The 144,179-nt window shown below is 44.1% G+C and overlaps 4 protein-coding genes across 6 annotated transcripts in view; 2 read left to right on the top strand and 2 right to left on the bottom strand.

Moving 5' to 3' along the window:
• The window catches only part of LOC311242824 (eukaryotic peptide chain release factor subunit 1), a 29,379-nt gene extending 22,636 nt beyond the window's left edge, over nt 1-6,743 (bottom strand). The window contains exons 1-3 of one of the 3 annotated variants that reach the window (XM_084331867.1): nt 6,594-6,743; nt 4,865-4,986; nt 3,215-3,390 (exon numbers count right to left, since the gene is read on the bottom strand). In XM_084331867.1, coding sequence (XP_084187993.1) covers nt 3,215-3,390; nt 4,865-4,950 — 262 coding nt within the window. In that variant the 5' untranslated portion in view covers nt 4,951-4,986; nt 6,594-6,743. Of the gene's footprint in view, nt 1-3,214; nt 3,391-4,864; nt 5,098-5,122; nt 5,142-6,593 lie in introns of those variants that run through there. The other 2 variants (XM_084331869.1, XM_084331868.1) reach the window with 2 other exon arrangements.
• Nucleotides 6,744-45,717: 38,974 nt separating this feature from the next.
• Nucleotides 45,718-74,007, bottom strand: fam199x (family with sequence similarity 199, X-linked). The gene is made up of 8 exons (XM_084331790.1): nt 73,883-74,007; nt 71,324-71,498; nt 62,513-62,732; nt 59,772-59,930; nt 58,328-58,489; nt 52,004-52,187; nt 50,714-50,817; nt 45,718-47,613 (listed from the first exon to the last, which is right to left on the bottom strand). The coding sequence occupies exons 2-8, from the start codon at nt 71,488-71,490 to the stop codon at nt 47,437-47,439; spliced, it is 1,173 nt and encodes a 390-aa protein (XP_084187916.1). The 5' UTR covers nt 71,491-71,498; nt 73,883-74,007; the 3' UTR covers nt 45,718-47,436.
• Nucleotides 74,008-79,294: 5,287 nt separating this feature from the next.
• On the top strand, nt 79,295-99,171 carry commd5 (COMM domain containing 5). The gene is made up of 7 exons (XM_084332396.1): nt 79,295-79,521; nt 87,344-87,504; nt 89,295-89,323; nt 90,262-90,312; nt 93,332-93,427; nt 95,452-95,527; nt 98,823-99,171. The coding sequence occupies exons 1-7, from the start codon at nt 79,401-79,403 to the stop codon at nt 98,922-98,924; spliced, it is 636 nt and encodes a 211-aa protein (XP_084188522.1). The 5' UTR covers nt 79,295-79,400; the 3' UTR covers nt 98,925-99,171.
• A 6,755-nt stretch (nt 99,172-105,926) lies between these two features.
• On the top strand, nt 105,927-126,614 carry LOC311242534 (LON peptidase N-terminal domain and RING finger protein 3-like; the record flags this gene model as incomplete). The annotated part of the gene is made up of 12 exons (XM_084331492.1): nt 105,927-106,683; nt 111,171-111,289; nt 111,752-111,874; nt 113,769-113,912; nt 114,025-114,187; nt 114,939-115,023; nt 115,493-115,607; nt 116,536-116,657; nt 119,133-119,291; nt 120,715-120,877; nt 124,493-124,645; nt 126,456-126,614. The coding sequence occupies 12 exons, from the start codon at nt 105,927-105,929 to the stop codon at nt 126,612-126,614; spliced, it is 2,262 nt and encodes a 753-aa protein (XP_084187618.1).
• Between the last annotated feature and the right edge of the window lie 17,565 nt (nt 126,615-144,179).

Raw genomic sequence — 144,179 nt, 5'->3', positions numbered from 1 at the left:
ACCTCGTCGAGGTAAAAACCTCTCTCGCCGCTGTTTCTATGTGTAAGGAAAAGTCCGCGAGCAATGGTCTAAACGCACCTCGTGGCGGTAAAAACCTCTCTCTCTCTCCGCTGTTGCTGTGTGTAAGGAAAAGTCTGCGAGCAATGGTCTAAACGCACCTCGTCGCGGTAAATCTCTCTCTCTCTCTGGAAAACTCTGCAAGCTTTGCATCCCCTCTCCTGATTCCTGATCCTATTTCATTCAAAAGGAATATATTGATGGACATTAGCTATAGTATAGCTCAGACAGCAGCTGTAACAATCATTTGATTATTGACGTTTCAACAGTGTCAAAATATTAATTAAAATTATAATGAATTAAAGAATTGTATAAAGAACTTTCCATGTCTGTCATCTAATAATATATTCCATTACCTTTCCCATCTGTATCGAAGTCAAAATGTTGGTATCGTTACAACATACAAAATCAGCTGGACAACCTATATCCTTTGTCTAGTAGGCATGGACCAATGTGTGATTTTGGTGGTGCTATTGCAGATGTTTGTCCCTTAGTATGCACACACACGCACAGTATAGTATGCATGTAAGAAATAGTTTGTTAATAAACTCTGGTACTTTTTTCACTGCTCTCCTAAATTTCTTTGTATGCTCCTAAATTCTCTCATTTAGGAGCACATGTGCTCCTTGGGAAAAAGGTTAGCGTAGAGCCCTGATTGTATAGTTAAAATAAGTGTTAAATAGCCATACATTCCAACAGCCATAGTGTGTTTGGTTTTAAATTCCACTCTGCAGTAAACAGAAAATACATTTCCTGGTATCCCATTCCCACTTTATCCAATCAGGAGAGAACCCTACCCTTACTCATTTCAAGAAATCTTGCCAGGCCAAATGAGCTTACTACACAGGCAAATAGTTGTATTTGCAATAAACACAAAATACATTTGATCCCACTTTATCCAATCAAGAGAGAGAACCCTAGAGATCACTTATTTCAAGCCTTTTAAGTTTTTATTTCTTATTTTTATCAGACCATTTTCAGTGTGAAGTTGTCTCTCATGGGTCTCCAGACACTATATATCAGTGATGGCTTTCGGAATGTAGAGCTATTATTTTAACACGTACAAATACCACTTACAGCTCCTTTAATAGCCAACTTTCCCCCCAAAATAACTGCAGTGCTGATGGGGGCTGCTGTGGCGTGCAGCGTTGGTTGTCGTGGCCATCGGCAGTCGCGGTGAGGATCTTTGTTGATTGGCGTTGGCTAGCTGGCTTTGGCTAGAGTTGTGGTTCGCTAGCTAGTGTGTGGGCTAACGTTAGCCGAGTTTACTCTGGCAATGTGTGCTGGCTAGCTGGCGTTGGTCAATAAAGATCCTCACTGCAATTAGTTAGTTATAACCATCGGCAGTTGCAGTGGGGATCTTTGTTGATTGGCGTTGGCTGGCTGCGTCTATGCCTTCTACAACGCTGTTCGGTTTCCGGGTTCCTCCGATTGGCCGCTGAAGCACGCCCCTGAGTGACGCGCGAACAGCCAGCCTTCACCGAGCTGCAGTTCTAACCAACTCGATGGAGATCAACCCCGAGGTTGGAAACCACTTAGATTTCGTAAATATTTACCCGTTTCTCATACGGTTAACGATTCAGAAACAATCATTGCTCATCTCCGTGTGTTTATGTCGTTGCAGATGCTCAACAAGGTGGGTTTGATACGCAGTCATGGCGGCGAAAGTGTTTTTATTATTTAGTTAACGTTATCATTAGCAGGTAAGTTATGAAGTCATTGTTTATCATAAAACCAACAGCATGACTGGCTCGTCTATTCTGTGCTAGATCAAGACACTATTTCAATAATGGATGACGGTGCGGAATTATCTTTTTAAAGCAGAGTAGGAGTAGAAAACAATTCATGAAAGTAGAAGATATAGGTGTGCAACCTCGCTAGCTGACGTTATATCTACAGAGTACTAACTGTTCTCGGTGGCGTGTATGTTTTCCACATCATCCATTATTGAAATAGTGTCTTGATCTAGCACAGAATAGACGAGCCAGTCATGCTGTTGGTTTTATGATAAACAATGACTTCATAACATACCTGCTAATGATAACGTTAACTAATAAAAATAATAAAGACACTTTCGCCGCCATGACTGCGTATCAAACCCACCTTGTTGAGCATCTGCAACGACATAAACACACGGAGATGAGCAATGATTGTTTCTGAATCGTTAACCGTATGAGAAACGGGTAAATATTTACGAAATCCAAGTGATTTTCCAACCTCGGGGTTGATCTCCATCGAGTTGGTTAGAACTGCAGCTCGGCGAAGGCTGGCTGTTCGCGAGTCACTCGGGGGGGCGTGCTTCAGCGGCCAATCAGAGGAACCCGGAAACCGAACAGCGTTGTAGAAGGCATGCTGGCTGGCTAGCACATTTTGCATAGGGGGAACTCGGCTGCCGTTGGCTTGTGTAGCTGGCGAGCTGTAGTTCTAGTTGGGGCTGGCTGACGTTGATCAGTGGGGATCCTCGCTGCGATGGTTGTGGTGGCTGACATTGCGTGCTGCGGTGGCTCCTGTCGGTGCTGTGGTCGTGCCGTTGATGCCAACGTTCGTTGGACGAGCTATGCTAGCTCTCGTGACTACAGTTCCTTATACGAACATTAGAAAATGTCCACAATGCTATTCGCAAGAATAGAAAATAAATTGAAAAGCCTAATAATAAGCTATACATAGCCTAAACTGCCGTGCTGAAAGCTAGTAAACACAGCATCTCTATGGCTTAGTCACAAACGTGATTTATACAGAGACATTTGACAATTGCCCATTAATGGTTCATACATACTGTATAAAGACAACGGAAATCTATTTTATTTTAGTTAAACAGCCTACAATATGACATAACGTAGTTCTAGATTATGATAGGCTATAATCAGTCTCACTCATCAAAATGTTTTCTAGGTAACTTATGGTATCTCAAACTAATTAGGCCCTCTGCTATGACAAATGTATAATAATAATACAACCACACTTGTTCTACCCCTTGAATTTTTTTTAACTACAGAAGTCTGCTGCATTTGGCTCACAGAGTGACTCCCCCCACTCAGAAGCAACCTAACCTGTCATTGCCATCGCAGCCTCTGGTGTGGTTTCATCGCAAAGTCCCAGGAAAAAAAAAAGTCTACTTTTGACACGGTTTGTGAGATTCCTCAACGACAAGACTTACCCTTGTTGTAGAGTTTTAGCCTCTGCTGTACAGAGGTGATGGCCCCGAGCACAGAGAGCCTGTTGACTCGACTCTTAATGTTGGAGGCGGTGCCAAACTCATCAGCCAACATCTTGGCCACTCTGGAGATCTGGTCCTTGGGGGGGATGATCAGCGAGATCATACTGGTTCCATTACTGTAGGGGAGAGACGAGAGAAGGGACCGGAGGGTTTGACCACACTGCTACAGAGATTTTTGGAAGCGTATGGACTCGTGCGAGCAAACCCACACACACAGCTGTAAGTGTTTGACATGTTATGACAAATGCGAGGCCGCTTCACGACGAGCATAAGTGCATGCAAGCGGCGGATAACGGCTCTGGCCCAACAGGTGCTCATCATATCCGTGTCAGCGTGACACTGTAATAACAACCCTCTTCCATAGTAAAAACAGCAAGCGTGACTCTACAGCCAACCCACAGATTCAACCTGGTCCATCCCGAGAAAACATAATTACCTCGACATCGGTTGAAAGTAACGTGAGAGAGAAACGGACCAGGGCTTTAGGTTACACATTGTACAGCGAGCTCTGTCCTTGACACCAAGGACTGTTAAAGTTCCACGGCTGCTCACATTGTGCCTGCATTCACTACCTGTCAAACAGGCAAAGAAAGCATACACGCTGACGCGGCACACACACACAGCGCCGGCTGGTTTGAATATAGGGCAAATGGTCAATCGCACATAATATGGCAGAGGCAGTGCATAGGAGAGCAAATTCTGCGCCACACTAGAAGGCAAAGGCTGTCGCAGGGTGAAGGCGTGGGCTAGTTTATTCGTTACCCACGACAGTTGACGTGTGACGCCCTGGTAGTTGACAATGACTCAGGGCTACGGTACATAGTAGTAATCACAATACTACTAATGTTAGATTGTTTCCTTGTGACCACTTAGCAGCTAGTACAACGTCGACGTGTAAAAGCAGGCTCGATTGCCATGATAAAGGCAACCAACTGACCTTTGTGGTGATAGATCACGTAGACTAGAGAGAGGGATTTGATGCCACACAAAAACCACGCTTTCAAAAGAGCAACCCGGCAGCTCAACATCATGTCAGTGGGAAGCATTATGGAAAACAGGACGTTAGCTAGCTACCCACCCGGCCTTCGACGTGATCAACAACGTGCTTTCTTTCTTGTCAAAGGAAGCCACCACGGCCTGCGAGCTCCCAGAGAGAGAGAGATGACGTGTGTCGAGTTAGCTTCGGCTATAGCCAGCCAGCCAGCCGGCTTGTAAGTGTCGTGTCAAGAAGAGACGACACACTCTCGACAAGTCACTCCACCAACATCATCCACATTAATCCATCTGTACGGTGTTAACGGTTACTTTCCGCCTAGTCAACGCGACAGAACAGAAGTTAACGTTATAACGACACTACCGGGGCTAGCTAGACAGTGCTAACTTAGCACGTTAGCTAACAGGCTAGGCTAACCACTCCCAAAATCCGGCCCCTACTATACTCGTTCGATCTCCAGCTGTTGAGGCAGCAGGTCCAACACACACCATCTCCCCACCAGTCCGTCAACGTTCAGACGTGTTGGACAGGCTCTCAGGCCAACAACACGTCGGTGATAATAATAATAAAATAAAACAGATCGATAATAAACTCACCCGCGGGCGGCTTCCAAACTTTTGATCAGCTTCTTGATTTTCCATATCTCCACGTTCCTGTCCGCTGCGCTAGGGTCGTCCGCCATCTTTCTGCCGCTGCTGTAATCGCTGCTTCACAGCACCTGAGAAAAAGAAGACGTGATAAAAATGATAACATTAACGGGCCGACGGACGGGTGGTGGGGGGACGGATGGATGTCCTCATAAACCGGGTTCTTAAACCGGACCGCCGGGGAGCAGCGTCGCCATGTGAGCTAACCTCTCAGTCCAGAGGCACGCTGAGCTACAGAGCTGCTAGCCGGCTAGTGGCCCCTTCCGTGACTGTGATGCACCGAGTGAAGCCACAGTCACTTGCTCCTCGATAGGAGACCAACGTATGTTGACCATGAAGGACTGGTTCTGCCCGAACCGTTCGTTATACAAGAATCACAGAGACGTTTCAAAGGTACTCACGGTTGCACGAGGGTTTCGGACAGAGATACGGGATGGTTTGAAAGCTCGGCGTTGCTAATAAACATTTTAAATATTGTTTTATAAACTGCTCAAAACGGCATTATTTTCGGCGTTGGCTGCCTGGTGCGCCTGCGCTGTGGTCACAGCGCCGGAAATGATGGCAGTGTTAATCAGTTTATAAAAAATATTTAAAATGTTTATTAGCAACGCCGGGGTTTCAAACCATCCCGTATCTCTGTCCGAAACCCTCGTGCAACCGCGAGTACCCTTGAAACGTCTCTGTGATTCTTGTATAACGAACGGTTCGGGCAGAACCAGTCCTTCATGGTCAACATACGTTGGTCTCCTATCGAGGAGCAAGTGACTGTGGATTCACTCGGTGCATCAGTCACGAAAGGGGCTACTAGCCGGGCAGAGCGCGAGACACGCTGAGCTACAGTGCTGCTAGCCGGAAGGATTGTTTGATATATTTTACATGTTTTGGCCTTAAATAGTTTCAAAATATCAGTCATTTCTGAAAATACGTTACAAAAGTTTTAAAAAAATGCGTTTTGGAAAATAGCTCTTTATTTGATAGTGGCTGCTAGCCGGGGCAGCTAGCGCGAGACACGCTGAACACAGTACTGCTAGCCGGGCAGAGCGCGAGACACTATAGCCTGGACAGAGCGCGAGACACTATAGCCTGGGACAGAGCGCGAGACACTATAGCATGGACAGAGCGCGAGACACTGCTAGCCTGGGACAGAGCGCGAGACACTATAGCCTGGACAGAGCGCGAGACACTATAGCCTGGACAGAGCGCGAGACACTATAGCCTGGACAGAGCGCGAGACACTATAGCCTGGACAGAGCGCGAGACACTATAGCCTGGACAGAGCGCGAGACACTATAGCCTGGACAGAGCGCGAGACACTATAGCCTGGACAGAGCGCGAGGCACTATAGCCTGGACAGAGCGCGAGACACTATAGCCTGGACAGAGCGCGAGGCACTATAGCCTGGACAGAGCGCGAGGCACGCTGAACAGTGCTGCTAGCCGCGGCAGAGCGCGAGGGAGAAGGTTCTCCACCCGGCTTGTGTCTGTCAGTAAAGTGCGCGGAAAACCCCAGGCCTTTAACCGTCTTCCAGGCCCTAGCGTCCACCCCATTCATTATCTAACGGCGGCGCGAGGCCGACCTACTTTCCCCCTTTACTTTCACGTTAAAACAACTCCCAACCGCCACCCGTTTCCGTATCCATTTTTTTAAAGAAATATATAACCGGCGACACCGTACTTGCCTCGGGGGGGGGGGCAACACAACACCGCTCCGGTCGCTCTCTCTCTCGGTCTCTCCGTCTCTTGCGCTGCTAGCTAACGGCCGCCGAGCTCGTGAACCGGTGGTCGTTAGAAATGACGTTGCCTTTCCCACAGCCGGTTTCTCTCTTCCACACAAACTGCGGCGCGTGGTGCGATCATGGGGCGCGCGATGGGGGCTCTCTCACATGTGGGAGGTGGTTACGGGATTGTGGGTATTCACTTCCTGGAAACCTGCATAGAAACGGATGACGCGGCCGTGGCTGGTTACCGTGAGGTGTCATTCACGGGATTCCGAGCGGTGATTGGTCTGAATCACCTGAACTTGCCAGAGCTGGGTGGGAGTTACCTTTCTATTATATGGGAGTTGTAGTTCGTCTTTACCGTGTGTAGCTTTATTCTGAATAATATTTGACTTCCACACGTTGAAATGGTAATTCTCTCCAAATGACTCCATGAAGAAAATGATAATGGGGCACTTAAAACAAATTTAAATATGTATTTTGCACATAATCAGGTTTCCCTAAAACTGTGTAAACACCTTCCTTTAGTATGACAGTTATTCAGAGTATATGAGTTCGAAAATATCCCCCAGTGATGTCATCAAAGGACACATAATCCTTGTGTTAGGTCAGTTACACCTCAATGAAATTATGTAAATGAAAATAGCAACAGGGATTGCAAAGGGAATTGATTTTTTTTCATTTTCCATCATTTCATTGAGCTGTTACGTTAATTAACACAAGGAACACCTCGCGAGCAGCGTCAGTTTTTTTTAGACCCCGACCCCACGGGGTGTGGAAGCAGTAACCAGTGATGGGCAAGCTACTTGGAAAATGTATAAGCTACACTACAAGCAGGGGTGCAGTCGTAATATCAGAACTGCCTGGACGCCACATGTGAAGAAACACACTCCTCAATGTCAGTTTCAGTATTTAATAAAAGACAAAGATGAAGACACCCTGAAACAGACAAGACAACACACTCAGCTGACAATGTGTAACATGAATACATAATAACACTATGGTAACACATAAATATATATATATCTGTATAATGCATATAATATAATATATATAATATGTATGAACAGCAATAGTGCAATAAGCATCTCACATGAATGAGTGAACGAACGTCTCTGCCGCAGGCGAGTGAGGGAATGAGGACTAAGATAGCCGCTCAGTAATAACAGCGCAGATCAAGGCATGTCCGGTTGGGTGCTGGTAAGACGCTGCCCCTTAGTGGCCGGCGATAAACTCTTCATCCCCCCCAGACCGGAAAGCTAAGGGTAGGAATAGCTTAACGGTCTAAATCCTGTATCCAGCTGCCGGACTCGGGCTCGTAACGTGCAGGCGGCCTCCTCACGCGGCCCGGCCGAGTAGGCGGGGGCAGCGTCGGTGGCGACCGTGGCACCGGAAGCGGCGCGCCCAGGAAGGCACCGGCAGGAGCGGTGAGGTCAGAGGCCGCCTCATCAGCAGGCGCCGTAGGGAAGGCGCCCATAGCCGAGTCGCGGGGCTCATCAGCCGGCTGCTGAGTAAACCCCTGGGGCATCGCGGGCGGGGGCTGACGGGTGGGGGCCGGGGTGGGGGCAGACGTCCCATTGCAGTAGGTGGCGGCGACGGCGCAGCCGACTGCTGATGGGCGCAGGGTGTGGCCGGTGTGTAGGCGCGGAGGAAACGCTGGTTGCGCAATGTTAGGCGTCCCGAACCGTCGACCCTGACCCGATACTGGTCGTGGCCCATTGACTCCACCACCACCCCTGACCTGTCCCATTTGTGAGGGCTCGGGCCCTGCTGGTTCTGGAGGAATACTCTCTCGCCGAGTGCCAACGGGCGGAGCGGTCTCGAGTGAGTCCCCAGAGACTCGGTGGTACGGGACATACGGGTCCGAAGGGCATCCTCCTTTGCCGCCCATGCCTCGCGCCACAGCAGGCGGATATGTGGGTTCGAGAACTTCTCGAGGCGGTTCACGAAGGAGAGCGAGCCTCGAAGGGGGCGGCCGAAGATGATCTGCGCTGGCGAGAGGTTGCAGTCGGGGTCAGGTGTGTTTCTCAACTGCAGCATCGCGCGCAGGAAGCGGTCCTGATCAAGGCTGCCCGACGGGCCGGTGTTGGACATCAGGAGGCGCTTAGCAGCCTTCACCGCCACTTCTGCCCTCCCGTTCGATTGTGGAAAGCTGACGGAGGATATACGGTGCTTGACGTGCCATAGGCGGAGGAAGTCCTCAGTGTGGCTCGCCTTGAATTCCGGACCGCCGTCGCTTGAGAGCTCCTCCGGTACGCTGAAGGTGGCGAAGAACGAACGGAGGTGTTGGACCAGGCCCACTGAGCCTGCCAGGGCAGTACCAGCCGTAGAGCTCAGGACCTCTACCCAGCCCGAGAGCCGGTCCCCAACAACTAGGTAGTGGCGGCCCCCATAGTCGAAGAAGTCCGCAAACACCGCCTCGAACGGAGTGGATGGGGGTGATGATGGCAGGGGGGGTGTAGCCGCCTGTGACGGAGCATTGCGGTTGCAGTCTGCACACCCGTCCCTGGTGGCTTGAATGTCCCCTGACATCCCGGGCCAGTAGACTATCGCTCGGGCATGCTGCCCCATCGCTGAAGTCCCCTGGTGGGCGGCGTGGAGATGCCGAAGGACTCTCTCACAGAGGGATGGGGGAACCACGACGCGGTCCTGATAGAGCAGGACGCCGTCCTGTGCGTAGACGGACTCACAGACCGATGACAGGCTCGCCAGGGCGGGGTCGTTGACGTCAATTCCACCCTCCTGCTCGATGAGGCGGAGGAGGTGGCCAAGGCCCTCGTCAGCCGCTGTCTCTTGTGCGAGGAGGGGACAAGAGACGGCACCGAGCTCTCGTGCATCGTCACGGATGGAGACCATGAGTGCTGATTCCACGGCGTCAGGCTCGCTCGGCAGCCACAGTGAGATGCCGTTCGTCGAGCCCGAGGGGGAAGGGTGCCTTGAAGTGGCGTCAGCGGCATAGTTGCTCTTGCCAGGCAGATGCACAATGTCAAAGCGCCATGGGAGGGTGCGCTGCTTGAGTCTAAATAGACGCAAGTTCGTAATCTCATCCAGCGTGCGGTTGCCAAAGATCTTCACCAGCGGCTTGTGGTCGGTGACCACGACGAGGTTGTCGGACCCCTGCGTGAAGTACCGCGTCTGTTCCAGACCCCAGGCCACGGCCAGGGCCTCTCCTTCGACAGCCGCATAACGCTGCTCCGCAGGGGACAGGAAAACGCGACCCCGCGAGGGTGATCCTCCATCCTCCTGGACAGCAGTCCGGTATGCCCGAGGCACAGTGACAGTGCTGCTGGAGCAGGAAGTAGCCAATGCCGAGCTTGGACCAGTCAGGGCGGAGGCAGGTACGCTTCTGCATGTCGTAGATCTCCACGCCCTCACGGATGGCCCCAATTATGGCCTGCTTGGACGTCTGGAACGCCTCCTCCAGAGCGGGGGACCATAGGAACACACAACGTGGGCTGAGGAATGGCTTGAATGGAGCCATCGTCTCACGCAGCTGGGCATAGTTAGCCACCTGGTTAACAAGGCCGAACCAGCTCCTGATATCCGTCGTGGAGCCCGGTGTAGGGAAGTCCCGGATGGCGTCCAAGTATTTCGGGAGTGGTTCGATGGTGGACTCCGACACCCTGAAGCCAGCGAAATCGACGCACCTCTCCGCGAATTGAAGCTTATCCGGGTTCAACACGATGCCCGACCGGCCGACACGCGTGAGGAAGTCAATGGTCCTCCACCAGTGTTGCTCCAGGTCAGTGTCATAGTGGATGGTGTCATCCACACAGCGTTCCTTGCGCTCATAGTCCGAGAGGACGGCGTCGAACCGGCGGTTGTAGCCATCCCCTGACGACAGGAAGCCCTGTGGTGCCCTGGTGTAGCGCCAACGGCCGAAGGGTGTGATGAAGGTAGTGAGGTGGCGATCCGACTCACGCAGGGGGACGCTGTGGTAGCCGTTCCAGGCATCCGTGACGGTCTTCCAGGTGCCCTTCGGGACGCGGCGTGCGAGGTGGAACGGAGACTCGGTGGCGAAGGTTTCACGTTGGCAGAACTTGTTGAGGGGGGAGAGGTCCACGGTTCTGCGGGGGGAACCGTCGTGCTTCCGAGTGACTACCATACGATGGCACCACGCGACAGGCTCGCCGTATGGCACACGTTCAATGACCCCAAGGGCCTCGTCCCGCAGGAGGTCATCGTGGACCCTCCGCTGCCAGTGTAGAGGCACGTTGGCCGCGGTGTGGCATGCCTTGGGCGTAGCTGCGGGGTCCACGTGCATCTCGATAGGCGGTCCTTCCATGCATGGCAGTGCCCGATGAGGGCAGGTGTTGAACGTCGACGAGGCATATCTCTCGAGTAGCCAACCTTTCATCCGGCCGTTGTTCTCTGGCGTACAGGGGAACGGCAGTGCTGCGGGGCGCGCGCGGGGGACCGTGCGCTGGGGGCATGAGCACTGTGCGTCCTGGGGGTCACCTGGCCCTACGCAGCCGCCGTTGGTTGACCTCGTAGCATTGACAGACAATGGCTGGTCTGGCGTGTCAGCCGTGTCAGGGCCGCGCCTGTCCCTGGGCCCCCTTGTAACGTCGTCCGATGGGAAGCTCATAGGCAAGAGGCCGAGGTTGAGCAACGACTCGTAGGAGAGGAACATAGCCCGGACTGAGCTGCTCACGTATACCATGGAACGGCAGGACGTAACGCGCCCCCCGCTGCAGGTCGTCGAGAGCCTAGCGAAGAACGCTCCCTCGATGGCTATGGGGGATCGATTGGCGGCTGACAGGCTGAGGCTGACGGGTCGCAGGTCGTCCTGCGTGAAACCGCAGGACAGGAACTCCTCCAGAGACCAAAGGTCCGACTGCGCGCCAGTGTCTGCGACGGCCGATATCCGAGCCCCGTTGGCTGGGCCCCGGTTGCTGGTGCCATCCCTCAGTCCGACTGGCATGTCCACTGAGATGGTGATCAGTGCTCGGGGGTGGTCTCTCAGCTTGGCTCGTTTCCATTCGCCCTTGGAGAAGATGTGGTGCTCGAGTCTGATAGGTGCAGGCCTGTTGACACAGCCATGCGACGTAGGGGCGTGGCGTCGGCGATGGCTCCTGCAACGTCGGCCAGGGCGGGCTCCAGCTTGCACCGATGAGACCTGGGAGATCAGCTCCGACCCCACAGCGGCCTGTTGACCGTCGGATGGTGGTTGTTGACGCCTCTGTTGTCGGCGGGCCCTGTAGCAGCCGATGCACACCTGGTGAGGCTTAGGATTCCACCCACGAGGCCCCTCCGTGAAAATGTTAAAGACGCTCTTGCACTCCGGGCATGACGCTCGTTTAGCCCCGTCCGCAGGGTTCGGGGCGGGGCTCGTCTGTGGAGTCGTCTTAAGGCGCCGGAACGACGACATGGCTGACAGGGAGGACGACGGGAGAGCGTTACGGGCCATCTCTTTGTTCTCGATGAGCGCGATCACCTCGTTAACTGGCTTAACCAGGATGTCAGTCGTCCCCAGCGTCTCGCGGCGTATGTCCGAGTCATAAATGCCATTGAGCAGGACATCGCGAGAAACTGAAAAGATTTGGATATGAGAATGCATATTATAGTTCCTTTAAACGGACCCTGAGGAGAGGAGTAGCCACATTAATCAAGAACACAGTAAAATTTGAATTGGTCAAAGAAATAAGAGACAAGGAAGGGAGATTTGTTCTGATGAAGGGGAAAATGGAGGGTCAGATGGTTACGTTAGTGAATGTATATGCCCCCCCGGAGAGTGAGAGGTATTTATATGAGACCATTTATGACATGATAGCGATAGAACTGGAAGGGATATTGATATGTGCGGGGGATTTTAATGTGGTATTGAATCATGACTTGGACACTACGAGTACTAGAAAAGGGAGACCACAAATCAGTAGGTATATGAATATACAGATGACAGAAATGGGAATTACAGACGTTTGGAGGGGGATGCACGCCCTGGACAGGGAATACACACATTACTCACATCCACACGCGACATATGCGAGAATAGACTATTTTCTGATGACGACGGGGGACAGCTACAGGGTTCGAGGAGAGCAGAATAGGGGTAGCGGACATATCGGACCACAGTGCCATATATCTGACAGTAGATCTGGAGGGGAGACTGAGGAACACGATCTGGAGACTGAATGTGGGAATATTAAATAACAAGGGGGTGGTGAGTGAGATTAAGGAGGAGATAGCCAGGTATAAGGAGGAAAATGACAACGGGGAGGTCGACCCGAACATTCTATGGGACACACTGAAGGTGGTGATAAGGGGGAAATTGATGGAGAAAACAGCACTACTGAAGAGAGCCAGAACGGAGACATATCACAATCTGATAGGGAAGCTGAAGGATCTAGAGGGGAGACACCAGATCTCGAAAGAACAGGAAACACTCGGAGAAATCAAAGAAGTAAGGGCCAGGATAAATAGGGAATTATTGACGGAAATAGAAAAGAAAGCGAGGTTTATGAAACAGACGTACTATGAGGGGGGACCAAGGGCGACTAGACTGTTAGCCAGGAGAATCAGGACGCAACAGAAGTTAAACACGATACACACAATAAGAGATACAAAGACTAACGAAATATTGAGGGACCCAGCTGAAATAGAGAGGACATTTAGAGAATACTATGAGACACTATACACACAGCCAATGGCAGCGGGAGAAGAGAAAATAGACGCTTTTCTGGAGAAGCTGGAGTTACCACCGATAGGGAGAGAACAGAATGAAGAATTAAATAAAATAATTACAGAACGGGAACTGGAAGAGGCAATTAGTAGAGCTAAAAACAACAAATCTCCGGGGAGCGACGGATTCCCATCGGAATTCTACAAGACATTTAGAGCAGAATTAGCGCCCATGTTAGGAGCGGCATTCAGGCACACAATGGAAGAGGGCAAAATGCCTCCCTCGTGGAAGGAAGCCATAATCACCGCGATACCGAAGGAAGGGAAGGATAGAGAATTATGTAGTAGTTTCAGACCTGTGTCCATACTCAATGTGGATTATAAGATGTATACATCAATAATATCAAAGAGATTCGAGACGTTTATGCCAGACATTATAGATGAAGATCAGACTGGATTCATTAAAGGGAGACAGACGCAGGACAACGTGAGAAAGACATTACACATAGTGGAGGAGATACAAAAGCAAGGTGGGAGTGCGGTACTGATTAGCCTAGATGCAGAAAAGGCATTCGACAGTGTTAGTTGGGCATTTTTATATAAGGCACTAGAGAAATTCGGGCTAAACGAGAGGGCAATGAAGACGATCAAGGCACTATATCAGGAGCCGACAGCGAGAATTAAGGTGAATGGCAGCCTGACGGATAGAATCAGATTAGAGAGGGCTACCAGACAGGGATGTTGTCTCTCGCCAACGCTCTTCGACGTTTTCATAGAACCACTGGCACAACTGATCAGACAGACCGAGGACATCAAGGGAGTAGAGATAAAGGGAACGGAACACAAATTAGGCCTATTTGCGGATGACGTGATAGTATACATGAGGCAACCAGACAAGAGCTTCCCGGCACTGATGGATCTACTGAAGGAATATGGCCACTACTCAGGATACAAACTAAACGTGACAAAGACACAGACCTTAGCATGGAACTATACCCCAACGACGGAAATGCAAGCGATACCGGAGTCTCAAGGCGAGCACAGAAAGACTCAGAAGAAGCTTCTATCCCCAGGCCATCAGGCTGCTAAACGAACAATGAATGAACACTACACAACAACAACCACCAAACGCACATAGCACACACATCCACACGCACACACTCACTTTAAACAAACACACTGTAGCACCCACTCCACACACTTTATAGCACACACCCACTTTAAACAAACACACTGTAGCACCCACTCCCCACACTTTATATTTATTGATGAAGGATTGCACTACAACTCGTACACCTTACTGTAAATTGTACCTAAAATTGTACCTCATCCCATTTCTGCTTTGCACTAGATAGTACTGTACATTAGTACACTGCATAGTATTGTATATTATATGGTAACTCAGAACATTGTACATATGTCTATACCGAACACTGTGACCTCATTTTTCTTCTTCTAAATTACATGCTATATTATGTTATTTGATACTATCTTGTCTAGCACAGTCTCTGGAGCGTAACAGTAAGAAGCATTTTGTATGAAAGTATTCTGTACTTCTGTATGACAACTATTAAAGAACTTGAGAACTTGAACTTGAAATTAGGGAGGAGTACGGGATAAGGTGGGACATGGACAAGATTAAATACCTAGGGGTGAACATCATGAGAGGGGTGGGGAAGTTGTTTGAGGCGAATTATACACAGATCAATCAGAACATCAAGAGAGACTTAGAGAGATGGACAGTAATGCCCTTGGACTTCAATTCAAGGATAGAGGTTATTAAGATGAACATACTATCAAGGTTACTATACCTGTTTCAGTCACTACCGATACGGATACCACAGAACCAATTCAGGGAGTGGGACAGACTGATATCAAGGTTCATATGGGCGGGGAGAAGACCACGGGTCAGATATAAAACACTGCAAAGGAAAAGGGAGGAATGGCAGTACCCAGCCTACAAGACTATTATTATGCAGCACAGCTGAGAGCAGTGACGTGCTGGTGCAACGACAACTATGAGGCCAGATGGAAAGACATTGAAAAAGAAGGGGGGGATACAAAGTTCAGGTTCTGGTAGGGGATAGGGAACTATTCAAGGAAAAAGAGGGGCTGTTAGATCCAATCACCAAGTGCACCTTGATTATATGGAACAGAGTAGTAAAAGCACACAAATTGGGGAAGCAGTCAGGGGTTCTGAGATGGGTAGCACATGACAAGAGGTTCGAACCAGGGAGGGTGGACCATGGATTCAGAAGGTGGGAAAGGGGGGGGGGCAACAGCGATATGCAAAATGATAGAGAAGGGGGAAATGCAGACCCTACAAAAATTAAAGGAGAAACTTGGACTAGAAAACAGGGACCACTTCAGATATCTACAGATTAGAGATTACTATAATAAAGAAATAAGAGGGGACAAGGACGAAGAACAGAATGGAATAATCAGGATGATAGTAAGGGCGTACGAAGGAGGGAAAGGAAGGGTAATATCAGCACTGTACCGGGCTATAATGGCCAGCAAGGGACACACGACCGACTATATAAGGGAGAAATGGGAGAGAGAACTAGAGGTGGGAATAACAGAGAAGGAATGGGATAACATATGTGAGGTGCAGCACTCAACAACGGGATCAAGGGTATGGAAAGAATTTGGATGGAAAAACATAATCAGGTTCTTTATAACCCCGGAGTTGAAGGGAAAGTATGCACCAACACAAAGGGCATGCTGGAGGATGTGTGGGAAGGAGGGGGCAAATCACACACACGTATTCTGGGGATGTCAAAAGCTGAAGGGGTATTGGGAGGAGATAGGGGAGGCAATGACCAGAATAATAGGATACGGGTTACCACAAACGGGACTGGTGCTTTACTTAGGGGACCTGACGTGACGCACAAGGGTATACAAGGGGGGGACAAATATTTAATAAAGATAATGCTGATATCGGCCAGAAAAGCAATAACGAGACTGTGGTACAAGGAAGATACACCAACAATAGCACAATGGGTAGGATTAGTAGAGGAGATACAGGATATGGAGAGGATAACACACATGCTGAGGCTACAGGAAGAGAAATTTGAGGAAAGATGGGGAAAGTGGGAGGATTATAAGGGGAACAAGAACGACATCACAGAGGAAGAAACAAATGCAACACAAGAGGGCGAAGGGTAAAGGAGGAAAGAGGTTCAAGGAGGGTCTCTGAGCCCATGTCGCACACTTTTGATTTAGTTAGTATTTTCAAAATTTAATTTTTTTTTATTTTTATTTTTTGGGTATGACAATTGTTTTACGTTTTTTTTCTTGTTTTTTTAACTTTATTATTTATGTCTGTTTAACAGTGTTGTATATTCTGTTGTGTTATTGATGTTATTGTATATGTTGTGTTGTATGTACATATAAGTGTTCAATACAAATGTAAGTTTAAAAAGAAAAAAAAAGAAAAAATTATTACATTTAATCTGAGTTTAACATGATTTGTGGAACTCCCTCTGGTGTTGTGGTTGTGGTATTCACTGACCTTTGGGAAGTATTTCGACATGCGCACATGGGTATCTTAGTGGTGTAGTGTATCTTGTAGACCAGGCCCATTGCAAGTTGCTGTACTCTGTCGTCTACTCTAAGCCATCCTAGGTTGAGGTGCTTTGGTACCATGAGGTGCAAGCATAGTCATAGTACCCTTGAATGAGTGCTCCTGTTAGAGTCTTCAAGGTATTCTTGTTTACCAGAGAGGAGATCCGGTACAGGAATCTAGTTCGTTGGTTGACTTAGTTTTATTACATTGGATCCCATTTTGTCACAGGAAAGATTTGCCTCTAGGAACCCAGGTAGGTAATTTCATCTTTCCTTTTCCTTGTCACCTTCACCTAATATGTTTTGATCTGGTCAGGTGCGCTGTCACCTAATATGTTTTGATCTGGTCAGGTGCGCTGTCACCTAATATGTTTTGATCTGGTCAGGTGCGCTGTCACCTAATATGTTTTGATCTGGTCAGGTGCGCTGTCACCTAATATGTTTTGATCTGGTCAGGTGCGCTGTCACCTAATATGTTTTGATCTGGTCAGGTGCGCTGTCACCTAATATGTTTTGATCTGGTCAGGTGAGCTGTCACCTAATATGTTTTGATCTGTGTCTGGTTAGGTGTGCCGTCACGCGTCACCTAATATGTTTTCATCTGTCTGGTCAGGTGTGCCGTCACCGAATATGTAATTTTTTGCATCTGTGTCTGGTCAGGTGCGCCGTCACAGAATATGTAATTTTTTGCATCTGTGTCTGGTCAGGTGCGCCGTCACCTAATGTTAATATGTTTTCATCTGTGTCCACTGACCACTGACCACTGACACACACAGTGGGGGATGTTTTAAAAATATAATTGAATATATAATATAATATAATAATTTGTGCTTCACCAAAAAATTTGGTCAGCAGCCACCACTGATTAATATGTACTGTTGGACTGTAATAATTCCATGTACGAATAAATAAAAATGATGATGATGATGATGATGATGATGATGATGATGATGATGATGATGATGATGATGATGATGATGATGATGATGATGATGATGATGATGATGATGATGATGATGATGATGATGATGATGATGATGATGATGAAGAAGAAGAGAGGGGCTGTCGTGTGTGCTGGGCAAAGAGCCTCCAGGTAGTAGATCTGCATCCGGAAGCACTCTAGGTGGAGCGAGGGATATAGGTCAACCTGTCAAGGGAGAACCAAATCAGTGGCAAATTCGTTTACAGTTCAATATCCAACACCAAACATAACGTGAGCAGAAATGAACTTGGGGGACGTAGTAGTGGGGGGTTCCCAAGCCAAGCCGTCAAGCTGGTTTCTGCTCTGTGGTGGTTGGGTTGAAACTGAAGGCAGCTGGTTTGGTGTTGTAGAGGCTGAAGAACCGTCACAGAGGATCAGCAGAGAAGAGATGTCCTGGTTTTATCCCCAAGTCTAGGCCCATGATGTCATTATTCTCCTATAGGAGGGTAGAGGCGCAGGCACGGAGACACAGCAGCCAATCACACACAAAGATAGAGCCTGCAGCCTCTCCCCAATTAGTCCAATCATCTAGTTCCAGCTGCCAGAGTCACTGCAATCACAGACACGGTCATGTTCGCAGTAGGGTCTTCACACAACCTGGGACAAGATGGCAGTTTGTGTGTTGTTCATATTCAAACAATATCTGAAAAAGAAATCATGCAGATTTAACACACACACACACACACACACACACACATGCACTGAGTCGCTGATTAAATGTTCTCTGCACCTCCCATCCCGTCTTCCTTCCCTCCAAAGGGCAGCCGGGAGCAGACAAGGGCTGCAGCGTGCGCCGCGCCCGGGGACCAATCCAAGTGCTCCTGTGCGTCTTTGTCAGACAGCGTTAGTGATCTGTTGTGCATGTTTTTCCATTGGGTTGATCTTATCGGAAGGGGAAACACGGGGGAAGAACATGCAAACTCCACACAGAAAGGCCCGGGAGATACCCCACCTGGGTAACTGGCAACCTGGTCCCCAAGCGGGAATTGAACCCAGGACCTTCTTGCTGTGAGGCGACAGTGTTAACCACTACACCACCGTGCCGCTACCATAAAGCCAACCCAGTTCATGTCTCGGATTATAGTCGAGCCCTAAGTTTTGCTTTTTTACCCCGACGAAGAGGAACTTCACACTGGAGCTGAAGCAGTGAAGCGCCACTGTGACGGCAGAAGGTTCCCGGTTCGATTCCGGCTCCTCCCGGCAGCGTGTCGAAGTGTCCTTGAGCAAGACACTTAACCCCGGCCTAACTGCTCCCGATGAACAGGTCGGGCACCTTGCACGGTCGCCTTCGCCGTCCGTGTGTGAATGTGAGGCTTAACCCTTTCACTGCCGCACTACCGAATGGTTAACCATTTCACTGCGACAATACAGAAGGTTAACCCTTTCACTGCCACACGACAAAGGGTTAGCCCTTTCACTACCACCACACTACAGAAGGTTAACCCTTTACCATCACACTACAGACCGTCTGTATTGTGATAGTAAAGGGTTAACCTTCTGTAGTGTGGTAGTGAAAGGGTTAAGTTGTAAAACTTTGGATAAAAGCTGCTATGTGAAAGCAGGCCATTTACATGCGGGGGTGCATCGGCGAGATTGAAAATATATTTGAAAAGCAGAATCTGAGCGAGACGTCGTCGTCGAGATGAAGACGTTGGCTCGTCTGTAGCAGAGGGTGCTACGTGGCTGAAGAGAACACAGGCCCAGCCAGTGAGGGGATTCCAGGATGACGGTAATGGCGTCGCACTGCAAACACCGCTTTACACGTTTCAACGATTATTTTGTATTTATAGCCCCTTTAAATCCATCAGCGTACAAGAAATTTTTTTCAAAACACACCACTTAATGTTTTTTTTTTTTTTAAACCAGTCACCTGGTTCTTTTAGCGTTTATCGCTTTTTCTTCGCATTCATACTTGGTCAAGTTCGACCGACAGAAGCAGGCTGAAAGGGTTCAGATGGGGGGGTAGACACTCTGGGAAAGGCACGGCTGCCGTCCGGGATTCGAACGCGCTCAGCCCCAGATCCGCGCGAGCGCGGTTGTCCACGGCGCTGAAATAGCACTCGCGGTACGTGGTGAGCTACTGGAGCTCCCCGACCACCACTTAATGTTTTATCCAAAAAGTGTATGGCTAGAGTCATTAAAGAGCTTAGCGGGGGGAGCTCCCGTAGCTCACCGCATATCTCGGCGCTATTTCTGCATCGGGGAAAACCGTGCTCGTCACGGATCTGGGGGACACGAGTTCGATTCCCGGACCCGCCGTCATTTCTCAGAATGTCTTCCCCTGCTCTACATCCCATTTCAACCTGTTTCTGTCGGTCATGCTTGACCAGAAAAGCGATAAACGCTAAAAAATTAAGTTTAAAAAAAAAAAAAGAGCTTAGCGGGATTGCCTACTCTAGCTCTACAATCCAACAGCCATCACTTATATACTTCTCAGGATTGCCTACTCTCCTGAGAAGAAAAACATCACAATATAGTAGTATATTTTGAAGCTTTTTGTATTGTGCAATTATACATAACTGCATAGCCTAATTGAGAACGAGGGAAACACTCCCATAGGCGACATTTGAAAGCGTCCAAACGTGAGCTGAGCAGTAATTGTTGCTGAGATAATCTTCGAGAAATAGTAGGTAGCACTACATAAAATGACCAACAGTTGGCGACAAAAGCCTTTATATCCATTTTGTGTTCATGTACAACAGAGACCAATGAGAATATACATCTAAATAGTCAAGCATTTCAATTTAGATCTGAAATCAGAGAGTGACATTTGATTTAGCTTCTTCATGCGTTGACAAAAGTAGTAATGCCCAAATAGGTATTTGGCTATGACATTTTAATTTCATAACGACTGCTTGCTGGGTATTTTGTGATTTGAAGATGGGGAGCGGGTCTATGTTCCCACAGCCCTATGTTCCTACAGCCCTATGTTCCTACAGCCCTATGTTCTTACAGCCCTATGTTCTCACAGCCCTATGTTCCTACAGCTCTATGTTCCTACAGCCCTATGTTCCTACAGCTCTATGTTCCTACAGCCCTATGTTCTCACAGCCCTATGTTCCTACAGCTCTATGTTCCTACAGCCCTATGTTCCTACAGCTCTATGTTCCTACAGCCCTATGTTCTTACAGCCCTATGTTCCTACAGCTCTATGTTCCTACAGCCCTATGTTCTCACAGCCCTATGTTCCTACAGCTCTATGTTCTCACAGCCCTATGTTCCTACAGCTCTATGTTCCTACAGCCCTATGTTCCTACAGCCCTATGTTCTCACAGCCCTATGTTCCTACAGCTCTATGTTCTTACAACCCTATGTTCCTACAGCCCTATGTTCCTACAGCCCTATGTTCCTACAGCCCTATGTTCCTACAGCCCTATGTTCTTACAACCCTATGTTCCTACAGCTCTATGTTCCTACAGCCCTATGTTCCTACAGCCCTATGTTCTTACAGCTCTATGTTCTTACAGCCCTATGTTCTCACAGCCCTATGTTCCTACAGCCCTATGTTCTCACAGCCCTATGTTCCTACAGCCCTATGTTCCTACAGCTCTATGTTCCTACAGCCCTATGTTCCTACAGCCCTATGTTCCTACAGCCCTATGTTCCTACAGCTCTATGTTCCTACAGCTCTATGTTCCTACAGCTCTATGTTCCTACAGCCCTATGTTCCTACAGCCCTATGTTCCTACAGCCCTATGTTCCTACAGCCCTATGTTCCTACAGCCCTATGTTCTTACAACCCTATGTTCCTACAGCTCTATGTTCCTACAGCCCTATGTTCCTACAGCCCTATGTTCCTACAGCCCTATGTTCTCACAGCCCTATGTTCCTACAGCCCTATGTTCCTACAGCCCTATGTTCCTACAGCCCTATGTTCCTACAGCCCTATGTTCTCACAGCCCTATGTTCCTACAGCCCTATGTTCCTACAGCTCTATGTTCTTACAACCCTATGTTCCTACAGCCCTATGTTCCTACAGCCCTATGTTCCTACAGCCCTATGTTCTTACAACCCTATGTTCCCACAGCCCTATGTTCCTACAGCCCTATGTTCCTACAGCTCTATGTTCCTACAGCCCTATGTTCCTACAGCCCTATGTTCCTACAGCCCTATGTTCCCACAGCCCTACTGTATGTTCCTACAGCCCTATGTTCCTACAGCCCTATGTTCCTACAGCTCTATGTTCCTACAGCTCTATGTTCCTACAGCTCTATGTTCCTACAGCCCTATGTTCCTACAGCTCTATGTTCTTACAGCCCTATGTTCTTACAGCCCTATGTTCCTACAGCCCTATGTTCCCACAGCCCTACTGTATGTTCCTACAGCCCTATGTTCCCACAGCCCTATGTTCCTACAGCCCTATGTTCCTACAGCCCTATGTTCCTACAGCTCTATGTTCCTACAGCCCTATGTTCTCACAGCCCTATGTTCCTACAGCTCTATGTTCTTACAACCCTATGTTCCTACAGCTCTATGTTCTTACAACCCTATGTTCTTACAACCCTATGTTCCTACAGCCCTATGTTCCTACAGCCCTATGTTCCTACAGCCCTATGTTCCTACAGCCCTATGTTCCCACAGCTCTATGTTCCTACAGCCCTATGTTCCTACAGCCCTATGTTCCTACAGCCCTATGTTCCTACAGCCCTATGTTCCTACAGCCCTATGTTCCTACAGCCCTATGTTCTCACAGCCCTATGTTCCTACAGCTCTATGTTCTTACAACCCTATGTTCCTACAGCCCTATGTTCCTACAGCTCTATGTTCCTACAGCCCTATGTTCCTACAGCCCTATGTTCCTACAGCCCTATGTTCCTACAGCCCTATGTTCCTACAGCCCTATGTTCCTACAGCCCTATGTTCCTACAGCCCTATGTTCCTACAGCCCTATGTTCCTATAGGGATGACCCCTGAAGATGGAGGCATAGTGACCTTAAATCTCATTTGTCTATGGGGAAAAGTAAGTTTTTATTATTATTTACGTTGTAGACAAGACAGGCCTATTGCCTCAAAACAGTTGTTTTTACAATAAGTATTTCTTTATGACAAGCTCGGACTGTGTTGTTACAGCAATAATGTGTTTTCTTATTAGGCTCCAAACAGCAGGAGCCACTTCAAACGGTCAGTGCGGACTACTTATCCAAAAAGAGTTACACAAGGCTCTATTCTATTTGAAGTGTTCATCCCACGGTGGTTGACTGCTACTGTGTTTTCTCCTCGTAAACACCAATGACACCTGGGGAGCTTTGTGTAATGAATGACGTCCATGAATGCCACACACTTTCTACACTCATTCTACCTTCCATTGCTTTTAAAGATGCTGTAAAGTGGTGTTCTTTTGTTAAAATGCTGTGTTAAATAGCTCTACAATCCAACAGCCATCACTTATATAGAGTGTTTGGTCAGTAACATGGGTCTCCCAGTCCCTCTGCTCTGCAGTAAACGGAAAATACATTTTCTGTTCATTTACAGATCAGGAGAGAGAACCCTACATATTTTCTTTTTTAAACTTATTTCAAGAAATCTTGCCAAGCCAAATTAGCTTACTGCACTGGTAGATTATTGATTATTGTACAAGGACACACTTGCTTAAAACTAGTTTTTATTTCTTATTTTTGTCCGACCATTTTTGCAGTGTGGAGTTGGATGAGGTGAAGATACCAGGAAATCTATTTACTGTTTACTGCAGAGTGGAGGGACTGGGAGACCCATGTTACTGACCAGACACTCTATATCAGTGATGACTGTTTACTGCAGAGTGGAGGGACTGGGAGACCCATGTTACTGACCAGACACTCTATATCAGTGATGGCTGTTTACTGCAGAGCGGAGGGACTGAGAGACCCATGTTACTGACCAGACACTCTATATCAGTGATGACTGTTTACTGCAGAGCGGAGGGACTGGGAGACCCATGTTACTGACCAGACACTATATCAGTGATGGCCGTTTACTGCAGAGCGGAAGGACTGAGAGACCCATGTTACTGACCAGACACTCTATATCAGTGATGACTGTTTACTGCAGAGCGGAGGGACTGGGAGACCCATGTTACTGACCAGACACTATATCAGTGATGGCCGTTTACTGCAGAGTGGAGGGACTGGGAGACCCATGTTACTGACCAGACACTATCAGTGATGACTGTTTACTGCAGAGCGGAGGGACTGAGAGACCCATGTTACTGACCAGACACTCTATATCAGTGATGACTGTTTACTGCAGAGTGGAGGGACTGGGAGACCCATGTTACTGACCAGACACTATATCAGTGATGGCTGTTTACTGCAGAGTGGAGGGACTGAGAGACCCATGTTACTGACCAGACACTCTATATCAGTGATGGCCGTTTACTGCAGAGTGGAGGGACTGGGAGACCCATGTTACTGACCAGACACTATCAGTGATGACTGTTTACTGCAGAGCGGAGGGACTGAGAGACCCATGTTACTGACCAGACACTCTATATCAGTGATGACTGTTTACTGCAGAGTGGAGGGACTGAGAGACCCATGTTACTGACCAGACACTCTATATCAGTGATGGCTGTTTACTGCAGAGTGGAGGCACTGGGAGACCCATGTTACTGACCAGACACTCAGATCAGTTACTGATCAGTGATCAGTCGGAGTGTAGAGCTATTATTCTAACATGTAGACCACTTATTTTATTTATTTAGCCTTTATTTAACCAGGTTTGTCCCAATTGAGATCCAGGATCTCTTTTACAAGGGAGACCTGGCCAAGAAATAGCAGCAACACAAAGTTTCAACATACACACATAGACATTCAGATAAAAGTAACGTTACAAAATGGTCAAATAAAACATTTGCACATAGAAAACGTGGTTACAATAGGCTTCACCATAGCCTTAAATACATTTAGTGTTACCAAGCTTTGGATATTCAGATCGGACTGGAGATTGTGCCATGCAGTAGGTGCGGAAAACCTAAAAGCTTTCTTTCCCATTTCTGTTCGGACATTGGGAACAGCAAAGTGCATAAAATCCTTATTTAAAAAAACCTTTAACTGTTTCTAGTTGTGGGTATCTCCAACACGTCCTTATGTTCGACTCTCTTACCACACTGGGGAGCTTGGACTGAGTGACAGACCCTGTGGGTTTACTGTCTGTCTGGAGAGTGTTAACCTTTGAACTCTGGGCGACAGTGGCTCAGGAGGAGGTAGCGCAGTCGTCTGGTCGTCGGAAGCTTCCCGGGTTCGATTCCCGCTCCTCCCGGGCAGGCAGCGTGTCGAAGTGTCCTTGAGCGAGACACTTAACCCCTAACTGCTCCCGATGAACAGGTCGGCACCTCGCGTGGTCGCCTCCGCCGTCGGTGTGTGAATGTGTGAGTGAACAGGTAAAATGTGAGGAACAAATTGTAAAGCGCTTTGGATAAAAGCGGCTATATAAATGCAGCCGTTTACCATTTACATTACCCTATTTACAAGGAGGCATGGCCAGACTGCTATCCAACTAATATAACAACAATACAAAATCAATAACATGAAACACAAGGCTTGATGGGTATACTACACCTGGACTGTGCACCACCTACGAGCAAGGACCTCTGCATTTCCATCAAGAATATGTTCTCGGCACATCGTTATCAACACGGCGAAAGTAATTCACGCCTTAACAACTCCTTTTAGGGGTTTGACACTCGGGTGTAAATCAACTGAACCAAAAATAATGAAGATCCTCTCTTTTAGGGAGGATCTTTTCTTCTCATTTCTGATAACGCTTGTGACATTAAATCAGTGCTTTGGACACTTCCCCTTAACTTGAACTTAAAGGTTGTCTAGACTTTTGAAATATAGGCTAGAGATAACAAACACATCCTAGTTTACAGTTTACTAGCTGAAATAACAAAGATATAGGTTTGGTATGCAAACCTTGGGGCCAAGAATAAGCACAAACTGGCAGGGGTCGTTAACATGGGCAGTAAAGTTATAGGGAAACCACAAAGACAATTGTCTGAGTTATGTACTTCGGAATAGGGACATGATAGGGACATGGCTCAGCAAATATTGTCTGATCCTTTGCAGCCCCTTTGGCAAGTGGGTTTGTCAAGCTTCCATCTGGAAGGCGCTCTAGAGTTCCTCTAGTCCCAAAAACATAAAGACGTTTTCATCCCACATTCCATTGCTCTGATGAATTCTTAGATTTTCATTTTAACCATGGTACTGGTTAGGTACCTGGAGATATCTATCTATCTATCTATCTATCTATCTATCTATCTATCTATCTATTCCAGTTATCCCGAACACATCTAAATTAGGACACGCCCAAAAAATACATTGCATGTTCATTATTGAATAAATAAATAAATAAATAAACAAACAAACAAACAAACAAACAAACAAACAAACAAACAAACAAACAAACAAATAAATAAATAAATAAATAAATAAATAAAATAAATAAAATAAATAAAATAAATAAAATAAATAAAATAAATAAAATAAATAAAATAAATAAAATAAATAAAATAAATAAAATAAATAAAATAAATAAAATAAATAAAATAAATAAAATAAATAAAATAAATAAAATAAATAAAATAAATAAAATAAATAAAATAAATAAAATAAATAAAATAAATAAAATAAATAAAATAAATAAAATAAATAAAATAAATAAAATAAATAAAATAAATAAAATAAATAAAATAAATAAAATAAATAAAATAAATAAAATAAATAAAATAAATAAAATAAATAAAATAAATAAAATAAATAAAATAAATAAAATAAATAAAATAAATAAAATAAATAAAATAAATAAAATAAATAAAATAAATAAAATAAATAAAATAAATAAAATAAATAAAATAAATAAAATAAATAAATCATAAAAAAAAGAAAAAAAAAAAATCATTAAGCCGGGCTGGCTTAAAATCTGATACCAGTTTAAAAACATTTTCAATTAGTCTAATTAAAGAAGCAATAGGCAGCCGTTGATTTTGGGCAGAACTCGGAAATATAAAGAATTCCCAAATTTGACGCCCTTCCCAATCACAACGCACCAGGATGCCTCCAAAGCCACGCTAGGTAGCTAGCAGGTAGCTAGCTATGTGTTAGCAGCAGGCCTTTGTGTACCCACACAACTGTTATGCACAAATAACAAGTGCGCGTGTCACTAGAGGGTTTGATAGACAGCTGGCTCATTCCAATCATTTCGACTCAGTCGTTCATTTGATTGGATGTCTTTGTTTTAGCTCTTGCCTCTTACCGGAAACAACCAATTGTCTTCCATTTCGGTGTCAAGCGTCTTATTATTTCGGGTACTATCGATTACTGTCGAGATACAATAAGAAATCCAAAATTCTTCCGGCCGCCTATTGATCCTTTAAAGTGCAGCGGTGGTGAGCATCACTGCTCCAGCACTATCATGGCATTTCACAACCCTCTCGGGTCACTCCGGCCGTTCTTCACAGACCACCATGTGGCGCCGGCTCCTATAAAGCGTGGGTCAGGACGCAGCAAGAGGCCATATTTATGCAAATTCCCGGCTGGAAACAATGTACTTTCCTCCGGCCACATTGTGCTTGTTGTCACCATGCTGAGTCTGAGCAGATGTGAGAGGCTTGGAGTGTAACGACCCAACAAAGGAGGGAAGAGAGGTCTCTTTCACAACCATCACAAATGTTGAAGCAGTTATCTGACCGAGTTCGTCACACCCAGCGTGGTCAGTGGTTTCTGTTTGTTTGTTGTTGTTGTTCTTAGCTCTATTCTATTTAAATCTTTCATTTGCCTGTTTTATTCTCCACCCATTGATTATCCATAGCAACACTATTATCACTGACATCCAAGAAGGGGGATCCCCCCCCTTAAACGGCCCTTCTAAGGTTTCTCTCCTCCACATCGCCTGTGGTGCTTTTTTCCTATTGCTAGGTTTTTAGTGAGTTTTTCCTTACCTTCGCTGGGGTATGTCTGGGAGTGTTGCATTTATTTATTTTACATTTATTTTGGATTTCATGGTGGGTTTTTTGTTCTTGATTTATTGTGATGTTTCTTCCTGATTAGTTTAATTTTTGGTTCCTTGTGTTATGTACATGGAATTCAAAGTTATTTCCGCATTTGGTCATGGAGGTCAGTTTATGAATCACGTGGGGTAGAGGTGTTTCACATCTGCATAGGACTGTGCCTTGGAGGTTGAGACCCTCCCTCTGTGACGTAGGTTGACGTCACCTGTAGAGTTTAAAAGGAGTTATATATCATCTGGCTTTGCGTCTCGCTCTGCCTACTGAGATATACCATTATCTCCAGCACCTAGTGTGCTCTGGGAAACAAAACAAATGCACCCACTTGCACGTGACCACGCCACTCCCATGTGTGCCTCTATGTTACGCCGGAAGTGGTCACGCCTCACCCTTCCTCATTCGTTTCCAAAGCGGAAGCAGCTCAGATGCACTTCTTGAACTGGAGATTGTTGTGAAGCGTAGGGAGAAATTACACAATGTTGGGAATTCGCCAGAAGTTCGCCAGCCCCCGGAACCTTCTCGGCACGTCCTAACAGCGCGGCGGTCCTGTCCTGTCTTTTCCTCGTCGCATGACAGCGGACCGAGGGACTTCGCGCGACGGTTGGCAGTCGAGCCACGTCGCGCCCAGGTAGGACCTGCGCTAGCAGGCATTGGTACTGGCATGTGTAATACTGCTCGTTGTCTCGTGAGACGACCGAGTGATGAATTGGCGCAGGGGGCGGGATATTTGGATAAACGTGGTCATCATGACTCACTTTTGGATGTTTCTCCAAGTATCTTAGCGCGCGCAGCTGGTGCTAATGCTACAATGTTGGGGCGCCGTTTCCCATGTACCCCGCCGGGGCTGTCTTTACTCTTCCCTCCTCTTAACCATTCATGCTGACGGTCAATCGGTGTCTAATGTTGGGGGTTTAGCGGAGGCTTATTTACCCTTTACATGGGTGGATGGGCTGACGACAGGGCTCAGGGCAGGTGTGCATTTTGTGAATCTATGAATTGAAAATGGGGAACCCTAATGTAGACAGGACTAACATTTTCTCTGGTCTGCATCCCCTTAACAATTGTGTGTATTGGGCTTGCCCATTCTGCAATATGTTAATAGAGTTCTCGTTCATTCATTCATTTATCCCGTCATGGGTGCACACCGCAGTGGAGGTTGTTGCATGGGTACTAGTGGAGCAGTGCTTCACTAGTAATAGACTTTGGTCAGCAGCCGCAACTGGTATTCCGTGCTTAGTGAAGCAGGTGGCATCAGTCCTTTGCCCTGACATGGTGGAACGGGCCGGTATCCCGCCCATTCCACCATGAGGCCAAGAGGCGAGTTCCGTTTGTTGTTTTAAGGCTATGCTAAATAATGTTGTAAGACAGTCAAAACCCACCCTGCACATTATTAGTATTATTATTACTACTACAAATAATAATAATAATAATAATAATATAATGATACTTATTATTATTATTAGTAGTTGTTGTTGTATTCGTAGTAGTAGTATTAGTTGTTGTAGTAGTATAGTAGTAGTAATAGTATAGTATAGTAGTAGTATTAGTTGTTGTAGTAGTAGTATTGTAGTAGCAGCAGTAGTAGTAGTAATAGTAGTATACTACTAGTAGTAGCAGTAGTATAGTAGTAGTAGTAGCAGTAGTATACTAGTAGTAGTAGCGGTAGTAATAGTAGCATAGTAGTAGTATACTAGTAGTAGTTGCAGTTGTAGTGGCCGCTTGTCATTCCCTAAATATTTTGACAAGCGTCACGATGCACCTACTTAAGGTGTTTTCTACTCTGGTAACAAAGTTGTGGATGTTGACAGAGTTTGAATGTCCAGGCTGCAGCTGTTGTAGTTTGCAGGGTTTATTGTCCAAAAGAAAATTATGATTGAACAGAACAGTTTTAGTCTCTATGGCTCCACGACTCCGTAACTTCGTTGCTCGGTGACTCAGGTAGGAAAATGTGTCTCTCAGCAAGTGCATGACTACTACAGCAGTAGTAGTAGTAGTAGTAGTAGTAGTAGTAATAGTAGCAGTAGCAGTAGCAGTAGTAGTAGTTTCAAGTTTCAAGTTTCAAGTTTCTTTAATAGTTGTCATACAGAAGTACAGAATACTTTTATACAAAATGCTTCTTACTGTTACGCTCCAGAGACTGTGCTAGACAAGATAAGTATCAATAACATAGTATAGCATGTAAATTAGAAGTAGAAAATGAGGTCAGTGTTCAGTATAGACATATGTACAATGTTCGATGCAGAATAGACGTAACTGAGTTACCATATAATATACAATACTATGCAGTGTACTAATATACAATACTATATAGTGCAAAGCAGAAATGGGATGAGGTACAATTTAGGTACAATTTACAGTAAGGTGTACGAGTTGTAGTGCAATCCTTTATCAATAAATATAAAGTGTGGGGAGTGGGTGCTACAGTGTGTTTGTTTAAAGTGAGTGTGTGCTATAAAGTGTGGGGAGTGGGTGCTACAGTGTGTTTGTTTAAAGTGAGTGCGTGCGTGTGGATGTGTGTGCTATGTGTGTTTGATGGTTGTTGTGTAGTGTTCATTGTTCGTTGAGCAGCCTGATGGCCTGGGGATAGAAGCTTCTTCTGAGTCTTTCTGTGCTTGCCTTGAGACTCCGGTATCGCTTGCCTGACCGCAGCAGTTCAAAGAGGCAGTTGTTCGGGTGACTGGAGTCCTTAATGATTCTCTTAGCCTTGCCCCTGCACCGCTTGTTGTAAATGTTCTGGAGGGTGGGGAGCCCCCCTCCAATTGTGCGTTCGGCTGAACGCGTCACTCTTTGTAGTCTGCTTCGGTCTTGTGCAGTGCTATTCCCAAACCAGGAGGTGATGTTGCCAGTCAGGATGCGCTCTATTGTACATGAGTAGAAGTTCTTAAGGATCTTCTGACTGACTTGGAACTTCCTTAGGCGCCTGAGGAAGTAGAGGCGTTGTCGTGCCTTCTTCACAACACTGTCAATGTGTGTGGTCCATGTCAAGTCCTCGGATATGTAGGCTCCGAGGTACTTAAAGCTGTTCACTCTCTCAACCGGTGCCCCGTCGATGCTGAGGGGGCTGTAGTCCTTGACCCCCGACCTCCTGAAGTCCACAATCATCTCCTTTGTTTTGCTAACGTTCAGGGAGAGGCTGTTTTCCTGGCACTATCCCGCCAGGACCTTGACCTCATCCAGGTAGGCCCTCTCGTCGTTTGCAGAGATCAGGCCCACCACCACTGTGTCGTCAGCAAATTTGATGATTGTGTTGCTACTCCGCTGAGCCACACAGCTGTGTGTGTACAGGGAGTAGAGGAGGGGACTCAGAACACAGCCCTGGGGGGCCCCTATGTTGAGGGTGATGGATGAGGAGGTGCAGTTGCCTGCTCTCACCACCTGGGGTCTGCCCGTCAGGAAGTCCAAGACCCACTGGCAGAGGTCATAGTTCAAGCCCAGGTCCCTGAGCTTGGCTATGAGTTTGGAGGGGACTATGGTATTGAATGCCGAGCTGTAGTCGATGAATAGCATTCTCACATAGTTCCCCTTCCTCTTGTCCAGGTGTGATGCTGCTGTGTGCAGCACATGGGCTATGGCGTCCTCCGTGGACCTGTTGGGGCGGTATGCAAATTGCAGGGGGTCCATGTTGATGGGGAGGGAGGAGCAGATGTAGCCCTTTACTAGCTTCTCAAAGCACTTCATGGCTATGGAGGTGAGAGCTACAGGGCGGTAGTCGTTGAGGCAAGCAGGCTTGGATTTTTTAGGTACAGGGATAATAGTGGACTTCTTCAGGCAGGTGGGGATGACAGCCTGTTCTAAGGACAGGTTAAATATGTCAGTGAATACCGGGGCCAGTTGGTCGGCACAGACTTTTAGGACGCGGCCGGGGATGCCGTCCGGTCCTGCTGCCTTCCTGATATTCACTTTTTTAAAGGTCCGCCTCACCTCATGCTCTGTTACCCTGAACACTGAGTCTCCATCAGCAGCAGACCCCCCCCCCCCCCATTGCCGTGGCTTGTGGGCTGGTGTTATTACCAGCATCAAACCTCGCATAGAAGGTATTGAGGTCATTTGCTAAGGAGATGTCACTGTTCAGTTTGAGGGAGGTGCCTTTGTAGTCTGTCATCGTTTTGAGCCCCTGCCACATAGCTCTGGAGTCGGCCTGTTCAAACTGGAGTTCAATTTTATCCCTGTAGCGCCGTTTTGCCTCTATTACTGTCCTCCTTACGTTGTATCGCGCCACCTTGTGGTCATTCATGTTGCCTGCCACCAGGCCGTCGTTGTATGCTTTGGTGCGCGCTTTCAGAGCTTCACGGACGGATTTGTCTACCCAGGGTTTTTGATTTGGGTAAACTTTAATTGTGGTAGTGGGGATTGTTTCTTCCACCAAAGTACGAACAAAGTCCAGCACTGTCTCCGTGTAGACATTAATGTTATGTGTGTCGCGGAACACCCCCCAGTCTGTGCACTCAAACGCAGCTTGGAGCGTCTCCTCTGACGTCACATCCCATTTCTGCACCTCTCGCGAGACTACAGGTGTGCTCTTGATTTTTTGTTTGTACTTTGGAGAAAGAAAGATGGCCGCATGATCAGACTTCCCAAAGCCACTAGCAGAATGAGCCTTGTATCCACCCTTGAATTGCGAGTAACAGTGATCTAAAATGTTACCGCCTCTGGTGTTACAAGTCACATGCTGATAGAAGTCAGGCAAAACCTCTCTCAGATTGGCGCTATTGAAATCACCCACTACTACAATGGCGGCGTTAACGTTCGCGGCTTGGAGTTTGTTTACCTCATCGTGAAGTCTGGAGAGCGCGGCACTATCGCTGGCTTGCGGTGGAATGTACACTCCTACAAGGATGATCGCCGTTAACTCCCTCGGAAGGAAGAAAGGACGACACTTGATTGTTATATATATTAGTAGTAGTATATATTAGTAGTAGTATTGTTATATATAGTAGTAATAGTAATAGTAGCAGTAGCAGTAGCAGTAGTAGTAGTAGTATACAAGTCGGCTATACATTTCCTCCACTGGCTTTGCACTTTGGAAATTATGTCACTTTGATTGATTGATTGATTGATTGATTGAACATTTTATGAACAGATTGCAGAATGGGCTCAATACACACAATTGTTAAGGGGATGCAGACCAGAGAAAGACTTTCATCTTGTTTACATCAGGGTCCCCCATTTTCCTTCCTTCCTTTTGACTTCATTCAGTAACCAGGCTTACTGTTGAAAAGCACATTTACATTTACATTTACATTTAGTCATTTAGCTGACGCTTTCATCCAAAGTGACTTACAAGTTCTGTACGACAAGTCATCAGGAAGGGCACAACTCTATCAGCTGAGTAACAATGTTCATCAAAGTGTTGAGTGCTACAGACAGTGTAGGTTAGTATATTAGGACAAGTGCATGACAGTAAGGTTAGTTAGGGTTAATATTCTCTTTTTTTCTTTTCTTTTTTTAAATTTCAGATAATGGTTGAAGAAGTGCGTCTTTAGTCGACGGCGAAAGATTGGCCGGGTTTCGGCTGCTGTCCTAACTGGGGTGGGTAGTTCATTCCACCATTGTCGGGCAAGGACTGAGAATATGCGACTTCTCCTTGATGACCCTCCCGGACCTCGGATAGGAGTAGGTCTGAGGCGGCCAGAAGATGCAGAGCGTAGGGGTCTTGAGGGTGTGTAGTTAGAGACCATTGACCATTGATTAGACTCTTTTTTGTACTCTGGTATGTCATAAATGTCTAGATGTAACAGTACTGTCTACCTGTATGTCATGTATGTCATGTATGTCATATGATGAATTAAAAATGGGGGACCCTGATGTAAACAAGACGAAAGTCTTTCTCTGGTCTGCATCCCCTTAACAATTGTGTGTATTGAGCCGTACTGTATTGTACCAATTCTGCAATGTGTTAAATAAAGTTTTCATTCATTCATCATTCATGTCTGATTCCAGTGAGATTTTATTTTGGAGTTTCTCATAACAATCAAGTAGGTGAAACCCTGACTCATTGGTCTTGATATTAGTCTGTGTCTGGAAGAAGCCGTATCATATCTCCTCTACTGACAGCTGACATGGTCAGACCTGAAGCTGTAGCCTTTTGAAGATACAAGGTTTCTGTAGAATATTGGTGATTTGAAGCATCAGTAGTCTACCTGAGATGATGCTGCCAGATACCCTTATCTGCCGTCATATCATTAATTTAATGATTAAACATTTGAAATGTTGCCAAGTGTTGTGACCATGGTTGAAACAGTAGCCCATCAGCCGTGTCCCTGTGTTATTATTATCACCCAGTAGATGGCGCACTAGGATCACGAATGAGAGGAGTACATAATAGTATCTTGAAATTGTATAACTATATAATAGCTTTCCATGTGAGATTAGATATAGTTTACTTTTCTGATAACTAGGTCTATATCACTGCATATTAATTGAGTAATGTTCAGTCAAGCTTAATATTTGGTGGTTTGTGATATTACGTACATGCAATTCAAAGTTATTTTGTCATGGAGGTCAGTTTTAGTTACAGTTATGAGTCACGTGGGGTAGAGGTGTTTCACCTCTGCATAGGACTGTGCCTTGGAGGTTGAGACCCTCCCCCCGTGACGTCACCTGTCAGAGTTTAAAAGGAGTTCTGCTGTCTGTCCTGTCGCGCTGGTTTAGCTCAGTGGTTACTTCTATACGATTCAATACTATGTGACACAATGCTGCTCGCCGGCATTCTAGTCGCCAGTTCGATTCCCCCCCCGTCTCCTCCGGGCCGGGTGTTCGACCACGGGCGCTGTCCAGCGTTTTGTGTTTCTCGTTCAGTTGTGACGATTTTTTTTTAAAGTTCAATCAGAATTATATCTTGGAATTGTACTAATTATAGCTTTCAATGTTAGATAATCATTATGTTCAGTTCTCAAACTTCCAGACACCATTCTTGATTGTGAGTGTTATTTGTTCTATGCTGCTGGTGGTAACTGACTGCAACACTTTAACTTATTTGTTAGTTTCAGGACTGAATCAGGACACATCACACAGTTCTGTTTGTTGTTTTAAGGCTATGCACAATAGTGTTGTTGTAAGACAGTCAAAACCCACCCTGGTTGCACATCTCTTATCATGGGCCTACAGGTTTGGCTGTCCTATAGTTTTGATAATATAATTCTTCTTCTTAATAATAATCATACTAATACCAATAATAATACTAATAATAAGTATAATGATACTTTTATTATTAGTAGTAGTAGTAGTAGTAGTAGTAGTAGTAGTAGTAGTAGTAGTTGTAACAGTGTGTTCCTGTTGAAGTTAGATGTTATGTATGATTGCATGTAACTGTAACTGTTTCCACAAGAGGGCACTATAGGCGCAAGGAGACTAAGGGCCAGCGTCCACCTGGCGCATATTTCTAGCTGAAACATGCTGGCAGTGCGCCCGGTAGAATGGGGCGGGGCGCTAAGTTAACTAATTGATATAATTAAATAATAATAGAGTAATGGTACAAACCGTTTTAAAATATATATTCATATAAAAAAAATTCAAACATTTAAACTGTGAGAATGACAGTCAATAACATGGGGTTCCTGGGGTTACTTACATGGGGTTAACTGAATTTATATAAGTAAAGACATACATAAAGTAATGGTACAAAATGTTTTAAAATATATATATTTTTGGGCGGCTACGTGGCAAGGCACTCGCCACGAATGCGGAGACGCTGGGCTCGCCCAGCGCTCCACATTGCTTTCAGTTTAGCTGGTCGTTCATACTAATACACATTGGCCGTATTAGGGGGTGGGAAACTGATGGGTGGGGATCGGGCGTTGTGGACAGCGACTCCTACAGGTCGGTTGGTGCGCCTGCGCAGTAGAATCAGGAAGTGTCAGGGGCAGCGTGAGCCTCCCACGCGTTACTCCTCGCCACTGAGAGATAGAGCTGCGCAGGTGAAAAGATGCGACTGCTGTTACCTCAAGTACCGGAGGGGACTTGTGCTATGTATGACTTAGTCCACATTGCAGCCGGCTTGTGGGAGGCAAGAAACAGCGTTCGTGACAGGGGAGGGTTGAATTGGATGATACGAAATTGGGATGGGAGAAAATATAGAAAAAATGGGAGAAAAAGTGGATAAAAAAAAAATCAAATATATATATTTTTAATATATACAATGTTGTTAATGATGTTAAAAAATAAACAAAATACTTATTTTGGCTTGTTACTCTGTCTCTGTTCCAGTATCACATATTTTCTGAATGTCACTTACTCCCTAAGAACAAAGAAAAAGTAATAAAATGTTGGTGCAAAAAAGGCGTAAGTGACGTTTTGGCTCAAATGTAATATATATATATATATATATATATATATATATATATATATATAAAAATGTATATATATATTTTTTATATGAATTCCTTTGAGCCTAATCTCTATAAACGTGTAGATGGCTACCCAATGCATTATCAGATCACTGTTATTTACTCCTAAAAGGATCATTTGGTATACTATCATCCCGAGCCCCAAGATGGCGATTTAACTCGATGCTGGTTAATAACAAGGAATTCATTACACAATTCAAAGAAGCTCTTTCAGTATTCCTACTGGAGAATGCGAACTCGGTGCAGGACCCCAGAATGTTATGGATGTCGGTAAAGGGTATGATCAGGGCCGGACTGGGGAAATAATTCATACCGGGAGATATAGCGCGAAATATAGCCCCAATCAGGTCACTTTTTAAGCGGGGGTCTGGGGGCCCCCCACCCGGAAATTTTTAGTTACAAAGACTTAATTTCCTGCATTCTGGTGAATTTTAGTGCATGTGAATCACAAACTAATGAGCCAACAATTGCTTAGTACAATGTACTGTTATGAACCTCAAATAAAACTGTTGTGGCACTAGCAATGCTACTCTCTCCACCTTCAAAAAGAAAGAGCACAACATATTTTTCTATTTACTATTAATTATATACAGTTAACCACTCTCCACCTATTCAAACAGAGCAAGAGCACAAAACCATATTCACTTTACTGATGCACTACCCATCAACAGTTAAAATAGCCCTTTACACAAACATTAAATAACAGACCTTTCATTACAATACTATAATAACAGTAGCCACTGCCAGAATAGTGACACATGTATCGCGTGTGGTGAGCACACGCATGCATGCACAACGAAGACAGAAGATTGCGTTGTCTCAATAATTTTAACTATAAAATGAGCTCAAAGTATGAGCTCACTGACTGAAATTTCCAACAAAAAGCATCAATTGTCAAATAATATTGAATTGATCACATTAACTAGACTAGATGTTTTTGAGGAAATTAGAAAGGGAACAACAACTTAACCCTTGTGTCTGATCAGATTCTTATTTTTTTTGATAACTTTGCACTTGCAGTGATTATGTTTGTAGCCAATGTGGCAAAGGTGTGTAATCTTTGAATTATCTTGGAATTATTTTGACTTTCTCTTTCATAAATTGTTTATTCAACTTCAGCCCCAATCATAACCACCACATATAGTTTTTTGTAATGTCAGATTTAACAACTCCCTTCAGAAAAGTGTGCCATTCCATTCGCCGCCTCCGCTGTCAATCAGTTGTATCGCCTGGTCCTGCCTCCACCAATCACAAGCGGCAGCACGGCTCCATTGTGTGTGTGTGATCCGCGTGAGGGAGTCAAACAGATAGTTCTCCAACTCTGTTGCAGACAGTGAAATCCTGGTTGTTCCCCACCCACCTAGGTTATCTAACTATCGCGCCGCGCCGCCGCCACAACTAGAAACAATGGCCTGGCAAATTTTTTTTTTTTTTTTTTTTATCTGTGCAGGCCAGGCCACCGGGAAAACTCCCGGTGCTCCCGATGGCCAGTCCGGGCCTGGGTATGATCAAGGATTTCACGATAGCTTTTCATCCAAAATACGCAAGAATCGATGCTCAAAACTGGCTGAACTGGAAACGCTTTACTCTACGTTATTTACTTCTTTACAATACAACGACTCGGTTCGACTGGAAAATCAAGTTAATGTACTAAAAAGAGAGATTAACGCCATATATAAACAACAATCTGAAATACAAATACGTAGCACAAGACAACAGCAGTACTCTCAAGGTTCTAAACCAAGTCACCTATTGGCTATGCGATTAAGAGTTAACGCAAAATTTGCAGATATAACTACCATTAAAGCACAACAAGGACTTGTTACAGAACCTAAAAAAATAAACGCGACATTCAAGGAGTTCTACTCCAACTTGTATAAATCAGAAACGACCTTCGATCAAAACAAAATGGACACATCTTAATCAAATTAACCTCCCTAAACTTTCAGAGGATGACGCTAAACAGTTAGAAACACCGATCACACTAGACTAGAGGAACTCAGGAAGGCCATATCCGAAATGCAAAGTGGTAAGGCCCCTGGAAGAGACGGTATCCCACCAGAAATGTACCTCTCATGTTGGGACATAATTGGACCCCTATTACTTAATATGATTTTATACTCAGTCAAGGAGGGGAACTTTCATAAGAACGACAATATTGCACTCATAACAGTCCTTAAAAAAGAAGTTATAGACCCTTAAGCCTCCTCGGAACCGACATCAAACTGTACTCTAAGGTATTAGCCATCAGACTTCAAAAGCATATGACGTCTTTAGTTCATCCGGATCAAACTGGCTTCATAAGAGGCCGCTTGATCACTGATAACATAAGACGATTACTACACGTACTAGACGCCAACAAGGACGACACCACACCTAAGGCGATGCTATCCCTGGATGCAATGAAAGCTTTTGACAGGTTGGAATGGTCGTATCTATGGGCAGTATTAGAAAGGATGGGGTTAGGAAAAGGATTCATTGATATGATTAAAGTATTATACAAAGACCCATCGGCCATGATTACAACAGGTATAATCACCTCCGAAATCTTTCCGGTATCACGCTCTTCTAGACAGGGTTGCCCTCTTAGTCCCGGACTTTTCTATTTATCATTAGAACCTTTAGCACAATATATAAGACAATCCCAATCCATAGAACCAATCGTAATCAAGGGCACACAACATAAAATTAGTTTATATGCGGACGACGTAATACTGTTTATGCAAAACCCCAACACCGCAATGCCTCATCTTCTCAAGTTGATAGAGGACTTTGGCGATTTATCGGGATTTAAGATAAACTGGCCGAAGTCGGCTTTCCTTCCACTTAACGCCCCTGCAAAAAAAAATATAACCCTCCCAGAAGAGAGGGTTATACACTAGACATTAGATGGTTAAACACTTTAGATGTTTAGGAGTGGAAGTATTCCCTACCATAAGCCAAACGGTGAAGCACAATTACATAAAAATCCAAAATAAAATCAAATACGACTTTGACAGGTGGTCGAAACATAAAAACTCATTACAGGCACGGGTAATCAATAGTTAAGATGGACGTCCTACCTAGAATCAACTTCATCAGCTCAATGCTACCTTTACCCCCTCCAAAAAATTACACTCTTCCGCATACAAATGTATTTGGAATAACAAACCACCACGTATAAAAAGATCCACCGCACAGAGAAACAAAGCCGACGGAGGTATGTCATTTCCAGATTTTTTCCACTATTTTAAGGCGTACACTTTAAGACCACTGACAACCTGGTTTGATCCCCAAGCATCAGTATCCTGGAGGAATTTAGAAGTAAATATAGTAGCACCACATAGACTGCAGGACATAGTATACACCAAATTATCAATTAAGCAATGCGAACAAAAATGTGGCCCCATTATTACTCATGCGATCCGGATATGGCATGCCCAAGAGGCAACCACTACACATCAAACCCGTAAACAAAAAATATTGTGACCCATTAGTTGTCAGGGCCACTACCACAACAGCGATAACGGGCCGGCCCCTGTCGAACACGACCATCAACCGTGTCGCATGCTCCCCACTGTGGAACATTCGCCAATGCTGTGTAAAACAAAAAACAACCCTGTCTCGACTCTCGGGCAAGCAAGACCTCACAAAAGGTTCCTCCACTGCGTTATATGGCTGGAGTGGGGCAGGCTCCTCCTCCACTGAGGCGTAAGACTTAGGACCCCATCGACAAACCAAGACCTTATCACATATGAGCTCCATTTCAACAGGCCCCTCCACCGATACCGACCTGTCAAAAATAGACTGCAAACCAAAATCAATATGAGAGCTAAGCTCACTGCGCTCAACAGGACAGAACACAGAAGAACAAAAACCATAGATCTCTGATACCACCACAACGCCCATATCCATCCCACCTGGCACTGGTAGTTCAGGATACTGCAAACCGTGAACATCCAGAGTAGGATGCACCGCCTCAGGTACAGCCCCACCGTCCCTGGAACATGGCAATACATCAGTCACAAAAGCGTCTGGAATACCATCCAAAATGGCATCACACAAAATAACATTGTCCTGATCAAAATGGTTGCCACTCATCAGACCAGGTCGCGAAGGCGGCTCCTGCTCCACAGGACACAGGTAACTAGGTTGATTAGCACACCTAGTGCATGGCAGAGAGTCAGGGTGAACACGTGAATCAATGTCAGAATAATCAACTGACATACTGGGACCATCCCTGCCCACAAGTACAATACAGGAACAATAGAGCTACTGTGGGAAGGCTGGCAGCCTAAGCCAGGCCTTGTAGCCTCTTCAACTAGAACGGTGTCACATGAATCAACAGCATCTCTCATAGCATCCTTCCCACACTCATCCTCCAATTAGTTCGTGGCCTCAGCCACCGTACAGGCTGGGAAGACCTTGAGACACTGCTCTGCCAGATCATCTCCTGCCACATGCATATCCGGCACGCATGTCAACTTTGGTTCCACCACCGGGCCTGACACAAAGGCACAATCAAGAGAATCATTATGCAGAGGTACATCCACAGTGTGCTTTCCAAAATTCTCAACAGGTTCACTTTTCAATTCAACAAATAATGTGTCACTAAGTGTAATATCACAAGTCGAAGTATCAACAACATCACTTTTGTCCTTTGATATTGCCCGTGTCACAGCACACACAGGGAACACTCCTGGATGTTTCTGTGTCAGCTCATTAGGGACCTCAGAAACCACAGGAATGGGAGTTACAACTGGAGTAGCCAGCACTTTGTCACCAGCCAAATCATTCCCTAGAATGAAGGACACCCCTCTTATGGGAATGTGAGAACATACCCCCACAACAACATTGCCTGATACTAAGGGAGAGTTGAGTGTGACCGCATGCAAAGATGCATCCACAAATCCACCTCCAAAGCCACGAACAACGACACCGGAATGCAAAGAAGATTTTTCTGAAAACGGCAAAATCCCCTCCAGAATGAGGGACTGAAAAGCTCCGGTATCTCTCCAAATTGTTATAGCATGTTTGGACTCTAGTGCATCAGTCAGGGAAACAAATCCATCCATCATAAATCTTGAGGAACCCTCGAGCTCTTTGTCCACACGTTTGATACTTTCCCCATCACCCTCTAACGTTGGCATCTGTGTTCTGCATACGGTTTCTACCAGAGCCACCGTTCTGACATTTTTCTGTTCAAGCACCGGGCACCCAGCAACGATATGACCAGGCTCTTTACAGTAGAAACATATAATCCCTTCTGGGAATGCACTAGCAGAACCACCCCGCCTAGGAGGTGAAGTTAACTGACCAGCAGACACAGGTTTTGGGAAACGGCCCCCCTGAAAAGGACGCCTATCCCTGGACTCAACACGGTATTCCTCCACAAAAACGGACTTGTGTGTCAACACAAACTCATCAGCGAAGACAGCGGCGTCGCCTATCTTCAATACCCTACGCTCGTTTAGATGAGTGGAAACGGTATCAGGAACACATCTTTTAAATTCCTCTAAGATAATCAACTGTCTAAGCTGCAGGTTCTCCTTCTCTTTTCCAAATTCAACATACGACTGTCCCTCCGACCTGCGACAGCCTCTAAAACGCTGATGATAGGCCTCGGGGACCAACTCATAAGCCCTCAATATGGAAGCCTTAACAAGCTCATAGTCAGCACTTTGTTCAAGGGACAGAGCAGTATACGCTTCTTGCGCCTTACAAACAAGAACACACTGCAGCAGCAGCGTCCAGGCTGTATCAGGCCACTTCAATGTGGTTGCCACTCGTTCAAAAAGGGGAAAATACCTATCCACATCTTTCTCAAAAAAAGGAGGCACCATCCTAATATTCTTGCAGACATCAAAACCGGAACGAGACTCTGAATGCAGAGCACCCGCCTGCAAGGCAGCATGCTTATAATCAAGCTCCTTCTGCACACGTTCGTGCTCTAAGTCCTTCAAGTAACGCTCTTGTTGTAGCTGTCTCTCCTTAAGCTCACGCTCCTTAAGCTCACGCTCCTCTCTCCTCACTCTCTCCTCATGCTCACGCTCCTCTCTCCTCTCCTCACGCTCTTGCTGTAGCTGTCTCTCCTTAAACTCTAACTCTCTAAGCTTCCACTCACCCTCCGCCACCCCAGATAGTAGCGGAGACACGTCAGACAAAGGAGGCTCCTCCACCCTCGCCGCAAGCACGTGCTCCCTAACGAGCAAAGCCCTCAAAGCACCCAAGGCAGTTGGTTTCAAACGCTTCTCACTGGCAGTAAGCTCCACCTTGTAGTGCACAGCAAGCTCCAGAAGCTGTTCCTTGGAAAACCTTTCCAACACCTCATCAGAAGGGTGATCAACAAAATCCTTTATGGAAGCCATCCCTACTGCACCAGCGCCACAACCTGCTCACTTGTCACCAAAAACACCCTAGCATACATTACACACAATTTACCTGAGAACCACTGAAGAACCACGAAGAACCACTGAAGAACCACTAAAGAGCCACTAAAGAACCACTGAAGAACCACTAAAGAACCACTAAAGAACCACTAAAGAACCACTGAAGAAACACTGAAGAACCACTGAAGACCCCTTGTTAGCGTTAGCATGCTAATGCCAATACTAATAACTACAAGGAGACGTGGTGGAAATGTGTGCTCTACTGAGCGCACCTTTCTAGGTTGCAAAAAAATAAAAAAAAACACCCTGAAATAAATAGATGTGTCATATGCGCAGGAGGTCAGGTGCTAACAGGTAGGCCATCCAAACTCTGAGCTACACTAAAAAAAAAAAACACAACAAACAAATTCAAACAGGTGCCCCTTGTAACCTGACTACTACTTACAGCTTCTACATCTAAACTGCAGTCAAACGGCCCACCACATGTCTACCCTAAAAAAAAAACTACATCAGGCCCTACCACACTACCTGTATTTTCTGGCACCCTATCCTACCTACCCTTAAGCTAACGCCCTGTAGACCTAACCCTCTTCAACCACACCTGCTACCAGCCAAAGATCATATTGACCATCCACCTGTCAAGTATATGGTATGGTACAAGACAAGTAGATGGTACTAATCACTTCTATGACTGCCCCAGGAGTAAGTGGTGCACAGGAAGCTAACAAACAACCAGAAAATAATGTCCCTACCTACATGTGGTGTCCACTAAACTATATATTTTAACAGCATATAAGTAGTCAAATCAAATTACAAAGAAATAAGGGCATACTCACCTGTTTGATGATCGGCTCAAGCCCCCACGTTACACAACATGTAACGAGCACCACGACACACCATGCAAAACAAAAAAAACACCAAACAAATTCTAGGGGTATTTGTTTCCAAATTCACTCCCGGATGAGCGCCCAACTGTTACGACCCTGGCTCAAAGGGACGCAACCTATGTGCAAACAGACACCAAAACCAGTGTTTAACCCAAAAGACTACTCTAACAATGAAATACTGGTACAAACTAAAGAACAAAGAATGGGAGAACGTGACAAGTCTCTGTTTCTACACTCTCCTCTAGCCACAGTCAGACTGCATGTGTGACTGAGGGACTGGCTTTAAACTTAGAGGTGTCCTTAACCCAATAGCCTCCAGCTGCAGCACCGGAGCAATTCCCTCACTAGACACTGGCAGCCAGAGAGCACTTTGAGTGCCACCGGTCCGGTGCCCCGGAACCCCGTTGCGTGCCAACACCCACTTCAATGATAGAGCTCTCATATTTGCGAACGCATAAACTATATCTTAAATTATGGCTGTGTCTAATATTGCCGTCGCTTATCAATGACTTGTTTGCAGTCAACATTGTTGAAACGGATTGTTTTTTTAATCTGTTCATTTCTGTTTATACCATTTTGAAAAACGCTAGTTTCATGAAAGTTTCAGAAGAAAATAAAGATTCTGTGATAAACGCCCTTTACTGGAATACACAAAACACGTTGTCATTTTTCGGCCTATTTATGAATCGTTTTCAAATAAACGCTAGATTATCGATAGTATATGTGTACTTATTTTATTTCCTGATCGCACACAGACACACACATATGGCACACGCTGATATATAGGTGAAAATAGCTCCGATTATCCCAAGACTGGTCAAATAGATTCCTTACCTCAGATCAGATGTTCTCCAAAAAGATTATTCCAATTCCTGATCGCCATTCCAAATATCGATCGCTTTTATTGATCCAACGCTGGGTACTGGAAACACACATTTTCCGCTGTTCTGGTGGTGGGCGATGACTTCGATCGTCTCCAGTTACATGTCTGACAAGTAAAATGTGGAAGCAGGACTTTTTTCTCCATGCGTTTCATTCAATCCAATCCAAAGGGGTGCAGTACCATCCGGAGAGACGATAGGGGGCGGTATTTTCCCTGGTTGAGTTCAGACAGATCCCCACTGGTAATGTGAGGCTAGATTGATGAAAAATGAATGGAAATCGATAATAAAAAAATAAACGATATCTCTCGTCGTTGGCACTGAACGGTTGACATGAACTAATGAGAAATCTCGTCGCTGGCACTCATAAAGTGTTAAGGGTTAGGTTTAGGCGCTCATCTAAGAGAGGTTAAGGTTAGAGTGAGAGTCGGGGCTGGTAATCCTTCCTGTAACAAAGCAACAGGCCCTCAACCATAGAGGTTAGGGTTGGGGAACTATTTTACTGTATTGTACCCATTCTGCAATCTGTTAATAAAGTTTTCAATCAATCAATTCCTGGCTGCGACCTTCTCTCCAACCGCACGTCTCAACCGAGCTTGGTCAACGGGGAGGGGCTAGGCCCAATGTGGAGTGACGTCCCCTCTCCGCCAATCAGCGCGTGCTCTCTGTGGTAGAGAAAACATTCAAAAATGTATTGAATATGTGTTTTCTTCTTTTTTACAATAATTTGTGATGCCCATCACAAACACTGGCATTTAAAGGGTAGAAATTCAAAAATGCCTGCACCAGAATGCAGGAAATTAAGTTTTTGTAACAAAATTGTGTGTGTGAGAGAGAGAATGACGGACAATTGCTTGCTGTGTGAGAGAGAGAGTGAGAGTGAGAGAGAATTAAGTACATTTGCTGAAATACAGTTGTTAATTTTCTCACTTGCTATGTGAGAATGTTAGTTATTATGTTCTCAATGCCCCTTGCATTGGATGAGTTGTGTGGAAGCGTAGTTCTAGTGCTATCTCTTTGTAAATTGTGGCTGTGTCTGACAAAAGTTAACAATAAATAATGGTATCGGGAATACATTTGCCTCCTGTGTGAACTGTGCATAGCTGAATAGACTATTTTAACGCCGGTCATATGGTGGTACTTGGAGAGCCAGCTACGTTCTCAGGTGGTACTTGGTGTAAAAAGTTTGAGAACCACTGCCCTAGACTCTGTTACCTAATCGTGTTAACCCTTTCACTACAACACGACAAAGGGTTAACCCTTTCGCTACTACACGACAGAGGGTTATAACCCGTTCACTAGCACACTACAGAAGGTTAACCCTTTCACTACCACACTACAGATGGTTAACCGTGTGTAGTGAAAGGTTAACCTTCTGTAGTGTGGTAGTGAAAGGGTTAAGTCAAGATCATAAAGACGGAGGCAGAGTGAACAGACTTGTGACAACGCGGCTCGGGTCCAGCTGTGGAAGGTCGGTGTGGTTTATTGGTACATTGTACAAGATCTCAAAGCTCACACGTCACTGGCAATGCACAGATCAAACAAGTAAGAGAGAAAATGAAAATGAAGTAAAGTAAAATTAGAATCTGAAACCGACGAGGGAAATACTGGGCCCTTCGGTTATTATTTACAGAGCAGGTCATTTATTTTTTATTAACAACTTCTTTGTTAAATAAGTAGTGTTTGTAAATTAATTAAGTCAGTCGTGAAGAGGTTTGCCGACTGCCGAGTGATGATGATGATGATTAGACATGCAGTGCTTCAGTGCTCCCACTACGCCTTACGGGGGTTAATGGAACCATGACAGTAAGCAGACAGACCGACTTCTCATCCATCTTCTGTTCCTGCACTTTTCTTTTTTGCACATTTCCTCTTTTAAGTGTTTCATGTAATGAATGTCGACTTCCTTTGAAATCCTCCTAGTCTCTCCCGTATCGTATAATAAGTCGAGTCTCTGCTGGACACTTGGCTGCCTGACAAGGAGAGCAGGAGGCTACAGCTTCCGAGTCCAACACCCGCGGTCCAACCCGGAGGAACCGACGGCGACCCGGATGGGCCCGGCTACATTGACCCATCACAGAACGGAGATAATACAGAGGGGAGGCGTTGCTGTACATTGGGTTTGGGTTTTTAATATTGGAACCGAACATATTTTTGCAAACGGACATGCGACGTATCCGCCGGTTCCAAAAGTTCATCCTCTCTGAACTTCTCTCGTCCGTCAAAACAGAGACAACCGTGGCGGAGACGGACACGTCCTCAGCCCTGTACAACAAACGGACACTCCTCGGAAAATAATTAAAGTCAGACGTAGACGCACAGAGACGACGGTTCAATGTAGCTGGGAACCCGTCCGTAAGAGATAGGGTTATAGAGCTCCCCCCTATAGACCGACCTGGAGGAACTCAGGAGAGGAGGCGGAGATTAATCTGTAGCAGGAGTCAAGCTGGATTAGCAGCAGTGGTTCTACCCGGCTATATACGGTAAGTGACTTTTAGAACACGTCTCGATAAGACTCTGAGCGAACGCTCCGTTAGCATCACAGTGCACCAGCGGACTGCCGTTAGCATCACAGTGCACCAGCGGACTGCCGTTAGCATCACAGTGCACCAGCGGACTGCCGTTAGCATCACAGTGCACCAGCGGACTGCCGCTAGCAGTGACTTAGCATTAGCTTGAGGACCGGGCGTGAGCTATTACCACAGGTGATTACACGTTTTCACATTATGTGTGTTAGCGTTAGCCGCGTGTTAAGAGTTAGCTTTCGTGTTATCATTGAGGCATGAGATTGGAATGTGTCTTAGCAGCCAGAGAGACTGTCTAGGCTTCTCTACCGGAGGCTCAAGAGGCTTTCCCGTCTGTCGTAGCGTTAGCGGTGGTTACAGGCCGCAGCCACAGAATCTATTAACGTGTCTATCTTAGCATTGCGTTAGCATCATGGGCGAGCTATGGACTAGTTCCTACTAGTAACATTATGTAATATGGAAATTGAGCACTTTTAATATTGCTCGTGCTTCCACTGTGACCGAACTCCGTGGCCAAAGCCTCAACAGGAAATGTTCTCTTGTCTTTGCGTTGGCGGTAGTTTAGCTTTCTGGGTGAGTGGCGTCGCATTGCTGTGAGAGGCGAGAGAGGGCAGGCGTAGAGGGAGCACTGATTGGTTCACTGGTGTCACATGAGCACGTCCAGCAGGTCGTCTGTGTGGCCCTCCCCCTCCGTGACGCGTAGCGACAGCACCTCCTCGTTCAGGAAGAGGCCGCTCAGATGCTCCTTACGGGCCTGACGCTGCTCCTTCATCTGACGCTTCCTCACGGCCTTCTGCTGGAGCTTCCTCTGCTTAGAGCGCTTCTGCAGAGGGGGGGAGGGGGGGGGGGGGGGAGATGGGGGGGGGAGAGAGGAGGGGAAGAGAGAAAGAGGGGGGGAGGAGAGGGGGAGAGAGAGAGAGAGAGAGAGGGAGGGGAGAAAGAGAGAGAGGGGGGGGGAGAAGAGGGGGTGGGAGAGAGAGGGGGGGAGAAGAGGGTGGGAGAGAGAGGGGGGAGAGGGAGGGAGATAGAGTGAGAGAGAGGGTTAATTATATTGTTTACACCGTTTATTTTCATATTTTTATATTCAGATTTAATTGCATTGCCTTTCTTCCATTACCCTGACCATACCTGTACCTCCCCCCTTGATGGTATTGTGGCAATCAGTCCTGTGTTTGAAAATTCATGATGTAAATTAATGTCTAATAAAGCGGACAGATTCCTTACCCAGGGTTCCCACACTTGCCTTGACATTTTTTTCCATGCTACCTCCTGATTTTCCAGGTACCATATTGAGTGATGATCTATAGGCCCCTGAAGCTTTCCGCCCCCATCCGTGCCCCCCTCCCCCCACACACACAACCCCCTAGGACACCTGACTACTTACTTGATTTAAAAGATGTGCCAGTCAAGGCTACATTGTAAATGCTTAGAGATTATGTCTTATTGATAATATCAATGGATGAAATAATGCAACAAGCTGTAGATGAAAAACTATTTATTGAACTGGAACTTTGAAACACATGAGCACTGGGATTGATATATGTTCTCTCTTCCACTCCTCTCCTATCTCATCCTGTCCTCTTCTCTCCACACCTCCCCTCTTGTGTCTGCTCCCGTCTTCTCTTCCTACTCTTCTCAACTCATCTCCACTCCCTTTTCCTGTCATCCTCTACTCTCTTCTCCTCCTCTTTCATCTTCGCCCCTCTTCTCTTCCTCCTCCCTCTTTCCTTTATTTATTAGTCTTATTAGATTATGAGTCTTACGTAGAAGGGGTAGTATGCCTACTCTTCTTTTGTAAATCAAACTAATGAACCTAAAAGGGAAAACATAAGGCTGGTTCCCCTGTGGTTCCTCAGTACAGAAACCCCACTAGTAAGCTTAGCTTAACAGTATAGATGTATAGAATCAGTCTAGGCATGATCAATGATTTTTCAAAAATGTCTCACCCCAAATGTTCCTATTTAGTAGTATAATCTTTTTTAAGAAGAAAAACGAAAAATCCCAAAATAGCTAAAAGTAGATATAAGAATGAATGTTACAAAATGTATCAAGACTAGACTATTCATGTCAACTAGTATAGAAGTAATGTCACAGCCTAATGTGAAAATGTATTGGTAGTTAGCTAGCAATGCAAGCTAGCCAACACTAGCTAGTTAGTTAGCAAACTGAATGTTGGCTAGCAAGATTGTGCTCCACGTCATACCTTTCTCAACGGTCCCGTATTTCAAACTTCTCTCCCGCCGTCCTCCCGTTAAAATATTTTCCCGTATTTCCCCATTTCTTTTTATTTATACAAAGTGGCTGCAATTCCCCTCTGTGACGATAGGTGGCAGCAGTGTAGATTAGACTGTTAGCAGAGGATGTCAGACCGGAAGACGGTTCCCAAGAAAATGTCGGGCAAAGTGGGGTTGTTCCCGGAGAGCTCACTCTCGGCCGTGGTTTCTCAGTGTATAATGTATGGTGCTCTCCCTCAACATGCGAGTAGGGTGAGACAACACCATTCTTTAGTCCAAATAATACCCTACTTTATACTATATTATTGTCATTTGTTTAATGTAAAGTCAGTCTTACATTGGCACTGCTTTAACGTTGCATTTACCCATAATCCATTGCTGTATTAGACCCATGTGCCAGTATAACTTTTGTAAAGTAATGAAGCGCAAATGTAAAGTTAATCAATACACAATGAAACAATATCTTTATCTATATCACATGTCAAAACTACTTTAATAAAACAAGATTTCCGTTTTTCATTTCTACTCATTCATCCAAAACAAGACAGACTGTAGATGTCAAGGCTCCCGTGTTGGCTGGGAAATGCATGTATTTGAGCCTTCTATTGAGATCGCGAGTAACGTTATTATTCCTGAAGTCCACCAATCCGAAACTATATCACCAAGTTGCCTGCATAAAATTCCAACATACCATATAGGATGCCAAGAGGGTTTTTATAAACTCATCTTAATTTTGTGCTCAATAGTTTCATTTTATTACTATTTTACACATCATACAATACAATTGTCCAGGACAACTGTTTCTATTTCCATGTAAGTGTTCACTTTTGCTCAGTTTCCATGACTTTTCCATACCTGGAAAATGAAAAAATGTATTCCATGTTTTCCAGGTACCGTGGGAACCCTGTTACCATGTCTAATAAAGCAGACAGACAGATTCCTTACCATGTCTAATAAAGCAGACAGACAGATTCCTTACCATGTCTAATAAAGCAGATAGACAGGTTCCTTACCATGTCTAATAAAGCACAGACAGGTCCTTACCATAACGTCTAATAAAGCAGACAGACAGGTCCTTACCATAATGTCTAATAAAGCACAGACAGGTCCTTACCATAACGTCTAATAAAGCACAGACAGGTCCTTACCATAACGTCTAATAAAGCACAGACAGGTCATTACCATAACGTCTAATAAAGCACAGACCGGTCCTTACCATAATGTCTAATAAAGCACAGACAGGTCCTTACCATAACGTCTAATAAAGCACAGACAGGTCCTTACCATAACGTCTAATAAAGCACAGACAGGTCCTTACCATAATGTCTAATAAAGCACAGACAGGTCCTTACCATAACGTCTAATAAAGCACAGACAGGTCCTTACCATAACGTCTAATAAAGCACAGACAGGTCCTTACCATAACGTCTAATAAAGCACAGACAGACAGGGTTATTATTACCATAACGTATAATAAAGCAGACAGACAGGGTTATTATTACCATAACGTCTAATAAAGAAGACAGACAGGTAATTACCATAATGTCTAATAAAGCAGACAGACAGGGTCATTATTACCATAATGTCTAATAAAGCAGACAGACAGGGTCATTATTACCATAATGTCTAATAAAGCAGACAGACGGGGTCATTATTACCATAATGTCTAATAAAGCACAGGTTCCTTACCTTGGAGTCACGGATGCGCTCAGCAGCACTAGACAGGTTCCCATCACTGTGAGCTCTGCTGATGTTGGTCACACTGCCTCCACTACAGACTGAGGCTGGTCCACCTGTAGGCAACACATACTGGTTAGGGATGGGCATTTTAAAGAAAAATCCAGATCGATTGATCGCATGCTATACTCGATTGATCGTGTATTACTCGAAAAGAAAGAAAAAAGAAAATATTAGAATACATTTTTTTCTTTTACTTATTTTTGTTCATTCACGTATATATGTGTAAGGAAACCAACAAACAGTTATAATCTTACACATACATGTGAAAAGATGTGTAAAAAAATATAAAATATATATATATTTCTTTTCATAAAAATTTATAATTTCGATTATTTTTATTTGGATTTTTCTCACAGCTACGATTACTCACGCCCATCCATAATACTGGTAGTTATTATGTCTGGTATGATACTAGTAGTTATTATAATGTCTGGTATGATATTAGTAGTTATTATAATGTCTGGTATGATATTAGTAGTTATTATAATGTCTGGTATGATACTAGTAGTTATTATAATGTCTGGTATGATACTAGTAGTTATTATAATGTCTGGTATGATACTAGTAGTTATTATAATGTCTGGTATGATATTAGTAGTTATTATAATGTCTGGTATGATATTAGTAGTTATTATAATGTCTGGTATGATACCGGTAGTTATTATAATGTCTGGTATGATACTAGTAGTTATTATAATGTCTGGTATGATACTAGTAGTTATTATAATGTCTGGTATGATATTAGTAGTTATTATAATGCCTGGTATGATATTAGTAGTTATTATAATGTCTGGTATGATACTAGTAGTTATTATAATGCCTGGTATGATACTAGTAGTTATTATAATACTGGTATACAATCTTTACTAAGGGCATTAGTAAAGATTAGGGGTTTAAGTTGAAGTTTATTTGGATCCCCATTAGCTACAAATGGCAACAGCTACTCTTCCTGGGGTCCACAAAAAACAATAAATACAAACAAACATAATTAAAAATAAAACCAACAATAACAAACATACGAAACACTATACATAATAATCAAACAACCCCCCCCCCCACACCCATCCAACTCAATACATTAGCATTATATCAAAATATTACAAAATGTAAAATAATTAAATGTTATATGTCAAGCATTGTGCCAGTACCACAATATGTGTCGATTTGAATCACTGATAAAAAAAAAAAAAAAACCTGATTCAAAAGCATTTCTGATGGCTGACTGACTGACCATCATACCTGCTACAGAGTTGGAGGCGGTGGACCCAGCAGAGGAGCTAGCAGAGCTGACCATGCTAGCGTTGCTGCTGCTGGCTCCACTGGGGGCGCTGGTGCTGGTGCTGCTGTGGGCGCTCCTCTTCCAGCTGTCCCGGGTGCTGGGGGCCCTCTGCCTGGAGCTCTGCTCCCGGATGTAGCTACGCACCTACAGGACAGCACTCATGTTAATTATATAGCCTCTAATAACAGAACAGCACTCATGTTCACAATATAGTCTCTAATAACATCACTCATATTCATTATATAGCCTCTAATAACAAAACATCAGTGATATTCATAATATAGTCTCTAATAACAAAACACCACTCATGTTAATATAGCCTCTAATAACAAAACACCACTCATGTTAATAATATAGCCTCTAATAACAAAACATCACTCAGATTCATAATATAGCCTCTAATATAAGGCTGCACGATTAATCGATTTTAAATCGAAATCACGATTTGGAATGATGCAATTATCAAATCGCAAAAAAAAAATTGCAATTTTCTTTTTTTGCTTTATTTAACCAGGAAGTCCCAAATTTTAGATACAAGATCGGTTTGGGAGAGGGAGGTAAGGGGTTTTAGATTGTGTGTTGTGAAGTGTAGACTTCAGAGAGGGAGAGTAAAGTACAGAAAAAAAGGTACCGTTGGGTACCAGTATGGATTCCCAGGTAAAAAGAAACATTTTCAGGCTCAGTGTCCTGAAAAGACCCACTGCGTAGGCCAGATGCAAGCCACATTTTACAATAAACCTCTGTGGGGCTGTTAAAAAAAAAAGTATAATCGCAAATTTAATCACAATCGCAATATCTGTCCGAAAAATCGCAATTAGATTATTTCCCAAAATCGTGCAGCCCTACTCTAATAATAACAAAACTTCACTGATATTCATAATATAGTCTCTAATAACAAACCATCACTCATATTCATAATTAGGGATGGGTACCGTTCACATTTGAACCGATACGGTACCGGTACCTGTGAATCGATACCGGTACCCAACGGTACCTTTTTTCTGTACTTTAGTCTCTAAAAATTGTATCTACCTACCTCAGTAGTAAAAAAAAAAGAAAAAAAAAAAAATCCAAACTTAATATTTAATAAATAAATAATGTATTATTACTTTATTATTATTTACATCTTACTGATGTAAAGCACTTTGAACTGCAATCCCCTGTATGAAAGGTGCTATACAAATAAAGTTATTATTATTTATTTAGAACATACATACATACACACATACATATATATATATATATATATATTAGGGCTGTCCCCGACTAAGGATTTGGATGGTCGACTATGATTGGCAAAAATTGGTCAACAAAAAAAAGGTATAATATTTTTTTCAAAAGATTTTTTTATTTTTATTTTATCATTCCATTTGGGCTGTGCTTAATGTCTGAAGGAGTCGACTGAAGGCTTCTTGTCCTCTGCAAAAGCATGCAATTGGTCTACTGATGGATACATCTTGATATTTGTCTAGTCTAGTGTGTTCATTAGATGGGTGAAATCCTCTTTCAGTGCCTCTGTGCCTGTTTTCGTAGGCAGTTAGCCTCTGGTATGCGTGTCATTAGTGTTAGCCACGCTTCTAGGCCTCTTTTCTTTTGGAAAGAATGATTATATTATATTATATATATATATATTTTTTGGTGTATTCGACTAAGAGGTTGGCTAGTCGACTACGGCTCCTTTCGACCGATTAGTCGACTAATCGACTAATAGGGGTCAGCCCTAATATATATACACACAGACAGTCAGTCACACACATATCAAATTATTCTTTTCATATGTATTATCTGCGAGACAGCGCCAACATGCAACTGCAAGCAGGAGCAGTGTCTCTGTCACTCTGCATGTCAACTGCTCCACTGTCTGTCAACTGAACTCTGCTTTGGTCCAATCACATTCCCCCACCCACAGTCTGCGAATCAGAGGCAGAGTTGGGCGGGTCTCCACGACACGTTTGGTTGTCTCCCACCCGGGGCAGTGCAGAGCCTGCACTGCTATAATGAATCTTTTTAGAAGGCTCTGGGGCAGTGTAGCTCATAATTATGTTTATATATATCTATGGTGTAGCGTATGTTAGCTGACCTCCGTCATCTTACTACACTTAGTAAGTAAAGTATCTCTCTCTCTCTCAAACTTGCGCACACACACACACACACACACACACACTCGGCTTGGGCGGTATGACGGTATACCAGGGTATTTCGAGATCCCGCCGGTATGATTCTCAATACCGTGACGTCACAGACTGCTATTACACTGAGTTGATTGTAGAGCACAGCACGCGCCAGCAGAGGGTTACGTGGCTATCGTTCTGGGAGCTAACGTTGATACCTGGATGGTGCGGGATAACTAGCTACCGTTCCGGGAGCTAACGTTGATACCTGGATGGTGCGGGCTAACTAGCTACCGTTCCGGGAGCTAACGTTGATACCTGGATGGTGCGGGCTAACTAGCTACCGTTCCGGGAGCTAACGTTGATACCTGGATGGTGCGGGCTAACTAGCTACCATTCCGGGAGCTAACGTTGATACCTGGATGGTGCTAACTAACTAGCTACCATTCCGGGAGCTAACGTTGATACCTGGATGGTGCTAACTAACTAGCTACCATTCCGGGAGCTAACGTTGATACCTGGATGGTGCGGGCTAACTAGCTACCGTTCCGGGAGCTAACGTTGATACCTGGATGGTGCGGGCTAACTAGCTACCATTCCGGGAGCTAACGTTGATACCTGGATGGTGCTAACTAACTAGCTACCATTCCGGGAGCTAACGTTGATACCTGGATGGTGCTAACTAGCTACCATTCCGGGAGCTAACGTTGATACCTGGATGGTGTGGGCTAACTAGCTACCGTTCCGGGAGCTAACGTTGATACCTGGATGGTGCGGGCTAACTAGCTACCGTCCCGGGAGCTAACGTTGATACCTGGATGGTGCTAACTAACTAGCTACCGTTCCGGGAGCTAACGTTGATACCTGGATGGTGCTAACTAACTAGCTACCGTTCCGGGAGCTAACGTTGATACCTGGATGGTGCGGGCTAACTAGCTACCGTTCCGGGAGCTAACATTGATACCTGGATGGTGCTGGCTAACTAGTTACCGTTCCGGGAGCTAACGTTGATACCTACTAACTGGCTACCGTTCTGTGATTTGTTTACTTGGTAACACGGGTTGCTAAGGAATTTAGTTTCGAGGTTGAAGAAAGTGCACTTTTAGGTTGAAAGAACGGCCCTAATGTCAACGTGTTTCAATATAAGCATTATGTATGGTGATAACGAGTATATTATTAGCTCCCCCCCCCCCCCCCCCCCCCGATGAAAATAAAAAAAATTATACCGCGCACACACACACACACACACAAAGTGCTAACGCTTGGTTTGCACAAGCTGAACCGCTTAACGTGTGGTTTCGTTTTGCGGTAAACTAACTAAATAAATAACTGAAAATTGGATCTCACATGAATCGATACTCGGTAGTACCGACGTGTTTCGGTAGGTACCTTTAAAAGTACAGAATTCGGTACCCATCCCTATTCATAATAGTCTAATAACAAAACATCACTCATGTTCATTATATAGTCTCTAATAACAGAACATCACTCGTTAATTATATAGTCTCTAATAACAAAACATCACTCATATTAATAATATACTCTAATAACAAAACATCACTTATATAGCCTCTAATAACAAAACATGATTAACACATCCACCGCCGGAAATGCTTTAAAGCGTTATTGCCTGCCATGCGTTGACCGCCAGACCTCGCTGTACAGCGTTATTGAGATCAATATTTAATTTTTTCACCATGGCATTCATAATTCATATATACACCTGCAACGCTCCAGGTGGACCCTAAAGGTGAAGGCAACGACGGCTCAATACCGCTGCCTGGTGGATGGTCGGGCTAGTTACACTGGCAAACAGGATATGGGAGCTGTGTGTCGATTAAATTCATCCGGCCATCAGATATCGTTGCAAGGCTCCCGACAGACACAATGTACATAATGGATCGCTTTCTAAACTTAATAATCGATATGATTTCGGCGTTTATTGCGACATACAAACCGGAAATGGACCTAGGCGATCGACGTCCTATACTTGGGATCTTTCACCGCCAGTCTCTTTGACGCACGGTAAGAGGACACTAACGTTATTTTCAGCCCAACTGTACATTTCTTTATTTACAAACCATCTGATCAATAAATCAACTCATGTTGAATGGGCCATAGTAATGTCAATATAGCAATAACATTTTCAAAGTTATAGCCCTGCAAAGAAGGTGAGCCACTCCATAGACTTATAGCGCTGGCAGAGAGGGTACAATGATGGGTACAATGCCCGGCGGGCAAAGTGTTAACACTTTGAGTGCCGTTCACGTAGATCTACGGTTCAGTCATCCGATCATTGAGTGCCGGAAACGTAGATCTACGTTTCTGTCACGGTATTTCTTTTATTATCTATATCCATTCATAATTCAGCGGGGCACCTTGTGCATACTGTTCCGAGTGTGTCTAAGCTGGCAGACGGTATTATACCTCCCTCGGCCAGTAATGCACCCGGTTAGAAATGGGTTTGTTTATTTTCTATACAGAGCTGCGGCGTGGGGGCGGGTCCTAAACACTCCGGCAAAACACACACTTATAGGGATGGCTTGGACAACTGACCCCGCCCGCCCGTTGAAGAGCAATGCCCAATAACGTCGGAGGGACGATCGCTGTGGATAACTGGAATGGCGATGAGATTATTGGATTCTTTTTTTTTCATTACTTCAGAGACCAGGTAAGGACACTATATATGAAAGCTTGCGTTGATCTGATATTTATTTCTACTGCGATTGAAGCTATATGTGTTGACGTGCGTTGATTTCAGGAAGATCCGATAATCAGGCGAAAAATGACAACGTGTTTATTGAATTACACAAAAACACTGTTTTCGTGTCTTTTCCCTGGAATTGCTCAGAAGCGGCCGGACTATGTTCATATTCAAAACGGTATCAAACGGAAATGTACGGATGAAAAAATAATCCGTTTTTTGCACATTGACCAGAAGTAGCTCAATGAGACTCAAGGGCGTTATTAGACCCATAGCGATACTATAAAATATAGGTTTAGTTCTACAAACTACAACTACGTTTACATGGGTTTAATGGGCAGCACAGAAGTGGTCACTTCCCGGAAGGGGCGTGGCACTCAGTGTTAATATGAATAGTCTCTAATACCAAAACACCACTCATATTCATAATATAGCCTCTAATAACAAAACAGCACTCATATTCATAATATAGTCTCCAATACCAAAACACCACTCATATTAATAATATAATTTTGTGCAAAAATGGAAAGCTTGCCAATGAGGCAGAATTATTACAATAGCCGATAATAAATTTTCCCAATGATGAATCCCTATACGGGTGGACCGCGCGGGAAACTGAAGTGACGTCAGACTACACCTCCCGATTATATATATATATAATGAGAGCGAGCACGGACACAACCCCTCCCACCGCCTCACACACATTGGATCAAAACACGAATTTGTTTTATATCAGATTTTCCCTAGTAGTTATATTTTCCCCACTATTACAGATTTTACTTTTAACTATTACATTAGTTATTATATAAAGAGAAATAATAGTACAGATAATAACCATTACATTAGTTATTATATAAAGGCTGGCTTATGCAACTGCCATGTGTCGATGCCGCCACTAGATGGCCATGCAGTTCTGCACATATCATATTATTTCTGCCTCCAATACCTGGATGACCACATCTCTCCAAGTAGGATGGAACAGAACTATCCTGCCATCCCATGGGACCCATGCTCAAATTAACTATAGTAAAACCAATAGTATTATTATTTTTTTTTTAATACAAACCAATTACTATAGAATACTATAGTGATTGAGTGACATTCTTTATTGACAATATAAAAAATATATGACATAAATAAATGTGCAGCATCACCAGGAGGCATGATAATGTTGGAAATTGTCAGAAGGATTGATAAAGACTAAAGGCTTACTTCCATTGTGATTATTTAATATCACTAAACAATCACTACAGAACCATAATATTATCACCGAAGAATCACTAGAGAAAGGTACAACCACACGGACACTATAAGATCTATAATATTTCACTACAGAAATACTGGTGAATCACGTCAGTATTTCTGTGGTAAATCTACAGTGTGTATAAGAAAACCACAGGAATACGATAAATCACTACGGTATTTCTGTGAGAGGGTTCAGAGGTCAGGGGGTCACAGGGCGTCTGTACCTGTTTGAGCTTCTCGTCAGTCAGGCAGTTGAGCTCGATGATGAACTCGCTGTCGGTCGGGGAGATCTGGGCACACGGGTCGATGATCTTAATGATGTCCAGCTGTTCTCTCAGGCCCATCTCTGTACTGACCTTACGACTCAAATACTCTATGTACTCCACCTAATCAACACACACACACACACAGAGACAGAGAGACACACACAAACATTACTATCCAGAGTGACAGCAGAATGTATAAACAGATTAAACACCATGAACAAGGAACAAGTAAGAAACAACAACTCAATAGAAACTAGAACAATTTAAAAAGGACTGTTAAAAAATTATCAGTGAGGCAAAATGACAATAACCGGTTGGGTTAAAGAACATTTGTACTATAAACATATGTTTATTAATGTGAAAAAACATATTTGTCCTTAATAATATTAATCACTACAGTTGTGTTACAGAGTCTGAAACGAACCTTTTGTCTCAGCTGCTGAGGGCTCCTGTAGGCCTACTTTTCATAATAGTGTCCTGGGCTCCCTGCTACCTGGAAGACTAGTCTGTGGCTGGGCTGGCCTTGTTCATGGTGTCTACATCACCTATATTCTATGATAAATTTGTATATTTGTATGATGCAAATTTCTATGTTGAAATGTCAATGTTGTAAGTAATTTAGACCCCAGCTGCATCATTATAATCGTGGTTCTCTGTTTCATAGTTTACACTACAGGTGGCCAACAGTGGATTTTTAAAAGGCTGATATATATCGATTGACAGCACTAGTTATTATATAAAGAGAATAGTACAGATATATAACCATTACATAAATTATGATATAAAGGCTGGCTTATGCAACTGCCATGTGTTGATGCCGCCACTAGATGGGCATGCAGTTCTGCACATAATATAATATTATTTCTGGCTCCAATACCTGGATGACCACATCTCTCAAGTAGGATGGAACAGAACTATCCTGCCATCCCAAGCTAAAATTAACTATAGTAAAACCAATAGTATTCTTTTATTTTTATCATTATAATCGTGGTTCTCCGTTTCATAGTTTACACTACAGGTGGCCGACAGTGGATTTTTAAAAGGCTGAGCTTGGTACTGTACTTTGTTTACATGTTATGTTTTGGTCTGATGTGTGGGTTGGAGTTGAGTGGGGGGGGGGCAGGGGCAGATACTACTGGCCACACCTCGGACTCCGCCAAGAGTAGTTTGGAGAAATTCACGGTATAATAAGTTACTAAACTCCAACCCACACATAATCAAAGTGCAATACCAAGCAGGAGTCAGGACATTCTACCGATTCTACCATTAAGTAATAAGAACTACCTAACTCACTAACTAAACTTTTCCAAGTCATATTTAATGATATTCACGTGATACTGACTAACTAACTTGACGTCGACAGGTAAAGCATGTAGTGAAAGGGTGCGTTCGGTTTGTGTACCTGCTCGTCGTTGGTCATGGCGCTCCATGGCAGTTCATCCAGGTTGTGGTGTGGGTGGGGCTTAGCCTTCCTCTTGGAGAAGAGGCACGGTGAACTGGGTACGCTGGGAATGATGTCAGACAGCACGTCACTGCCACTGGCGATGTCACTTCCTGGCAACTGGGAGGCGGGACCAAGGTACAAATAGTTAAGCAACCATAAGAGACATTTAGAGTTTCTCTTGGTACTAGGGCTGTCACGGTATGACATTTCCCCACGCGGTTGTGTGTGTGGCTAATCACCACGGGATGCGGTGGTACCGCACTTCTATTAAAAAATATATATATATATATTTCACTTTTTTTTTTTAGATTTATTTTTTAGCGTTTATCGCGTTTTACTACTGGGCAGTCCAGTAGAGAGAGAGAGGAGGAGCGGGAGACAGAGTGGGGGGAAGACATTCGGCAAATAACGACGGGTCCGGGAATCGAACCCGGGTCGGCCGTGCCGCGACTCAGTGGTTCGCCACTGGGGTGCCCTCACTTTTTTTTCTTCTTCTTTTTTTTAATATGTATACCTGTATATATATATTTTTTTTTATTATTAAGACATGAGAGTTTACCCGCGATCGTGACTAGACAACAATTCTAAGGTCGTAGGAGTCCCGAAACTATTTTAAACATGTTTGATAATCTATCCATTTGTCCCTCAACGTTCTGAAATGTGATAACAGTAGATTTGCCTGCTCCTTTAAGAGTGATGCGTTGTGGGATATATGCTGTAGGTCTGGTCTACGTAAGCAGCCAATAGTCAGTCACACATCCCTTCTCCAACTTAAAACTAACGTTATTTGAGCGAACATTTAACGTTATTATAACACTATTTTAACGTTAGTGAATGTGAATGCACATACATAGCTAGTTAAATATCACAACTCGTGTCATTGTTCATCATTGGGGGAAAACTAGCCAATAGCTAACGTTATAGATAGGCTAGCTAGCATATAGCTAACGTTATAAATTGAAAACAAAGCTAACGTTAATATCCAGTTGACATTACAGATCATAATATCTATGATAACGTTAACGAAGTGAGAGTAGGGGTTAGGGAAACGTTGATGTAGTCAGAGTGTAGCGGGGACGGTAGACAGAGGCAGCACTTGATTTGCGACGCCTCGTCATTAAATGAAGTTAAAAATAATGACGCCCCTTTTATTTTACCGCCGATCTCGCGGTTGTCTTGACTCGACACACCACGGGATTGCGGTGATGCGGTTATCGCGACAGCCCTACTTGGTACAACAACTTAGATAACAAGAATAGTCCATAGTCCGCAACAGCCTCTCACACTAACCTCTGACCTCCAGGTTAATCTAACTAACAGCCTCTCACACTAACCTCTGACCTCCAGGTTAATCTAACTAACAGCCCCTCACACTAACATCAGACCTCCAGGTTAATCTAACTAACAGCCTCTCACACTAACACCAGACCTCCAGGTTAATCTAACTAACAGCCCCTCACACTAACACCAGACCTCCAGGTTAATCTAACTATCAGCCTCTCACACTAACACCAGACCTCCAGGTTAATCTAACTAACAGCCTCTCACACTAACACCAGACCTCCAGGTTAATCTAACTAACAGCCTCTCACACTAACACCAGACCTCCAGGTTAATCTAACCAACAGCCTCTCACACTAACACCAGACCTCCAGGTTAATCTAACTAACAGCCTCTCACACTAACACCAGACATCCAGGTTAATCTAACTAACAGCCTCTCACACTAACACCAGACCTCCAGGTTAATCTAACTATCAGCCTCTCACACTAACACCAGACCTCCAGGTTAATCTAACTAACAGCCTCTCACACTAACACCAGACCTCCAGGTTAATCTAACTATCAGCCTCTCACACTAACACCAGACCTCCAGGTTAATCTAACCAACAGCCTCTCACACTAACACCAGACCTCCAGGTTAATCTAACTAACAGCCTCTCACACTAACACCTGACCTCCAGGTTAATCTAACTAACAGCCTCTCACACTAACACCAGACCTCCAGGTTAATCTAACTAACAGCCTCTCACACCAACACCTGACCTCTAACTATATCGACGATATCGGCCGATATGGTAATTTTTTTACACATCGGTATCGGCCCGATATCAAGATAGGGCAGATATTAAAAATATATATATAAAAATAAAATTGAATAATAATAATAATAATAATAATAATAATAATAATACATCTATTTTATATAGCGCTTTTCCAGATGCTCAAAGACGCTTAATCTTTTTTTTTTTTTTTTTTTTTTTTTTTTTAATGTCCTCCATGTTTTGGTCTTAGTTTAAAAATATCAGTCTCATTTCTGAAAATAAGTTACAAAAGTACAAAAAAATTTAATAAAAATGCGCTTTGGAAAATAGCTCTTTATTTTATTATCATAAAAAAGTGTTTTCTATACAGAGATATCGACATTGGTATCGGCCAGAACAGCAATATTAATATCGGTTATCGGTATCGGCCACAATTTTCACATCGGTGCATCACTACCTCTAACCCACTAACACCTGACCTCCAGGCCAGAGACTCAATATTAATATTTTAACCTTAATTTTACAAAGCTGGTCAATTGGAACATTTCATCATCCATATGACGCCATTATCAACCTAACTGGCACTAAATGTAGGACTAAATGTAAGCTATGTAGACAAGAGACAGACAGACAGACACACGGCCTCCAGTCCTACCTGCCACTCGAACTCGCTGTCGGACCACTCCCAGTAGGTGCTGATGGACGAGGAGACGTCGCTGCACACGCTGCCCTCTGGCACCAGGTCCAGGGAGGTGAGGTCCTGGTCGTCCAACAGGGAGTAACAGTCATCCTGATCGCCCACCGACACAGAGGTGAAGAGCTCCTCGCTGCACTCAGAGCTGGCCACGCTGGTCCCGCAGGAAGTGAGGTTCCACCTGGGGAGACATGAGAGCAGAGACAGGAGGTGTGAGGTTCCACCTGGGAGACATGAGAGCAGAGACAGGCGGTGTGAGGTTCCACCTGGGAGACATGAGAGCAGAGACAGGAGGTGTGAGGTTCCACCTGGGAGACATGAGAGCAGAGACAGGCGGTGTGAGGTTCCACCTGGGAGACATGAGAGCAGAGACAGGCGGTGTGAGGTTCCACCTGGGAGACATGAGAGCAGAGACAGGAGGTGTGAGGTTCCACCTGGGAGACATGAGAGCAGAGACAGGCGGTGTGAGGTTCCACCTGGGAGACATGAGAGCAGAGACAGGAGGTGTGAGGTTCCACCTGGGAGACATGAGAGCAGAGACAGGAGGTGTGAGGTTCCACCTGGGAGACATGAGAGCAGAGACAGGCGGTGTGAGGTTCCACCTGGGAGACATGAGAGCAGAGACAGGAGGTGTGAGGTTCCACCTGGGAGACATGAGAGCAGAGACAGGAGGTGTGAGGTTCCACCTGGGAAACATGAGAGCAGAGACAGGCGGTGTGAGGTTCCACCTGGGAGACATGAGAGCAGAGACAGGAGGTGTGAGTTTCCACCTGGGAGACATGAGAGCAGAGACAGTCTGCATAACGCGTTATCGCCCGATTCTATTAATGCCACTATTTCTTTTAACTCACGATTAACTTTTAAGATTTTATTTTTATTTTTTTTAACTAGACTTCACTCGGGTGTATTATTGATGCTCTCATTGATACTATGTTTGTTTCTGAAGTGTGTGTGTAGGTGTGTAGGTGTGTGTGTGTGTGTGTGTGTGTGTGTGTGTGATATGTGATATAGAGAGAGAGAGGGGGGTGAGAGAGATGAGGAAGGGGCAAGAGAGAAAGAGAGCTGGGAGAGTGTGAATGTAACAAGTTCCTAACGTTTTCTTTCCCTTATTATTTCATGCACACTTTATTTATTGTTTTAAATTATTATTTTCTTTTAAGTTATTTTGTCCATCACTGTTTTGAATTTGATGCAAATTTGCAATGCATGAGGGTCATCCTTTTGTGTTAAATGGCTGCATAAAGCAAGCATTTGTTGACTCTCATGTTGATAAGAGTATTAAAACTTGGAACTTGAAAAAGATCTGTTTAAGGTAGATAAAGAAATAAAAATGCGATTAATTTGTGATTAATCACGAGTTAACTATGGACAATCATGCGATTAATGGCGATTAAATATTTTAATCGATTGACAGCACTAATTCAAATGTATTGTCATCATCATACAGCACAAGTACTGTACAATGAAAATGAGTTTACTGTATCATGATCAGGGCACGAAATTGGAGCCCGCCACCCGCCATTGGCGGGCAGATTTTCGGTTTGGCGAGTGACACAGAGGTCTGCCCGCCACCTGGCGTGTAGTTCATATCGATACTCTTATTTTGAAAATCCTGTGCGGGTCTCATTTCCGCCCCAAGCGCAGCTCCAGTCATAATATCGATGGCTCCGGCAGTTAGCAACGTTCGGTTCATATGATACTCTTATTTTGAAAAAACCCGTGGCAACGAGTCATATCCGCCCCAGTCCGTGCTTCTGCTCGTATCAACACAGAGGCAGTCTGCTCTAGTCTAGTGCGGACCTCCGTGAGCTAACGTTACCGTTTAAACAATGACCCAGTCAACTATTCACTTTTAGTTTAATACATGAGGCATTGTAACGGTATCTAGCTGGCTAGCTACTGATAGCTACTGATAAACAAATGCTCCAGCAATAGTCGAGTGCATAATACCTCTGTTCGCTCGGTAGGCAACGTTAGCTCACGTTAGCTCTATATGTCCCAGTAAACTAAATAGTTCACTGAGGCGTTGTCTTAACGTTATCTAGCCGGCTAGCAGTAGCTACAGATAGCTCCTGATATCAATGTCTTATAACATTGATTCGATGCGTATTCGAGCTGAGGGCATGCTGAATGTGATTTGACCAAAGCCTGAGTATACCAAGGCAATAGGGTCCAGCTGCAGCGTCGGAGAATCCTGGCTGCATCTGGAGGCTACTAAGTATACACACAGACAGTGGAGCTGTTTGCAGATAGCGAGAAGTCACTTCAGAGAGAGAGAGAGAGAGAGAGAGTACAAATTTAACTCTGGCCTCTTTAAGTGTCTATTCTTCAACGTAATAGCTTATCTACTTGAAATGTACTGAAACAAATTTATATATGCGACACAAAAATGCGTATTTTTTTTGGCCGGTAAAAAATATGCTTGGCGGGTAGAATTTTCCCATCTACCCGCCACTGGCCGGTGAGTCAAAAAGTTAATTTCGTGCCCTGATCATGATGTACTGTGATAGAGGTATAAAGACACTATGGTAGTAAGTCATACTGGCCAGCAGCGTAACTAGTAGGTAAGGGATATGTACAGATATAGAATCTACAGATATGTAAAAGGATTATGTGCAGGTATGTACACAGACAGATGGGGATAGATATATATACGGTAACAATAAATATAATATATACAGCATTATTGTCCATGCTATCATACAGAGTTTTATGGGTTATAATATGCAGGTGTATAAGTAGGTATATAGAAGGATCATGCAGGTATACTCAACCTATATTGTGCCGCGTAACATTATAATTCACTGCATCTTGATGTGAAACGTGAGTTTTAAATTAAATGGTAAATGGATTAATCACAACCTTTGCCAACAGGCTGGAAATTGTGCAGTGAGTGGTTGCCATGGTGACTAAGGACTCTGTGGCAGAAACCACTGCATGGTCTGTGTTGGTGCAAGCTGGTCTAATTAGAAAAAAAGGGCTCATCACAAAATGTTCCTTTTTGACCAAATTAACCATTCTGTGTCGTAAGTCGTTTCAAACTGTGACTTAAAATATGAAAGAAAAACAATTAAATGTATGACAGTTTCTTAGATATGGATGACTCCCTACTCAAAGGGATAGGGGTCAGGTCTGGTTAGTCGCCATTATCAAGATAGCGGCAGAATGAACAGACAGCTGATGACTAACCTCATTCCCAGTTTTATCTCCGTGAGATAAAGCCTGGTAAAGAACTACTGCCGAAAGTGTCTATGGGGTAGAATTTCCGGTGTATGTACTTCCCCTGACTTCCCCTGATGATGGCAAAACGCCATCATTTATTGAGTCAGATGGTATATTCATCACTAAACCATTTGACATTGCAACCCTTTTCAACAACTACTTTGTTTCCAAGGTAAACACAATTAGAAATCAAACATTGCCAATGAGTGGTAAGCTGTCAAGACTCTAATTAAAAAACATATTATGTATGACAAGAAATGCAGATTTAAATTCAGGAGCACAAGTCCAAATGATATTGAAAAGCTCCTCCTAGCACTTAAACCAAATAAACCTTGCGGTGTTGATAATCTGAATGGAAAACTGCTACAAATGTCTGCAAAATTTGTGGCTAAGCCACTATCACATATATTTAATTTATGTTTTGAAGAGAGGGTCTTTCCTCAGCCTTGGAAAATAGCCAAAGTAACTCCACTACCAAAGAACTGTAAAGAGCCATTTACAGGTTCAAACAGTAGGCCCATTAGTATTTTACCAGTAATAGGTAAGTTATTGGAAGGAATTGTGTTCAAGCAGATTCAAAAGTATTTCAACTAAAACAACATTAATTCTGATTTCCAGCATGCATACAAAGTAGGATACTCTACAGGAACTGCTTTAACATCTCTTACAGATAGCTGGCTACAACTGATCGATAGGAAGTTAGTTGTGGGTACAGTGCTCTTGGATTTCAGTGCGGCTTTCGACATCATAGATCATGACCTATTATTATTGAAATTACACACATATGGGTTTGAAGACACTGCCATGGAATGGATGAGAAGCTACTTGTCTAATAGACAATGTGTTATATTTAATGGTTCCATGTCAAATATGGTAACACTCCAGTGTGGTATTCCACAAGGAAGTTGTCTTGGACCCCTCCTTTATTCTATATTTGTAAATGATATGCCTTATGTATTGGAAAGTGCAGGTACAGCGATTTATGCTGATGATACAACTATATATGCATCCGCTGAGAGCACAGAACAAGTGAATAAGATACTTCAGAGTGAATTATTTATGATTTCGAATTGGATAACTGAAAACAGACTAAAATTAAATGTAGCAAAAACAAAATGTCTTAACCCTTTTTCCGCCAATAACGCCATACGACGGGTTTCAAGTTAATGCGAATTCTGCCAATAACGGCGTACGACGTGTTTCAAGTTCATATTTCATATTTTCACCATGGTATTTATATTTCACCCACGGAGTCTTGGCTGATGCTGTAGGACTCAGCACAACTCTGCAACGCTTCAATACTGCCGCCTGGTGGCTGATCGGCGAGTTGCCAAACCGGAAATGCCCGTTGCAGCTCGGTCCGTCCCCTAATTCCGTCCGGCCACTCGTTTATCGTCCCGGGACTCAAGACACACACCGTGGATATGGATCCGTTGCCATAACTCAATAATCCACATGATTTGGGCGTATATTAGTATTATACAAACCGGAACTGGATCGCCTCGATCCACATCACATAACTGGGATCTGTTTGCTCCACTCTCATCGCCTAACGCTACGAGGAAGCTGCCGTGAGTTTCAGCGTTTTTGTTTATCATTTTCGATACAAACTGCTCTGATCTATACATCACCCATACTACATGAATCATTTAACGTCGGTCACGGAATTATAAACGACCCCCCCCCCCCCCCCCCCTCCGTTCACCCGCGCATGATCAGTCATAACGTTTAGGACCATGTACAGTTGACATTTTTTATATAGCGTCGATCGGTATCAAACGGCATTTGATAATCTAATGTATGCATTTATGTCTATATCTCACGTTATAGGAAATACTGCAGAAAACAATAAAAACATATTTATACTCTAGACGGTATTTTCGTATGAATGTGTGAATGAAAAAGTAAAACGTTCCTACATCCTGAACAATAATCGATGTTGAATGGGCCATAGTAATGTCAATTTAGCAATACAATTTAAAAAGTTATAGCCCTGCAAAGAAGGTGAACATCTCCATAGACTTACAGTACTGGCAGAGAATGGTATAAGATGATCAAAGTGGTGGCAGGGAATGGGTTAAGGTAGGAGCATATACTGAGTCTCTCATTACAAGACGCTGGTATTGAACAAGTGAAGGAGGCCAAATTGTTGGGTGTAACTATTGACTTTGGTCTACCCAGATTAATAACATGGTTACCAGGATGAGTAGAAACATCTCCATAAGAAGAAATGCTTGCCTCCTAACGAATACAACAATTAAAATGGTAGTACAATCTTTAGTCTTGTCCCATCTTGACTACTGCCCAGCAATTTGGTCTAGCGCGTCAAAGCAAGAGCTTAGTAAACTCCAGCTCACTCAAAATAGAGCTGCCCGACTCACTCTTCACTGCTCTATAAGGAATAGTGTGGAGGGAATGCATGCTAGACTGTCGTGGATGAGGGTGGAGGAGAGACTAGCATGCAGTTTGATTGGGTTTTTAAAAGAACATTTGTACCTTGGGCAAACCCACTCAATTGTATTCTATGCTTTTATCCACCAATGATAGCAGGGCTGTACGTTAAACTTTTTTTTACACATAGCACTGGTGCTACAGAGGTTGATAGTTTTGTAGCACAGGCCAAAATCTTGTAGCACAAGTATAAAACGTGTTATATTTGTAACAGTCACAAATGTGCCTATTGTATTTGTGTTATTTAGTTGCAGTGCCATGTTTGGCTGTCATTTTCATGCTGACAAGTTTGACGTCACACAGCCAGACACGTTACGTGTGAGGAATTATGGGATTTGGTGTTGGGTGTATGGACTCTACTAGGGGTGGGAATCACCAGTTTCATCACGATACGATATAGATTCTTTGGACAACGATACGATATTTGCCGATATCTGCCACGATACGATACAATGCAGGTGCCTGCAATCGATATGAGATATAAGCCCATTTAACACAATCAGTAACATTTAGATCAACTCAAAAGGTAACAAATATAATTTGGAAAAAAAAAATTAGCTCTTCCAGACATTTAAATGAAAAACTATTTATTGTTTTTAATACAAATATACCTCCTGTTCACTATAAAGTGCCACGTTTTGATATATTGAGCTTTAAACTTTAAGTACATTTTTTTGGAACACGCAACCCCTTCCTCTCCCAAACCATTCCTGCAATTGTTTTGTTACATGATGATCATGCATACATTTATTATGTATTGTATTTTTTATGTTTAAATATCAACATCATCTGTCCACCCTCAGTACATTTACTATCAATATAATATACTCGTCTGACTTCATCATATCTTTTCAAACGCACACACACAGAGGGAGAATGCCCCTCCTTCCCAGTCCCCACTCTGCTGTTCTCTGTCGCTCTGAACAGGGTTTTAGCTTGTTGTTAGCTTTATGACATGGTCATAAAGGAATGGCGAGGATTGCAAAGCATGTTATATGCATTTGACCCGTTGCGGAATAAAACAGCAGGGATTTGTTTTGGGTCGCGAAATAAGCACACTAGCCTTGCTATGTTGCAATGTCCGCGTTCCAGACGCTACTGAGACGAGTACTGTTGTGTCAGAGCTGTGTGCTGTGGAGCGGATATGAGTCACGACACCACGGATTTTCAAAATAAGAGTATCGAAATGAACTGAGCGTTGCTAGCTGCCGGAGCCATAGTTATTATAGCTGGAGCTGCGCTTAGGCGGAAATGAGACCCGCGACAGGATTTTCAAAATAAGAGTATCGATATGAACCGAATGCCTATCGCACCAGTGCTACTGAAGTAAATCCATTCATCGCACAGACCGCTGTTGCTGTAGCACGTGCAATATATATCTCGCACTGTACAGCCCTGGATAGACATGACCATAATACCAGACATGCTTCAAGTAGTCGCTTCACCCTACCTCTGCCTAGAACCAACACTCTAAAGAAAACGGCAATGTATAGAGCCATAACATACTGGAATAGGATCCCATTACATATTATACGGACGGAAAACAAGGACAGTTTAAAAAAGAAACTTAAAGGAGCCATAATCCGGAAGGAAATTAATATATGTCATGCATGAGTGTAGCTGCAGCCATGTTAATCCAAAACTTCTTCTGTCTACTTTGTGTGTTTTTTTTCTTTTTAAAAGGTATGGTGAAATTTATGTTTTAGTAACATTGATGAGCATTGTGAAAGCAATTCTTAAAAAGATTCACTTTTAAAAACAATCTTAAATTGTATTTAACACTGTAAAGTATTTTGTTTTGTTTTTTTGTTTTCGGTTTCTTTGCTTGCATGTAATTTTAGCCATCTTAATTGTTAGTTTCATTGGGCATTGTGTGTTGAGTACTGACTTTTAATAATTCTGTTTTGCAATAATTGTTTTTGTATGTTTTTTTGTGTGGACCCCAGGAAGACTAGCTGGTTGCCATGGCACCAGCTAATGGGGATCCGTAATAAAATCAAATCAAATCCCCTGGAAGCTGCCTCCGAACGGACCAAACTTTTCCCGAATCATGTCGCCAAACAAGCTAGAACGTCCCGGTCATGTAGTAAATTCTTCAGGCAAAGCCGTTGCAGTGGCTTAAACAAGGAAATATTGTGCACTTCACGCGTTTCTATAATTGTTTTGTCGAAACCGGAACGCCTGTAGCCTGTACTTCCTGTATTTCCGTTTACACACTTTAGGAGGCATATCTTATCCAGCCTAGCTGATGACAACTTAAAACTGGGCACTCATTGGCTGTCTGGGATAGATGCGACATCTCAACACTGGGCCCTCATTGGCTGTCTGGGATAGATGTGACATCTCAACACTGGGCCCTCATTGGCTGTCTGGGACAGATGTGACATCAACACTGGGCCCTCATTGGCTGTCTGGGACAGACGTGACATCTCAACACTGGGCCCTCATTGGCTGTCTGGGACAGACGTGACATCTCAACACTGGGCCCTCATTGGGCCTAAAAGAAAAAATGGTTCGTTTCCGGTTGCCGACCGACCCTGCCGATTAAGGTGCGAAGCAATTTATTTTATGAGTTTAAAAAAAAGAAATTCAATTTTTATTTTTTATTTTTTTTATACAATAACGTTTCATAGAAATCTTAGTCAAACCTTTAGTATTATGGATATTAAACATGCTGGCAGAGTAAATGCATCCATGTTGTGAACATTTTTATTAAATAAAGAAATTCCCTATCCATAGTCGCCGTAGGAAAGAATAAAATAAAAAAAATTAAATAAATTCCCTACCTACCCATGGCCTTAACTGACAACAGGAAACAAACAATATTTTCTTTTATGCCCTGGCTGTCTGGGACAGATGTGACATCTCAACACTGGGCCCTCATTGGCTACCTAGCCCTGTACTAGTAGACCATACTGCCATTTCACTGTATACTAAAGATATCACATAATATACTATATAATATCACCATATTGTATAGAAATCCATACCAGGCTTTGCATGGATCCATGGTGGTATACCTTCATATTCGGTTATACCTCACAGCCCTAGACAATAGGAATTCCAAACATTCCATTTTAAACTAACAAACAGACAGACCTGCTGCTGTGGAAGCGGCGCAGGGGGTTGGTACGATGGCAGGACGACAGCTGGCAGCCAAAGTCACTCACGTCCAGTGTCCCAACATCACTCAGGTTGGCCCTCTGAGACAGCAGAGGAAATGGCTCCTCGGGGGCCAAGAACTTCTCATAAAGAGACTCTGACATCACTAGATCTGTGAGAGAGAGTGAGAGTGAGAGAGACGGAGACATAATCAATGAGCTTATTGTGCATTCAGTTGGGCCTTGTCAACTCATAAAGTCGGAAACGCATCATGTGACCAGATGGTCTATACGAGGTGATAATGTTTGGGTGCTAGTTAGGTCGTAAAGTCAGCACCAATCAGACGGAAGGCAGCAGATTCAGCCAGATTATTCAACCTTTCCTTCTTGATGCGTGTGATTAGAGGGATTTTTTTTATAATCCCAGCATGTCAACATCATATTCCTGATGATGTCTCATGATACACGCCCACACGGCGTTCCATAATAAAGTGTATTTTCACCACAAAAGGCTAAGGGTCAGTGAACTTGCCCGAGTTTACCACTGGTATTTATTACTTGGTTGGCCGTTCAAGTGCAACTTCCTGGTGGTAAACTCAGAAAATTCCAACTTTACGAGTTTGACAGGACCGACCGCACAATAAGAGCAGGAAGAGGGCAATCAGCAGGGACAATATATGAGAGGCGCCGGCTGTCCTCACTTAAAATTGAACACCACTCAGTCATTGGCGAAACTGTCATATATGTGACATATAAAACGCATTAGTCTAAACATGTGCTACAATTATCTGTGGAATGCCAATCGACTGACTGAATATCAAGAATGTGAATTTCAATATAAATAAATAAAATGTTGTCAAAACTAGACAAATTGCCAGCCTAGCTTACACTAATTGTAAATCGTCAAAATTTTAAACACGTCATTAATATGCAACCAAAATATAACAGAAATCCCCTTTCTTAAAAGATCAAATGAATGACATTCCAAGTAAAAAATGCCAATGTTTCTAAGACGCCAAATATTGCAACTCTCTTCCTCAATCAAATAAGCCTCCTGTACATGTGCTGATTGATATAAGCTATTTCACGCCCCCACTCCATTCGTTTCAGAGCTACCATGTCTGCATATTATTATTTCTTATATACGGTATATATATATATATAAGAAATAATATACTGACATTATTTCTCCAGAGCTGATGACGCAGGTAGCGAGGGAGGGAGACCACCGTCTCGTTTACCTGTTGGTCTCTCAGACTTTATCGGTGTTACATGACCAGTAATAACAACAATCGTTTTTTTTAATGCAGAGCAAACGTCATCCGGCTGCGATGACGTCGATGAAAACAGAGTTATATAACAGTGACGTGGTTACCTCGTAGTTGGGAATTTCTGGGTAGACCACCATGAAGTTCACCCAACCTCCTCCAATGTACAGTTTCTTCCCCCTCAAATATACTCTTTTTAGACTGTTTTTGTATCAAAAACAAGTACTGTATTTGTAGATCTGGTATGTCATAAATGTATAGATGTATAGCAGTACTGTCTACCTGTATGTCATGTATGTCATTTATGTTATGATTAATTGAAAATGGGGGACCCTGATGTAAACAAGACGAAAGTATTTCTCTAGTCTGCGTCCCCTTGTACCCATTCTGCAATCTGTTAATAAAGTTTTCAATCAATCAATCAATAAATCGAACAGCCGACCAAATGGTAAATTCGGGCAAATTCCATCACACCAGAGTTGTTGTGGCGTGACACTGACCCATCACCTTTTGTGGCGCAAACATACCCATGAATTGATTGAAAACTTTATTTAACAGATTGCAGAATGGGTACAAGGGGACGCAGACTAGAGAAAGACTTTCGTCTTGTTTACATCAGGGTCCCCCATTTTCAATTCATCATTACATAAATTACATACAGATAGACAGTACTGCTACATCTATACATTTATGACATACCAGATCTACAAATACAGTACTGTATCACATTCACATGATGTTGACTTGACATACTGGTATTCCTCAAAAAAAATCGCTCAAAACACTTGCATCAAGAAAGAAAGTTTGAAGAATATGTATATAATCTGGTGCCTTGTTGCATCTGCTTGGTGTTGACTTCACCACCTAACTAGCTAACACGACCTAATGCTGTCAATATTAATATCCCATGATTTGGTCACAGAGAGGATATATTATAACATGTCCGACTTGGCGAGTTATTATAATTAACAATGACTGTTAATAATAACTGTTAGCTGGCTAACATACACGACATTCGTATTTGTCTTTTTGCTGCTGTTGTTGTGTTAATAACAACAGGTTGTTCTCCATTTGACAGATCTGCTCTAAACGTTAGCAGGCCTTTAGCGTCACAGCTAGTGAGCTAACAGTTAGCATGCTTGCTAGGACAGTTAGCTCCCAACCCCGTCGATATATAATAACACTAATAATACACAGCAGCAAACTGGCTCGTCTTTATAATTAATTCCATGTTAACACAATTAAGTGACGTCGTCTCGGAGGCAGGCAGCAGAGAGAAGTAACCAAACCTTTTGTCGCTCAGAGAGACCCATTAACTTCGTCTGCCTCCATTTGCTGCTAATCCCTCTGACAACAACCCAACCACGTCACCGCGAGACTACAGCCTCCAGCTTCATGGTGCCGCTGCCTGGACCACCGCGAGACTAATAACAGCCTTCAGCTCAGCTTCATGGTTGATTGATTGATTGATTGAAAACTTTATTAACAGAGTGCATAATGGGTACAATACAGTACAGCTCAATACACACACAATTGTTAAGGGAATGCAGACCAGAGAAAGACTTTCGTCTTGTTTACATCAGGGTCCCCCATTTTCAATTCATCAGGACATATAATACATACATGACATACAGATAGACAGTACTAGCAGCTGCTACATCTATACATTTATGACATACCAGATTTGCAAATACAGTACTGTTTGTGATACAAAAAGAGTCCAGAAAAGGTTGGGTTAGGACATTTGTAGGGGCCAGTTTCGAATTGCAGTCTCCCGTAGGTGTTGTTTGAGAGTGTTTTTGAAAGTGGGTAGTGATTCACATTCCTTGCAGACCTGGCATTGTACGGCCCGCGGGCCGCGGGCCAAATACTGCCCGCGGGATGATTCTGACCGGCCGGCAAAAGATTACATGATAATAATAAAAAATTAAAAAATATATATTTAATTTTATTTTTACATTATTATTATTTTTTTTTTTACATTTTTTCTTTTCATGTCAACGTTCACACGCACAATATATGCTTACCTAGGATTTGACTTGATTCAACAACAAAACAGTCGGGGCAATGGCAAGCCGAAAACGGTCGAAAGTGTGGTTATTTGAAATTTGGATTTTTTCCCCCACAACTGAGGTAGGTAGATTCCATTTTTAGAGACTAAAGTACAGAAAAAAGGTACCGTTGGGTACCGGTATCAATTCACAGGTACCGGTACCGTATCGGTTCAAATGTGAACGGTACCCATCCCTACTGAACACACAACTGCAGGGCAAGGGCATTTTTGCTCATGAAATGCATAGCAAGCCATGTGAAAGCCTTCATGACAAAGTTGCAATTAATTTCAAGGCAACTAGGCAGCAACAATCTTGAACACATGAAAAACCCTGAAAGAAGTCAAACCATCAGCTGATCACCGGCACATGGTACTCATCCATGTTACTATGTTAGGAGCACTGCATGATGAATTTTCAAGGCGTTTTCAAGATTTCAAAAAGGTTGAGGATGAAATGCAGCTGGTTTCCTCTCCCTTTACCTGCAGTGTTGATAGTGCACCCACTGATGTTCAGCTTGAACTCATTGACCTGCAGTCTGATTCACTACTGAAAGAGCACTTTAAGTCAGCATCACTGCTAGAGTTCTACTCTGCTCTCAAGGAGGAGAACTTTCCAAACATGAGGAGACATGCTCAGAAGATGTTGGTTCTCTTTGGATCCACATATTACGTGAACAGACATTCTCAGTCATGACGTTTACCAAATCCAGGTACAGATCCTCTCTCACTGATGAACATGTCAGCTGTGCTTCGCATCTCCACCTGAGACATTCAACCTGACTTTGATGGACTTGTTAAAGCTCAAAAGAGACTGGATTTCTCACACTGAATGAAAAAAAAGAACTGAAGAACACTAAAATGTGGGAATATAACAAGTGAAATGGTACACCTGATCCTTTTCTTTTTTTCTGCACAGTAAAAAAAAAACTGAAGAACACTAAAATGTGGAAATATAACAAGTGAAATGGGACACATTATATATATATATATATATATATATATATATATATATATATATATATATATATATATATATATATATATATATATATATATATATATATATATATATATATATATATATATATATATATATATATATATATATATATATATATATATATATATATATATATATATATATATATATATATATATATATATATATATTTTGCACAGTTCTGAAAACATTAAATGTTTAATATAGGCATGTAAAGTCGAAAAGGCTACAAAACTGGGACACTTTTCTTTACAGTTACACAGTTCAGTGACATGTCTTGTTTATTTTGGCTACAAAGATGATGTGATGTCTTTAGAAAGCTTTAGAAAATCCTTGTTTCAATAGTATATGAAACTCAAAATGCCCTTTGTTATTAATGTGACTGAAAATGAGTTAAATGTGTGAAAGCTATAACCTCACCTTTTAATTGCCAAATAATAACATACACTCTTACCAGCGGTCAAAACAATGCCATTTACTGCTTTTTATATAGAAATAAAATGTATATATATTATTTTCAGTTGCTCATTTGGCCCCCTGGGAAAAATAATTGCCCACCCCTGCTGGGTAGGGCATTCCACATTGATGTGGCATAATTGCGAAACGTGTTTAGTCCCTTGTTTGAGCCGAATCTGGGTTTAACATGATTTGTGGAGCTCCCTCTGGTGTTGTGGTCGTGGTATTCACTGACCTTTGGGAAGTATTTTGACATGTACATGGGTACCTTGGTTGTGTAGTGTATCTTGTAGACCAGGCCCATTGCAAGTTGCTGTACTCTGTCGTCTACTCTAAGCCATCCTATAGGTTGTCTCTTCCGCATGTTCAACAACAATTGATATGTTGTTCCCTAACCCACTTCGAAAGAGGGCCAAAGCATAAACACTTTGAAGCAGAGAATATGTACAAGGCGGACGAGACCCTTCGGCACTAAACGAATCAGAGAGGGTCTTCGCTGTACGCGGCTAGCCAATCAGAGAGCGTCTTCGCAAACATAGGCTACGGGAAAAAAATCACGCGGTAGCCCCCTATAACGGAACCTGGCTCATGCCCCTCCTCCTTTCTCATTACTGCCACCCGCCACACTGACACCGACACTGACAACTTGATGTCCACCGACATCAAGAAATAAAGGTTGAATAATCTGCCTGAATCTGCTGCCTTGGGTCTGATTGATCTTGACCTAGCGGAAAAAAAATCTAATCTACGAATTCCAATCTGGCTTCAGAACATCCCACTCCACTGACACATGCCTTCTCTATTTGAATGACCACATCAAACAAGAGGTGGACGCAGGCAAATACTGCGGCATGGTCATGCTGGACCTACAAAAGGCCTTTGACACGGTCAATCACTCCATTCTGATTGACAAGCTAAAAGCAATTGGTTTTGATAGTCTATCAGTGAGCTGGATGCAATCCTACCTTGAGGGGAGGGAACAGATGGTGGAGGTAAACGGTACCCTATCCCCCCCCCTTCCGTGTTCCACAAGGAAGCATACTAGGACCGCTACTGTTCCTAATTTATGCAAATGACATGTCGTCAGCTTGTGACTGCAACTTGTTCCTGTTTGCGGACGACTCAGCCCTGCTGGTCTCTGACAAGAACAAGTTACAGGTTGAAAAAACCCTCAGCTCGGAACTAGGCAGAATCTGCATATGGCTCGCTGATAACAAACTATCATTACACATGGGCAAAACAGAGTCCATTCTCTTCGGTTCAAATAACAAACTCAGCAAGACCGACGGCTTCTCAGTTACAGTGGGTGACAATATTGTCACAAGGAAAGAAGATATTACCTACCTGGGTTCCATCCTAGAGGCTAATCTCTCCTGTGACAAAATGGCATCCAATGTAATAAAAAAAGTCAACCAACGAACTCGATTCTTGTACCGGATCTCCTCTCTGGTAAACAAGAATACCCTGAAGACTCTGGCAGGAGCACTCATTCAGGGGTACTACGACTATGCTTGCACCTCATGGTACCAAAGCACCTCAAAGGCGCTAAAAACAAAATTACAAACATCTCAAAACAAACTGGTCAGACTACTGCTTGACCTTACTCCTAGAACCCACCTCACCCCTGCCCACTTTGACAACCTAGGATGGCTTAGAGTAGACAACAGAGTACAGCAACTTGCAATGGGCCTGGTCTACAAGATACACTACACGACCAAGGTACCCATGTACATGTCAAAATACTTCCCAAAGGTCAGTGAATACCACGATCACAACACCAGAGGGAGCTCCACAAATCATGTTAAACCCAGATTCGGCTCAAATAAGGGACTAAACACGTTTCGCAATTATGCCACATCAATGTGGAACGCCCTACCCAAAGCTGTAAAGGAATGTGGATCACTACCCACTTTCAAAACCTCTCTCAAGGGACACCTACGGGAGACTGCAATTCAACACTGGCCCCTGTAAATATCCTAACCCAACCCCCTCCAATGTACAGTCATTTACCTAGTATGGTTTTGTCAATAGTCCAATGTACAATTTTGTTTGTTTGTACAGTGTCTCCTCCCCCCCCTCAATGTACAGTTTTACTTGTTTATACAGTGTGCCCCCCCCCCCCCCCAACCACCTCCAATGTAAATTACCCAGTATGGTTGTCAATATCCCAATGTACCCAACCCCCCCCACCCAAGTCCCAACCTCCTCCAATGTACAGTTTCTACGTCAAATGTATATACTCCCTTTTCTTGACTCCTTCTGTATCACAAACAGTACTGTATTTGCAAATCTGGTATGTCATAAATGTATAGATGTAGCAGTACTGACTATCTGTATGTCATGTATGTCATATATGTCCTGATGAATTGAAAATGGGGGACCCTGATGTAAACAAGACGAAAGTCTTTCTCTGGTCTGCATCCCCTTAACAATTGTGTGTATTGAGCTGTACTGTATTGTACCCATTCTGCAATCTGTTAATAAAGTTTTCAATCAATCAATCAATCAAAGACTTTCTAACCTAATTGGCGCAACTGAAACGCTGTAATGATGAATTGAAAACAATTGTAAACGTCTTGTAAACAAGACGAAAGTCTTTCTCTGGTCTGCATCCCCTTAACAATTGTGTGTATTGAGCCGTACTGTATTATACCCATTCTGCAATCTGGTAATACAATTTTCAATCAATCAATCAATCAAAATGGGGGACCCTGATGTAAACAAGACGAAAGTCTTTCTCTGGTCTGCATCTCCTTAACAATTGTGTGTATTGAGTCGTACTGTATTATACCCATTCTGCAATCTGGCAATACAATTTTCATTCATTCATTCATTCATTCATTCATTCATTCATTCATTCATTCATTCGTTCATTCGTTCATTCATTCATTCATTCATTCATTCATTCATTCAATCACGTCATTGTGCTCATCTGTCTGCAATCTGTTAAATAAAGTTGTCATTCATTCATTCATTCATTCATTCATTCATTCATTCATTCATTCATTCATTCATTCATTCATTCATCCATTCATTGTAATACATTTACGATTTTACCAGTTGACGAGGACTGCGAACGCACCATCAGTGCAGCCGGCCCACCGCGAGAGTAGGGTATATCACCGCGAGAGTACGTCACCGCGAGACTTCCGAGAGCGAGACGGGATCATGTGACAAGAGGCGGAACTTAGTTGCGGAAGCTGCTAGGTCAACAACAGACAACAACAGTCCATCCAGCTAAGAAGAGTTTTGTTCTCTTATTGCTATTTATATCCCCATTATATTTAAAATACCTGCAATGACCACCAGCCTGGCCCGGGACTCCAGCTTCCTGGGAGGCAGGATTACACCAGAAATAGACTCCCTGTGCAGAAATCTGAAGGATGTGGACCAAGAGCTGTTCAGAACAATACTCAAAGGTACAGTCGTCAATATTATTATTGATTATCATACCATTATCTTTATAATTATTATCAATATAATATGTATAAATATGTATTTGTATTACTATTATGATGATGATGATGATTGTCATTACAGCCAGGCCAGACACAAACAAGACATGATAATTGATAACTCTTAATTGCATGCAAACAGGGTTGGAACGGAAGTCAGTCAGTCAGTCAGTCAGTCAGGTACAGTGGTTAGCAACAAGGTCCTGGGTTCGTAGGGGAGAGGCCGTCTGTGTGGAGTTTGTTTACTTGGGTTTCCTCCGGGTACTCCAACTTCCTCCCACACCATAATGGATCATGCTAGGTACTCCTGACATTGTCCTTGACCAAGGTACTGGTATTAGAACTGTCACTGAAGACTCAGGAGCACTCATTCAAGGGTACTACGACTATGCGTGCACCTCATGGTACCAAAGCACCTCAAAGGCGCTTAAAACAAAATTACAAACATCACAAAACAAACTGGTCAGACTACTACTTGACCTTACCCCCAGAACCCACCTCACCCCTGCCCACTTTGACAACCTAGGATGGCTTGGAGTAGACGACAGAGTACAGCAACTTGCAATGGGCCTGGTCTACAAGATACACTATATGACTAAGGTACCCATGTACATGTCAAAATACTTCCCAAAGGTCAGTGAATACCACAACCACTACACCAGAGGAAGCTCAACAAATCATGTTAAACCCAGATTCGGCTCAAACAAGGGACTAAACACGTTTAGCAATTATGCCACATCAATGTGGAACGCCCTACCCAAAGCTGTAAAGGGATGTGAATCCCTACCCACATTCAAAACTGCTCTTAAAGAGCACCTACAGGAGGCTGCAATTCGAAAACTGGCCACCTCACAGTCTCCTCCCCACCGCATGTATATATTCCCTCCCCGCCGTATGGATATTTCCCTCCCACCCACCCACCCCCTCCTAATGTACAGTCCCCTCCCCATCATATGTATATATTCTCTCCCCACCATATGTATATACTCTGTCAGGATCTAGGGGTAACAGTACTGTATATTTGAATACCGTTTATGTCACAAATGTATCGGTACTAAATACCTATATGTCCCTATGCCATAAATGTCATGTATGTTGTGTATGTCATAAATGTCTAATATGAATTGAAAATGGGGGACCCTGATGGAAACAAGACAAACGTCTTTTTCAGGTCTGCATCCCCTTAACAATTGTGTGTATTGAGCCGTACTGTATTGTTGTACCCATTCTGCAATCTGTTAAATAAAGTTTTCATTCATTCATTCATTCACTGTGGTGGACCCAGCAACCAAAACAAGGCTGTTTGTGTAAAGACTAGAGATCACTTGACTGTTTGTGTAAAGATCCTTTAATTAAAGGAACACGCCAACATTATGGGAAGTGTGCTTATCGTCTTCTCCAGAGTTCAACAAGAAGATGTTTACCAACTTTCTCTCTCTGTGCGTTCGGTAGAAAGGCTGCAAGCTAGCAGTCCGTAGCCGTCTGGTGAAAAGTCCCACGTCACCAAAACAAATAGTGTTTGTTGCACTGACGTCACGATTTGGTCAGTAGCCCACAGATGCACGGCCGTTTTGGCGTGAGACTTGAATGTAAACAACGGGCGATTGATCCAGATATAGTCAACTACCTAGTATTTTCGCCAAGCCCATACACGGATGAAGATCTTAAGGCTTACCAAAGCGTTGGATGCCTACAACCAGATGGTGTGTGGATGGATGGGTGAGAGAGGCACAGTACCAGCTAATCAATGACATGTGTCTTGTGAAAGCCAAGGTAGGTGATTCAATAACGTTACTAGATCAACTGATCTTTACATTTAGGAACCCCCCCCCCCCTTCAATCAATTGATTAAATAAGTAAATTGATGAGTAGGCTACTGTGTATTTGCATATCTCTGTTAGGATCTATGGGTAACAGTACAGTACTGTATATTTGCATATCGTATATGCATATCGTATATGTCACAAATGTAACAGTACTATCTGTATGTCCCTATGTCATAAATGTCACTATGAATTGAAAATGGGGGGACCCTGATGTAAACAAGACAAACGTCTTTCTCTGGTCTGCATTCCCCTTAACAATTGTGTGTATTGAACCGTACTGTATTGTACCCATTCTGCAATCTGTTAAATAAAGTTGTCATTCATTCGAACTCGTTTTTTATTTACAAGCTTATATTTGGTTGTCTTGTCTTTTATTCAGGTACTCCATTCCCAACGAATAAGAGAAAAAAAACCTGGAGCCCTGGATAATGGCTGAAAAGTCTGGTAGGATTGTTGGAGCCCACTGTACATGTATGGCTGGCCTGGGCGAGACCTGCACACATGTTGCGGTATTGTTGTTTCTCATTGAAGCAACCGTGAAGTTGAGGGACTCGAAGGCGGTGACGCAGGAAAAGGCGTATTGGCTGTTGCCTACTGCAATGTCAAAGGTGGAGTACAAGGAATGCAGAAAGATTGACTTCACTGCAGCAAAGAGATACGAAGTAAAAATAAGGGCTAAAAGTGACTGTGCTGGTCATGTACTACAGTCACTTGAGAAGGAAAAGGAAAGTGCTAGTTGTTCTACTCTTAAAGTAAACAAAACCCAACATCCAACCAGCGATGAATTAGCATCATTGTTCAATGCTCTTAGCACAAGAACTGGCTCTAAGTCTGCTATTTTGTCGCTGATTGAACCTTATTCGACAAAATACACACCGTCCTCATATCTCTCCTAGTTACACAAACACACAGTCCTCGTATCCCTCCTAGTTACACACAGTCCTCATATCCCTCCTAGTTACACACAGTCCTCGTATCCCTCCTAGTTACACACAGTCCTCGTATCCCTCCTAGTTACACACAGTCCTTGTATCCCTCCTAGTTACACACAGTCCTCATATCCCTCCTAGTTACACACAGTCCTCATATCCCTCCTAGTTACACACAGTCCTCGTATCCCTCCTAGTTACACACAGTCCTCGTATCCCTCCTAGTTACACACAGTCCTCGTATCCCTCCTAGTTACACACAGTCCTCGTATCCCTCCTAGTTACACACAGTCTTCATATCCCTCCTAGTTACACACAGTCCTCATATCCCTCCTAGTTACACACAGTCCTCATATCCCTCCTAGTTACATACAGTCCTCGTATCCCTCCTAGTTACACACAGTCCTCGTATCTCTCCTAGTTACATACAGTCCTCGTATCCCTCCTAGTTACACACAGTCCTCATATATCTCCTAGTTACACACAGTCCTCATATCCCTCCTAGTTACACACAGTCTTCATATCCCTCCTAGTTACACACACTTGTGATTAAGTCCCTGCCCTTTGTACACACCGCCCGTCGCTACTACCTATTGGATGGCTTAGTGAGGTCCTCGGATCGGCTCCGCTGAGGTCGGTCACGGCCCTGGTGGAGCGCCGGGAAGACGATCAACCACAGCCATTATGCCAGAGCTAGTTGGCAAGTTCTACACTAGGCTTTCGTCTACCATGGCTAATGTAGTATCCCTACAGCCTGGTGCATCTGTCCTGCTGGTTCACATGGTGCAGATACTGCCGCAAGTGCCAGTGGGCAAGAAGAAACCTGGTGTTACTGTGGCCAGGTTGAGTTTGGTCACATGATTTTGTGTGACAATACAAAATGTCATATTCAGTGGTTTCACTATTCATGTGTTAATGTTGAGGTTGTGCCAAAAGGAAAATGGTATTGTCCCACCTGCCGTAGGCTCCCACAGTTTCTGCCAAAAAGGGTCAAGAAACCTTGTAAAGAAACCTAGGTTATGGTTATGCTATTTTCAGTAAACCGTTGTGTTAGCTTCATAAATTTGTATCGACGTCTTCATTTATATCCGATGTACAGCCTAATTACAAACAACTCCTAATAAGTGCTATTTTGATTTCTATTCTGAAGCTGATTTGCACACACTACACCCATGCTGTGATTTTTATATATATTTTTTTATTTAACCAGGCAAGCAGCACATTGGAAGGAGGATATTGTGAGTGGGTGACAATTTTGTGTATCAAATAATAATAATAGTTATGTTATGTATTGTAAATGAGCGATTATATTGTTGTTTATGCTGCTATTTATGCCATTTTTATTGGTGTTTTTTGTTTAATTATTAACACTTTAGTTGCCAAAGGACGAGTTTAGGGCGTCCTTCCCCGCCATGCTCAAGTTGCTGAAGACGCCGTAACTCGTCTTTAATATCAATATTTCAAAAATCTGTGATCGTAATCATATTTTCCATCCGCAGCCTTCACACACAGTTCAGAGCTCCTCTCAATCCTCTAGCGGTTCAAGAGCGCCATCTGGTGGCCGATCGGCAGAAGCGCCAAACAGGAAGTTATGTGGATGAAGTGCTGCTCACCCATATTACTTCCGGGCACTCGCTATAGGTCCCGGGACTCGATCTCGACACAATACATAGCGATCCGTTGCCAATAACTCGATAAACAACATGATTTGGACGTATATACTATTATACAACCTGTAAATGGTCCGGGTATTTCTACATCCCATAATAGGAATATTTCAGTTCCACGCTCATCGTCCAACGGCGCGAGGAAGATACGGTAAGATTCAGCGTTATTTTTGAACGTGTTCGATATAAACTGCTCTGATGATCATATCACCCACACTAGATGAATGATATAACGCTGCCCACGGAATTATAAACGATCCCCCGCCCATCCGGTCAATATCAGATGATACGTAGAAACTTCTAGAAGTACGTCCAATTGAAATTTTTGATCTCGCACAGATTCCTACCAAACTGTATTTCATCATCAATATAATGCATTTGGGGCTATAAATCACGTTCTGGAGAAAGCTGCAGAAAGAGATGAAAACATACTTATACTTTAGACCATATTTTACTATGAATATGTGAATGAAAAAGTTTAACGTTGCTACACAATGAACAATACATATAGGACCTTGAATGGGCCCTAATAATGGCAATCTAGCAATAGAATTTAAAAAGTTATAGCCCTGCAAAGAAGGGGAACTTCTCCATGTTAAATAGAGCTGGCAACGGATGGTATATCATGAATTTAGCCTTAGGCAATCAAAGTGTTAAACACCTCCACGTTACATAAAAACGGTCTGTTCTGTTATTCAAGTGTTCTGATGGGAATGGCGTATTGTACCACACAACAATACTATTAACAATGACTTTACAATGATTTGATTTATCTACATAAAACAAGACACCTCAGTTAAAATCAACGACTGGATTATTTGTCACATGCATACCAGGGCATACAGTGAAATGCGGGTGGTCATGCCCGCATTGATTGTGCAAAATACAATAATAAAAATAAGCATATAAAAAAAAAAAATAGGTAAGATACAAGATATGCATGATAAAAAAAGACATGCTAAATTCCTGATAATCTGGTTCCTATGTACACTACTATACAATTTACTATTTTAACTCTTAACTGATGGGCAAAGGTTCACCAGAGCACAACAAGACACTTCAATTAAAATCAACAACTGATGGGCAAAGGTTCACCAGAGCACAACACACAAGTCCAATCTTGTCTATGGTACAAAAACTGTCATTATCCTTGCACATCAAGAAATCAATTGGCAATGTCCCCCCCCCAAAATACAATATTTCTGGCGCACACTACCCATCACACGCTCAACATGAATCCAAACATGAGCAATTTTCCTTGTGGTTTCTAAGTCAATTGGAGCTAACTGCGACTTCCCGCGAGTAAAGGCTGGGATTTTGACCTGAGCCATTATGCAACCTAAAGTGTCCTGAATATCAAAGCCACGGTCAGCGAGAACTAAATCACCAGGAACAATGTTGTCCAAAAAGCCACAGTTTTCAACTATGTACTTATCGCTAACTTCCTCCCCATACATTTGAAATGTAAGAGACTGTGCCCTGTGGTGTAATACCAATAAAATTTTTTACTGTGTTATGGTGCTTGTAGGAAGACCATGTTTCTGCTCTGGCTATAAGGACGATCTATAAAAACCTCAAAGCAGTCGACAATAACAACAAATTTTTTCCCAAAATGTTTTCTGAATTGCATTGGCATGGTTTTTTGCAAATGTTCTCTTTCTGGCCATATAACAAGTGGTTTCATGCGAATAAACATGACATCAATGACATCAGTAAATACCCTAGAAGCAGTGGATATTGACACATTGAATGCATAACACAGGGAGGTTGTAGAAACATTAAGCCTTAGTCGCATCAATGTCAGCATCAGCATCTTGAATGTATTAAGCGACTTCTTCACAGGACCAAGGTATGTAATGAGTGCTAACAAAATCTGGAATGTAGGTAGACCAGTGAAAAATAAAACCTTCTCATCTTTACCCACAAATGCACTTTGGTCATAGGTAGAGGACAACTGTTTCACATCAGAACGCAACTGAAGGTTTTCCGCTCTCAGATTTATAACTTCATTGGTCATAGAATAAATAAAATCACCAGTCATTTCAGTTTGAGTCCCTATACTGCACACATTATCACCGACATAATCACTTGCAGCAGAATCATCAGCAGCAGCTGGTATGTCCATAAGAAGCAAGGCATGGGCAGCATCCACCTTCAGTTTCTGCTGGGTACGATTCACACCACGTTGGTAGCGTGTTTCTTTAGGTGGTTGCAGAGAAGGCTCTTGCTTTCCTGTCATATTTACAGATGGCACCCAATCTGGGTCATCCTTCTTGTACAGGTGACACTTTTTACCTGGAATACAATAATGAAAAATATAGCACACTTTTGACGCTACATTTTAGGAATATTTACAGAAACTAGGAGTCTTACACTACTACTGTAGTAGGTTATGAAATGAGATAAGAATCATATCCAGCCAAGAATGCAAGAAACGGCAGCTTAATATCAATATGGTTGTATACTATTCCACTGTAAAATGATAGTTGCTGTTATTAATATTTCACATAACGTTACCTGACAAGAAATGCGCAGAACAAACTCGAATGTTGACAAGAGTCTTGCCATGGAAATCCTGGTTGAGTTTGGCCAACCACAAACGTCTCCTTTCCTGAGACAATTGTTTGCCCTCTTCTCCTTGATTTGTGATAACAATTGGCAATATGAAGAACTCCAAATGCTTTTCCCTATCCGACCTATTAGTACAGCCAAGAACACGGCAATAATTGACCATTTTGAGCAACAATGAACTTGAAGAGTTGCTAGTTTGACGCAATCACCCGCTGTTTACGCCAAAGTTTCTCGCCAAGATGGCCGACTTCCGATTTGATGACGCGCCGTGAAAACACTCTCAGATTAGAGCAGTGAGAGAGTGAGTGTCTTGTGTCGTTAAGTGTCTTGCTCAATGACGCTTCGACACGCTGCTGGGAGGAGCGGGAATCGAACCGAGAACCTTCCAATTACCAGATGACTGCTCTACCTCCGAGTCCTGAGCCACTGTCGCCCCCATCGGTCTGCTGTATCCATCTGTTGTTTAGGGAAAGCCCTGTTCTATCCATCCATCTATCTGCTGTATCTCTCTTCTCTCAATTTCAATTCTATTCTATTCAAATGGGCTTTATTAATGGGCTCTCTCTCTATCTCTCTCACTATCTCTCTTTATCTATCTTCTCTTTCTCTCACTATCTCTTCTCTCTATCTCTCATCTCTCTCACATCTCTCTATCTCTCATCTCTCTCACTATCTCTCTCTTCTCTCTATCTCTCTCTTCTCTTATCTCTCTCGTATCTCTCTTCTCTCTCTCTCTTCTCTATCTCTATCTCTCTCTCTCTCTCTCTCTCTCTCTCCCTCTCTCTCCCTCCAGCCGTGGTTAGTGCTCTAGAAGGAAGAGACTGCAGAGAGGTCCTGAAGTCGCTGGCGGAGGGCAGTTCAGTTCCAGAGGAGCGCCTGGCTCACCTGGTGGCAGGGATGTACAGGCTGCTGTCAGAGGCCCTCCGCTTCCCCACCTCCTCCCTCAGACCCGAGGTCAGCTGGTACACCCTCTGCACCCCGAGAGCCAGGCTTGTTTCAACACCAGTGCACCCTGAGAGCCAGGCTCGTCACAACACACTAGCACTCTTGTCACGTGGGGGGGGGGGGGGACCCAAACTGAGTAAATGTAGTCTATTAGGAGTGTTAAAAGCAAGGGCGGCCGGGTAGCGCAGCGGACTAAGCGTCTGTCTACCACCGCAGAGACGGTGGGATCGAATCCAACTGCCAGCGGTACCTCCGGCTTGGTCGGTCGTCCATACTGACACAATTGGCAGTGTCAGTGGGTGGGAAAGCCGGTGGGGTGGGTCCTGGTCGTTGTAAACAGCGACTCCTACAGGTCGGTCAGGGCGCCTGCACAGCTAGGGAGGGAACTGGGGAGGGTAGTGTGATCCTCCCACTAGTTACACTTCCCCAGTGAGAGTCCTCGCTGTCAGGTGAAAAGAAGCGGCTGGCTGTCTCCACATGAGCCCAATTTTTTATTTTATTTTAATCATAAAAAAAAATATATATATATATAAGGGGAGCTCCAGTAGCTCACCGCGTACCTCGAGCGCTATTTCGGCGCCGGGGACAACCGTGCTCGTCACGGATCTGGGGTTTAGCGAGTTCGAATCCCGGACTGCAGCCGTGCCTTTCCCAGAGTGTCTTCCCCCCCATCTGTACCCATTCAGCCTGTTTCTGTCGGTCATTCTTGACCAGAGTAAATGCGATAAACGCAAAAAAGAGCCAGCGGAATGGCCAAAGTTTAAAAAAAAATATATATATATATATATATATATATATGCAGTCAGGCCACTGAACTTAGAAGCAAGCCAGGCCAGTGTTTCTAGTTGCGGCAGCGCAATAGTTAGATAACCTAGGTGGGGAACAACCAGGAGATCACTGCAACTCACACAAGTTGGAGAACTATCTCTTTCTCTCTCTCTTGCTCTCACACACACACAAAGGGAGCTGCATGTGATTGGTGGAGGCGGGACCCTGTTGTTGCTGATCATTGACACATGCTAGCCTGTAATAATCCCTCCCAGAAAAATCTACTTTGCATTTGATATATTGCACATATATGCCATCACACACACTGGCATTTAAAGGGTTAGAATTATAAAATGAATATGTGGTGTTATGATCAGGGCTGAAGTTGAATAAAAGATTGTATTTTTTTCAATCTGACATTACAAAAAAACAGAAAATCCATCAAAATTTGTGTTGTTCCTAATCATACATGCTAGCCTGTTTTTTAACAATAATTTGTGATGCCATCACAAACACTGGCATTTAAAGGGTACAAATAAAAAAATTCCTGCACCAGAATGCAGGAAATGAAGTCTTTGTAACAAAAAAAATCCTGGTGGGGGACCCCCAGACCCCCTGCAAAGTGGCCTGACTGGGGCTATATTTTGCACTATATTTCCTGGCCTGAATAATTTCCCCAGTCCGGCCCTGGTTAAAAGCCTCCAATCCTTATTAGTGTGTGTGCGTTTGAACGTTTGCATGTTTCAACCATACATTTCCATTTATATAAAAAAAATATATTTTAATTTTTTTTTACCTCCTATAATAGTGGGGGTCGTGGCTCTCTGACACCGTTATTTGGGGGTCGCGGCCTGAACAGTTTGGGAACCCCTGGTCTAAGACAGTGAATTCATGCATGTTATTCCTCTGGTCTGAGACAGTGAATTCATACATGTTATTCCTCTGGTCTAAGACAGTGATTTGTTTTGGTGGGGTATGCTGGCTATGGAGAACTATTAATTATCTTTCTGTGTTGTTGTGTCTGATTTCAGGCTTTCAAAGAGGATCTCAGAGAACTTAGGTAAACGTTTCACTGTCTGACCTTGTATACACACACACACACACACACACACACACACACACACACACACACACACACACACACACACACACACACACACACACACACACACACTGTGTAGTGAAAGGCAAGGACAAATATAAAAAGTCGATGTATATCTGTTAAAGGGGCAAAATTATGGAATAGCTTTGACAAAGAAGTAAAAATGTGTAGTTCGCTACATACTTTTAAGAAATTACTCAAATATAAGGTGATATATAAATATAAAACCTCATTATTATCCTAGTTATATTTCATCTAAAACATAGCTGTGTTCAAATAGTGACAAAGGGAAAAATAAAAACATATATATATAAACAAAGAAAAAGTATTTTAAAAAAAAACATAAATAAATGTGTATACGTTTTTGTACATAAAACTATGAAAAGTTTGTAACCATTGCTAAATGATATACTGAATTGTGTTTTTTTTTTTTTTTTGTAAATAGTGTAATGTAATGTAGGCAATTATAAGCCTCGGCTTCAGCCTACACCTTTTCGGTCATTTTATTTTTTTGGAAGTTCTACTACTATGCTTTGTTAAAAAAATAAGACAGAAATAAAATCATTCATTCATTCATTCATTTGTCCAAAGTCAGATTTACACTAGTTGTTAATTTGTTACAGAACACTGATCCTTCAAACTATTTTTTCTCTGTCTGTCTCTCTCTCTCTCTCTCTCTCTCTCTCTCTCTCTCTCTCTCTCTCTCTCTCTCTCTCTCTCTCTCTCTCTCTCTCTCTCTCTCTCTCTCTCTCTCTCTCTCTCTCTCTCTCTCTCTCTCTCTCTCTCTCTCTCCCTCTCTCTCTTTGTCTCTGTCTCTCTCTGGTTTTTAATGCTTGCCTGTGTGTTCTTTCTGCAAGTTTAGATGATTTATGTTGAGCTTGTACTTCTCTCATTAGGATACCTGAGGACTTCATCACAGATTTCGCTAGCGTGGTGTTTGGAAATAGGTACTCTGTCTGTTTGATTGATTGATTGATTGAACATGTACAGTACAGCTCAAACAACAAACAACTGCTAAGAGGATAAAGACCAGAAAAGGTCTTTAGTCTCCATTTTCAACTCATCAAGAAATTCATCTGTCTGTCTATGTTGGATACTTACTATATTGTTGATACTAGAATCATGTTTACATTTACATTTAGTCATTTAGCTGACGCTTTTATCCAAAGCGACTTACAAGTTCTGTACGACAAGTCATCAGGAAGGGCACAACTCTATCAGCTGAGTAACAATGTTCATCAAAGTGTTGAGTGCTACAGTATAGGTTAGTTTATTAGGACAAGTGCATGATAGTAAGGTTAGTTAGGGTTATATTTTTTTATTTCATATACTGGTTGAAGAAGTGCATCTTTAGTCGACCGCGAAAGATTGGGCGGGTTTCGGCTGTCCTAACTGGGGTGGGTAGTTCATTCCACCATTGTGGGGCAAGGACTGAGAAAAGGCGGCTTCTCCTTGGCCATGACAACATCCCCTCCAAATTCCTCAGAGACTCAGCAGCCGCCATCACCCCAGTCATCACACACATAATAAACCTCTCCATAAAACAGGGACACGTCCCCAAGGACTTCAAAATTGCGAGAGTGACCCCTCTGCACAAAAAGGGCAGTAAATTAGACCTTGGCAACTACCGCCCTGTTTCTATTCTTACCTCCATCTCGAAAGTCATGGAAAAAATTGTCTATGAACAGGTTGAAAAGTACCTAGCGGAAAAAAATCTAATCTACGAATTCCAATCTGGCTTCAGAACATCCCACTCCACTGACACATGCCTTCTCTATTTGAATGACCACATCAAACAAGAGGTGGACGCGGGCAAATACTGCGGCATGGTCATGCTGGACCTACAAAAGGCCTTCGACACTGTCAATCACTCCATTCTGATTGACAAGCTAAAAGCAATTGGTTTTGATAGTCTATCAGTGAGCTGGATGCAATCCTACCTTGAGGGGAGGGAACAGATGGTGGAGGTAAACGGTACCCTACCCCCCCCACCCCCCCCCCCCCTCACAGTGAGCTGTGGTGTTCCACAAGGAAGCATACTAGCACCGCTACTGTTCCTAATTTATGCAAATGACATGTCGTCAGCTTGTGACTGCAACTTGTTCTTGTTCGCAGACGACTCAGCCCTGCTGGTCTCTGACAAGAACAAGTTACAGGTTGAAAAAACCCTCAGCTCAGAACTCGGCAGAATCTGCACCTGGCTCGCTGATAACAAACTATCATTACACCTGGGTAAAACAGAGTCCATTCTCTTCGGATCATATAACAAACTCTGCAAGACCGACGGCTTCTCAGTTACAGTGGGTGACAATATTGTCACATGGAAAGATGAAATTACATACCTAGGTTCCATCCTAGAGGCAAATCTTTCCTGTGACAAAATGGCATCCAAGGTAATAAAAAAAGTCAACCAACGAACTTGTTTCTTGTACCGGATCTCCTCTCTGGTAAACAAGAATACCCTGAAGACTCTGGCAGGAGCACTCATTCAAGGGTACTACAACTATGCTTGCACCTCATAGTACCAAAGCACCTCAAAGGCGCTAAAAACTCAATTACAAACATCTCAAAACAAACTGGTCAGACTACTGCTTGACCTTACTCCTAGAACCCACCTCACCCCTGCCCACTTTGACAACCTAGGATGGCTTAGAGTAGACGACAGAGTACAGCAACTTGCAATGGGCCTGGTCTACAAGGTACCCATGTACATGTCAAAATACTTCTCAAAGGTCAGTGAATACCACGATCACAACACCAGAGGGAGCTCCACAAATCATGTTAAACCCAGATTCGGCTCAAACAAGGGACTAAATACGTTTAGCAATTATGCCACATCAATGTGGAACGCCCTACCCAAAGCTGTAAAGGAATGTGAATCACTACCCACTTTCAAAACCACTCTCAAAGAACACCTACGAGAGACTGCAATTCGAAACTGGCCCCTGTAAATGTCCTAACCCAACCCCCTCCAATGTACAGTAAATTACCAAACATGGTTTTGTCAATATTCCAATGTACAGTTTTGCTTGTACAGTTGTACAGTGTCCCCCACCCACCCCTCCTACCCAACCCCCCCCACCCCACCCACCCAACCACCTCCAATGTACAGCCCCCCCCCATCCACCCAACCCCCACCCCACCTACCCAACCTCCTCCAATGTACAGTTTCTACGTCAAATGTATATAGTCTCTTTTCTAGACTCTTTTTGTATCACAAACAGTACTGTATTTGCAAATCTGGTATGTCATAAATGTATAGATGTAGCAGTACTGTCTATCTGTATGTTGTGTATGTCATATATGTTATGATGAATTGAAAATGGGGGACCCTGATGTAAACGAGACGAAAGTCTTTCTCTGGTCTGCATCCCCTTAACAATTGTATGTATTGAGCTGTACTGTACTGTACCCATTCTGCAATCTGTTAATAAAGTTTTCAATCAATCAATCAATCAATCAATACTAGAATCATGTGATTGATTGATTGATTGAAAACTTTATTAACAGATTGCAGAATGGGTACAATACAGTACGGCTCAATACACACAATTGTTAAGGGAATGCAGACCAGAGAGACTTTCGTCTTGTTTACCATTTTCAATTCATAATGACATTTATGACATACACAACATACAGATTATACAGATATATATCATGACATTTATGACATACATGACATACAGGTATACAGTACTGTGACATACAAGATATGCAAATATACAGTACTGTTAAACAGAGATCCTAACAGAAAATATATACATACGAGGGGGAGGAAACTGTACATTAGGAGGGGGTGGGAGGAGGGGGGGTTTGGACATTTACGGGGCCAGTTTCGAGTTGCAGGATAGTTAATATGTTGATGATACTAGAATCCTAGCTCATTCTACTGTCGACCTTGTTGGATAATAGAGTCTGATAAATGACTACATTGGAACATGTGTGTGTGTGTTATATTGTGTCCAGGCGTTCAGCTCTCGAATCAGTCAGCAGCCAGAGGGACCCTGGACTCCCCACTATCCAGGATGTCAGATGGAGGGTGGATGTCGCTATCTCGACCAGGTAACTAATCATAACTATCTCTACCAGCTAACTAACCCTAACTATCTCTACCAGCTAACTAACCCAAACTATCTCGACCAGGTAACTAACCCTAACTATCTCTACCAGCTAACTAACCCAAACTATCTCTACCAGCTAACTAACCCTAACTATCTCTACCAGCTAACTAACCCAAACTATCTCTACCAGATAACTAACCCTAACTATCTCTACCAGCTAACTAATCATAACTATCTCTACCAGCCAACTAACCCTAACTATCTCTACCAGCTAACTAACCATAACTATCTCGACCAGGTAACTAATCATAACTATCTCTACCAGCTAACTAACCCTAACTATCTCTACCAGCTAACTAATCATAACTATCTCTACCAGCTAACTAACCCTAACTATCTCTACCAGCTAACTAACCCAAACTATCTCGACCAGGTAACTAATCATAACTATCTCTACCAGCTAACTAACCTTAACTATCTCGACCAGGTAACTAATCATAACTATCTCTACCAGCTAACTAACCCTAACTATCTCGACCAGGTAACTAATCATAACTATCTCTACCAGCTAACTAACCCTAACTATCTCGACCAGGTAACTAATCATAACTATCTCTACCAGCTAACTAACTCAAACTATCTCGACCAGCTAACTAACCCTAACTATCTACCAGCTAACTAACCCAAACTATCTCGACCAGGTAACTAACCCAAACTATCTCTACCAGCTAACTAACCCTAACTATCTACCAGCTAACTAACCCAAACTATCTCTACCAGCTAACTAACCCTAACTATCTCGACCAGGAACTAATCATAACTATATCTACCAGCTAACTAACCCTAACTATCTACCAGCTAACTAACCCAAACTATCTCTACCAGCTAACTAACCCAAACTATCTCTACCAGCTAACTAACCCTAACTATCTCGACCAGGTAACTAATCATAACTATCTCTACCAGCTAACTAACCCAAACTATCTCGACCAGGTAACTAACCCAAACTATCTCGACCAGGTAACTAATTATAACTATCTCTACCAGCTAACTAACCCTAACTATCTCTACCAGCGAACTAACCCAAACTATCTCTACCAGCTAACTAACCCTAACTATCTCGACCAGGTAACTAATCATAACTATATCTACCAGCTAACTAACCCTAACTATCTACCAGCTAACTAACCCAAACTATCTCTACCAGCTAACTAACCCAAACTATCTCTACCAGCTAACTAACCCTAACTATCTCTACCAGCTAACTAACCCAAACTATCTCTACCAGCAACTAACCCAAACTATCTCTACCAGCTAACTAACCCAAACTATCTCTACCAGCTAACTAACCATAACTATCTCTACCAGCTAACTAACCCTAACTATCTCTACCAGCTAACTAACCCAAACTATCTCTACCAGCTAACTAACCCAAACTATCTCTACCAGCTAACTAACCCAAACTATCTCTACCAGCTAACTAACCCTAACTATCTCTACCAGCTAACTAACTAATAGAAAACAGTAGGCCAACAAGCAGATAGGGGAGCACACCGCACAATATAGCACACAGGGGACAGAGGAGCACAAGAAGAGATACAAGAGGGAGGGGGCAGGATAAAATTGCATGGGAGTGTGTGAGTTAGGGTGTGTGAGAAACAGGGTTAATTGAAGGCTAGGGAATAAAAGTGGGTTTTTAGTCGGGCCTTAAATGTCTCCAGCGAGGGGGCAGATCGGATCTCCAGGGGTAGCTGGTTCCACAGTTTGGGGACCACGGCCTTGAAGGAGCGATAGCCTCTCTTTTTGAGTCTTGTAACGTTAACTAACCCTAACATTACAACTATCTCTACCAGCTAACTAACCCTGACTTTCTCTACCAGCTAACTAACCCTAACTATCTCTGCCAGTGCCAGGTAACTAACATTGCAACTATCTCTACCAGCTAACTAACCCTAACTATCTCTGCCAGGTAATTAACCCTAACATTACAACAATCTAGATCTAACCGTCTTAATGTCTCTCCAGCTCGTTGGCCAGAGCGCTGCAGCCCTCTGTCCTCATGCAGACGACCTTATCGGATGGAAACACGCATCGCTTTGAGGTACGGACACTACATGGACTGACCATCCTTTTTACACAAGCTGAGCTACAGTATGGGCCGGGTTTTGTCAACACTGCAAATAAATGATGGAATAACAACAGACTGCTGTCTGCTGGTGGTGCAGGGTTGTTTCAGTAGGACACCATGACTCAACGAGACCTTCTGATAGCAGGGTTGATTGAGTAGGACACCATGACTCAATGATACCTTCTGATAGCAGGGTTGTTTGAGTAGGATACCATGACTCAACGAGACCTTCTGATAGCAGGGTTGATTGAGTAGGATACCATGACTCAACAAGACCTTCTGATAGCAGGGTTGTTTCAGTAGGACACCATGACTCAACGAGACCTTCTGATAGCAGGGTTGTTTCAGTAGAGACACCATGACTCAACGAGACCTTCTGATAGCAGGGTTGATTGAGTAGGACACCATGGCTCAACGAGACCTTCTGATAGCAGGGTTGTTTCAGTAGGACACCATGACTCAACGAGACCTTCTGATAGCAGGGTTGTTTGAGTAGGACACCATGACTCAACGAGACCTTCTGATAGCAGGGTTGATTGAGTAGGACACCATGACTCAACGAGACCTTCTGATAGCAGGGTTGATTGAGTAGGATACCATGACTCAACGAGACCTTCTGATAGCAGGGTTGTTTGAGTAGGATACCATGACTCAACGAGACCTTCTGATAGCAGGGTTGATAGAGTAGGACACCATGACTCAATGAGACCTTCTGATAGCAGGGTTGATTGAGTAGGACACCATGACTCAACGAGACCTTCTGATAGCAGGGTTGATAGAGTAGGACACCATGACTCAACGAGACCTTCTGATAGCAGGGTTGATAGAGTAGGACACCATGACTCAACGAGACCTTCTGATAGCAGGGTTGATTGAGTAGGACACCATGACTCAATGAGACCTTCTGATAGCAGGGTTGATTGAGTAGGACACCATGACTCAACGAGACCTTCTGATAGCAGGTGGTCATAAGAAGTTTAGAAAATGCTGAATGTCAGAAAATAATTGTTGTAGCTTTAATTAATGGATAATTCCATAATTCCTCTCTGTGAATTCGGTAGAAATCTATCTGGGCTGCAACTAGCTAGCCTAGCTTAGCACCAATGAATTGAAGCGTATAGTGACCAGCTAGCCTAGTTGTTTGCCAAAAACACCTCTCCCGGAGTTTTTAGCTAACTTGCAGCCGGATAGCTTTCTGCTGAACCCACAGATAGGAAACTGGTATCTATCTTCTTGTCTGACTCTGGAGAAGACGGTACGTGCATTACCACTCATGTTGGTGTGTTAATTTAACATACTGAAGACTTACTCTACTCTACTCTATTATACATTGCTATGCTATGCTCTACTCTACTCTGCTATGCTCTACTCTACCCTACTCTACTCTACTCTATTATACATTGCTATGCTCTACTCTACCCTACTCTACTATGCTCTACTCTACTCTACCCTACTCTACTCTACTCTACCCTACCCTACTCTACTCTGCTATGCTCTACTCTACTCTACCCTACTCTACTCTACCCTACCCTACTCTACTCTACCCTACTCTACTCTGCTATTCTCTACCCTACTCTACCCTACTCTACTCTGCTATGCTCTGCTCTACTCTACTCTGCTTTACTCTACTCTACTTTGCTCTACTCTGCTTTACTTTACTCTACTCTACTTTGCTCTACTCTGCTTTACTTTACTCTACTCTACTTTGCTCTACTCTGCTTTACTTTACTCTACTCTACTTTGCTCTGCTCTACTTTACTCTACTCTACTCTGCTCTACTCTGCTGACTCTACTCTACTCTACTCTAACTCTGCAGACTCTGCTCTGCTCTACTCTGCTCTGCTCTACTCTACTCTACTCTACTCTGCTCTGCTCTGCTCTGCTCTACTCTGCTCTGCTCTACTCTGCTCTACTCTGCTCTGCTCTACTCTGCTCTACTCTGCTCTGCTCTACTCTGCTCTGCTCTACTCTACTCTGCTCTAACTCTGCTGACTCTACTCTGCTCTATTCTGATCTGCTCTGCTCTACTGCTCTACTCTGCTCTACTCTGCTCTACTCTGCTGACTCTACTCTGCTCTACTCTGCTGACTCTGCTCTACTGCTCTACTCTGCTCTGCTTTACTCTACTCTACTCTACTGCTCTGCTCTACTCTACTGCTCTACTCTACTCTACTGCTCTACTTTACTCTACTCTACTCTACTGCTCTACTCTACTCTACTGCTCTACTTTACTCTACTCTACTCTACTGCTCTACTCTACTCTACTGCTCTACTTTACTCTACTCTACTCTACTCTACTGCTCTACTCTGCTCTACTTTACTCTACTCTACTGCTCTACTCTACTCTACTGCTCTACTTTACTCTACTCTACTCTACTCTACTGCTCTACTCTACTCTACTGCTCTACTTTACTCTACTCTACTGCTCTACTCTACTCTACTCTACTGCTCTACTCTACTCTACTGCTCTACTTTACTCTGCTCTACTCTACTGCTCTACTCTACTCTACTGCTCTACTTTACTCTACTCTACTCTGCTCTACTCTACTCTACTCTACTGCTCTGCTCTACTCTACTGCTCTACTCTACTCTACTGCTCTACTTTACTCTACTCTACTCTACTCTACTGCTCTACTCTACTCTACTGCTCTACTTTACTCTACTCTACTCTACTGCTCTACTCTACTCTACTGCTCTACTTTACTCTACTCTACTCTACTGCTCTACTCTACTCTACTGCTCTACTTTACTCTACTCTACTGCTCTACTCTACTCTACTCTACTGCTCTACTCTACTCTACTGCTCTACTTTACTCTGCTCTACTCTACTGCTCTACTCTACTCTACTGCTCTACTTTACTCTACTCTACTCTGCTCTACTCTACTCTACTCTACTGCTCTGCTCTACTCTACTGCTCTACTCTACTCTACTGCTCTACTTTACTCTACTCTACTCTACTGCTCTACTCTACTCTACTGCTCTACTTTACTCTACTCTACTGCTCTACTCTACTCTACTGCTCTACTCTGCTCTACTTTACTCTACTCTACTGCTCTACTCGACTCTACTGCTCTACTTTACTCTACTCTACTCTACTGCTCTACTCTACTCTACTGCTCTACTCGACTCTACTGCTCTACTTTACTCTACTCTACTCTACTCTACTCTACTGCTCTACTCTACTCTGCTCTTCTCTACACTACTCTACTCTACTTTACTCTACTCTGCTCTACTCTACTGACTCTGTGTGTTATTCCTCTGGTCCAGGTGCCGGTCTCCAAGTTCCAGGAGCTTCGCTACAACGTGGCTCTGATCCTCAAAGAGATGAACGACCTGGAGAAGAGAAGCATCCTTAACATCTCAGACTGACGGAAACATAGTTCCACCTTGTTGTTGTTGTTGTTGTTGTTGTTGTTGTTGTTGTTGATTTTAGTAACATCAGTTCTTGTAGCAGATCATCCGTCGTTCCATACATCACGTTTTTATGATGCATCAGGATGTTTCCTGTGTGATGGAGGAGAGTCAGAGTTCAGAGGTCATATATGTCTTCATATCCTGATTGCAATTGTTTTTGTATACATGAATAAAAAGAATGTTCTGAATATTACCATGGAAACAGACAGTGCTGGCCTTGTTACTCAGAAAAAGTTATATATTTGATGTTTGCTCGTTACTCATTTAAAAAAATAATAATAATATTACTAGTGCAGTGCCTGTGTGTGCCATGGATGTTCGGAGCGCGGACCGGTTTGGAGCGGGCCGGTTGCTTGGTCCCCAGAAGTGCTGCTTGCAGCGTTGTGGAGACCTGTGGTATGGCTGCTTGCAGCGTTGTGGAGACCTGTGGTATGGCTGCTTGCAGCGTTGTGGAGACCTGTGGTATGGCTGCTTGCAGCGTTGTGGAGACCTGTGGTATGGCTGCTTGCAGCGTTGTGGAGACCCGTGGTATGGCTGCTTGCAGCGTTGTGTAGACCTGTGGTATGGCTGCTTGCAGCGTTGTGGAGACCTGTGGTGTGGCTGCTTGCAGCGTTGTGGAGACCTGTGATATGGCTGCTTGCTGCGTTGTGGAGACCTGTGGTATGGCTGCTTGCAGCGTTGTGGAGACCTGTGGTATGGCTGCTTGCAGCGTTGTGGAGACCTGTGATATGGCTGCTTGCAGCGTTGTGGAGACGTGTGGTATGGCTGCTTGCAGCGTTGTGGAGACCTGTGGTATGGCTGCTTGCAGCGTTGTGGAGACCTGTGGTATGGCTGCTTGCAGCGTTGTGGAGACCTGTGGTATGGCTGCTTGCAGCGTTGTGGAGACCTGTGATATGGCTGCTTGCAGCGTTGTGGAGACCTGTGGTATGGCTGCTTGCACCGCAGTGGAGACGTGTGGTATGGCTGCTTGCACCGCAGTGGAGACGTGTGGTATGGCTGCTTGCACCGCAGTGGAGACCCGCTCATTCCACTTCACATTTGATAATGCACTCCCTTGGGTCCTTAGAAAGAAAGACCCAGAAGACCATGGAAAAGAATGGGTGGATGACCGAAGAATTGCTGTTGGTCAAGTTGGTCGGACTATCAGCCAACAGTTTGATCCCACCCCCTACGACAAATAGGCAAAACACACACACACACGTTTCTTTGTTCCCTGTTCTCATCCCCCTAGGCAAAATAACCTTTTTCCTTGAGTCACATGCCAAAACATAGTTTGTTGTTATAGTGCCACCATCTGGCCAAATGGGACCAAATTCGACACTGCACTCCCCTGGGGACTCCTCAGCAATACACACGCCAAGTGTGAAGTCGATCGGATGAACAATTCTCGAGATATGTGGCGGACGCCCACGCAGACACAGAAATTCCTTCCTTTATAGTTAGATTACTGTACGTATAACTCCCTGGGAGCAGTAATTCATTACACTGATCCTTATATTACTGTATGTATAACTCCCTGGCAGCAGTAATTCATTACACTGATCCTTATATTACTGTATGTATAACTCCCTGGCAGCAGTAATTCATTACACTGATCCTTATATTACTGTACGTATAACTCCCTGGCAGCAGTAATTCATTACACTGATCCTTATATTACTGTATGTATAACTCCCTGGCAGCAGTAATTCATTACACTGATCCTTATATTACTGTATGTATAACTCCCTGGCAGCAGTAATTCATTACACTGATCCTTATATTACTGTATGTATAACTCCCTGGCAGCAGTAATTCATTACATTGCTATTACTTAATGTAAAATTGCATCCGTTATTACCTTTGATCGATATACCTACCTGATCATGGTTGGGTGAAGAATTACAAATAAGGCAGAGTCACAGAACCAGAAGCTATAGAACAGACGGGTCAGCTCCTATCATAACACATCTCAGTGGGAGAACCAGATACGCTGCATTGTTAGCCCACTTACATATACATCACACACACACACACACAGTGAAGTTATGAAACTGAGGCATAACTGGTGCTCCGGCCCCGATATGCAAATGTTGTCTGTCTCTCTGGTGCTCTGACCCTGATATGCAAGTGTCTGTCTGTCTGTCTGTCTCTCTGTGCTCTGACCTTGATATGTAAGTGTCTGTCTGTCTGTCTGTGTCTGTCTGTCTTTCTGGTGCTCTGCCTCTGACATCCAAGTGTATGTCTGTCTCTCTTCTAACCTGACCTTGATATGCAAGTGTCTGCCTGTCTGTGTCTCTGCCTGTCTGTGTCTCTGCCTGTCTCTCTCGTGGCATGCATGCGTCTGTCTGTGTAATTGTGTCAGTCCGCCCGTGTCAGTGAATGGCTCTCTATACTATAGTATTGAGTTCACGGACGAGACCAGCTGACCTATATTACTCCAGTAGTATTACGACTATAATAGTCTGATGGCTTGCAGACCCTTCTAGGCTAAAATCCAACTACTGTACATGCGTTTCCCCTCAATGCTCAGCCTACATGGACAACAGGAATAACACTTATCAAAATAATAAGCCTGTTCATTCAAAATATGTATTATAATAATGTTGTTTTGTTCTGATCTAGTCAGCACCTGTTGCTTTCTGAAGATACTAGATGGACAGTAGCCTATTGATTGTACAATAATGTATTATTCATTAACAGTAATGACTGTATAACTTTATTAAGTCTTTATTTGTCATGCAGTGACACACGCATGCGATGGGCGGCACACACACACACAATTTTTGGGTCGCTGATGAAATTGAGTGTCTGCGCTTGACCCATCCCGTCGTCCTTCCCTTCCAACGGCAGCCGGGAGCAGATAAGGGCTGCGGCATGGGACCTCTCCCCGGGGACCAATCCAAGTGCTCCTGTCCGTCTTTGTCTGGGCCACGACAGCGTTAGCGATCTGTTCTGCATGTCTTTCCATTGGGTTTATATTCGGGAGTGGAAACCCTTGCAAGCACAGGGAGAACATGCAAACTCCACACAGAAAGGCCCGGGAGATTTTAATTTTAATCTATTTTAAACTTGCTAGACTTATTTTATTATCTATTTTTGCCTAGCACAGTCTCTGGAGCGAAACAGAAAGAAGCATTTTGTATAAAAGTATTCTGTACTTCTGTATGACAACTAATAAAGAAACTTGAACTTGAGATACCCCACCTGGGTACCTGGCAACGCGGTGACCTGGTCCCCAAGCGGGAATCGAACCCTGGACCTTCTAGCTGTGAGGCGACAGTGTTAACCACTACACCACCATGCTGACGATTGATTGATTGATCGTCAAGTGATTTTATTCGTAGATGACATTTGAAGACTGTGTTGGAAGGTGTAATGAATGATGAAATGGAAAGACTCAGATTCAGACAACTTTATTGATCCCGCATGGGGCAATTCATATTTGTAGCTTCACGAGTAACAAAAAGAACAACAACTAAAACAAAACAAAACATCTCAATGACAGCACGGCAACAACAACATTCCATGCAATACACAATCCAGTCAAAGTAAAAACAGACAACTAAGTGTAAAAGGCTACTTAAAATGACTACTGTCTGTGTTTAAAAGTCTGATAGCCGAGGGTACAAAAGATTTGGCGTAACGGTTGGTCCTACTTGGTGGAACGTCATAACGGCGGCCAGAAGGCAACAGCGAAAGCCGCTGACACAGAGCGTGCAGGGGTTGATTTGTGACGCTCGTCCCCTTCTTGACCACCTGGTCCGTCCAGAGACAACATAGGTCTCTCTGTTTTACTCCAATTATTTTGGAGCACACTGTCACAATATACTGTAGGCTGTTCCTATCTTTAATAGGCCAATGAACCAGCAGATAAAAGAAAAAGTTAAGAGGCTTTCAATAAAATAACTATAAAAAGTGCTCAGGATCTTTGCACTAACATTAAAAGAGTTCAGCTTTCTCAGCAGGTAGATCCTCTGCTGACCTTTTTTGACAATGGACTCTGTATTTAAGTTCAACTTCACTGAGGGTTTATTGTAATAAGGGGTAGGACCTGATACACATCTTGCTTCTTCCTACTCCTTTTCGGACAAGAGACTGTTTTTTTGTATTCTTATTATTTTACTTTATTTATTTTATTTTTCACAGCTAATTATCTTTGTTTTTTAATTGGATCTTTTAATTGTTATTTTGTGATTATTCTATATTGTTCTAAATAAATCATTACTTCATTCAATAATATGAATAACAGTCATCAGTATTAGGACTGTATCAGAGTATTGAATTAGTTAACAGTCAGTTTAGCGTGTTATTAAACATCAAAGTGTATGTTTAATATATGGAAATATTATACAAACCCTGGTTGAAGGGTTGAAGTTGCCTCTGGGTGCAGTGTGTTGATTGGCTGTTAGTCTGATGGGGTTGACGTCAACAAAAAGTCACCTCCCTTTATTGGCACACAGCCAGGCTGTGGGTTATCTCAGTCCAAATGGGGGGGGGGTTACAGCATAACGTTCCTCTGTTCTGCAATGCAACAGATGCATACAGTGATAGTAGTACTAGTGGTTGTAGACTAAATAACCATACATAGTTTAAAGAGTCCTAGTAGTAGTAGTAGTTTTATTTAGTCATCTCACACCATACAATATGCACAATCATTCAACAATCTTTGATTTGGCAGTGACTGAAAAGGTACAGACTGAAGCATAATGCTACATGCGCCTGTCCTATATTCTTAACAAAATTAAGACTCCAAAACAGTATTCTAAAAAAGAAAGAAAAAGAACAGTCCTACATGTTGTTGAATGAGCCTTGACTTGTTGCTCAGATACACACGTTTTGAATAATACTGATAATAATAACAGTGAAACTGAAAGTCCAACTGCGGTTCTGAATGTCCTAATAAACTAACCTACACTGTAGCACTCAACACTTTGATGAACATTGTTACTCAGCTGATAGAGTTGTGCCCTTGATTGATTGATTGAAAACTTTATTAACAGATTGCAGAATGGGTACAATACAGTACGGCTCAATACACACAATTGTTAAGGGGATGCAGACCAGAGAAAGACTTTCGCCTTGTTACAAGATACAAGATACTTTAATGCCACACAACGATGGTTGGTGGTAATTGTTTGCGGTACAGATTGTTAAACACTGGTTACATCAACATCAAACATCAGACATCAAACATCAAAACGCCGCCCTCCCACCTCCCAATCCCCACAATAAATACACATAAATACATACAGGACAGTCACGGTAACAGTGTCAGTCAGTGACAGATGCTTGCCCGTTTGTGCAAAGGGGGGCGGTCCAGGGTGTTCAGTGTTCGGACTGCTGTGGGGAAAAAACTTTGTGAAGTGTGTGTGTCTGATTAGAATGTTTACATCAGGGTCCCCCATTTTCAATTCATCAGGACATATATGACACACATGACATACAGATAGACAGTACTGCTACATCTATACATTTATGACATACCAGATTTGCAAATACAGTACTGTTTGTGATACAAAAAGAGTAGAAAAGAGCGTATATACATTTGACGTAAAAACTACATTGGAGGAGGTTGTTGGTAGGTGGGGTGGGGTTGGGTGGGTGGGGGGGGGCTGTATATTGGAGGTGGTTGGGTGGGGGTTGGGTAGGAGAGGTGGGTGGGGAACACTGTACAACTGTACATTGGAATATTGACAAAACCATACTTGGTAATTTACTGTACATTGGAGGGGGTTGGGTTAGGACATTTACAGGGGCCAGTTTCGAATTGCAGTCTCCCGTAGGTGTTCTTTGAGAGTGGTTTTGAAAGTGGGATTCACATATTTTTACGGCTGTGGGTAGGGCGTTCCACATTGATGTGGCATAATTGCTAAACGTGTTTAGTCCCTTGTTTGAGCCGAATCTGGGTTTAACATGATTTGTGGAGCTCCCTCTGGTGTTGTGATCGTGGTATTCACTGACCTTTGGGAAGTATTTTGACATGTACATGGGTACCTTGGTCGTGTAGTGTATCTTGTAGACCAGGCCCATTGCAAGTTGCTGTACTCTGTCGTCTACTCTAAGCCATCCTAGGTTGTCAAAGTGAGCAGGGGTGAGGTGGGTTCTAGGAGTAAGGTCAAGCAGTAGTCTGACCAGTTTGTTTTGAGATGTTTGTAATTTAGTTTTTAGCGCCTTTGAGGTGCTTTGGTACCATGAGGTGCAAGCATAGTCGTAGTACCCTTGAATGAGTGCTCCTGCCAGAGTCTTCAGGGTATTCTTGTTTACCAGAGAGGAGATCCGGTACAAGAATCGAGTTCGTTGGTTGACTTTTTTTTATTACATTGGATGCCATTTTGTCACAGGAAAGATTAGCCTCTAGGATGGAACCCAGGTAGGTAATTTCATCTTTCCTTGTTGAAAAGTCTGTCGGTCTTGCTGAGTTTGTTATTGTTATTGTTATTCCTGATGACTTGTCGTACAGAACTTGTAAGTCGCTTTGGATAAAAGCGTTTCAGCTAAATGACTAAATGTAAAATGTGTCCAGGGGCCGGGTACCATTGTAGGCGGTGTTGGAGCGTTTTTTTGTTTTGTTTTGTCTATGCTTTTTTGTGTAACCGTTGCATAAGGGCTCACCCAATCACAACAGCTTGCGCGCGTCACATGATACACCACTTTTACATAACCCCCCCCCCCCCCCCCCCCTCTACTGGCCATTGGGAATAATATCTTTGCTGCCTTATTGGCTTGCCTAGTAGTGTAATTCAACCAGGAATCATCATCCCACCACTTAATAAGCCGTGCTGCAGACTGTGACTCCTGCACAACACGATGGGACAAAGAAGAAGCAGACAGCAGAGCAGCAGCAGCAACTAGAGAATGAAACTGCTGTGCTGCTCCTCCTCCGTGATGAGCGGCTCTCAGCAGCCGCCTGCCGGTGGCCCCGGTGCCGGTCTACTGGAGGACCGGGGCACGGCGACCACCGCGGAGAGGGACTGCATGCTGCAGCTGGCGGCCGCGGCGTTCCAGGCGCGCAACTTCGACCTGGCCGCGGACATTTACGCGTGTCAGCTGGGGGAGCTGGAGCAGGAGCAGCAGCACGGAGGAGGAGGAGGAGGACCGGGAGGAGGAGACCGGGATCCCGGTGGTGGTGGTGGTGGTGGCCGCCGCCTGAAGCTGCTGCTGAAGCGGGCGGACGCGCTGGCTCACGGGGGTAAACTGACCGAGGCTTTCGCCGTGTACCGGGAGGCGGCGCGGATAGAGACGCTCCGACCTCCGCACCTGGAGACCCTGGTGGAGTTCCTGACCCAGCGCGTCCGCGGGAGGAGGAGGAGGAGGAGAGAGGAGGGTGAGGAGGAGGAGGTCGACCGGGGAGAGGGAGAGGGAGCTGCGGCGGGGGCCACCGACACCGGGTTCTCCTGTCGCATGTGCCGGGGCTTTCTGTCCGAGCCGGTGACTCTGCCGTGCTGCGGACACACCTTCTGCAAGAGGTGCCTGGAGAGGGAGAGAGGAGGACCGGAGCACCGGGAGTGCAGCAGCAGGGCCAGCTCCAGCAGGCTGACCACCACCACCACCGACGGCCACCACCACAGCCACCGGCACCACCACCGGGTGAACGTGGTGCTCAGCGGCCTGCTGGTGAAGTGGTTCCCCGGGCTGACCCGGGCGGCGAGCCTCCGACGCGAGGGGAACGGACTCTACGCGGAGAGGAAGATGGAAGCGGCGCTGGAGAAATACAACGAAGCCATAGTAATAGGTGAGGAGTCTGTCGGACACAACATGAGCTTATTCTACAGAATGAATGAGAACTTTATTTAACAGATTGCAGAATGGGTACAATCCTGTACGGCGCAATACACACAATTGTTAAGGGGATGCAGACCAGAGAAAGACTTTCGTCTTGTTTACATCAGGGTCCCCCATTTTCAATTCATCATAACATACTAACATGACATACAGGTAGACAGTACTGTTACATCTAGACATTTATGACATACCAGAGTTTACAAATATATGGTACTGTTTGTGATACAAAAATAGTCTAAAAAAGAGAGTATATACATTTGAGGGGGAAGAAACTGTACATTGGATGAGGTGATGGTTTGAACCCCATCATCAGTGATGGTTTGAATGCTAGCAGTGATGGCTCCTTGAATCAGATATCGGTGATGGTTTGAATCATATCAGTGATTGATTGAAAATTAACAGATTGCAGAATGGGTACAGTACAATGATGGTTTGAACCCCATCATCAGTGATGGTTTGAATCATATCAGTGATGGTTTGAATGCTAGCAGTGATGGTATCAGTGATGGTTTGAATCATATCAGTGATGGTTTGAATCATATATGGTTTGAATCAGATATCAGTGATGGTTCGAATCATATCAGTGATGGTTTGAACGCTAGCAGTGATGGTTTGAATCATATCAGTGATGGTTTGAACGCTAGCAGTGATGATGGGTTGGAACAAGGAACGCTAGCGTGTATTGTTATGTATAGACCATCACAACAACTGATTAATTGAAAATGGGGCACCCTGATGTAAACAAGACGAAAGTCTTTCTCTGGTCTGCATCCCCTTAACAATTGTGTGTATTGAGCTGTACTGTATTGTAACTATTCTGCAATATGTTAATAAAGTTTTCAATCAATCAATCAATCAATCAACAACACTTCCGGTATTTTAGCTCATAGAGAGATCGGGTGGAGGTGGGGCGGGGGCACTTACGCAAGGCGGCTCTAATCAACGTGCATTCATTTCGATCCCCTCGCGCTCCCTTCCCCCCTCACGAGCTCCATGTAACGCGGAAGTGCAGTGGTCTCTCTCTCTATGACGAGGGCAATGTGTTGGGTAACACCGTGTGGGCGGGGCCTCAGGACTAACCGTTGCATAAGCAGCGCATTTCCACGTTGTGTAACTCGGCGGAGGGCCAACACAATTTAGGTCAATACTACAGGGTCAGCTTGTTTTAGTCTAGTCTAGTCTGGTTTAGTGCTACTAGTCTATTTTTAGTTTAGAACAATGTTAGGCTGCTGGCTTACTTGGTCATTAAACGAACCACAAGGCGGTGGTGGTTCCTGCTGCACGTATTGTCTCTTCTTTACCTGCATGTTGGTGCTGTTTAGCATAGCATGTTTCTTATGTCACAACATTCCTACTAAAGGGAGGGTTGAGTGACCCGCCCTGTTTCACGCTTAGATAATAGATGGATACATACACACTGTACACATACATAGAGATGTGTCAGACTGTGGTTGTACTGGGCAGCTCCTAGTGGTCAACAGTGTCAGACTGTGGTTGTACTGGGCAGCTCCTAGTGGTCAACAGTGTCAGACTGTGGTTGTACTGGGCAGCTCCTAGTGGTCAACATTGTCAGACTGTGCTTGTACTTACTGATATGTACTTGTAAATATCCTAACCCAACCCCCTCCAATGTACAGTCATTTACCTAGTATGGTTTTGTCAATAGTTCAATGTACAATTGTGTTTGTTTGTACAGTGTCTCCTCCCCCCCCCCCCTCAATGTACAGTGTTACTTGTTTATACAGTGTGCCCCCCGCCCCCCCCCCCCCCCCCCCCCCCAACCACCTCCAATGTAAATTACCCAGTATGGTTGTCAATATCCCAATGTACCCAACCCCCCCCCACCCAACCTCCTCCAATGTACAGTTTCTACGTCAAATGTATATACTCCCTTTTCTTGACTCCTTCTGTATCACAAACAGTACTGTATTTGCAAATCTGGTATGTCATAAATGTATAGATGTAGCAGTACTGACTATCTGTATGTCATGTATGTCATATATGTCTATATGAATTGAAAATGGGGGACCCTGATGGAAACAAGACAAACGTCTTTCTCAGGTCTGCATCCCCTTAACAATTGTATGTATTGAGCCGTACTGTATTGTACCCATTCTGCAATCTGTTAAATAAAGTTTTCATTCATTCATTCATACTGGTCAGCTCCTAGTGGTCAACAGCGTCAGACTGTGGTTGTACTGGGCAGCTCTTAGTGGTCAACAGCGTCAGACTGTGGTTGTACTGGTCAGCTCCTAGTGGTCAACAGTGTCAGACTGTGGTTGTACTGGGCAGCTCCTAGTGGTCAACAGTGTCAGACTGGTTGTACTGGTCAGCTCCTAGTGGTCAACATTGTCAGATTGTGGTTATACTGGGCAGCTCCTAGTGGTCAACAGTGTCAGACTGTGGTTGTACTGGTCAGCTCCTAGTGGCCAACAGTGTCAGACTGTGGTTGTACTGGGCAGCTCCTAGTGGTCAACAGTGTCAGATTGTGGTTGTACTGGTCAGCTCCTAGTGGTCAACAGTGTCAGATTGTGGTTGTACTGGCCTGGGCAGCTCCCAGGTAGGAGAAGTCTGTTCATGATATGGTTTCAGCCACTGATGATAAATAAAAACCAAAACAAATGTGCCTCCTCTAAACGCACATTTGTTAATGTGTATTATTTGCACATTATGTCTTCCTGGTTATTATCTAACCGTACTATGGGTGACCTTGATAGCGCCGTGTGGTTTTATAAGACGAAGAGTTTTTGTTTTGTTTTATAAGATGTTTTGTAACATGTAGCGGATGAACACACTTGTCTATAAAACATCTCTTCAGGAACTAAAGGAAGAGAGAAGAGGGGTTATGATAAGGGGAGAGGACCACTCTCATTTTCAGTAACATTTCCAGACTGCTGAATCACTCTCTCTCTCCCTCTCCTCAGACAACAGCTCATCCAGAACCAGGGGGCTGTGTCTCTTAAAGGCTCAATGGGCTGGGCGATATAACTATAAATATCGCGATATATTTTAATAATCGATATCGGAAAAAAAATATATAGAGAAAAAAAATATAGATTTATTTTTTATTTTTATTTTTTACCTGCAACAGGGCAGGTTTAAAACCAGAGACAGTGGACAGACTTGTCTTTCTTGCCTGCAACTTAAAGTAATGGCTTTGCTTGTCCAAATGACAATACTGACCAAATTGAAATTTATTTTTCTCTTATTTTGTTTGTTTTCTAATTTAAAATACAGTTTGAAACCGTCTGTACACAGTAGGCTATGTGTGCTAGCAGAGCTAGTCTCCAGTCATGAGTCACGGTGCACATGTGCGGTGGTTTGTCCACCAAAAAACCGCCAAAAGATAGAAAAGAAACTAGCAGAGCCAGAACTGTTCAACTCCCCTGGAGCCACAGCCAGCAGAGAAGCCGGTTTACTTTAGCTTTTAAACCAGCTGCAGCCTGAGAACTGGAGTGTGAGGGGATGTAACACTAAAGATGGCGGCAACGACAAAGAATTGCTGCAAAATAAACATACATCTGTTGTTTAAAATTTTTTATTTTTTTTTGTATACTTATAACAATTTCGATAATTATCGATATCGTGTGATATGATAACATTATCATATCGTTATCGCGATATGATTTTTTTGCCATATCGCCCAGCCCTACTCAATCAGTGATCCTAATGTAAACAAATGACTAGCCCGCCTCACCACCAAAAATAAAAACGTAGGAATGGAAACATGTTTTAGATAGACTGAGCTGTTGGTACACAGACTAAAGCCCAGACCTCACCACACCCCTGAGCAGCGCATGTGTGCTGCTGAACCTCTTGCTTTTCATTTAGTTAACAGGTTAGAGCAGCTACACAGTGACCATGTTAACAGGTTAGAGCAGCCACACAGTGACCATGTTAACAGGTTAGAGCAGCTACACAGTGACCATGTTAACAGGTTAGAGCAGCTACACAGTGACCATGTTAACAGGTTAGAGCAGCTACACAGTGACCATGTTAACAGGTTAGAGCAGCTACACAGTGACCATGTTAACAGGTTAGAGCAGCTACACAGTGACCATGTTAACAGGTTAGAGCAGCTACACAGTGACCATGTTAACAGGTTAGAGCAGCTACACAGTGACCATGTTAACAGGTTAGAGCAGCTACACAGTGACCATGTTAACAGGTTAGAGCAGCTACACAGTGACCATGTTAACAGATTAGAGCAGCTACACAGTGACCATGTTAACAGGTTAGAGCAGCTACACAGTGACCAGTGACCATGTTAACAGGTTAGAGCAGCTACACAGTGACCATGTTAACAGATTAGAGCAGCTACACAGTGACCATGTTAACAGGTTAGAGCAGCCACACAGTGACCATGTTAACAGGTTAGAGTGCCTTATCTATCGATCGATCGATGGCCATCTATGATGTATTTCCTGTGCGTTTCAGCTCCCAGAGATCACATCCTGTTCAGTAATCGCTCTCAGATCCTGAACAGTCTGAGACGCTACGAGGAGGCTCTGAGAGACGCTGACGAAACCTGCTCCCTGATGCCCTATTGGGCCAAGGTAAGACAGAGAGAGACGGACGGGCGGATAGATACTATAGGTGGATAGACAGACAGACAGACATAGATGGACAGACAGACAGACAGACGGACGGATGGACAGACGGATGGACAGACGGATGGACAGACGGATGGACAGACGGATGGACAGACGGATAGACAGACGGATGGACAGACGGATGGACAGACGGATGGACAGACGGATGGACGGACAGACGGATGGACAGACAGACGGATGGACGGACAGACGGATGGACAGACGGATGGACAGACAGACGGATGGACAGACGGATGGACAGACGGACGGATAGACGGACAGACAGACAGACAGACAGACAGACAGACAGACAGACAGACATAGATGGATAGATAGACAAACAGACAGACAGATGGACAAACGGATGGATAGATAGATCGCTGTTTCACTGTTTCCTAAGCAGGTTGTTGTGTGTCCACTGTCCAGGGTCACGTCCGGAGAGCCCAGGCGCTGGTAGCTCTTGGTCGGACAGAAGAGGCCCTGAGGGAATACCTGCTCTGTCTGTCCCTGGAGGCCGACTGTCGCCTGGCCCACACCGAGACACACAAGGTACCGTTCTGTTCTGTGATTTCGTTATCGAAATTAATCGTTGTGAGGTTGCATCGTTACACCGCTAATATTATACCATTCTGTTGTGTTCTGTTCTGTTGTATTGTATGTCTGGCAGAGCAAGGTATACACAGGGTAGATATTTCATTGTCCGTGTCTTACTGCTGTAATACACAGGAAGTGGAATCGAAACGCTGTCAGTGGTGCTGTTGCTGTTGACTCTATTTGTGATCAGGCTCCCTCCACAAGCTTTAAATAGCTTCTTGGGAGACCTGGCACATGCACACAATCTCGACGATGATGTTTTCACATGAAGATATGTATATGTAATATATCTGTTCACTCCACCCAGGGCCTAACAAAATAAATAGTTTGGTCCTGTTGCTGTTAAGGCCATGGGTAGGTAGGGAATTTCTTTTCTTTTTCTATTTTCTTTTTTCCCACAGTGACTATGGATAGGGAATCTTTTTTTATTTAATAACATTTTTCACGACAACATGGATGCATGTACTCTGCCAGCATGTTTAATATCCATAATACTAAAAGGTAAAATACAAAGACACTGTACTACAATGTACAAAGGTAGTATAAAAAATGCCACCCCTATAAATACTACTCACTAAATATCCTGACGTCAGAGAGCTGTGCAAATATTGTGAAATACTTGCCTTTTTTAAATATATTCTCATTATTGACATGGACTGCACTTTTTTTTTTTTTACTAAGATTTAATTAAACTTTATTTTTTTTACAAACTCATAAAATAAATTTGGGTCGCACATAAATCGGCAGGGTCGGTCGGCAACCGGAACCAAACGATTTATTTTGCATGGCCCAGGCTCAAGCTGTCAGTGTTGCTGTTGACAACGGATAACCCTGCCGATCTGTCGCCTGTCTTCCCGCTACTCACGACTCACGACTCACTCACTATGCTGAGTCACAACACTGTGATTATTACAGGGAGCCAAATGATCCAATGCTGCTTCTGCTGCTGCTTTGCAGCACACACCACACAGACACTGTTGTGTTCTAGTGCTATTCACCACGGTTTCTGCTGCCAGTCTATGCTGTTTTGTTATTTCCCATATTTGATCCTGTTTGTTGACGTCACTGCTGCAAGGCAGAGGAGCCCAGGACTGAACCATTTCACCTCTCTGTAGGAAGTAACCACGTGACGTGACGAGACAAATCTGATTCTGAATTCTCTCTCCTCGCTCCTCCTCCTCTCTCCCTCTCCTCGCCTCTCCTCTCCTCTCCTTCTCTCCCTCTCCTCTCCTCCTACCCCCCCTCTCCTTGCCTCTCCTCTCCACCCTCTCCTCTCCACTTTAAAAATAGTATAGTATAACCTGAGATTGTATAAATTAGCATGTACAGAAAGACCCAGTGCCCCCATCCGTAGCTAACAGTGTATTGCACTACCAAAGGACCTAGCATGTCCTCCATGCTCTGTAAATAACTTATGTACATATACCGATATGCCCTACTATGTTACTTGTTTATTGCACAATGTTACTTGTTTATTGCACAATGTTGTTCTATTGGATTCTATTATATGTTATTACTACTGTATTGCACATCGTTGCGGGCAAGACCACCCGCATTTCATTGTATACTTGTATGCCGTGACAAATAAAACTCTTGACTCTTGACTTGACTTGACTTGACTCCTCCTCTCCACCTCTCTCCTCGCCTCTGCTCTCCTCTCCTCTCTCTTCCTCTCTCTCTCTTCCTCTCTCCTCTCCTCTCCTCTCCTCCTCCTCTCCTCTCCTCTCCACCTCTCTCCTCGCCTCTGCTCTCCTCTCCTCCTCTCTTCCTCTCTCTTCCTCTCTCCTCTCCTCCTCTCTCCTCCCCTCTCCTCTTTCTTCCTCTCCTCTCCTCTCCTCTCCTCTCCTAGCTCCTCAGTGATCTCCTGGCTCCAGACCCGGTTCCAGACAGACTCCTGGACTCCAGAAGTCACCTCAAGAATATCATGCACCCAGCCGAACAAACACACGCACACGCACACGCACACGCCCTGCCTGCTGCCTGCACCTCTAAGGTAAAGATCTCACCCCTCTAGTATCCAGACACTTGCAACCTTTTAGAACTCTGATTTAAAAGGAAGGATGACGGATTGTTAACGGGTGTTTCTTTGTCTCTCCCTCTCTCAGAACCTCTCTCTCAGTAAATATCCATCCGAGTCGAAGCTGTCAATCTCCTCTGCAATCAACTACCCACAATCCCCCTCGGAGAGATCAGAGGGCACGGAGGTCAAAGGTCACGGCGAGATGGAGGGCTGGACGGTGGCGCGAGCGCTCAAGCGGAAACGAAGGAGTGGAGAGGAGGAGGAGGAGGGAGGAGAGAGGAGAGAGGACTGGAAGAGATTCAAACCAGGTGAATATATATATACACACACACACACACACACACACACACACACACACACACACACACACACACACCCACCCCCCCCAAGACATGCAGACATACATGTGCACAACTCGCTCTCAATAATCCACAAAAGTGATATTCCACTTGTCCCGCCCCCCTTCGAAATAACTTAATTTTAACATTGAGCAGCTAACCGCTGGCTAGGTTAACTCATCAGTTAGAAATACTGTATCTTTAGTTGACACTGTGCTAGCTTCCAGCAGACGGTTAGCATGGGAGTTGGCTAGCTACTGTACCTGGCTAGCTATGACATAATGTCAGCTAAACTAAACTTGTGTGTTTCTAGATAGTTATAGATCAAGTTTCAAGTTTCTTTATTAGTTGTCATACAAAAATACAGAATACTTTTATATGAAATGCTTCTTTCTGTTTTGCTCCTGAGAGTGTGCTAGATAAAAATAGATAAGTATAAAATAGAAAGTCAAGTACGTAGACAAGTGTAGACTCATTAATGCTGATAAGTAGACTAATTAATGCTGAGGATTTTTAAACCAGATGAACCAGATTCACCTTTGAACCAGTGGGCGGGGCCTAGTGGAATGTCGCTTCTGTGGTCTAATAGGTCTATTATTCCCTCCAGTTCAATAGGTCAGCTGATTTAATCTTCTTAACCAATCATCTCTCTCTTGTTCAGAGTCTTCGGATGTGATTGGTTCATGGAGTCCTGTGGTTGGTAACCTCATCGACCCCACAGATCTGGAATGTTCTCTGTGTATGAGGTGAGGATAAACACTAGAACCCCTCCACTTCCTTTGGAACTACTCCTCTTCCTCTAGAAGCCCTCCTCTTCCTCTAGAACCCTCCTCTTCCTCTAGAAGCCCTCCACCTCCTCTAGAACTACTCCTCTTCATTTAGAACCCCTCCTCTTCCTCTAGAACCCCTCCACTTCCTCTATAACTCCCCCTCTTCATCTAGAACCCCTCCACTTCCTCTATAACTCCCCCTCTTCATCTAGAACCCCTCTTCCTCTAGAACCCCTCCCCCTCTAGAACCCCTCCTCTTCCTCCTGAACCCTCCTCTTCCTCCTGAACCCCTCCCCTTCCTCCTGAACCATCCTCTTCCTCCTGAACCAGGCACCCCTGTCTAAAGCAGGAGTGATACGAGTGTGTGGATGACCTCACTGTGAGACGGGTCAGCCGCTCTGACATCCAGTTGTTCTGACGCGGTTCTGTCGGTGTCCCGGGTCAGGTTGTTCTACGAGCCGGTGACGACGCCCTGCGGCCACTCCTTCTGCCTGCAGTGTCTGGAGAGGTGTCTGGACCACAACCCCAAGTGCCCCCTCTGCAAGGAGGAGCTGTCCGAGGTAGGGGGCCGGGGGCCACGCCCGCCCACAGAATATGAGTTTGTGTCGTTGTCTCGTGGGGCTGAGCCCAAACGTTCGAACGCTCTGACCTTCGTTTTTTGTCACGTTGGCGTTCGAATTCTAAATCGACATTCGAATTTATTATTTTTAATAAAAACTTTTTTTTTGTCTTTTCATTCTGTTTAAACCAATGGTTTTTTCTTCTTCACAGTTTGCAGATAAAGATTAGGCTACACTAATATTATAGTATTAAAACTGTTATATTAGTTATATTCGTTAAAGAAAGTTGATTTAATAAAAAAAAAAAAAATACTAATAGATTAAAGACTAATTTAATCAGATGAATTACTTTATTCAAATTGAGGATTTAGTTTGAGGATATATATATATATATATATATATATATTTTATTTTTATTTTTTATTATTAAAAACGAAGGTTCGAACGTCCGTTTCGGAAAAACCATGACCGAGTTCGAATCCCAAAAACAGGCTCCGGGGACAGCCCTATTATCTTGTAATACAGTTGTCATGGTGATGTATCATTCACAATGGTCTGACTGTTGTCTTACCTTTTTGAATACACTTTTTTTTTTTTTTTTTTTTATTATTAATTAACTTACAATATGTAGAAATCCATACCTTTTTGTATGGATCCGTGATGGTATACCTTCATATTCTACCCCTAGTAGTAAAATATTACATGATTATACTATTATAATCTATAATATATATATATATATATACTATATACACCCCCCCCAATTTTTTTTATTTTATTAAAACATTCCACAATTAGTTACACTATACATATTAATGATTGATCATTATATGAATGTAATATACTTATGTATAAATATGTAAACTATTTTTATAATTATAAAGTAAAATATGTAACCATGAAAATGTTTCTCTCTCTCTCTCTCTAGTATCTGTCTCAGAGGCAGTACCATAAGACAGTGTTGATGGAGAGTCTGATCTTCAGGTTTCTTCCATCAGAACTTTCAGACAGACGGCAGGTCAACCATGAGGAGCTGGCCGAACTCTCCAAGTAAGTACACCTCCTTCCTCCTCTCTTCTCCTTGCTCCTCCTCTACTCTCCTCCTCTTTTTTCCTTGCTCCTCCTCTACTCTCCTCCTCTCTCCCCTATTCTTCTCGCTCCTCCTCTATGCTCCTCTTCTCCTTGCTCCTCCTCTCTTCTCCTCTCTCTTTTCCTTGCTCCTCTCTCCTCCTCTCTTCTCCTTGCTCCTCCTCTCTTTTCCTTGCTCCTCCTCTACTCTCCTCTCTTCTCCTTGCTCCTCCTCTCTTTTCCTTGCTCCTCCTCTCTTCTCCCCTCTCTTTATCTTGCTCCTCTCTCCTCCTCTCTTCTCCTTGCTCCTCCTCTCTTTTCCTTGCTCCTCCTCTACTCTCCTCGCTCCTCCTCTCTTCTCCCCTCTCTTTTTCTCGCTCCTCTCTCCCCTCTCTTTTTCTCGCTCCTCTCTCCCCTCTCTTTTCCTTGCTCCTCCTCTACTCTCCTCGCGCCTCCTCTCTTCTCCCCTCTTTATCTCACTCCTCCTCTCTCCCCTCTCTTTTTCTCGCTCCTCCTCTACTCTCTCCTCTCCTTGCTCCTCCTTACACAGTACAACAGACAAACGCAACACATACAGTACAATGTATAAGAACGTGCCTATCTCCTCTCTCTCTCTCTCTGCAGTCTGAATAAGAACGTGCCTATCTCTTCTCTCTCTCTCTCTCTCTCTCTCTCTCTCTCTCTCTCTCTGCAGTCTGAATAAGAACGTGCCTATCTCTTCTCTCTCTCTCTGCAGTCTGAATAAGAACGTGCCTATCTCCTCTCTCTCTCTCTCTCTCTCTCTCTGCAGTCTGAATAAGAACGTACCTATCTTCTCTCTCTCTCTCTCTCTCTGCAGTCTGAATAAGAACGTGCCTATCTCTTCTCTCTCTCTCTGCAGTCTGAATAAGAACGTGCCTATCTTCTCTCTCTCTCTCTCTCTCTCTCTCTCTCTCTGCAGTCTGAATAAGAACGTACCTATCTCCTCTCTCTCTCTCTCTCTCTCTCTGCAGTCTGAATAAGAACGTACCTATCTTCTCTCTCTCTCTCTCTCTCTCTCTCTCTCTGCAGTCTGAATAAGAACGTACCTATCTTCTCTCTCTCTCTCTCTCTCTCTCTCTCTCTGCAGTCTGAATAAGAACGTACCTATCTTCTCTCTCTCTCTCTCTCTCTCTCTCTCTCTCTCTCTCTCTCTCTCTGCAGTCTGAATAAGAACGTGCCTATCTCTTCTCTCTCTCTCTCTCTCTCTGCAGTCTGAATAAGAATGTGCCTATCTCTTCTCTCTCTCTCTCTCTCTCTCTCTCTCTCTCTCTGCAGTCTGAATAAGAATGTGCCTATCTCCTCTCTCTCTCTCTCTCTGCAGTCTGAATAAGAACGTGCCTATCTCCTCTCTCTCTCTCTCTTCAGTCTGAATAAGAACGTACCTATCTTCTCTCTCTCTCTCTCTCTCTCTCTCTCTCTCTCTCTGCAGTCTGAATAAGAACGTGCCTATCTCTTCTCTTTCTCTCTCTCTCTCTCTCTCTCTCTCTCTCTCTGCAGTCTGAATAAGAACGTGCCTATCTCTTCTCTCTCTCTCTCTCTCTCTCTCTCTCTCTGCAGTCTGAATAAGAACGTGCCTATCTCTTCTCTCTCTCTCTCTGCAGTCTGAATAAGAACGTGCCTATCTCCTCTCTCTCTCTCTCTCTCTCTCTCTCTCTCTCTGCAGTCTGAATAAGAACGTGCCTATCTCTTCTCTCTCTCTCTCTCTCTCTCTCTCTCTCTCTGCAGTCTGAATAAGAACGTGCCTATCTCCTCTCTCTCTCTCTCTGCAGTCTGAATAAGAACGTACCTATCTTCTCTCTCTCTCTCTCTCTCTCTCTGCAGTCTGAATAAGAACGTGCCTATCTCTTCTCTCTCTCTCTCTCTCTCTCTCTCTGCAGTCTGAATAAGAACGTGCCTATCTCTTCTCTCTCTCTCTGCAGTCTGAATAAGAACGTGCCTATCTCTTCTCTCTCTCTCTCTCTCTGCAGTCTGAATAAGAACGTGCCTATCTCCTCTCTCTCTCTCTCTCTCTGCAGTCTGAATAAGAACGTACCTATCTTCTCTCTCTCTCTCTGCAGTCTGAATAAGAACGTACCTATCTTCTTTCTCTCTCTCTCTCTCTCTCTCTCTCTCTCTCTCTGCAGTCTGAATAAGAACGTGCCTATCTCCTCTCTCTCTCTCTCTCTCTCTCTCTCTCTGCAGTCTGAATAAGAACGTACCTATCTCCTCTCTCTCTCTCTCTGCAGTCTGAATAAGAACGTGCCTATCTCCTCTCTCTCTCTCTCTCTCTCTCTCTCTGCAGTCTGAATAAGAACGTACCTATCTCCTCTCTCTCTCTCTCTCTCTGCAGTCTGAATAAGAACGTGCCTATCTTCTCTCTCTCTCTCTCTCTCTCTCTCTCTGCAGTCTGAATAAGAACGTACCTATCTCCTCTCCTCTCTCTCTCTCTCTCTGCAGTCTGAATAAGAACGTGCCTATCTTCGTGTGCACCATGGCGTTCCCCACAGTACCGTGCCCTCTGCATATCTTTGAGCCGTGTTACCGGCTGATGATCAGACGCTGTATGGAGACGGGAACCAAACGCTTCGGCATGTGTCTGGCTGACAACCTCAATGGGTAGGTACACTGTACCCTAACCTAACCTATCTTTTGTTTTATCCACTTTTTCTATTTTCTCCCATCCCAATTTTCGTATCGTCCAATTCAACCCTCCCCTGTCTTCGAACGCTGTTTCTTGCCTCCCACAAGCCGGCTGCAATGTGGACTAAGTCATACATAGCACGAGTCTCCTCCGATACTCGAGGTAACAGCAGTTGCATCTTTTCACCTGCGCGGCTTGATCTTTCAGCGTCAGGGGTCTGGGCTTTGGAGGGGCCCCGCCCCCGTCGCTTCCTGATTCTACTGCGCAGGCGCACCAACCGACCTGTAGGAGTCGCTGTCCACAACGCCCGATCCCCACCCATCAGTTTCCCTCCCCCTAATACTGCCAATGTGTATTAGTGCCGACGACCAACTAAACTGAAAGCAATGTGGAGCGCTGGGCTCGAACAGGGAGGCATTCCTGTTCGAGCCCAGTCTCCAGTATTCGTGGTGAGCGCCTTGCCCACTGCACCACGTAGCCGCCCTTAACCTAACCTAACCTAACTTAACCCCAACCTTACCTAACCCTAACATTACCTTACATTTCATTTTTACCGATGTTTTGTTAGATTTACCGAAAATAAGAATTTATCGGAAAAATGCTAATTATATCTCTTTTATCGTAAAACCGTGAGGAAATGACTGAATCCAGATTTAACCCTGCCGTTGGAAAGAGGAGCCTTTTCCCTATCCATAGATGTATTATGTGGCCATAATAAGGTCAAGGTCAAGGTCAAATATGAATTTATAATTAAAATCGATTATCATTTATTACTGTATCTACAAATCCTTCTGTTTTCATCTTCCCTTTATTAATTTGCTTAGATTTGTACACTTGATCTCAATAAGGTGGTGAATGAGCTCAGTGAGCAAGCTCGGTTCGCGCACAATTCTAACAGTGTTATTCACCGGCACAGATGCAAAAAAATATCATCATTTATATTCTCCTTTTTTTCATTAAAATTTACTCGAGCCTAGTAAGAGACACAATATTTCTGACACTGGGAATACATACCCCCAGGTCCCTAGATGTTCCTAGATACCAAGAACATGCAAATTTACCTTGTAGAAGTGGAGCAATCTTCCATTTACTTAGGCATGTACCTTTAGGCGAAATATCTGAAAATGGGGCTAATTTAACCCTAACCTTACCTAATTGAACGCTAACCTTACCTAACTTAACCCTAACCTAACTTAACCCTAACCTTACCTAACTTAACATAACATAAATCTAACCTTAACCTAACTCTAACCTAATGTAATCTATCCCGACTTAACCTAACCTTACCTAACCCTAACCTAACTCTCTATTTCTCTCTCTCTCTCTCTCTCTCTCTCTCTCTCTCTCTCTCTCTCTCTCTCTCTCTCTCTCTCTCTCTCTCTCTCCCTCTCCCTCTAGGTTTGCGGAGTACGGCTGCCTTTTAGAGATCCGTAATGTGGAGTTTTTCTCGGACGGCCGGTCGGTCGTGGACACCATCGGCAGAAGAAGGTTTAAAGTCCTTAAGCACCAACAGAGAGATGGATACAACACGGCGGACATAGAATACATAGAGGACATCAAGGTAGGATGGATGGAGAGATTATTGATAGATGGATTTCGAATGAATATGTTATTTACATGTTATGTATCACATTACATCACACTACATCACATCACACTACATTACACTACATCACATCACACTACATTACATCACACTACATTACATCACACTACATTACATTACACTACATCACACTACATCACACTACATCACATCACACTACATCACATCACACTACATAACATCACACTACATTACATCACACTACATCACACTACATCACACTACATAACATCACACTACATTACATCACACTACATCACACTACATTACACTACATCACACTACATTACACTACATAACATCACACTACATTACATCACACTACATCACACTACATTACACTACATCACACTACATAACATCACACTACATTACATCACACTACATCACACTACATTACACTACATCACACTACATTACATTACACTACATCACACTACATTACATCACACTACATCACACTACATTACACTACATCACACTACATAACATCACACTACATTACATCACACTACATCACACTACATTACACTACATCACACTACATTACATTACACTACATCACACTACATTACACTACATAACATCACACTACATTACATCACACTACATTACACTACATCACACTACATTACATTACACTACATTACACTACATCACACTACATTACATTACACTACATCACACTACATTACACTACATCACATCACACTACATCACATCACACTACATCACACTACATCACATCACACTACATCACACTACATCACATCGCACTACATCACACTACATCACATCACACTACATCACATCACACTACATCACACTACATCACATCACACTACATCACATCACACTACATCACATCACACTACATCACACTACATCACATCACACTACATCACATCACACTACATAGGCCTGCCGCGATAAGCAATAAATCGATTAATTGCCGCGATAATTAAAATTAATGCAATGATTTTGACGGGCGCGATTAATTGCTATTTGCGCGTTTGTTTTAATGAGGCGGAACCAGTGCCCCTTGTCAGTCACTGTCCGTGTTGGGAGGCGGGCCGCTGGCTTTACTACAGAGCACAGCAGCTCCGTGGGGCAACGCCACATAGCTTAACTACATTTCTCAATAGTGTTGCTCCTGCTCAGTTTTTACGTTTGGCGCCTCCCACTGAGACGTCTGAGCGCCGTGTGACGGGCTATCAAATAGTCATGTGAAAACCGAAAATCATGATCCAATTCTTTAGCGGAGTTCTCACTCGCTGTCTCAGCACAGACATGCAGCGCGCACCGCGCACTGCTGCTGCTGCTGCTACCCCCTCCCCACCTGTTTCTGTTTCTGTAACTATGTAACGTTAGTTAGCACTGCTGCTGCTGCTAATGCCTGCATGTAAACAGAGGCTATTGCCTCACCGTGACGTTAGTCTAGTCAGTGTGGGACCTTCGTGAGATAACGTTAGCTACCGTTACAAAATGACCCAGTCAACTATTCACTTAGTTTAATACACGAGGCATTGTGTAACGTTATCCAGCCGGCTAGCTACGGATAGCTCCCGACATCAACAAATCCTCCAGCAATAGTCCAGTGCATAATACCTCCGTTGGCTAGGTAACTAGTCACTACGAAATGTCGCAGTAAACTAAATAGTTCACTGAGGCGTTGTCCCAACGCCATCCAGCAGTAGCTACAGATAGCTCTTGGCATCAATATCCTACAACAACAACAACAACATGCGTATTCGAGTCCCTGGTTTACATCGCATGAGTGAGGGCTGCTGACTAGGGTCCAGGTGCAGCGCCGGGGAAAAGTCTAAAACACCGGAAAAGACGGAGCGGTGGGCTTCAAAATAAAAGTTTGGGGAAATAAATGTCTAAAAAAAAAAATCTCTAACCGGTCGCAATAATATCGCTTATCGCGATATTTTCGGGGGCAATTAATCGCCCAGCAAAATGTGTTATCGTGGCAGGCCTAACACTACATCACATCACACTACATCACATCACACTACATCACACTACATCACATCACACTACATCACATCACACTACATCACATCACACTACATCACATCACACTACATCACATCACACTACATTACATCACACTACATCACACTACATCGCATCACACTACATCACATCACACTACATCACACTACATCACATCACACTACATCACACTACATCGCATCACACTACATCACATCACACTACATCACACTACATCACATCACACTACATCACATCACACTACATTACATCACACTACATCACACTACATCGCATCACACTACATCACATCACACTACATCACATCACACTACATCACATCACACTACATCACACTACATCACATCACACTACATCACATCACACTACATCACATCACACTACATCACACTACATTACATCACACTACATCACATCACACTACATCGCATCACACTACATCACACTACATCACATCACACTACATCACACTACATCGCATCACACTACATCACATCACACTACATCACATCACACTACATCACATCACACTACATCACATCACACTACATCACATCACACTACATCACATCACACTACATCACACTACATCACACTACATCACATCACACTACATCACACTACATCACATCACACTACATCACATCACACTACATCACATCACACTACATCACATCACACTACATCACATCACACTACTTTACATCACACTACTTTACATCACACTACATCACATCACACTACACTACATCACACTACATCACATCACACTACATCACACTACATCACACTACTTTACATCACACTACATCACATCACACTACATCACATCACACTACATCACACTACATCACACTACATCACTTCACACTACATCACATCACACTACATCACTTCACACTACATCACACTACATCACACTACATCACATCACACTACATCACATCACTTTACATCACACTACATCACATCACTTTACATCATACTACTTTACATCACACTACATCACATCACACTACATCACATCACTTTACATCACACTACATCACATCACATCACACTACATCACATCACACTACTTTACATCACACTACATCACACTACATCACATCACACTACTTTACATCACACTACATCACATCACACTACATCACATCACACTACTTTACATCACACTACATCACATCACACTACATCACATCACACTACATCACATCACTTTACATCACACTACATCACACTACATCACATCACTTTACATCACACTACTTTACATCACACTACATCACATCACACTACATCACATCACTTTACATCACACTACATCACATCACACTACTTTACATCACACTACATCACACTACATCACATCACTTTACATCACACTACTTTACATCACATCACACTACATCACATCACTTTACATCACACTACATCACATCACACTACATAACCTCACACTACATCACACTCAAAATCAAATGTACCATGTTGAACTGTGTTACCATGTGATCACAATGAGTATAATAATTCTGTGTGTGTGTGTAGGTGGTGGAGAGTGTGGCTGAGCAGGAGCTGCGTTGTCTTCATGACATGGTGTACGAACAGGCGCTCCGCTGGGTCGACTCTCTGACGCCTCAGCAGAACCAGAGGATCGTCACTGCCTTCGGACACATGCCTGCTAAAGAGTCTGAACCACAGGTACACACACACACACACACATATATATATATATATATATATATATATATATATATACTAAGGCTGTCAAAGTTAACGCGGTATTAACGTGTTAACGCCCGATTCTATTAACGCCACAATTTTTTTTAACTCATGATTAACTTTTAATTTTTTTTTTTTTTTTTTTTACTAGACTTCACTCAGGTGTATTATTGATGCTCTCATTGATACTATGTTTGTTTCTGAAGTGTGTGTGTGTGTGTGAGAGATAGAGAGAGAGAGGGGGGGGTGAGAGAGATGAGGAAGGGGCAAGAGAGAAATAGAGCTGGGAGAGTGTGTGTGAGAGAGAGAGGGGCGGGGGTGTGTGTTCTCAGCCCTTGTGTGGGTGAATGTAACAAGTTCCTAACGTTTTCTTTCCCCTATTATTTCATGCACACTTTATTCATTGTTTTAAATTATTATTTTCTTTTAAGTTATTTTGTGCATCACTCTGTTTTGAATTTTGTGCAAATTTGCAATGCATGAGGGTCATCCTTTTGTGTTAAATGGCTGCATAAAGCAAGCATGTGTTGACTCATGTTGATAAGAGTATTAAAACTTGGAACTTGAAAAAGATCTGTTTAAGGTAGATACAAAAAAATAAAGAAAATTAACTGGACAATCATGCGATTAATCAGATTAAATATTTTAATCGATTGACGGCACTAATATATACACATATATATACACACATATATATATACACACATATATACACATATATATATATATATATATATATACAGTATATATTTTCCCTCATTGAAAATGCTAGGATCTGTGAATGCCCCGCCCCCCTCACGTCTTCCCCCAAACTGGTTAACTTTATCTTTTTCCACCTAAACAGTTTGCCAGAAATGTTGTTAAAACTAAGAGATTCACTGGGGAAAAAAACGTCATGTCAACAGTTAGCATTTCAGCTACCCTAACCCCCAGACACACCCAGAGCCCCCTAACCCACCCAACAACCAGCCCAGCTACCCTAACCCCCAGACACACCCAGAGCCCCCTAACCCACCTAGCAACCAGCCCAGCTAACCAACCTTTTAATTTGTCCATTTCTATGTTTGCCACTTCTAAAAGCTGCTGAAGGTCATCCCCCGAACATAAAATGTTTGCGTCATCCGCAAAGACAACAAGTTTCAGTATGTCAGATACTTTACAATACATCATTTATGTATAAAATGAACAAGTTGGGTCCCAATACTGACCCCTGTGGAACACCACAGGTAATGTTTAAGCATTGTGACTTGTGCTGACCCATCAGAACAAATTGCTGCCTGTTACTAATATAGCTTTTCAGCCAGTCTAGAGCAACCCCTCTGACACACCAAACCTGTCCACCTTTTTCAGTAAAATCTCATGATCTATTGTATCAAAAGCTTTTTTTAGGTCAATGAATAAAACAATACTGTTTGTTATTTAAGATGAGGTCGGACTCGGCACTGACAGATTTGTGTTCATTATGCTGCTTTTATAAAGCCTCAAATGACTGCTTACAATATACAATTTTGGCTGGTAGCTCTCGGCTAGGTGGTAAATTAAAAAGTAGATCTTGGTTCAAAAACGGTTGGGCACCCCTGCTCTATACCGTCCGTTATTTCCTCTACAAGCTCCATTAATGCCATGGAGGTAGATCTAGCTGTTCTAAAACCATACTGGCTGTCCATTAGGAGATTATGTTTTTCAATGAAAGTGTCTAATCTTGCAACATATATAGAGTGACAGGGGACTGGCCAGCGTGTCATGGCTGGCAGCTGTATGATCTCTCTCTCTCTCTCCCTCCCTCTAGGCCAGTCCTAACGGGCCCTCGTGGTGTTGGTGGCTGCTGGCCGTGCTGCCGCTGGAGGGCCGCGCTCAGCTTCCCTTCCTGGCCCTGACCTCCCTGAAGGAGCGTCTGAGCGGGATCCGCAGAGTGCTCCTCTTCATGGCCCGAAGCAGACACCGATGATGAGAAGAACCCTGGGAAATGTAGGACTCTCTTTCCCGCTGAACCCTGGGAAACGTAGGAACTTTCTCCCGCACGGCCCAGAGGAAAACGGAAAACGAACCCAACCACGCGGCCGTCGTCGTACATCTCGTCACGTCTCTCCTCTACGGCCGCGGAAACGCACCCCCCGGTGGGATCCAGTCGTTTCTGCAAATAGTTTTTTTTTTTTTTTTTTAGCGTTTGTTTTAACCTGTTAGGAGTGCCAGAAGGGAGGAGTTTAACCACACAGGTGGTTAATTAAAAAGAAAAAACGACTGACTGGGAATTTCAGACTATTTGAGCGTCTGTTTCAGTTCCTTTTCTGTGGTCGACGACCTACAAAGACACCACGGTGACCCACTCGTCTAACACCACTCGCCTGACGCCACCGGCAGGTTAAAACGAACACCACAGTGACCACTCGTCTAACACCACTCGCCTGACGCCACCGGCAGGTTAAAACGAACACCATCATGACCCACTCGTCGTCTAGCACCACTCGAGGAGCAGGTTAAAACGAACGGAACTATCGGCCCGGTACCTTTTTGTTCTGAGGAGTCCTCTCTGTCTCGTTCCTAAACAAAGCCGCGGCTCCTCTAGAGCACCACCTGTAATTAACCCCTCGCTGACCCGCAGAGTTTCTGACCTCATCGTAGCACCCGGCCAGCACAACGGGAAGCACAACCCCCCCTGACCCCTGACCCCTGACCCATGGTGAGAAGAAGGCCACAGCGTCACGCCAGAGGTGCCTCATGTCCTCATCAGGGCGGTTTGTCTGTCTTGTCCACCAAACTCTTGCCTTTGCGTGTAAATACTCTCTCTGGAGAAACATGACGATAACTTAACGTGTCGATAAGGACTCGGTCTTCCTTCTGCTAATTATTTTTTCTTTTTTTTTTTCTTTTTTTTTTTTAAATTATTTATAACAACCATGTTTACATTTTGTAGAAAAAGAGATATCGAGCTGCTCCCCTCCCCCGAGAGCTTTACAACAGCTGGACTATGGACACCATGTTTCTGGCTCTTCTCTTGACATGAACAAGTGTCGACCAGAGCGCCTACACACACACACACACACACACGCACCATCCATGACACCATCACCACCGCGGTGAGATGACTAACGCTCTAGAGATCAGCCGGTCGGTAGTCACCTGTTGCTTAGCGACAGCCATGGAGCAGGTTTGTGTCACCAACATGGCTTTAGCTGGACACTGTGTTGGTCAAGTCTTTCCATCTATCTGTGTCTCTGGTCAGACTGATTATTACTCTCGTTGTTGTCGTCGTGTGTGTGTGTATGTGTGTGTGTGCGTGTGTGTGTGTGTGTGTGAGCCAGTTGTATGTATTTGCAGACGGCTGACATCCTCTCTCATGTTATGATCAGGTATTTAATTTAGTATTTATAAAGATGTATTTTACACTTCAACTTAACATAAGTAAGGGAATCATGTGGTGCAGAGGGTTCTGGTGGGATTATAGTCTGGTGGGATTATAGTCTGGTGGGATTATAGTCTGGTGGGATTATAGTGTAGTCTGGTAGGATTATAGTCTGGTAGGATTATAGTGTAGTCTGGTAGGTTATAGTGTAGTCTGGTAGGATTATAGTGTAGTCTGGTAGGATTATAGTCTGGTAGGATTATAGTCTGGTAGAGTTATAGTCTGGTAGAGTTATACTGTAGTCTGGTAGGTTATAGTCTGGTAGGTTATAGTCTGGTAGGTTATAGTCTGGTAGGTTATAGTCTGGTAGGTTATAGTCTGGTAGGTTATAGTCTGGTAGAGTTATACTGTAGTCTGGTAGGTTATAGTCTGGTAGGTTATAGTCTGGTAGGTTATAGTCTGGTAGGTTATAGTCTGGTAGGTTATAGTCTGGTAGGTTATAGTCTGGTAGGTTATAGTCTGGTAGGTTATAGTCTGGTAGGTTATAGTCTAGTAGGTTATAGTCTGGTAGGTTATAGTCTGGTAGGTTATAGTCTGGTAGGTTATAGTCTGGTAGGTTATAGTCTAGTAGGTTATAGTCTGGTAGGTTATAGTCTGGTAGGTTATAGTCTGGTAGGTTATAGTCTGGTAGGTTATAGTCTGGTAGGTTATAGTCTGGTAGGTTATAGTCTGGTAGGTTATAGTCTGGTAGGTTATAGTCTGGTAGGTTATAGTCTGGTAGGTTATAGTCTGGTAGGTTATAGTCTGGTAGGTTATAGTCTAGTAGGTCTGGTAGGTTATAGTCTGGTAGGTTATAGTCTGGTAGGTTATAGTCTGGTAGGTTATAGTCTAGTAGGTCTGGTAGGTTATAGTCTGGTAGGTTATAGTCTGGTAGGTTATAGTCTGGTAGGTTATAGTCTGGTAGGTTATAGTCTGGTAGGTTATAGTCTGGTAGGTTATAGTCTGGTAGGTTATAGTCTAGTAGGTTATAGTCTGGTAGGTTATAGTCTGGTAGGTTATAGTCTGGTAGGTCTGGTAGGTTATAGTCTGGTAGGTTATAGTCTGGTAGGTTATAGTCTGGTAGGTTATAGTCTGGTAGGTTATAGTCTGGTAGGTTATAGTCTGGTAGGTTATAGTCTGGTAGGTTATAGTCTGGTAGGTTATAGTCTGGTAGGTTATAGTCTGGTAGGTTATAGTCTGGTAGGTTATAGTCTGGTAGGTTATAGTCTAGTAGGTTATAGTCTGGTAGGTTATAGTCTGGTAGGTTATAGTCTGGTAGGTTATAGTCTGGTAGGTTATAGTCTGGTAGGTTATAGTCTGGTAGGTTATAGTCTGGTAGGTTATAGTCTGGTAGGTTATAGAGGATTATCTAGTCTTGTAGGGTCAGTCAAGTCAAGTGTTCATAGCAGCATGGGGAGAGGAGGTACAGGCAGGAGAAAAGATAATTATAGAAATTGTAATAATAATAGTGCCATGGCAGTATATTTTATTATTATTATTATTATTATTATTATTATTATTATTATTATTATTATTATTATTATTATTATTATTATTATTATTATTATTATTATTATTATTATTATTAGGAACATAGAATCCTCCTGCAAGAAAGAAAGAAACACACATTTGAGTTGAGGTTTTCATGATGGCAGTGAAGGATTTCCAAATGCCTGGTCATTGAAAGAGGCTGTCTTCAAAAGAGGAAAATTATCATTTTCTTTCTATATTTTGGACGTTCCACATTTCTTTGTTTGTCGGGTTCTATAGATTACCACTGTTTTCTACTCTGTTGATTGTTACAATCTCCTAATTTTGTACAATACATTTTTTTCTATGCTCACGGTTTTGTTGTTAAAAATGTAATTATGTCAAATGAACAACGGGGATCATTTTGTATTCTAAATGGATGTGTTCTGACAGGCAGTACATCAGTAAAGTGAGTTGGTTCTGATGAAAACCCTCTCGTCTGCTGACGATATTGTATTGATGCGTTGTTTCAGATGATGTTACCTATTCTCGCTAGTGTTGTAATTCCCAACGTAATTCAAACCACAACAGCGGATAAATCAAAAGGCTATACTGCATAATGCATAAAGGCCTACAACTAATTAAAATTATAGTAGCAATAATGGTCAGTTAGTGACATGAGAAAATGAAACCTATGTATTAAATATTAGGGCATATTCCACCCTGTTCTTGAGAGAGATTATGAGGTCAAATAAAAATTGACGTTAAATTATCCCTTTAATTCAGTTGGATTATTCCAAGATCTTGGATGTTATGTTTCCATCTGTGAACATGTCATTGTCCTGGAGCTACTCTGACCCTCACCGCACCGAGGTTCCGCTTCGAGATTTCATAGATGCTTTTAAATTCATATCCAGAAATAACGATTGAATCAATACCAATACTACTACTACTACTACTAATGGATTGCATTTCTTTTTTAGGAAGAAAGTGAATTCAGTCGTTTAGTGGGCTTTTCTCCCCCCCCCCCCCCCCCCCTGTGTGGGTTTATCGTTCATCCGTGACATTTCTAGTGCCTTAAGTTGACATTTCTTCCATTTTGCTGCACAGTGGTAACACACACACACACACACACACACACACACACACACACACACACACACACACACACACACACACACACACACACACACACACACTGTAATCCGGTACCACAGTAGATTCCAGGCTGAGGGCTTCCTGGTTGGGGATGGGGCCGGTTACCGTCCTAGTGGGAACTTTAAATCTTACAAAATGAAAACGGCTTCCGCTGTGGTAAACTTCGACCGCTTCCAAACAGTAACAGTAACTCATTTCAGCGCACAAATACCTTAACCCTTTCACTGCCACACGACAGCCGGGTTAACCCTTTCACTGTGACAATACAGAAGGTTAGCCCTTTACTATCACACAACCGACGGCGATGCTCCATCATTAGCATCATTAGCTCTGCGGATGCCCACAGAGCCTCCCTAATGAGCACTGTGCCTAGCCGACCAATGAGAAAAGGGGTACAACGTTTATATATATATATATACATACATATAAATTAAGAACTCTTTGTCTTCCTACGTTGATACTGTTTTAAAATGAAAGTTAGTTTGATAATTGTCTCTACTACTAGCTCCCGGTTATTAATTATAACCAGCCTGTCGATTCAGAATAAAGACCCTGAGATTTGGTCCGAGCATCACCGCTTGAATCTATCGAGATCAGGGTGGGTCTTGAGTTAGTTTCATTGTTTTGATTGACCTCCTGACCTTTATAATTCAACCTTTTAACTAAAGACATGTATCTACCTCTGACAAACCCCTAGAGTTCTTCCAGAAAGAGAAAACAAATTGAATGTTTTTTTTTTCTTTTTCTTTTTTTTTTTAGTTATTTGTTTGTTATTTAAAAAAAAGTTATTTACTTATTTCCAGGTCTGGGCCAAAATCTATTTTGAACCTTTATTGTTTTTTTTTGTATTTAAATTATTAGGTGTGACTTGTCTTCCTACAGCTACACGATCGGATTGGAAATAAAACAAACAAAACTCAATTAAATAAAGAATCAGAAGTTTTCAAATGTGAGAATTCCATTGCATTTTCAAATATTTGAAGATGGTTCCTCCGTCTACCGCTCAGGCCTGGTGTGTTTATTCCATCTGGCAGAAAGCCTGGCCTGCCTGTCTCCACAACATGAATGTAACATTACCATGTCTGTCTATTGATTCATGTCTGCTTCTCATCAAATGATAGGATGCAGAAATGTTTGCAGATGTACATTTCAAAAAACAACTTCCAAATAAATAATTAAATAAATATGTTTTCTACTTCAGATCTATTTTTTTCTGATTTAATTTCCAAACCTTTTATTTCAACTCGTGAGACGCTGAGGTTACCCTCATTTACATTTAGTCATTCAGCTGAACGCTATCAACTATTTCAATAAAGAATAGTAAAGTCGACACGGTGGTCAGAGATCATACTTTTAAATGCAGCAGAAGAAGAAAACCTTCAGAGTCAGTCGGACTCGGAGGGCATTCCAGGTGTTGGAAAGCCGTTATATTTCATACTGGCTTTGCGTCTTGCTTCGCCTATTGGACTATGCTCGCACCTACGGCGCACGTTGAAATACTTCCTCATGCACCTTACATCTACCTAGCCACGCCCACTTCCGTTAGTATATAACCCGGTGAAGTGGCCATGCTCTTTCACGCGAAACAGCTGTTCAAATGCACCTGCAGTGTGAGAGGGTACTTACTTTTCAGGACTCCCCCAGCGCTTGGTGTCCGCCACTCGTCTTTTGCTGGAGTCTGGGGAGAGCTCCTGGCGTTTGGTGGAGAGCTTGAGCCGCCCGGCGGTCGTGGTGGGTCCTTCTCGCGGGAGAAGGACCCCCGGCCCTGGTTCGAGTGGCGACTGGGAGAGGCCAGGCCCGGCGCGGTCTCCCTGATGGGGCGACGACTTGCGGATTAAGCTCGAGGCCTACGCTCAGCGCACCGAGCAATCGGGAAGCGAGAGCAGCGTGCGGTCCGCGGAGGTGGAGTACGGTGCCGTGGGGCCATTCCCGGGCCAGGGGGGGGGGGGAGACCTGTGTGTCTTCCCTGGCGTGTCGCCGTCTGTTGAGATGGAAGACCCTAAACTTTATTCCCTGTTTGATGCGTCAAACAAACGTGTTAAACAAACGTGCAGTCATTTCACCTCCTAATGTGTGCCCGAAATACCGACAGACCCCGGCAGGTGTGTCTAGGCAAACATGATGTGCGCGGGTCTTCTCGAGAGAGAGTGGATCAGCACTTTCATTCCGCTGTGTCGGCTCATTGTTCATCCCCAAGTATTTTATACGATAGCGGCTCTGTTCTTCCTTTGGCACTGACGGGCCGTGCTACTAACTCTCGTAGTAGGCGGTCCAATAACTCATCTTATGTCAGAGGGCCTTACCCAGGTTCTTTTACGGGGACCGGGGCTGACCGTAAGAGTGATCAATTATCTGGTGACCCCCCCCCCCCCTTGTGAAGTTGAGTCACACTGGCTCTCGCGTCGGCTCGTTTGAACACGGCGACCGGTGAGTTCTGCGTCTGTTTTCAGCCATGATGAGGGATGATGAGGGACGCAGGGTCTTCTCAGGGTCCCAGAGAGCCTCGTAGGGTACGTTTACACAAGGCTGTCAGTTTGAGCAAGGTTATTCCTTCTCTTGTCTGCATTATTCAACGCAGGGTTTTCTTCATGTCAAAATCCTGACATCACATCACGGCGACGGAGCGAATCTCCCCGATTACGCTCGTCACACGGGGATATCCGTGGGATGGGGGAATCCCTGTGCGACTCAACGTGATTATGGCTGAGACCACTTATCGATATTTACATTTTTTTTTTAAGAAATTTATTTCAAACATTTTTTATACATTTTTTCAGATGTCAAATAATTAAAGAAAATCTATATTTATCGATAATTCTGTCCCGATTCATCGATTCTTCCAAATGGCATATCATCTCAGCCTTAAACGTGATGACGTTCCACGTTGTGGGTCCTGCCCAGCCCCGTCTTGGCTAGTCGAGGGTAATACGGCTGCTAGCCTCTTTCGTGACTGTGATGCACGCCAAGTTTTGTCACTTGCTCGTCAATAGGAACGCAAGCAATATTCAAGTATCACAGAGACATTTCAAAGGTACTCACTAGTGCTGTCAGGCGATTAAAAAAATGTATCTAATTAATTACAGGATTTGTAATTAATTAATCGCATTTTAATCGCATAACCATTTTATGCCTGATATTCTATAATCATATTTCAAATTGCATGTGTCCGGATGGCAGAATTCAGTACTGTATCTACAAAACCTTCTGTTTAATCATCTTCCATCTATTAATTTGCTTAGATTTTTCAGGTCTGGTCAATTTGAGCATGGTGTTATTCAGTCAAAGATAAAAAAAAAAAGAAAAAATGTATTGATATTCTCATTTCGTTCATTACAATTTACTCACGCCTAGTAACAGACACAGTATTTCTGACACTGGGAATACATTCCCTGAGATCCATAGATGTCCCTAGAATCAGATACCAAGAACATGCAAATGGACCATATAAAAAAAAGTCTGTAAATGTGTATTGTACGTTCTTAGGGAATGAATGAGATACAAAAAGAAATTGTAATAAATGTTTAGTTAATTTTCATAACGCGATAATTTGCTGTGTAATTAATTAATCTAATTAACGCAATAAACTGACAGCCCTAGTACTCACAGTTGCACGAGGGTTTCACACAAAAATACGGGATGGTTTGAAAGCTTGGCGTTGCTAATAAGCATTTTAAATAATTTTTATAAACGTGTAAACATCACAGAGATCAGTGTTGCTTCAAAATGGCTTACTCTCTTTCTTCCGCATTGTGACATGCCGGAGTGCTGTGATTGGCTTCTTCTCTTCTTCTGCTTTGTCACATGCCTGGTGTGCCCAGCAATCACAGTCACGAAAGGGGCTATACGGCTGCACCCCCCCCCCCCCCCCCCCCCCGGTCCAGACCACGGGTCCTAACAGTGGCTATGGTGTTTGGGGTGCCCATAATGATAATATAGATGGTGTCGACACCATCACAGGGTTACAGTTACAAGATAATCTGAATAAAGATTACACTGTGTGTGTGTGTGTGTGTGTCGGGCCACAGAGCTAGTGATCCCCAGTGAAAATGATGGACCCTGATGTAAACAAGACGAAAGTCTTTTTCTGGTCTGCGTCCTCTTAGCAGTTGTTTGTATTGAGCCGTACTGTATTGTACCCATTCTGCAATCTGTTAATAAAGGTTTCAATCAATCAAATAATCAATGGTGTTTCCCAGGTTCTAAAACCCTCCCTTTCTGTCGGGGTCCCCCATGGGTGCAGCTGGCGACAGCGCATGGCAGAGGGGACCGGGATGCTGCGTCTATTCTTTTACCAACGAACTTGCATTTTTCCGCGATCTGATTGGCCACTGACGTTTCTGGTCATGTGACATCTGCGCCAATCGCGTGACGCCTGTTTCAGCGCCTCTTTCAGCGCCTCTTTCCGCCTCTAACAGCCTGCAAACTACCTAACGCCTAGTTCTATCACTGGTTAAGCTTAGGCGACTCTTTAGAAGTTGGTTAAGGTTAGAGTTTGGAATCAGGGCTGGTGTTCTATCGCCCTGCTCTAAGACAAACTCTAACCTTAACCAACTTCGAAAGAGTGCCTAAGCTTAACCAGTGATAGAAACAGGCATCACACGATTGGCGCAGATGTCACATGACCAGAAACATCAGTGGCCAATCAGATCGCGGAAAAATGCAAGTTTGTTGGTAAAAGAATAGACGCGTCCAGTCAGGGTGGGAGACTGGTTCACATCCATGGACCTGAAGGATGCGTATTTTGATTTTCACATCCCGATTTTTCCTCCTCACAGTAGCGTATGAATACCAGAGAGTGCCGTTCGGCTATTCTCTGGCACCTCGCACTTTCAACAAGTGCTTGGAGACCGCGCTAGGACCTCTACGTCGTCAGGAAATAGGAATCTTATTTTACCTAGACGACATACTGGTCCTTAGCCAGTCGGAGGAAACCGCCAGGTCCCAGACCAGGTGGGTGGTGGAACACCTGTCCAGTCTGGGCTTCGCTGTGAACTGGAAGAAGAGTACCCCTCTTCCCATCTAGCAGGTGGTATATTTGGGTTTAATCCTAAACTCAAGGTCTATGAGGGCAACTCTCTCGGAGCGGCGCCGGGAAGATATTCTCAGTGCGCTCTGGGAGTTTCATCCTCGCAGGTCGGTTACGGCGTGGCCCTAATGCGCCTGCTCGGCAGGATGGCGTCTGCCCACTCCGTGGTCTCGCTCGGCCTCCTCTTTATGAGGAAAATACACGAGGTGGTTTTCCAGCATGAGAATCGACCCTGTGAGAGGCAAGTGGAGGCGCCTGAGAGTCCCTATATCGGTGATGGGGGACCTCAACCACTGGAGGAAACCGGGGACCCTCACCAGAGGTGTCCCCATGGGCAGCGTCACGTCTCACGTGACAGTCTCCCCCGACGCCTCCCTCACAAAAGGTGGGGGTATGTTGGATCAACGCCATAGGGGGCAGTCGGCCTGCTCTGTCTATTCTACATATCAATGTATTGGAACTAGGGATGTTCGATATTGGCTTTTTTACCGATACCGATACACCGATATTGTCCAACTCTTAATTTCAGATACCGATATCAACCGATACCGATATATGCAGGGTCCCCCCCCCCCCCCCCCAGGTAATTAACATTACTTATTACATGGCATTTTAACATTCGCCGTAATGCCGTAATGCTTGATTGTGATTGGTCAATAGCGCTCAGCAGCGGTCCGTTATTACTCGATAACGGACCGCTGCCAGGGGCAACCGAGCAATAATGACCGCTGTTCGCAGCTGGAGCAATCAAGCCCACTGACACACACTGCATCAGTGCAATCAGACACACCTGCCGGCGATAATAATAACTTTATTTGGGCTGACAGAGCCACAGAACAACTGCGTCTGCATTTGATCTCGTCTTGTCGATGGTGTAAAATGAATTAGGTATATTGTTAGTAAGTTAGCCATGTAATAAGCGGGATAATGTATAGCCTATACTCGGTCATTGTCGCAAAATAATTGACCTTCACTACGTTTAGAACACCTCGGCGAGGCGCCTCGGTATTCTAAACTCTGTGTCGGTCAATTATTTTGCGACAATGACTGTAACTGAGGGGTACAATTCCCTGACTGTATTGAGAGTATGGTATTATTAAACCACTACTTAGTTATGTACTTTAATTACTGGCCATACAGTACACGGTATATCTGGTGAACACCCACACAAGAATACAACAATGACACCTAAAGTTCTATTTGGAGGGATTTATTATTATAGCAGCAACGGTAGGTTACAGAATGAGAATTAGACTTGCGCTTGTAAGGCGAAGAACACTTAAGTAGGTCAAGAGCGTAAGTCCATGAGCATAGTAAGATGGGTATAACTGACGCCACCTGTAGCATAAGAATGACATAAGGCACACTCGTAGTCAGCTGGAGACACTAGGGGGTTCCCTCCGGTTGTAAGCCGGCAGGGTAGAAGAATGTTCGGATGCAAAGTCTGGGTCAACGCGGAATAAAGAAGCTCCAGCTACGGGAGGCGGTACATTACTCCCTTGATCGGCAGACAAAAGCAACAGCTACAATCCAGTATGCGCGACAGCATGGATGAAAGCTAGCCAGCCTCTGGTCCTAGAGGCGGGCTCGATGGTGCTCCTCACAGGGTAGATCCCACACAGCAGTGGGGTAGACGGTTCTCTGCTCCAGCAGCCACAGTACCAAAGCAATATAATCCAGCCGGAAAAGGCTCTGCATTCGCCGGTGTAGATTCTCCTGTGCACTATACTTCACACTAACTAGGTCGAACTTGACGTTATTTCACTAAACTCTGACACTTTTTCTATCCTATTCGCACATATTATAAGTGCTCTATTTAGACGCAAGGTTGCTCACTTCACTTGGTCGTTGACTCGTGATGAAGGCTTCAACTTTGGGATAAGACGATACTTTGAACAAATGAACTGAATGAACTGAACGAACTGCTGCTGTTTCCACCTGCGCCGTATTTATACGTAAGGTGAATAATCTAGTGCCAACCTCAGTTCTGTCTCGTATTACTGCGCAAACCTGGACTTGTTGAGACATGTCTTGGCGGTGGCTTTGAACTTGCCATTGGGGGTATGGCCGTTGGCGCCTAGGGGTCGCTGTCCAATAGGAGAACGAATATTATGGTCTGGTTTGTACCTAGGTAAAGGGATATTCCGTGTATATATACAAAGAATATACAAGGGATATCAAACGATATACAAATATTATACAAGGGATATCAAGCAATAAATATATATATTCGGTTTAATCTGACCCTTTGTAACAGCCGCCTCCTAATTAGTCCGCACCTAATTAGATAAGTAGAGACAGATTAACCGTCTTGTCAACTACTCAATGTCCGTTGTGGGGAGTAGGGCAATTCACAAAGTCAGGGGGTCATGGTCGTCATCAAGGGAGTCAGGGGGCCTTGGCAACTATCAGCCTCGCCACGGGTCGGGTGTATGTCCGTCCCTGGACAAGAACTTCTGCAGCTCTGACCTTTCCGTCGGCACCAGTGATCACTTTGCTTACGCGGCCGGCCAGCCACGTAGCTCGGGGTAGTGACTGGTCTATGATCATGACGATTGTGTCCACTTTTAAGTTGTCCCTGTCCTTGACCCGCTTCTGACGGGCTGGACGGGATGGAGGGGGGCTTAGGAGGAAGCGGGCCTGAGACTGGTTGATCTGTGCTTGGCTGTGCCTCCACATCCTCCGTCTGTTCCTCTTGTTTGGTCTGTACCCCGTCTGAGGAGGGGCCGGTTCCGGCTGCCCCATCAAGGAGTCGCTTGGGGTGCTGGGTTCGAGGTCAGCTACGTCTGGAGCGCAGCTGAGGGGGGTGGAGTTCGGAACTCCCTCTTGTGCCCACGGTTCTCTCACAGGCCTCTCGCCTAATGTCAATAGCCTCTCAACGGGCTGTACGAGAGAGTGGCCGGTGTCGCTCACCTTTGTGTGCAGGCAGCGTGTAGACGTGGGTTTACTGTCAAGTCCGTAGAGGGGGCCCTGGAGCGTCCACCCCAGTCGGGTCTGAACCGCGACTGGGCATCCTTTGGGTCCGATGTGGGCCGCCTCAATTGGGAGAATGAGGTCCGCGTGGTCGGAGCCGATGAGCAGGGTCGGTGTGGCGCCGTCGATGAGCGGTATAGGTAGTTGACGTAGGTGCACGTACTTCGCCATCAGCTGTGGGATGGGGTAGGTGTACTGTGACAGGCCTATGTCGTGGCTGGTGAAGACGTTAGTGATACTATACTGCTTCTCGGGCTGGTCCACCGCTGCTATCTTGAAGGAGACATTTTCACCCTTTATGGTCTTCTGGTCTCTTCTGATGGTACGGATTGTCATTGTTCCTTTGGCACCCCGCAGACCCAACTGGGCTGCGGCGGAAGCGAGGAGGAGAGTCTTTTCAGACCCATCGTCTAGGACGGCGTAAGTGTCCAGGACCTTGTCCTCGTAGCTCAGGAGCACTCTGACCAGTTTGATGAGCACTCGGGGGGTCTCGCTATGCTGGTCTATATGGAGCACTCCTGTTGGTGGGTTGCCTTGGATCTTCTGGAGTGGTGCCGACTCGCGGTCGTTCGAGTAGCACCGTGACTCCCAGTGTCTGCTGTAGCAGTCGGTACACCAGGGGGCAGTCTGGTGGATCTTCGGTACTGGTGCCACCGCCTCGGCCTGATACATCACCGTGACGGGCCCACTTTGTTGTCCTGGCGGACGCTTGTTGATGTCATGCAGGACCTCCAAGTGGGCGCCGTCACACCTGCTGCACCTCTTCTTTAAACGGCACTCAGCTGCCATATGGCTGCGCGCACAGCGGAAGCAGCGGCGGTGGTCTTTGATCCACTGACTCACCTCGTCCGTGGTCAGCTTCTTGAAATTGTCACATTGATACAGCCGATGTTCCCCTTCACAGTACTGGCATTCAATCTTCCACTCCTCTTTCGTCGAGGGGGTGTTGTGGTTCTTGTGCTGCGGTACTGATTCGGCTTGGTGCATAACGGTCACCGACCGGCGGTTATCATTAGATCCCCGAGGTCCATCTCTTGGGCTTGGTCCACTCCACACGAACGTGTCCAGTCGTAGGCTGCTGACCTCCCTGGCGAGGAAATCAGATAGGTCTAGGAGGGATGCCTCTGGGCCGTTGGGGTCGCGGTGGTCTCTCTGCCGCCGAAAACGCTCTTGGCGGGCTGGAGGGAGCTTCTCTAATATCCGTTCTACATTAGAGTTAGCATATAGTTCATGTCTCCCTTTTTCCCTTTGGGATCCCATCATCCCTACCAGGGATTGTACCTTGATAGAGAGGTCATCCAATGCTCTATTGTCTTTGGCTGGGGGGAGGCGGTCGATGTCTCTTATTTCCTGTATCACGTAGTCCCATATGCGTCCATAGCGCTGGTCGAGGGCCACTAGAGCCGCGGAGTATGGGGTGCTTGAGTTGGAATATGCCAGCGCTATATTATGCGCTCTGGGCACCTTGAGATGCTTGAGGAGGATGGCATATTTGTACGACTCATCGGGGACGTCGGACATCATAGTCTCCAAGCACATCCGTAATTCCGTGTACTGTGCTCTGTCCTCGCACGTAAAGTCTGGGAACGTCGGTGTGCCAAGGTACGATGCCATGGATGGCTGGCACATCGGTGAGCGTTGGGGAAGAGGCCTCCTGGGCGAGTCTCCCCGTACGTGTTGTCGTGGGTTGGTACTTGGTGGGTACCAGGGGCCGGGTACCCAGGTGCTGTTCCTCGGTGCTGACTGTACGTCAAACTCACCCGTGAGTTGGGTCGGGGGTTTGTAGTGCAGTGGCTCGGGGCTGACGTCGGGGCTGTACTGGGCCTCCTGGTCCAGAGTACGTTGCTTCTGGTCGGGGCTGTACTGGGCCTCCTGGTCCAGAGTACGTTGCTGCTGGTCGGCTTGACATTCCTCCTCTTCCTCTTCCTCTGCTAGGTCCTGGAGTCTTCTATTCAGTCTCTCGGCTACGTAGGCCGGTTCTTCCCGGTGGCTGGGTCTCGTGTGGACCGGTCGGGGAGGGGGTTCGGAGACGTGGACAGGATCCTCCTGTTGGCGGGGTCCCGGGTCGCTTGGTCGGGTAGTGCTGAGACCTCTTCTGCATCCCGCTTGTAGTGTGTTAGCAGGGATGTGTGGTGATGTAGACGGTGGGTTTTTATGCACGGTCTACTCACGTTGTGCGTTTTAGGGAAGCTGCACCCTATCACGCATAGTGTCAGTTCTATCCTTACGCTCCTCGTTAGGACGAGTGTGGGGCTAGGACCCTCCCCGCTTTGGTGGTCGTGAGGGGACCTCAGGGGGTACATTTATCGGGGCTACGAGCTTGCTTCCGCCCATTAGGCCAATATTCGAAGCAAGACGTGAAGCCAGTATGAAATATAATGAAGGTTATCCTATAACCATAGTTATATGATTACTGGCAAAGCGTCTTGCTTTTTCGGCCCTTAGGACCCCTGGCTGTTTTTTGCATGAAATTCACTCTGAAGGGTGAGCATGGCCACTTCACCGGAAGTGGGCGTGGCTAGGTAGATGTAAGGTGCATGAGGAAGTCTTTCAACGTGCGCCGTAGGCGCGAGCATAGTCCAATAGGCGAAGCAAGACGCTTTGCCAGTAATCATAACTAGGGTATTGAAGATATAATGTTTGTTTGCAAGGTTTGCTGGAGCCACTTCATCCAGAACGGCACACCCCGGTCAGAGAGCGGACGCAGACACAGAACAGTCCTTTCGTATTTTATTAAGGATTCTGTTGAGTGATATCTCAAGAGTGCTTCCATCCAGGTCGTAGGGCTGGATGGAGCAATCAAAGATTGAGTGAGTGGTGTTCTGCAACAGATAAGCAGAACACACAATAATTAACAGAGGTACATACTTATTAATCATAACCTGAACACACACCAAAAGATGCTATCTAGCATATTAGCATTGGCCGCATGGACCAAACATAATGCACACAACTGAAAAGATGCTATCTAGCATATTAGCATCGGCCGCATGGACCAAACATAACAAGTAAATGGCAGAATGCAATGGCATCCAGAACACACAACTGAAGAGATGCTATAGCATTATTGGCATTAGCATAGCTCAATTAGCAGCATGAATTAACACAACGTAGCAAACCAAATCATAGTCACACATGCATGTCACAGCATCTCAACACATAAGGCAGGCTACATATGACATGTATCTATCATTACCATAAGCACTATATTTGTAGGCTATTGGTGACTTACTTAGTTCATGAACGCACTCTTACTGGGAAAGCAGACAGCAATGGAACACATGGGCAGCAAGATGGCCGCTGTATTTAAACCCATTAGGACCCCTGGGCTGTCCAGAGAGATGCCAGACTATAAATAATAGGACCCCTGGGCCATCAAAGAAGTGCCTGACTGGAAATAACAATACACAGCATAACAAATAATGGGGAATTTACAACAGATAACCTTAGTTTTATTCCTACTAAGGTCATTTTGGTTTCTGCGGTTGGTAGAATGACGCTTCTAATAATGTCATGCTGCCAAAGAATGTAAGGTAGTCTAACTAAAACACTGGTGGTAGTTGATATATATTTCCTTTATTCTCGAAAATATCACTGAGGGCTGATGGCCCTCGTTTACAGCGATGTCGATGGAAGGCAAGGTAAGGCAGAATAAAACGAGAGAGAGAGAGAGAGAGAGAGAGATCACAAAATATAGGTCGCAGATGGAGCCGAGAGAGAAAGAGGTGCATTTATTAAGGCTATGTAGGGGAGACGCTGACCCACATCAGAAGCCCCGCCCCTTTTCTGTCGGGCCTCAAAGACTACCTGTCTGTCATAGAGAGGTGGCTTACCTGTGTGTGCATGTGTGTGTGTGTACTGTATCCTACATTCCTTGAGCCTGTTACACGGAGCCACTGGTTGTGAACATGACCTCACCTCAAGTATGCGTGTGTGTGTTTAATGAGCCTTATGTAACTCGGCCAGATGACATTATATAAAGTTGGAAATGAGGTTAGTGGCAACAACAGCAGACTTAGGAGTAACAAAGACAGCATTCTATTCTATTCTGTTTCATTTTATTATATCCTGTTAAGTTCCATTATATTATGTTATTCTATTCTTTTCTGGTTCATTCTATTCTTTTTTGGTTCATTCTGTTCAAATATATTCTATTCTGTTCTGGATCATTCTATTATATTCTGTTAATTCTATTCTATCCTGTTATGTTAAATTATATTCTGTTATGTTATATTCTATTCTATTCTGCTTCCATTCTTCTATTCTGTTCTATTTTATTTATTGTTCTGTTTTATTCTATTCTGGTCTATTCCATTCTGTTTTATGTTCTATTCTATTTTGTTATGTTATATTCCTTTCTGTCCTACTCTGCTCTGTTCAGTTTTATTTTGCTTATGTTCTATTGTTCTACTCTATTCTGGTGTATTTGGCTCTGCTCTGTTCTATTCTGCTCTGTTCTATTGTGTTCTGTTGTATTCCTCCTTCCCAGCCCTTCCCAGAGACAGTCGCATTTCTCTCCTCTCCCCAGGCTCCTCAAGGCCGTTCCTACCGCCGCCTCTACTGCTCCATGAAGCCCGAGGCTGCTATGCTCTGTGTGTTTCGTGCTGGTTGCCGGACTATACTCAAATCAACTCGAAATGGATCTAATCAGTGGATTGCATACTTTCGTCAAGAAGCAGAATAAGGCTAACCCTCTCTGCCTCTTGGGACATCAAAATCTGGTTATCAACTTGAAGACGTGGTCATTTTTGGATTATCGAAGCTTTTGGACTGCAATAAGAAGATTTTGGATCTGTTTACCGTGCACAGGACCTACCAAAATGAACTGATTAAGACACTTGGACACTTGGACTAATGCATTCAGTCATTTGGACGGAGTTGTTAAAACTCACTCCACTCAAATCAATAGAGTTATATTTCACTCTACTCAAATCAAATTTAAAGTGACGTGGCTGGGAGAAATTGTTGCCAGTCAGTTCAGCCAAAACAAATTCCTCTACCAAGGTCGAACCAGGGAGCTGCTGGAGTCGAAGGCCCTCTGGGAGATAAGAGTGGCAAGTGGCCAGGCGGCTACGTGGCGTAGTGGGCAAGGCGCTCGCCATGAAATCTGGAGACGCTGGGCTTGCCTGTTCGAGCCCAGCGCTCCACATTTGCTTTCAGTTTAGCTGGTCGTCCATACTAATACACATTGGCCGTATTAGGGGGTGGGAAACTGATGGGTGGGGATCGGGCGTTGTGGACAGCGACTCCTACAGGTCGGTTGGTGCGCCTGCGCAGTAGAATCAGGAAGTGTCGGGGGCAGCGTGAGCCTCCCACGCGTTACTCCTCGCCACTGAGAGATCGAGCTGCGCAGGTGAAAAGATGCGACTGCTGTTACCTCAAGTACCGGAGGGGACTTGTGCTATGTATGACTTAGTCCACATTGCAGCCGGCTTGTGGGAGGCAAGAAACAGCGTTCGTGACAGGGGAGGGTTGAATTGGATGATACGAAATTGGGATGGGAG

Source organism: Notolepis coatsorum (genome assembly GCF_963971535.1).
Source record: "Notolepis coatsorum genome assembly, chromosome: 16".
Taxonomy (NCBI): Eukaryota; Metazoa; Chordata; class Actinopteri; order Aulopiformes; family Paralepididae; genus Notolepis; species Notolepis coatsorum.
The sequence above is the reverse complement of the archived record's forward strand: the minus strand, read 5'-3'. Positions and strand labels throughout refer to the sequence as shown.

Coding starts and splice junctions, on each gene's coding strand:
- commd5 (XM_084332396.1), top strand. CDS start 79,401: ATGACCACCAGCCTGGCCCGGGACTCCAGCTTCCTGGGAGGCAGGATT. Junction 79,522..87,343: donor GTTCAGAACAATACTCAAAG/GTACAGTCGTCA, acceptor CTCTCCCTCCAG/CCGTGGTTAGTGCTCTAGAA. Junction 87,505..89,294: donor CCTCCTCCCTCAGACCCGAG/GTCAGCTGGTAC, acceptor GTCTGATTTCAG/GCTTTCAAAGAGGATCTCAG.
- fam199x (XM_084331790.1), bottom strand. CDS start 71,490: ATGTCAGAGTCTCTTTATGAGAAGTTCTTGGCCCCCGAGGAGCCATTT. Junction 58,490..59,771: donor CCATGACCAACGACGAGCAG/GTACACAAACCG, acceptor TGTGTTGATTAG/GTGGAGTACATAGAGTATTT. Junction 52,188..58,327: donor CTGACGAGAAGCTCAAACAG/GTACAGACGCCC, acceptor GCTGTCCTGTAG/GTGCGTAGCTACATCCGGGA.